General features: G+C 42.7%; 4 protein-coding genes and 1 long non-coding RNA gene across 13 annotated transcripts; 3 read left to right on the top strand and 2 right to left on the bottom strand.

The window, feature by feature from the left end:
• Positions 1 to 11,211: 11,211 nt before the first annotated feature.
• Positions 11,212 to 34,197, top strand: CA12 (carbonic anhydrase 12). Its single transcript, XM_032699673.1, has 10 exons — positions 11,212 to 11,436; positions 14,450 to 14,470; positions 20,568 to 20,747; positions 23,181 to 23,323; positions 24,163 to 24,258; positions 25,861 to 25,924; positions 26,380 to 26,537; positions 27,586 to 27,712; positions 31,643 to 31,727; positions 32,527 to 34,197. The coding sequence occupies exons 1-10, from the start codon at positions 11,247 to 11,249 to the stop codon at positions 32,606 to 32,608; spliced, it is 1,146 nt and encodes a 381-aa protein (XP_032555564.1). The 5' UTR covers positions 11,212 to 11,246; the 3' UTR covers positions 32,609 to 34,197.
• Positions 34,198 to 34,288: 91 nt separating this feature from the next.
• Positions 34,289 to 68,989, bottom strand: RAB8B (RAB8B, member RAS oncogene family). Of its 6 annotated transcripts, none has more exons than XM_032699676.1 (10): positions 68,650 to 68,989; positions 53,761 to 53,821; positions 53,170 to 53,230; positions 52,270 to 52,347; positions 51,141 to 51,230; positions 50,287 to 50,352; positions 48,086 to 48,136; positions 47,577 to 47,601; positions 45,106 to 45,178; positions 41,120 to 41,311 (listed from the first exon to the last, which is right to left on the bottom strand). In XM_032699676.1, the coding sequence occupies exons 1-9, from the start codon at positions 68,771 to 68,773 to the stop codon at positions 45,129 to 45,131; spliced, it is 606 nt and encodes a 201-aa protein (XP_032555567.1). In that variant the 5' UTR covers positions 68,774 to 68,989; the 3' UTR covers positions 41,120 to 41,311; positions 45,106 to 45,128. The 6 variants fall into 6 exon arrangements, with proteins under 6 accessions (XP_032555570.1, XP_032555567.1, XP_032555571.1 ...); XM_032699677.1 differs by lacking the exon at positions 41,120 to 41,311 and adding an exon at positions 42,332 to 42,354; XM_032699679.1 differs by lacking the exons at positions 41,120 to 41,311; positions 45,106 to 45,178 and adding an exon at positions 34,289 to 34,341 and having other exon boundaries at positions 68,650 to 68,988.
• Positions 68,945 to 76,859, top strand: LOC116792603. 2 transcript variants are annotated; one of them, XR_004359199.1, is made up of 3 exons: positions 68,945 to 69,318; positions 72,370 to 72,715; positions 74,519 to 76,859. It is a non-coding gene; the product is annotated as an uncharacterized LOC116792603 (long non-coding RNA). The 2 variants fall into 2 exon arrangements; XR_004359198.1 differs by having other exon boundaries at positions 75,630 to 76,859.
• A 68-nt stretch (positions 76,860 to 76,927) lies between these two features.
• On the top strand, positions 76,928 to 80,062 carry RPS27L (ribosomal protein S27 like). Of its 2 annotated transcripts, none has more exons than XM_032700189.1 (4): positions 76,928 to 76,979; positions 77,196 to 77,304; positions 78,434 to 78,544; positions 79,577 to 80,062. In XM_032700189.1, exons 1-4 carry the CDS (start codon positions 76,974 to 76,976, stop codon positions 79,603 to 79,605), a joined length of 255 nt encoding a protein of 84 aa, XP_032556080.1. In that variant the 5' UTR covers positions 76,928 to 76,973; the 3' UTR covers positions 79,606 to 80,062. The 2 variants fall into 2 exon arrangements, with proteins under 2 accessions (XP_032556080.1, XP_032556081.1); XM_032700190.1 differs by having other exon boundaries at positions 76,973 to 77,022.
• A 569-nt stretch (positions 80,063 to 80,631) lies between these two features.
• On the bottom strand, positions 80,632 to 91,284 carry LACTB (lactamase beta). Of its 2 annotated transcripts, XR_004359272.1 has the most exons (7): positions 91,181 to 91,225; positions 90,172 to 90,238; positions 87,948 to 88,138; positions 87,253 to 87,592; positions 86,784 to 86,949; positions 83,691 to 84,460; positions 82,959 to 83,441 (listed from the first exon to the last, which is right to left on the bottom strand). XR_004359272.1 is itself a non-coding variant. In XM_032700188.1 (6 exons), exons 3-6 carry the CDS (start codon positions 88,083 to 88,085, stop codon positions 83,929 to 83,931), a joined length of 1,176 nt encoding a protein of 391 aa, XP_032556079.1. In that variant the 5' UTR covers positions 88,086 to 88,138; positions 90,172 to 90,238; positions 91,181 to 91,284; the 3' UTR covers positions 80,632 to 83,928. The 2 variants fall into 2 exon arrangements, 1 of the variants encoding a protein (XP_032556079.1); XM_032700188.1 differs by having other exon boundaries at positions 80,632 to 84,460; positions 91,181 to 91,284.
• Positions 91,285 to 104,661: the final 13,377 nt, after the last annotated feature.

Genomic DNA, 104,661 nt, shown 5'->3' on the forward strand with positions numbered 1-104,661 from the left:
AAAATGGTATGATGGGAATGTTCCAGAGTGAACTAGTATGACTTTTTTCACCTCTGTTAGTATATCTATATTTATATTATATGTATGTGTCTATATATATATCTACTATATCTGTAGAATATTACTACAGTAAAAGTATCATATGTGTCTGTGAACTGTGCCTGTACACAAATAATGTCACTTTTCCCACTGCCTTAAACAAGACTGTTGGTAGCCAAAACACTGTACACAAAGCTATTTTTGCTTCTGTTTGCTGTAAGCTACAAAGGCATCCCCCCTGTCTCTGCTGCTTCTGGGTTTGCAGCAGGAATTTTGTACTGTACTGCACATATATCAGATCTTGGTTCTACTTTACTGGCACAGAGAACTGTGAATACTAGCACAAAAGGTGCCAATGTCTCAGAGCATTTTGGTTCTGGAATGTTCTGGTTCCAAAGCAAAGTATCCCTGGGAAAACTTGCCATTGTACACAAGGGTAGTATATACCTTTCACTGAGAAGTAAGTTGAATGAGACTTGTGTTAGCTCACAAATGGCAGCACTGCATCCTGTTTGGAGACCAGCTCGTTCCCAGGGAAATGGGAATTTTCTTGCCATGTCACTAGGATTAGATTATTTGTTATTATGTTCTTCAGGCCCAGTGCTGAGTAGCAATCTGAGCTGGGAAATAGGAGACCATTGGTTCAGATTTCCTTTCCTCCTCCCTTCACTGAACATCTGGGAATTCAAGGACTGAACAAGGCCCTCCCAAATTTTTTTGCTCTGGCTAGAACTTGAAACTTGAGATGGCAAAACACAGTGAGAGGGAGATATTCAGCTTGTTCTGAAATAAGAAGCTGCCAGGACACCATGTGAGCAGAACTAAACCTTTCAAAACTGTCTTGTCAAGCACCAAACACCAAATGATTTAGTCATTATGGCAAAAGGGGAATGTGCCAGTAGCTACTCAGTGCTGTAATTAAAGAGCTTCTATGAACTGCTGACATAGATTGCCCCGAATTTTGAGGAACGGAGATGTAGCTGAGTTTTCTGGGATTTTGTCTTGCTTCACAGTAAAGATCATCACTCAAATGTCTTTTTAATCATTTAAATACGTGGCATTTTACAGATGGGGAGCATCAGGAAGTTAGTACCCAGGGTGATACAATTCACATTCAGGAAAACTATCTGAAAACCTTTTATAGCATTTAAAATCTGCAATGCCTATTATTTCTTTCCCTCAGAGCCTTGTACAACTAGACTCAATGTAACCAAATTTAAAAATATCTACAGATCTATTTACTACTTGTCTACCTGCTAGTCTAGAATTTACACAGGCTGATTCCTGTAATGCCTGTATGGCCAGGAATTTATGGTGCACCATGGAAAGTAACTTATTGTCACCCCCTCAGGAAGTGCTCAGTAACTCATCCACACTCACATAATGCACCCATCCCCATCTCACTGTGTCAGTGCACCATTTAACAGGCACTGCTGTATGCCCTGAGATTTGTGTGCCTAAAAGAACCTAAGCTGACACACAACTGCAGTAAACCCTTCCATTACTCTGATTCAGGGACCAGCAGGGACCGGAATAGCTGTTCCAGCCAGTAAATGAGTGAGCTTGGTAAGACCTGCTGCATTCTGTGGTCCCTCCTTGCCCCCTCAGATAGTGAAGCAGCAGCTGCATAACTACATTCTGTTACAATCTTCACTGATTCACATATCCCTGTCAACATCATTCCATATTGCATTTGAACCCCTGCCGTGGTTCAAACCCACAAGTAATGTAAAATAGGCTAAAACCTGATGACTAATCACCATCTATCCCTATTGCATGCTAGCACAGTTTTATAAATTAGCAAACATCTGGGAAAATGATGCAGGGATCTCATCACAGTGGTCCTTCCATTAAATTCATGTCTTTCCAGTAGAATATCACTCTGAATGTTCCATCATGCCTTAAAAAGCTCAAGCATTGTGAGATTTCCTTGCTTTTTCATGTCTCTCTCTCTAACCATGGTATATAAAATAGGTAGAGACTGCCAGGCCTTCATTTAGAGCATAATGAGATTTTGCTCTTGTAAACATGACTGAGTACCCAAGACCAAGATATTATTAAACTTGTGAGGTGTGTAGTATAGTTTTAAAAAAGGGCTTTTAATTCAGGACACACAGTTCTCCTTTATCTCATTTAATGCCACTTCACACAAAGCCCAACATCTTTCAGATACATAGGGACCAAAGTTTTGAAGTGCAGGTTAACCAAGACCTGCTTGCCAAACCTAGAATAATGTAACAGCTGTATTGGATCAAAAGGCTGATCTAACTAGCCAGAGCACTGAGGTATTTGTAAGCATGGCATGTGATCAGGAATCTTGCTCACAGGTTCAGCGTGAGCTTTACACCACTGCTGTCAGTATTTCAATATTTAGCATGTAAAACCACAAGGTATTTCTGTACAAGGAATGTAAGACTTGGGACTACCTGCAGGCTTCACTTCTTCCTGCAAGTACGTGCACTGTGTACTTATTGTATCTCTTGTTGGCACATGCTACTTATATTGTTTGCAAACTGTTCTGTTCCCAGAGAGACCTAGAAACATTTCAGGCTTTTAGCAGGTTGGGGTTATATTTACTCAGCTGGCTGCAAATTATCAGGGGTTGTGAAGATGCATCACTAAGGGCTGAAATGAAAAGTGAAATTAAAACCCCATCTGACTGGCCATCATCTGGACAGATGTGTGCAGCTAATGTGGAAAAACGCTTCGTGCATTGCCTGTTGGTGAAGAAGTCATTCCCATTCACCTCTGTAAGCAAAGGGTTTGCTGCAGTTCCCAGTTCTGCAATAAGAGGCTATTCAGGACTGCTCCCAGTCCCCTGTGCTGGGTTATTCTGATCCCCTCTGGCCCTACTTGCTGTGATAACGTGGTTGTCACTATGTGTGAAATACCATATTGCAGCTCTGGGCACAGTAAACAAACTGGTAGGAGAACTCCAACAGCTCCACCTTCCAGGGGCTGCCCGGAAAATCCCCCTGTGGGGAAGTTTCAAAGCAGCAGCTGCAGTGCTGGTACGTTGCCTTCCCAAAGGGACTGTGGGCCAGCACATGTGGACTCCCTGCATTCCTGGATGACAGTTAATATTTTGAAATATTTTGGGGACATATTATTAAAATATAAGCAGAGTGTATTTAATTTAAAACTTTTTCACGCCTTCATGCAAAGAACTGGGCCCTGTTTCCCTCCCTCCCTCACCCCTAACTCCCTGGCTTTTGCAGTCACTACTAAGGGATTCACATTTCTGGAAAACTACAACACTGACTTCTTTCACATTGGCTTTTAAAGCCAACATATTACTGGCAAAGTGTTTTCCAGCCAGACAAACCAAGCAAGCTTTTTATGTCTCCAAAGATAATAAAATAGTGCTTGGAGCACAGCTCCCCTGGAGTTTCTGCACAGAGTCAACATAAGGAGATGGCTATTTTAATCATCCTGGAGTTGCCTAAGCATAGGTTCTCCTGTTGGTTTAGAACAGTCTCAACCCAGAACACTAAGCCAGAAATACATTTGGAGCTGAGGCTGAAGCAGAGTTAATATTCATCTCTCTGGTTTTATTTTAAGATATACCTTTAGATCTCTTGATGTGTAGCAGAGTCAGTGAGTCACTCCAGACAGTTTAAAAATATTTTGGAAAAAGCTATAAAGTGAATTTTGGGGTTTGTTTTTCTTTCCTTTTTTTTTAATTTTTTTTATTTTTTTCCCAGTCACAAGCAGACTTGGCTTTGTTATTTGGTTTTCTTTTGTAATAGAAGGAGAACTATGGTTGTGTAGAAGTTAATGAGCACATAACATCCCTCAGCCACCCAGACACTCCAAGAGAAGTGAGAGGACTTCTGGCTGGACTCTAGCCACCCATCCTATGTTGATGAAGCCAGTGGAGTGCTGACAAGGGGCCTTTGCATTCTGTGCAGCAGCATCACCTGCAGTGAACCTCTGTGCTCAGGGCAAAGGGCACAGTTGGAAGGAGGGAACTGAGCAGTGAGGCCATTTTTCCAAACTTCCCCAGTTCATGCTGCTTTATGGGCCTGGCTGGCTGCAATGTGGGAAGTGTGCACCATCTACAGGTATTTGCAGAGGTGTGGAGACAGAAGTAAAGCAGAAGGAAGTCATTCAGTCAGTCAGAAACTGATATCCAGCAAGGGGACTCCTGTCCAGATCCCTCCCTTCCTGCCTGCCAGCCTGGAACCCAGACAAGGAGAACCGGTGGTGGATCTGAATCCCTCTGTCCTCCCTATAGCAACATATGTTTGGCTACTCCCTCAGTGTCTCACATTTAAGCTCTTGAGCCAACACCACTACCACGGGTGGTGAATGAAGCAGACAGCAGAGTCCAGCAACAAAAATGGTCCTGTTATTCTGAGGAGTATTTCTGGCAGGATCCAGGGGGGCACAGCAGTGAGGAGAAAGCTGTGTTCCATCTTTAGCAGAAAGCATCACTTTGCTGTACTCTGTTTCATGACTTGTTTGCTCGAGCCTTTTTTTAACCACACTGTTGGGCCTTCCAGTGTGTGCAAACAGGACAAATATAGTGACTCACAAGTGTATACCTATTATTTAGTTGTTATATAAAGCCCGCTTGAGCACACCATGAATTCACATTTTAGGTTTCTGGAAACTTCTGCTGGAAATTCGTTGTGGTCTGTTGCCACCTTGCAGGGATCCTTTCTCATCCCCCTACACGAACAACTCCTCAGCATGTTTTTAAATGAGTGCATAGAAACCCTGTTAGTCACAGCAGTGACCACAGAAAAGGTTTTCCTGACATAGGGTTCCATTTGTGCCTCTCATGTGGTGGCTGGGGTCACCATCCTGGTAGGTGACAAGGAAATTTGGTGGAGCCTATTTTGGGTATCAGTTCTTCTTGCACACCATTCATACACAGTCATCACTGTGAACAACACAGCCCCCTCCCCTGAGTGGAACCCCCCTGCATATGAGGTGATCCCCACATCCTAAAAGTTAAATGGAATAAGCCTGGCCCTTGCCCAGCCCGCAGCAACCATGACCAGTCCCTACACCTGCAGCTCAGAGCAGCATATCCACCTCTGTTAAGTCAAATTATCTACCAGCATTATCTATTAGCCCCAAAAAGGTTAATGTTATATTTGTACATAATCAGTTGTTATTCATTACACGTATTCCCCACATGCAACTCGGTAGATACTTGGCAGATCTTTTTCCCAGAAACTGAATGTAATGCCTTGAAATGAACTGGCAATATATTTGGACTTTTGACTCACATGCATGCCAAGATTAGAAATATTTCTGACTGGTTATTCTTACAGTCACTGTAAATACAGCATTCTGTCTGCTGCTTTTATGGGTGCTGCTTAACCTATTCTAAGCATCACAGTTTAGTCTAGAGTTTAAACACAAGTTGGGTTTTCCCAACAGCTGGGACCCAAAGTAAAGCTGCTTTACAGTAAAAGGTTACATTCAGTCCAGAAATTCAAGAGAAATTAATCCTTCTGAAGACATACTCTGAACAACCCAAAATATGCAGTCAGAGGGATCTTTAGTTCTGTGCCTGGTGTGATCTTACCTGCTCCTGTAAATCTGTGTGAGAGCTGGCTTAGGGAAGACAGGCTCTACATCTGACACTGGTTTGAACAAAAGAGAAAGGTGGGGGAAATTGTTTTGAGTTTGTGCAAGTGGTCACACACAGCAGTGCCTGGCCTGCTCCCTCAGGAAATCCAGGAGTGCTGCTCTGCTCAGCCTGACAGTCCCCAGCCCATCTACCACGGGCTTCAGAACATGCAAGAACCCCTGAATTTGACTCACTGGGCTTTTCTACCACAGCAGAAACTTCTTCCATAAGGGCATGACATGCTGGGGAGAGAAGATGAAGAATCACTAATATAGAGGGAATTTCAAAGAAGTGGAATATAATTTAGAGGGCTGGGCATTGGATTTTTGAATTCCTGCTCTAACTCCATAGCTTGTAATGACCAGTGATCAGTATCTTGGTTTTGTGCATCATCCTAATATGAAGGATTTTTTTAAAAGCAGTTCTTACCTTGAGAACTTGCAGATACAATGAAAATGAGGCAAGAGCAAAATGAGAACACAGCAGAAAAAAATGATTTTATATCTTGATGTGTCCCTTCAAAAAATTAAATGGACATGTCTATCTCCTCCTTATTTTATTACATATCTGCTATATATTCCTATTCTGAGACACCAAAAATATTTTTAATGAGTTGGTTTTTTAAGGGCTCTGTCTCATACACATGTTTTCTGGGATCTCTTTGTCCTCACCTAGTGATTCCTAAGGTGTAAGTCCTAGTTCTACAGCCAAGAGGACTAAATACTAATTTCCAAGGATGAACTCACAGCTATTCTGCTGTGGTTTAACCCCAGCCAGCAAGTATGGCACAGCCACTTGCTCACACACATCTCCCACCTCCCAGCTGGGATGGGGGAAAAAAATCAGGAAAAGTGAAAAAAATCAAAGGGTTAGATCAAGAGAGTTTAATAAGTTGTGCAAAAGCTGCACTTGCATCAAAGCAAAACAAGGAATTCATTCACTATGAGCCATTCCCAGGAAAGCAGGGCTCCATCACACGTCATTTGTGAAGACAAACACCACCCCCCTGAATGTCCCCTCATCCCTGCTCAGCAGTACCCAAAACATCCCTGTGTTACCAGCACTGCTTTCAGCACAAATCCAAAACACAGCCCTGAGTAGCTACTGTGAAGAAAACTAACTCTATCCCAACCAAAACCAGCACACATCCTCAGTTCCTACTTTCTGATTGCCTTTTGAAGAGTTTCCTGATGTCAGCCAGACCCAAGCTTTGGAACAGTGCAGAACATTGTTATTCCTGCAGGCTTATGGTTTGTCACTGCAAAGCAAGGCTCAAAAGGAGTTGCAAGGCTCAAAATGAATTTCTGAGACTGGACTGCCTCTGGGTTTCATCTTTATGTTAATGTGACTGCACTGCAGACAGACAGACATACACAGATCTGTGGCCACACGAAGCCATGAGATTCAAACCACAAAAGGGCAACAGCAAACACTGTGGCGCTTGATCTTAGAAGGCAGAAAGCTGTGGATATTCAAGAGAAGTCTCCCGTGGCTGCTCCTGTATCTCCAGCTCCTGCCTGGTTGGTCTTCACCTACCAAGACCAGAATTCAGCTCCTAAAGTGAGATGTGTAGATCCAGGGTTTGGGTGAGTGTCCCCTGAATTTAACAGACCACAAACGCCTCCAGTCCTTAGAGAGCCAAAGGTAAGTGAGGTGCAGGTGTCCACTCTAGGAAGGAATGCAGAACTGGGACAGCCAGATGAGACAGTCCAGCATTTCCATCTGTTGTTGCATCTCCCAATTCTGCTGTTTTCCTCTTTCCCTCACCCTTTAGTGACCCTCAGCCTATTATTTTGTACATCTGATCTGCTCATTAAAATGTAACAAGTGGTTTGGCAGTTGTCTGCGTGTTCATAAAAAAGAACTTGGCTGTCACAAATTGCTTCTGCCAGTCTTGGATCACCTGTGGGAAGCACTTGTGACCAGCCCTGCAGCTGGAGCCAGCTGGTGCAGGAGTGTCCTGGGGTTTTCAACTTACCTGTGCACAGGGTTGCAGGAAGGCATTCCTAGTGCTAAGGTTTGGCTGTGAAAGGCAGGCAGGGAATACTTAGAAGGATTATTTATTCTCAGCTTCATCTGCTTGTCAAACAACTAACTATGTGATCTTTCAGTAGGGTAGATATGATATAAGCAAGGATAAGGAACAATTTCCTGCCTTGCACAGGAATTTTGAGAGACTGAAAGGCCTGCAGGGAGATCATGTCAAGGAAACAAGGAACTTGCCTGTGATACAAATGCCACTCATAAACACCCACAATCTGGAAATGGCCACTTTAACAATAGAGTGTCTTTTCTTGGGAAACGGTGTCAAAAAAAGACAACAAATACTGATGCTCTGAACAATATGTTTTATCTGCACAACTAGAGACTCCAAGAGAGTGGACTTAATGGCAGCGTGCACTAACATTTCAAACACAGACATCAAGGTTTATATTCCAGCACTGTTCAAATGTGAAAGCAGGGCTGAATTTAAAGGCTTCTGTCTTGTGTCAGTGCTGCAAAGTGCCTGACACCTAAGGCTCCTCAAGCACTGGGAGGGTTCCTGAGACAGCTACACTCCCTCTGCCTGTCAGTGCTGTGCCCTTCTTCAGACAGCTCTGGGGTTACACTTTGTCTTACAGGCAGCAGGTTCCCTGGGGTTGGGTGATTGGTGCTGCAGCCACCCTTGCATGCAGCCACTCTCACTGGGCCCCAGCACGCCCAGCCCCACTAACTGGGCTGTGGGTGAGGCCCCACTAGAAGGCCTTGTGACCCAGACTGATTCCAGTGACTGCAGGGAGGTGATTGCTGTCTTTGGATCCAATTGGCCTTTGCTTTCTGTTTACAGTGTGCAAGGGGCTCCACAGGCTGTTTGTTACGGCCACTTATCCATATGTTTGCTAAAATGTTCTTGAAGAAATGCAGTATCAGCATCTACTCTGACCCTTGACACTGCCCACATCAGAACCTGATTTTCTGTTTTATTACAGCCTCTTTTTCAAAGCTAAACACACCAGGAAGAGGGAGTGAGGGTGGTTAGGCAAATCATCACAAATCTGCAAGTGAAAACTCCAGTTTTCACTCTTCAGTGCTCTCTGAAGAGAATGCCTCCTCTCCTCCATTTGCCTTAGACTTGTCCTGTACACTTCCCACTGTCACATTAGTCTGTGCACTGCTACTGCCTTGGCAGCAGGAGACAGTGTGAGTTAAAGATTGATAAACCCACACCACAGAATTCACCCTGACCTTTCACAATGGGGACCCAAATCTGCTACTTCCAGTGAGCCCTCCCAGCCTATAAAAACCCTGCTCTGTCCCTGCCTTGGCCTGGTGCTGAGATGAAGACTAGTTGCTAGTAACCTCAAATTTCTTAAACTTAGAATAAAATAGCAAGCCCTAAGAAGTTTGTGCAGAACACAGGCAGACAACTGTGTCAAGGAGTTTTTTTTCTTTTTTAGGGCTTGTATTTTAGAAGCAAAGAGCTTTCTATCCAGCTAGCCTTGAAAGCACAAGCACTGCCTGGAATTCCTCCCACAGATGTGAAGCCAAATTATGGCTTCTGCCATAGCAGAAACTGGGGAGGGAGAGATGCAGATGATGAAAATGCAAAAAAGATCCAAGGGGGATTCTAAGAATCAGAGCATACTTCATCATGGGGAACTTTTCAAGAACACTGGCAGAAGAGATGAAGGAAGGAGATAAGAAGACAGTTTGGAAGACAGGTCAGTCCATACCCTCCTACATGGCACGGCCTCTTTGTAGAGGAGGCAACTCCCAGCTGTTGGTACCAGCCCCAGCAGCTTGGCAGACAGGTTGCCAGTTCTGTGAAGGTTGATGACAAAAATCAGGTATTCTACAGAAACATACAAAATTGTATTTCCAAACTTCCATTAGGGAAGGTCCTGCAGGCAGCAACAACTATGTGCTGAGAGCTCACATGGTTCAGCACACTCAGCAGGCTTCTCTGTACAAACACAGGAGACAGTGACCCTCTTTTTTGGACAATGGCACTTGAAAAGTCTTGTTAAAATAATTTTCTCAATAGCTGACACCCTCTTCCTCTTAATTACACCTGGCTGAACCAAAACAAGCAGAATTACGATCTAGGTTTACAAAATGCCAGAGAGGAAGTGAACTCAACCACAGCTGCTTTCTGAAAGGCTACAAGACATTAACTATTTGCTGCTGCTCCCTGCAGCCTCCCTCCACCTGGATCAGGAGGACAGGGCTAGGGATGAACTGCAGCCATGGACCAGGATTGTGCTTTACCTGGGATCCAGGCAAAAGTGAGCCCAGTCAACCCCCTTTCCCTTTATTAACCTCATAAGTGATGGTAGGATAAAATAAGCAAGTCTAATAACATTGAGCAAGTAGTTGGTAAGTCAAGATGCTGAAAATCAACTTTGACCAATCAATACTAATACATGCTACAAAGCTGTTACTGAGATGTAGTAAGCAGTTAATAACAATTATAAAAAATAATGTACTCAGCTAAAAGCAATAGTTCTTCAATGCCACCTGCTGCTCCTCAGCTATCCATGGTGCTCTCAGTTTAACAGTTTATTCCTCAGTCCTTCAGAGAAGGACATTAACTTTTACCCGTGGTCCTCTTTACCCCTGTCCATGTCCTGAACATAACATTAGATTCTGTGGCTGTTTCTGCATGAATTTTCACTCCTCCCTGCTTCTTGTCTTCTCCTGGTTCCAAGAGCTTTCATCTTAAAAAAAATCCCTCCCTCACTTGGAGCTAGAGAGTTCTGAGTTACAGTTCCTTCCTCCAGGATTATTTATTCACTTATTTTTACACAGCATATGAAATGAGAAAAGTTTAAATAGACTGAGGAGCAAACATGGAAATTAACTGTGTTTATATCATCAGGAAATTTTACTTTAACTGCAAGTTACTGTACTTCATTTTTATTATCCCTTTCTTTTATAAGATAAAGATGATTTAAAGACATTTCAGAACAACCACTTTGGAATAATACTATTTTTAACATAGAGTAATTATTGTCTATTCCATTAGCAAACTGTTGTTTTCCTATGGACTACTAAAGACTTCTACATCCACAGATAATAAAAAGAAAAGAAAAAGAGAAAAGAGAACCCATCTTTTCATAAAGAAAAATATTGAGTTCTAATTTCAGGGATTTTAATATATACACTTTCTTGGACAGTTTTCGTGGGAAGTGTCCATGGTCCCTTTGAGTTATTACCAGTCCCACACAGAGCCTCACTTCTCTTCCTCTCCCTCCAGTCCTCACAGTGGGCCATTATGCTACACCAGACTGATCCAAACCTGGGAGCTGAGGGAGACACTCAAACAGGCTAGAAAGACTCTGCTGTGGTATGGCCCATAAGAGGACAGCTTTTTAAAGCATTTGTGTCTCTGCTAAAGGGTTTCTGAAGTTCCAGGTTTAAATTCCCTCTCTAAGTGCTGGAGTCTGCCCTCTGAGCACCTCACTAAAACTGAGGTAATGAGGGATATGATCAGTTTTCTGAGGGTGTTGTGACCTAGAGGCAGGTCTGATTACATCATTTGTTTTGGGTTGAGTCTCAGGAGCTTTATAAAAAGCAGTCCTAAAAGCAAGAAGAGTGAAAAGGGGAGAGGAGGGCAATAACTCTTTAGCAGAAGCTCTGTATGTGTGCATTCTGCTACTTGCCACATGTCTACAGGGGAATTTCTTCAAAGTGCAGAGAAACCTGTGAACTGCTGGAATATTATAAGTCTTTCCTTGAGATGTCAGCCAAGAGCTTCAGTGCAGTCACAGTGGCTACTGTGCTGATTTTCTTCCTAAAGATACAACTCTCAGTGCAAGCGCCGGTGAACGGTAAAGTCTTTCAGCTTTCTATTTTATTGTAACTTAGGGCAGCTCTGTGTGTGCAGGAAACTGGCCTCTTTGAATTAGTGCTACTTTAATACCATGCTCGAAGTTTATTGTATATTGTTGCAGTCTGTGGTTGTTTGGAGTCAGTACCCTTATTTCAGTTTCTCAGTACAGGTATTCTGGTATATACAGGAAAGAGAAATCTGTCCTCTGGTTTAGTTTGCATTATAGAGTTCTTTGATGCTCAGTAAGCCTTGCTTTGACATCTTTTTGTTTCTCATAGAACGAAGCAGAGACTCAGAGTTAGTGGAGGCATCACAGCTTTCCCTCTGCCCTGTTTATTTTTAAACTGGAGGGGGGGAAAGGCAATTCCTGTGAAGCATCCTCTTTCTCTTATATTTAAATAGGATTAGTTCTTTTTAGGAGTGAATGTTCATATATTCAAGCTGATTACAATCAATTTTCCCCCTTTCAAGCTAATTATCATCCACCAAGTGTTGTTATAGGATACCAGGGAGAATCATTATAAAGGGTTGTGTGAGAGGACTTGCTCAGCACATATATTCATGGGACCAAAATCCTGAAGGTTCAAACATGATCCAGAGCTGTTGGCTCCATGCAGAGCTCTGCCAAGACAAGCATTTTACCATTTTTCATATGAGCAGAATAAGGTGTGGAATTAAAACTTTTAAGGTCATCTTTTGTTGTTCATATATCCTCTGAAAAATGCCAATGTTCTCCAGCAGAATCTCCCACCTGAAGGGCAGAAGTGCTTTCCAGAATAAGAGAATAAATTCGATGCTTTCTGGGTGTTTTCTGTGACCACACAGAAGATTTGGAATTGAAAGGATGTGTTGAAAAGATATCTTACCTTGCATCCTGAAGGGAATGCTGGAGAGCTCCTATCTTAGAATTAGTACCAAGGAATGGCAAGAGCTACAGTATCTGCCTATCTCTGACATCTTCCCAAGTAGATTATCACAACTACAACCATTCCCACTTTCCCAGTTCCCAAGTGACATTGGTAAGGTATTTTTTCCCTGTCTATTGAATGAAGGGCAGATTCTCTGGCTCCAGGAACCCCCTCTGCCATGCATGGGCATTAACTGTGCCACTCACCAACACTCAACAAAGAGGCAGGAGAGTGCTCACAGAGCTGTTCACTGTTCCCCTCTAGATGTTAAGCCTCTGATTTTGGGAGGCAGTGTGACAATCTGCCTCCTCCTCATTTCATTATCAGCCAGAGTAAGGATCATAACCTTGCTCACAGTCTGAGGTTGGCAGCTCTGTATGATCATTCAGACAAGGTCAAGAAGATTCTGCCATCTGGTCACCTCTTCATCTCCTGACCTAAGCTGGATGAAAGGAGTATAAATGTGCCTCAGCCCAACCTACACCAGTTGCTGTGAATGTGCTCACCAGTAAAGTCATGATGGTAGTGAACTGCAGGTCATCAAAATGCTCACAGGCTAAGGAATATTTCACTTGGCAAAAGACTTGAAGCTTTCATATATTTTTGTGTCAAGTGGTGTAACTGGCCGTAATATTGAAAATATTTGAAATATTTGGTTGTTTTAAGGTTATTCTAGATTATGAAAATCATAGTTTTGACATTCCATACACATTTCAGTGGTCAGTAAGAGCATGAACAGAGTAGCTATTGTAGTTAAGCCAATATTTATTCAAACCCTGCTCAGATGAGGATATTTCTAAAATCTGCTGCCAGTCACTTGGTGTCTTTATACAAGTTTTACCTGCAGAATGTTCTGAGCAGAAGACACAAGGAACCCCCAAAAGACCTCACTAAGAGATAATCCCCTCCAGAGTGCAGGTGAGAGGAAAATGAGGTTTCCCATCTTGAAATCGAAGACAGTGCATGAATTCTTCTACAGGAAGAACCTGAGGTCTTCAGCCAGGATGATTACACAGCTTTGAAAATTCCAGTGTAAAAGAACAAGGCACACTGGTCCTAACAAACTGAAAGCAGAGAGTTCAGTGTTCCAGGCTGATACAAAATATCAATACAAAAGAGCCAAGTGCAGCTGTTTCTCACTTCCCTACAAATTAATCCCAAATATTTCACACAACATTCCTTGGAGAAGAGCTGTATCTGTGACCGCATTTCAGAGCACAGGAAATGCAGCCCAGAGCCATGTATTGTGCCTGTGAGGATAAATATCTGCACACTCACAGGCACACTGGGTGCTTGCAAGACTTGTGATTCAGGACTGCTTTCTAAGCAGAAGCAAAATTAAATTTGCAAAGAATGAAGATCTGCATGAGCCTGATAACCAGAACTGTTCAGGTCTGTCAGGACAAGCACCTCTAATTACACAGCAAGCTGTATGATTGCAGGTTTCAGGACTAGGAATAAAATAATTAAAAAGAGCATTTAATAAGTCAAGACATTTCCAAAGACATGTAGAGACACTGTCCCAAGTTCAGTTCCTTAAGCAGTGGGTGAGTATTGATCATTTTAACACTCATTCACCCTCCCAGGATTCTCTGAGCTCCATGGGTTCATGTATCATACTCCCTTTCTTCAAAGTCTATTTATTAATCCCTGTTTCAGTTGGCAAAGCCCAGAGCTGTACAGAAATGACTGTCCATCATTTCCCAGTGTAGCAACTGGCAAATCACTGATGTTTTTCAAACTCCTCAACTAGGCATGAGGGGGTTCGTTGTAGCTACACCCCATTTAAATTCCTTACCTTCGTAGCCAGAAAAAAATCAGGGAGGTACCTACATACAAAGTCTGTGGATATTCCACCAAAGAGAAAAAGGATAGACTGACAACAGCTTATGGGCAGGATCACAGGGATAATTATGATTACAATTTGGGCAAGAAAGGTTTCTAATCTTTGGAAGTGTCTATGGTTTGCTCAACAGCTGGGGCTGGAAAAATAGATGAAAGTATTGCACAGTGCAGTACGTGGGTTTAAGTAGCAATTTGTTTCTTTACAGAGTAAGATCAATTTCAAATATTCACAGTAATGTTTTCTTTGTCTTTGAACAGGGTCGAAGTGGTCTTATATTGGTAAGTACTAATTTGTATAATTCATACATACTAAGTTGTGGTTTTCTTCTGTGTTTTAAGGATAACATGCCAAATGTATTCTGGTGAGTATTTACTGGGTTCACTACCTTTACTCAGGTTTGGATCTGGTCAGTTGTCTTGAAATCTGTTCTTCAATCCATCAGGCTTCACATCTGGGTGACTGAGAGCCAGTTATTGGGTTCTAAATTGCCTTGTGGAATGACAGGAACTTCAGCAGACTGAGGTTGGCCCTACAACTGCAGAGGTTCCCCAAAGCCCTATTTCCTCACCAGTCACAGGCCAGCAGCACATTTGAACCTAGTTCTGCAGAGAGCATTCCTCTCCATACCCACGTGGGTCTTCATTTTTGAGTCAGAGTTCACAAATCACCTGTATCATGTTACTGAAGATTGGGTCCCCAAAAATCAGTGACAAAGTAAAATAAATCATATTCAGGAAAGCAGGGTCAATTTGTAGCTAATTGAACTAATCTGTAACTAGTCCTTTTTGTGAGCTACTGACCCTGAAGGACCTGGTGGCTGCTCAGAAAGAAGATTTATCTAGGTGTTTTCTTTTAATTGGTCAAATCCTCTAGCCAGGTATTTCCTCACTCAGAGTAGCATTTTATATGCCACATGTCCACAGAGAAGTAGCAGTACTGGGAATCTCACCAAAAAAATGCTTGTTCTTAAGCTTTTAGTGCTGCTCCAAGGCAGAACCTCTGAGGCTGAAGCTGCCTCTCAGAACTCCTCCCTTTGGCTGAGCTCCACTTTACCTGACTGGCTTCACGTAAGCAGAGGGAGAACTGTCAGCTGTGTGTGCACAGGTACTGTCTGACTGCCCTGCACACACAGACACCTCCCACTCTCATCAGGGAAAGACTCTGCCACAGTTTCATTGACAAAAGCCTGGGTTTTCTACCTTGACAGCAGCCATCAGACAAACCTAACCCTGCTGGGTAGTAACGAAAACAAGACTACTTTTGCTCCTTTTACCATCAAAGTAGAAGTTTTGCTCTCCATCCCAGGGCAGTGCTTGTTTCAATTAGTTACTTCTCCCTTTCTGGGAATTTGAGGGCCAGTGTTTATTTCCAAGTGTGTTGTTCTCAGTGCCCAACTTCATCAATTCCTGTTAAGCTCTTCCATACTGCAGTCTGATTTCTATATTCTAACGTGTGCTGGAGGATAGAGGGAAGGTTCACAAAACAGATTATCTTTTTCCTTCAACTACTGATTTCAAAATATATCTAGAAAAACATATGAAAGAAAATATATAACAGCAACTTCAAAAAATTAAAGTTGCAACTGAACTTGTACAGGGTAGTACAGAAAAGCAGAAGTGGAACATTGATCTGCACAGAGAAAACCAGGTATTAGAGAGACTTCACTAAGCCAGAGAAGAGCCTCTCCATACTCTTCTACTGATCCTGGTTCCCTATGGCAGCCTAAACCTCCCACCATTTATCTTCATCCCTGAAGCACTTTGCAATGCTTTTCACTACAGGTAAGTCAATAGGAAGGGAAGGGAAATCAAGCAATTATAATGACAGTGCAGACTGATGTCAAGATGAGGGTCAAGGTGTAAGATTAAGAGTGGAGTAGATTTGTTGAGCAGGAGAATATGTAAAGCTGATTGTGGATACAGTGTTAGCAGCTCAGGGCACAGTGGCAAAGCAAGATGACACAGCATGTGATCAGGCCTTATCTGTTCAGCACAAGCTTTCCAAAGAAATGAGCATTTGTCTTGGCTATAATGGAAACTACCACATTAGATACAGTAAATAAAAAGGCTAAACCTCTTCTCTGTTTGCTTCTTCCTTAGCCAAGCTGCAGTAATGTTATTTTTTCTTCCCGTTTTCACTCCTCTTGTATGTATCCCAAAAAAAAGTGGCTGAAGGAAACACCACAGAGCAGTGAGCTGAGGCACGAGCCCTCGGCCCTTGTGGCACAGGTTGGCTCTGTGTTCTCTGATGGACTGCTTCACCTTCTGTAAAGTGGAGAAAAAACATCAAGCACGTTGTAAGAAAAGTGTTTTCAGTTAAAGAACTGAAGGAATTGTTCTGATGCCCCACAGCTCAGGACAGCATGTGCACACAGCTGCTGGCAATGTTGCTGTGTGGCTGGAAGGTGCAGCCCTGAAGTCCTCTGCCCCAGAATAAAATTGCTAAAAGTGGATGTTGGGCTTCAATTCTTTGGATTCTGGCTTTCTGTTTCTGTAATGTGGGTGGGTCAGAAGGAAATCAGAGAACCAGAGTCATCCCTTCAGAGTGGACAAGCAGCTACAATGCAGAAAACCAGCTTTACAGACAAGTTCAATATAATAGTACCAACAGAATTACTAACCTGCTTTAGCAGTAATAGTGCCAACAGAATTATAAATGTGCTTTAGCATGTAAGGAGACAACCTCATGCTGCAATGTAGACACAAGAACTGTTGTTAACAGACAGCAGGCTAATTGTACTTGCACACTCTTTCATTCTTCTCTTGCCAAATACTCCAATTCAGTATTGGATTGGGTGCTGAGAGCCTGTGCTAAGACCCCTCCAGTTCCCCTTAGGAAATGCCAGCTCTGGTGAACACACTAAAACACACCCCAAATTTCTCATACAGCACTTGAATGCAGTAGCAGGGACAGCTACAGCTCTTGGCAATTCCTCTACCTCACAAGCTTCCCTCTGGGTATCCACACCCTGGCTCTGTGTGCCCAGAATGGTGGGACTGAGCTCTGAGTGAATGGAAACAGTGTGATTCCTCCCCCCAACACGAATATTAATTGGTCATCAGAGCAAAAGTCTGCTGGTAACACTGGTGTCTCACAGGCCTATTTTCTCCTTGTTTTAAATGAGCCCATGTGCACATCCTGGGAGCAGACCCCACTGGGGTGCTGTGGGGCTGGCTGCAGAGCCAGAGCTGTCAGAGGAGATGATACAATGGGCACAGGCAGCCCATTGAGGGTGGTTTGCTCAGCTCACTGGGCAGCCTGACTGTCCAGGGAATTATTGCTGCTTTATTTACAGACAGCTTTTATAAAACAGCCACGAGGGCACAGCCAGGCTCAGGGCTGTTTACAGTGTGGTAGGGGAACATGGTCCTGGAAAATCAAATGAAAGGCGGCAACCCCCAAGCTGGATTTGAGCAGCCTGAGTCTGCACTCCCTACACCAGGGAACGTCCCTGGCAGCACTGGGAGCAGTGGTAGCACGAGGGTCCTACTTCCACTCACACCAACAGCTCCCTGCCTTCATCTGCTCCCTCCAGCAGCTGAATAACAATGTTGAGTGGGTAGAACAGGCCCATGGCACAGTTATTGCTCTGCTGACAGTGCTGATGGGATCCTCAGAGCAGCAAACACCTTCTGAAGTGCCTGGGTCTTTCACAAAAGAAAATTAACTATGAAGATAATTTTGCAATACTTCTTATGTTAATACCTTTTGGGACTTGTAGCACAGGCCAATGTTAATACATCCACATGCTGTTTTTTATTCAATAGTGATCAGACAAAGCCTTTGTAAACACGATGTGATTTCCACTGAATTTATCTGAATGTGCTGGCACAGAAAAAGGAAAATCTGGTTCACAATCAATCATTCATTTTCAACAGACCTAGTTGAGAAATGCCTTCCAGCTGTGTGGTTTATCTACCATGGAAATCTCAATTTCACATATGCAAACCCAAGCTGCAGTGAGCTCAGCCCTTTGAGACAAGAGTTTCAAGGCACTGAAATTAGAAAGACTACGTGACAAAAGGCAGAATTTCTATAAAAACTGGTTTTGTACCAAAAAAGGTTTTTTGTTTGGTTTTGTTGGGTTTTTCTTAATTGAGCAGGAGTGAGAAACAAGCAAAAACTGCTGTAGCTTAAAGGCCTGTGAGTGAGTTGCAGAGTTATGCCAAGGAAAGGATAACTGCTAGTAAAGATCAAAGTACATAAAGACTGTGATAACTACAGCATTTTATAGAAAATACAAAAGTTTTCCTTCTGAACTGGTGATGTGGGTGTGGAAGTTCACATCTTCTGCTGCCAACTCTTTAGGGTATTCAGTTTATCCAAACATAGTACTGAAAAAATGATTTGTACTTCATGGCATGGTTTTCACTGGCTGGGACCAGACTTGTGTTTTATACATCAATTACCTATTTAATTATCAAGTCTCCAAACCTGTGATATGTAGAATATTAAAGTCTTCTTGCAAACTCACTGCCTTAAAAAACCTTTTTTAAATGATTGAGTCTTCTTACAATAAGGGCTTCTCACCAGTTTTTCTAACACTGTTTGAGTCTTAGCTCCCTGAAAAATGTTAAATAGCAGTGTCATTGTCTTGCACATCAAGTTTCAACCTAAGAAACTATCATTTCCTGGGATATCCTGATGTATATCTTCCTGGGAAATATTCTTGAGTATATATGGAATTTATGCTCTTGTGGATGTATTTGTTATTTGCCAAAAAATAGGTAGAGGATAGTATGCAGTCTTCTATAACGTCAGCATAACATTTATTAGCTTTTTTAAGGAATTTCAGTAACTTTAGGATCTAAGAGGAGAGAAATTAATGTGATTGTCAGCAAACTGGAGTAAAAGATTTAAGCTGCAGCAACATCAAGGCCTATTCATACTGAAAAGCACTGAGTCTGAATATCCACACTGCAAACAATGTCATGTGTTAACGTATGTCTTGAATAATTTTAAACAGCTTTGACAATGAAGTAAGTCTGTCTTTAAGCACCAGAATTGCACTTGCCTCTGTCACACACACTGTTTAAGTCAGGTTCACCTCCACTATCCATATACTTGGCATGTAAATAAAGTGAGCCTCTAATAATATCTTCCTGGCTGCTAATTTCCTTCAGAAAAGATCTGAACTTGCTTTGCCACTGATGACCTGATCTTCAAAGAAGCCACAAGGAATATTATAGGTTTGGAAAAGAAGCCTTCTAACCAAAGGCTCAAGGGATTTATTTTAAGAGAAGTAAGAAACTATATCCTCTGTGTTATAAGCACTTCAATGAGGAACAAAAGTGTGGTGACAACAGGCTCACAGTGAAAATCAAGCTGCTGAGGAGAGCACTAATGAAGTATCTTTTACCTGAAGAGCTTAAAGGAAGAGTAGATGTTTATTCCCTTCTGAAAGATGTGGCCTCATTGAAGCAGGGAGGCTCAGTGTCCTGTGTTATCCAGACCAGGCTGGTGATCCCAAAAGACCTTCCTGCCTTGGAAAGAATTGTGACTAATGTTCAGAGACAAGGAGAAACACAAGTTGCAAGTATTTCTTTTGGTATTTAAATCCAAATAGTCTCAGCTTACAGCTTGTGAACAGCTGCTAGCTATTAATGTGTAATTAAATCAAAGGCACAATTAAAATTCTCTTGATATTATCTATTCTTTGTAGATCCTACCTCGGGCGAAAGACTGTGATGAAGAAAAGTTTCATCAGAGTTTGAGCAAGTTATTGCAGGTCAAATTATCATAGCACCTTCCATTTTTGCAAGTTAGCTTTTCAGTGTGGGTTATGCAGTCTGGCTGGATAGAGCCAGAGAGTTTGTACAGTGAGGGACAGTCTGTGAGGGGCTGGCTTTCTGTGCACTGAACTCTGTCAACATGAAGTCACTTCTTTCAGCAATCCTCTTCAGAAGGCTGGAATAGCTGCCTTCCTGGGCCTGTGCCTGCTACTTCCATAGGGAAAAGTGATTCCTGTCAGTAAATAATCCAGCTACTGTCACAGATCCAAATGTTCATGGGCCCTGTAGAGACAATGCCATCAGGGAGGCTCAGGGGCACTGTGGCTGCCTGTGGTGCTGCTCCTGCAGGTCTAACCCTGTGAGCTGCCAGCCCTGCAGCTCCCCAGGAGTGTGACATCAGCAGCAGCTGAGACTGTCAAAAAATCGAGGGGCAGTGAAGGCAGTGAAGTGTCTCAATGTGAGATTTTTTTTTGGCATTTGGCCCTTTTCTATCCAATGGCGCAATTTTCCAACATCCAATTTTCTATCCAATGGAAAGATAAAATTGAGATTTAAAAAAAAAACTGCCTAAAAATTCAGAAAAGGCTTCCTTTCCAAATTTGGTGTTAAGGCTTGACAAATGTGTCTCTGTTGATTTGCACAGGTCCTGATGGAGAGAAGGCCTGGCCAAAGAAATACCCATTTTGTGGAGGAGTGTTCCAATCTCCAATTGACTTCCACAAGGATATTCTCCAGTATGATTCCAATCTCCTGCCTTTAGAATTCATAGGCTACAACGTGTCCTCCACTGATCATTTTACACTGACCAATAATGGTCATTCAGGTAAGGGAGCTCAGTGACAGCAGGAGTTGGGAATTGCAGGAACTCGTGGGTTTTTTTGCTTCATGGGTGAACTGCTTTGGTTATCAGATGAAATTAAACTGTGATGATAAAGCCTTCACATCTACAGCACAGGCTAGGGAAACCTGGCAATGTACTAAGGATAAATGCACGCCCAGTAAGCTGAGTTTTGAATAAAGAGTTTTAAAATAAACTCTAGGCATGTCAGAATTAATTCCTGAGCTTTTCTTACTACTTTGGTTGTGGTGCTCTGAAACAGCAACAGACTTTGTGATTCTGTTGAAAAGAGATAAATTGATAAAATATGAGTGTAATGGGTCTCTGACATCCTGGGTTATCAAAGCAGCTCAACTGAATTACATGGGCAAGGAGGGAAGGAAAAAAAAAAGAGCTAGGAGCACCATTCTGTTCCTTTGATTTCAGACAGAAACCTCTTTAGCATAAGATAAGACCAGTAAGAAGACAGAATAATAATTGGAAATAGCATACAAGCATGCCCTCCCCACTGCAGCACTTAAACAAAATGTCACTACAGTAGGTAAAGGCAGAAAAGATGCAGTCTTATAAAGATCTACTATATTGACACAATATATAATACCAGTTAGTTCCACCATTTTTCATTCCTTCCTGAGACATGTGAAGACATAGGAATAAGAACAGTTATAAAGCCCTCCTTCTTTGTATCCTTTTCTATTTTATAAGCATCAAAATAACCTGTGTTATAAAATGGCCTCTGCTCTGCTCTGGCATGTTTGGTTAAAAGATGACCAAAAGCTTCTTTTTCTCTCATTCTTTTAGTGAGGTAAACCTGCTCTATTGAACATCACAAGTCCATTCTCCTCTTAGGACATGATTCCTGGTTTTCCTCTTAATCAATTCCTCCATCAAAAGCAGTTCCTTTAAACTAGGAATGGCTGGAACACCTTTCCCCTGTGAGCCTTTTCCTAAAAGTCCTTCTTGGTCCCTAGTGAAAGACTGCACTGTCACAGTTGAATGCTTTGGGCTGATTTGAGTGACAGGCAATAGGCAGAGAAGGAAACATTGTCACTGTGGGCTTTAATGGTGCCAGGAGGCAAAAGAACATCACAGGGAGTCTGTCCCTCACATAATAGTCACTCAGGTACAGGCAAATTCCTTGTAGAGCCTTTGTCACCTGTCACTGTCACATCTCACCCCTAAAACAGAGTTTGACTACTTCCTAATGAAAGCCAAGACAAAAATGTGTTCCCCCTCAGTAAAAATGGGAATTCACTTCTAAGGTCAGTGCCCTCCTAGAAAGCAGGGGAGATGCAACCTACTCTAGAAACCTCACTTAGGTACAAATCGATTGCTCTGAGTAATAAAAAATTAGACTCTGTTGGAGTGATCATTACACAATCTGCTGCTGCCTTCTCTTTCAGCCAGGGAGGAAACCAGTAGGACACTTAGGATTGTCTGTCAGTCATTCCTACATATAATTATTGTGCTTCACCAGCCAGCTCATCCAGATATAATCACCTACTTCAGCCAGACCAAAAACAGTAGAGCTCAGAACAAGCTTTTTAGGACCATAGGCTTGCAGCTGTTCCTTCACTAAGGTTTTGAGCCCTGTTTCCCCTGAAAAACGTGTCTGGCACACTCCAGAAACAAATTATATTCACACTAGAAAGTAATAAAGAAATCAATCTGTTCTTGACATAAACTGTTGCTTTATGGAGTACCAAAAGTCTCAAGTGAACAACTGAGAACTTTCTCCTGAGTTAAGAATTACTACACCAAAAATCCCCAAACCTGGCTTGTCATCCCCACTGGAGAGTATTAGTGAGCAGAAGGGAGGGTAATGCATGCCAAGATCTCCATCCAGTCAAGAGAGAATGTTAGTTCTTAAGGTCTGGGATTATCTTGCTGCTTGACATCAATGTTCTGGGTTTTGGAAGCAGTGAGGAGAGGGAGAAGTTTATTTGGTTTTACTATGTGCTCCTAAAAGAAGATTAAGAAGCAGAGGAGTTCAATGTAACAGGAGATAAAAAATACCCTGATAAGTCTTAATTTACTAAGACATTTTCAATCATTATAAGGGGATTGAAAGAAGGCACATGAGCCTAAGTTTTGCTCCATCATATCACTAATTGTCTCTTCAATAAGTCTGAGATAAATTTGCGTTCTTCAGGGAGAAGAAAAATTTCCATTAGCAACAATTCTCACACTCAATTCCTTCATTAAGAAAGTAGAAAAAGGATGTTTTAAATTCTCCTGATTTACCTAGAAAGGGCTAAAGAGCACTGAAGTGTTTATCTCCCCCCCAGACTGAGACGGGTCTGAGTTAACAACCTGCTTTCTTCATGCTCTCTACATAATAGACAGAGTATTTTTATTTGCCCTGTTCTTGAGAGCTGTGGTATCATCTGCTCCCATCTGGGTTTGGTCTGCTTGCAGTGAAAATGTACCTGTCACCTACCATGTCCATCAGGAACCTCCCTTTTGAATACACTGCATCTCAACTCCACCTGCACTGGGGGAACCGCAACAAGTCCGAAGGCTCGGAGCACACCGTGGGTGGGAAGCATTTTGCAGCAGAGGTAAGACAAGCTCAGGCCAGGGAAAGGGCAAAGAAGGGTGGGCAGGTCCCACTCACTGCTTCAAAGTGGGATCTGTGTCCTAGGGATAAGGCTGTAAAAGGCTGCTAAGATCTGGGTATATACTAAAAAACGGATTGTGCAAAAAAAGGTGGACTCTGATGTACTGTCACTAAGCCAGGGAGTTAGAACCTGGGCTCCAAACTCAGAGCTGGAACAAGGTCACTTGAGTCATTTCAAGATATTTGGTACCTTGGTTCTTCTCTGTAAACCAGGTATATCTTTTAGCTGCATGGCACTGCTGCTCTATTTACCTTTGCTCACCTTCTTCTATCCAGTGAAGAACTATTTGCTACCTTTTCTAATCTTAAATGATGGATTTGGGAATAGATTTTGATAGGAAGTGCCAATCAGATATTTACCTCAAAATTATTAGAAGTCAGTCAGAATAATTTGTTTGCATAACAGCACTTTAGGAATCCATTTCTTCTCTGTTTAACACTGAGTTTTGTGTTCTAAATATTGAAGTGTTAAGGTGGGATTTTTTCCAGAAAAATTTACTAGTACTACAGTCAAGATGCTTTGAAGCTGAAGTCATTGATCCTCTTCCCCCCTTCATTATGAGGGTTGTGGGGTGTGTGTAACTTGGCTACAGCAGGGCTGGAGGTGGGACTCCCGGGACCTTTTGCTTTTCTCTAAAAGGATCTTACACCCAGAAATCACTAAAGGACCCCCTTGTATTGTCTTATCCTGAGGTGGCTGAGTTGGTCCTTTTTAGCTGTGAAACAGAAATGTGAGCATGACTCACATGTTACTATAACAAAGTATCCCCTTCTTTGTAGCTGCATATTGTGCATTACAACTCCGAGAAATATCCAGATGTAACAGCAGCAATGGACAAAGAGGATGGACTGGCAGTTCTGGCTGTTCTCCTCGAGGTAGGATCCTTTGGGGTTTTGTTGGTGTTTAGAATATGCTTTCAATCATTAAGTCATCAATGTACAAGATTATCTAGATCATTTAACAATACAGTGGCTGAATAAAGGTTTTTCCTTTCCCCTCTCACCAATAAAAGGTCAGATTCCAGCAGCACATACCAAAACAGGAACACATCCTGAGAAAAGAGGAATTCTGACTATTGTCTCATGGTTTTCAGTAAATTAACTTCAGCTATGTTAAATCCATTTTTGCATTCATTTACAAACTGATGATTGGTAGGGTTTATCAAACAGGAGGCAACAGTGAATTCCCAGCTCACTTCCTCAGAATTGCTGGAGCCTGGAGCAGTTTTGACCCAGCAGAGGCACAGGCAGGCACAGCCCTGCCTTTGACCACCATATGTAATTAGGATTTAACCACAGACTTCATGCTGCTCTCTTCTCAGATTCTTTGAATCACAGTTTACAGTAAAGAAGTAAATTCAGTGACCTTTTTAACAGGACAGAAGAACAACTTTCCAATTTTCCTCTCTAAAGCCCCACATACAAAGATAATAATGATCATAAACAGGTTTTATTTTAGTATCTTGTGTGTATATGTCTCTCTTTTCTTGAGGATTAAAACTTTTCATAAGATAACTGTAAAGATAATTTTTAAATGTGAGGATTTTCTGCAGCATAGAAACCCAAACCTCCAGGCTTTCACATTTCCATCAAAAAAGTGAAAATGTTCTAGTTAGCAGACAAAGCTCTCATTAATGCTATCCCAGCTCACTTCCTAGCAGCTCTAAGATTTTGACAGTAATTTTGTGTTACATTTCAGTTAATCTGGAAGTTGCAGCTGTGAAAAGTTTCAGAGTATTGTATATTTTGCTAGGGAATAATACTGATATTCTGGTTATTTCCAAGCAATGGTATTTAAAACTCAAATTAGGGAACAATGGAGATTAGATCTTTGAAAAACTTTCAGCCAGCTGGTGGTTGTTGCAATTGATCTAAGGACACCAGTTTACTGTGTCTGGTTGTCAGAGGAGTTGCTAAGCACCAACTCTGAAGAATTCATGAAAAAAAGGCACTGATTATCAGACAGAAAAGCTGCTGGTAGCAGTTGAAAAAGATGGTCTTTGTTGATAGTTGAGTTATAGCCCTTGCCAGTGGTACCCAATGGTGTCATTCTTTATCTTCCTCGACTGAGAGGAGCAGCAGACTGAAAAATGCTCGTGGGTGGAAAATTGTGGCTTTGATGAGAAAGCAGCAGAGGATCTGAGAAGCCTGTCAGTTGAGAACTTATGCCTGCAAGGTTCTCAGAGGAAATGGTTTCTCTCCTTTTGCTCAGCACTCTGAACAGGCAAGAGCAACAGGGGCTTTCAAGGGCACACTAAAGTCTACACTGCTGTTGTTAAGGCAGCTCTGACAGCTCTCAGTGGGAGCATAACTGTGCTCTGAGGACAGTGTTAGAGTTTTGAGTTATAAAATCCCTTATGCCACTCTGGTACATGAATATCTGGACAGTGGGGACACTTGCCTTGTGACAGGCATCCAGTACAGCCAGAGGAGCACAGACTCACAGTGCACAGTTGTTTAACAGTGTGATCATTTCAGATCGGACCCTTCAACCCCTCCTATGAAAAGATCTTCAGGCACTTCCGGAACGTGAAGTACAAGGGTGAGTGGCTGCACCGCACTGACAATGGCTGAGGGTGTCAGGAGCCACCCTGAGGGGGATTGAACTGGCTGAAGAAACAGCCCAGAGATCTCAGACAAACCTGTCCCAAACTGAGAGACCTCCAAATGCAGTGCAGACCTCCAAATGCAGTGTATGGCTGCCATGCACCACGTGTTCCTGGCTGGGCCTTATTTCTTGCACACTGTGGCTTTTAGTTAATCTGGCCTTCAGTTTATCTTACAGGATTCATATTTGATATCTAAGACAAGATTTGTACATAGAAACCCTAAAAAGCTTTGTTCCTTACTGAACTGGGACTATCTCTGCTAAAAGGTATTTTTCCTATCCCAGTGATATGACACCAAAAACATCTACTTACTGAAAAGCAAATTCACTTCACTGGTGCACTGCATGTATAGGAATGATGCAGGATTTTACATGAATCCCCTTTTTAGATCAGAAGGTCCAAGTGCCTGGTTTCAACGTTGGAGAACTGCTCCCTGCCAGGCTGGATGAGTTCTATCGCTATGAAGGATCCCTGACAACTCCTCCCTGCTACCCCAGCGTTCTCTGGACAGTTTTCAGACACCCTGTTACAATTTCACAGGAACAGGCAAGTTTCAATAGAGCACATGTTTCCCTGGCTGGGGTCAGAACAGTAAATGCATATTCTCATTTCCTGGATTGCTCTTATCTTCCTGTAAAAGTGAAAGAGAGCCATTGCTAAAAGCCTTCAAGTGGGAAGAACAGCACAGAAGTGACATAAATCAATACCTTGTTCAGTTTGGAGTTAGCATGTTTTCAGTTGACCAGAATAAATAAATGACAGACAACAGCATAGCCATTGGTACAGTATCAGCTTGAAAACATCACAGTCAAGTGAGATTAATTTCTGTTTTCACTGTGTCCTTACTCCCTGTGTAAAGACCTTCCATGAGTTACTTGCAGATTACTTTGTTCACACTCCATGTCTGAATACCACTCACTAAGCATTTTAGTGCTACTTGGATCCTGACTTAGGTATGACAGGTTGGGTAGATGTTAAGTTTCTAAAAAGCATGTGATGTGTTATTGGTCAGCCTTGGATCCCTAGTGTTTCTCCCAACTGATATTTTTTGTGCTCATCTAATTAACATCTTTTGTTCTTAGGTGGCCACTTACACAAACTATAATAAACTCACAGTCACTATCTTCTGATTCACCTAATTATAGACATAGGGGAAAATGTTATTATCAAAGTCTCTGATTAAATCACTGCATGCTCCTCATTATGAAAATCCATTCTTACCTTTGTCCACTCTGTCAGATCGTGTCTTTAGCAGAGTAAAGAGTTCTTTCATAAAGTAGCTTTTAATACTGCTTAGGAGTTAGACTGTGCTAAGGGGAACATGCTGGAAAAGGCCACCATGTTTCCTCCCCTCCAGTTTTCCTGGCAGATAATCACTAAGCAGGATTAGTGTTATCAGGATGTAAACAAAACACAGGTATGCATTTGGAGATGCCTCACTCTTTACACAGTATTCTGTATTTGGGCTCACAGGCCACATAAGACCTAAGTACCACTTAATTATCCCCTTCCCTTTGATTTCAAACACACTCCCAGTGATCACACCCTGCTTTCTCTGGATCCTGGGAGCTGAACAGGGTGCTTCCCTTTCTAGCTCCTGGCCCTGGAAACAGCCATGTACTGCACGGAGAGTGACGACCCAGAGCCCCTGGAAATGGTGGATAACTTCAGGAACGTTCAGGAATTTCATGAAAGACTGGTTTTCATCTCCTTCCGTGAAGGTAAGTTGTGTGAATGCTTCTGTGCAAAGAAACAGTGCCCAGTCCTTTGGGGACACTTGAAATACTGAGGTGGCAGTGCTGTTGCATCTGTACCACTGCAGAAATACAGCAATCTCATTTCCCAGCAGATCCCTTTGTTCCCTTTTCTTCTCTTACTGCACTGTTGCATGGGCAGCTGTACAAGAATAAGGTACTCACAGAGTACATAAGAATTATTTTTTCCACAGGGGGTGTCAGGCAAGACCTGCAACCCTCCTGATCAAAGGCAAGGAGGTAAAAGAAGAAAAACACATTTGGCCTTCTGATGCTTAGCAGAAGTATTTGCTGTCACTACAAACACTGGACACCTTAAGCTGGCCTTGCCTCACCAGTGATGTTTGCTGGTTCTCAGCAGTGCCAGGCTTGGTTTTAAGCAGACCACACACTTGAAGGGAATCACAACTCTGCCTTTCAGGGACACTGCTTTGGGGAAATCACACAGAATCAGAGGAGGTCCTTGAGGAATTCAAATTTGACAAATAAAAATAATTCATAACACTGGATTGTGTGATCCAGTGTTACAAATAAAAAAAAAAGTCATCTTATGAGGAAAAACTGATTTAAAAGCTTAATTATGCAGGGTTACACAATGGCAATGCATAGGTTTGGTGGGGGGTTTGCACAAAAGTCTGCATCTGTGGTGAGGAGCTGAGCTGTACCCACAGGAAGGCATTGGAGTATATTGTTTGTGCCAAATGTATTGTTCCAAATTCTTTGTAGTCTTGTGAACAAATACTCTCAGGCGACTGTGAAGGGGGCACATACACTGAGGGCAGAGGAGTCTAGGCAAGCCCCTTTACTGTTTGAAAAGGAGACTAAAAGATTTCTAAAAGAAAAAGGAGACAGCACAAAAAAGATTGGCCAAGCAGTAAACTTTCAAATTAATAAAATGTATTAGGACATCATTTCACCCTCGCCTGCCAGTTTCTTCACCGTTTAGATGAAAGAACAAAGCACAGGAGTTGTGTATATTGAGAAATGTCACACAGCAGCCACTGCAGGGACAGTTCCCTGCAGACACATTGCAGTAACTGTTCTTGCCATTCCCCCCTGCAGACAGACCATTTCATAACAGATCTCTTCTGATGTAAAGCTATAAAGAAGAGTGAAAATCAGAGGTCAGCCAAAAAAACCCCCGGCAAAACATTTCTCTGCAATCAGTGCTGATTTAGCCTTGTCACCCAAAGGTGGCTGATCTCCTGTCAGTTCAGCTGCACCAGACCCCCAGCCAGAGCAGTGTGGGGCATCAGCAGCGTTTGGCCCTTACTTGAAGCAAATCTCCATCTTTGAGATAAAACCCAGAGACAATGTCAAAAGTCCTCCTGTGGCTGGGGGCCATTTCAGTTCTCATGGCAACATTTTAAAGTCTTTCTGAAGCTTCCTGTAAGAGGAACTACCATGAAGTTTCTTTTGAGTGCCTTCTCTGGAATTAATGCACATAATTAGTAATTATTTAAATTTATCAAAATTTATCAATTTATCAAAATTTATCAAAATTCAATACCTGGTGGACTTGGCAGGGATATTGTTGATTCCTAACCACACCCAAGAGGTAGTGATTTTCTGAGGCAGACTGGTCAGTCAGAAATGAAAAATGCACTTATCCATCTGTTCCTTAAGTTCACTTTTCAGCACTGACTTACATTCTTTCTGTAAATCACACTCAGTACTTAAAAGTAGAAGGTGGAGAGTTACAATCCATGATCCCAGTAACTGAAAATCAGACACTAAATTTTCATCCAGGAATCTCCAAACACTTCACAGAAATAGCATAAGCATTATTTCCATCCGTGGGGGGAAATCTGACCCAGATGTGACTTTCTCAAAACTGTTGCTGTGAACCAGTGCCAAACCCAATAATAACATTTGGCTCCCCCTCTGCTAAGCCACATTATTTGGCTCCCATGCAGAGGTGACACCAGCTACAGAAACATTTTCAATGTCTCTTTAAAGCTGGCATGGTTTAGCAGAGTTAAATGGTGTGGCTTATTGCCCATCCTGCTGTTCTTACCCAAGAACTGGTCTTTATGGCTATGAAAGAGGCTGCTCAGTGCTACTTGAATAGAAACTCCATTCAGTCCAACAACATTTAATTACAGAAGCTCATTGACTCTATCAGTGAACCATAGAAAAAATGTTCAACCCATTTCAGAAAAGGTATTCATGGCCCCTGTAATCTCACATTCCTCTCACCACAGTCACAAAGGCTCCCTCACAGGTGCAGCCCCTCACCTAAAGGGCAAAAAAAGAAAGACAAAGAAGAAAAAAAATGTTGCCACCAAAGCACAGTTCAGCCCAGCTGGCTGGGGGCTGGAAGTGCCCAGCCTGATGCAGCTGAACCACAGGTAGGAACAGAGCACACCTGAGAAGGGAAGGAAAAGCCATAAAGGGATCATGGCTTGGGCCAGGCAACCCCAGAAATTTGTGAAAGAAGTCCCGTTGTGCACACCTAGAGCCCAGCTAAGCAGCTGTTCAGAGCAACTTTTCTACCCTTTCAGTGCCAAGGCTGCCACCTCCACCTGAGCACAGAGGCCACAAGATGAGGCCACTGGCCTGTGTTTGGCATCAAAATTGCAAATGACTGAAGTGTTCAGTCATCCACATTTTTGATGCCAATAATTAATATCAAAAATCATGCTCACTCTTAACAAGAGTACATTTCAAAAGGTCTCTAATCTTGAAGGATTATGCAGCAAAACTCACATATGTTCATAATGTATTCTGGCTGTCAGCAATCTATTCCAATGAAATCAGCTTCACGTTCATGCAGCTGGAATTTGTTATGTTCAAACCTTCCACTGCCCACGAGCTCAGTGGGAACTGGTGTCTAGTTTTGGTTATGGTACCATACTGGAATTCTATCTAAGCAAATTTTGTAAGAAGATTGTCTCATCAGACAGAAATGCTCCCTAACCTTCCTCTTCAAACTACAAGCTCTTTTTTCTACAGTTATCTATTTGGTGTTGTATTTTCTTGTCCATTTGATGCACCTTTACTATAACAAAACTCCCTTTTTGTAAAATAGCTCTCCTTCAACTCCATGGATTCTGAGCTTCTTCCGTTCAGTTGGAATTAAAATTAATAATGAGTTAAGTGGGATAAGGCTAAATGCCAGGTTTTACATTTTGGTTTTCTCAACAGCTGATTAAAAATAGAAAATATTTAGATGGAATATATGAAACCTGTCAGTTTGAAAAAGTTCTGATGTTGCTTAGAGAGAAATAGTCATTGGATAAAATGTAAAATCCAATGAATTAAGAAAATGCAGTTAAGAGAGCTCACCTTCAGGATCTTTGGGGAGGCCAAAATAAATAAAAATGCTTTATTGCCAAAATACGTATATGAAGGTCACTAGAAAATATAGAATTATAATTATAATACTTAACATCTCTATGCAAACAAGGGAACACTCAGATCTTCATGCCACTATCCTGAATTCATTCTTACCTTCTTCAGTGCCTTTAAGTAATATTCTCAACAGCAAAGCAGATCACTTTTCAGCTCTCCACACTCAATGGTGTTCTGCCTTGAAAAGACAAAAGGCTTTGAATTTAACAGCCTAACTTGCCTGGGTTTACTTCTTTAGTTCTGCTTATGATCTCTTATACATTATAGCACAAAAATCAAGATTTTCTGACCTCTCTGCCTGTGCATGTTGGTGCTGTGACTCCAGTGTGTGTCTGACTTCCCAGCACGGTGAGCTGTGGATCCAGCTGTGGGAGCAGGACCTTCCAGGGCACATCTGTGCAAAGTTATCCACTCCATAATCACAAAACAGGCTGCAGGAAAGCTGCAGCTGCAGAATGCAAATGTTATGACACCTTAGGCACTAACCTTCTGCTCTCAAGTCAAGGATATTGACAGTTGTGGATGCTTTCCCTCCCTCCCCAGGTTTTGTTGTTTCTGCTGTGATAGCCTGCATCCTGGCAGTCCTCACCATCCTTGCAGTAGCCTTGTGGCTCCTGAGGAAGAGAAGGTAAGATGTCTGCCTGTCACATCACAGAAAAGGAAGCCAATCCAAATTTTAACTCCGACACAAAGAAGTGCTTGTGAGTCTAAGTAACGTTTGATCTTTTATAAGACATGATCTCTTCCTACAAACTTTGATTTGTTTTTGTCACTGTAGACATTATTTCCCCTGTATCATACACTCCAAAGAAATTGTTTTATTGCCAGCAAAATATGTTTATTTGGCTGAAAGCTCTCTCCGTGCTGCAACCTCTGTGCCAGAGTGGCCACCGTTCTGCCGTTGTAGGAGTGGCTGGGTTTTGTGAAAAGCAAACATATACAGTTGTTTTTCCACAAAATAATAATTGCTGGAGCAGAGCTCAAGTAAACCCTTAAAAGATGCAAGGCCAGGAAACAGAGAATTGTGTGTGAGAATCAGGGAGAACACAACCCCCAGAATATTTCCTAGAACAGTGAGGGAAACGAAGAGAATGGAATTTTAGAAAAACCCTCCCAAAGTTTACATTATTTTAGGGGAAGAAATATGTATTGTTAAAAGATCATTTAGCCACTGTTTGCCAACAAAGCCAAATCCTGGGAAAAAAATCTAAGATTACAAACTTTCCTACAAACTGATCCCTTTGCATCCTACATTGACTCTGCACACAGAATGTGTTCTGAAATATTTGCAACAATAAGCTACGGTGACATTTGCACTGGTACAGAGAAAAATAATCTCATGCATGCATAATGGACCATCTTAAGTAACTAATGATGCTTTTCCTTCATTGGCATTGCAGTTATTTAATACATTTGTTTTATTTTAGCTGCAAAAAGGAAGGGCAAGACAACAGAGGAGTCATCTACAAACCAGGCACGTGCAAGGAGGAAGACCCCTCCAAAATGTGATGCCCTGCTCTGTCACAAAAGCCCCTTTTCATTCACAGCACTGATTTACTTTGGATTGGTGGTCTCTTGTTCTTGGCTAATGATAAGCCTCAAGAGAGTACTAAAAACAGGTACCAGCCAAAAGTTTTGTGTAGCCCTCATTCCCTTGTTTTCCAGGGAGATCTGATCAGTGAATACCCCTGAGCTGAATTCCTCACCACATTCCTTTCATGTCTGCTGCTCGCTGAGTCTGGGTGTTTTAATTGATTTTACAGTTAATCCTAAACTCCAGTTTTATGGTTTGTTTAGCACAGGCTTTCCCACAGGTGTTCCAATCTGAACACTCTCATCAAGCTACAAGAACTGTTCCCTGCTAAATCAGGGTATTGGTTTCAGCATCGTGAATAAAAACAAGATAAAGGGCAAACTGTATTTGAGATAAGAGTTTGAACTGGGTTGTTCAGCTGATGCAGTTTTTAGAAGCAGAGCAAATGATGCCAGTACATTCACCAGTGGAGCTGGAAAGGAGGAAAAGGGAAGTGTAAATGCAATGGGAGCCACAAGGATTATTAATGGAGTTCAAACCCAGGAACTCAGTGCTGAAAAAACACTACTGCTAGAGGAACAGCTCAGCTTCCAGACATCACCCAGCCTCACAAATCTGCTGGGGAGGCCAGCCCTGGCTGTCACTGAAATGAGAGAAGCATCATGTCTCATTATCCTGCTCTTATTTATAGTGTGTGTATGAATGATGTGGAGATAATGCAGTTGCTGCTGCTTTTAAGCAGACTTGTCATTTAATCATAAATCCTGATTGATTTTACAGTGTATATTACAGCTGCAATTAAACAGTAGATGGTTTTGCTGATTTAGTTCTCTGACTTCAGTAATTTAATCCCTAGAGAATAATCTAAATTATCTTTTCAGACCTTATAAGATAGATACTTGAGTCTCATTATACATTTCTGAAGGTGAGAAGCATAAACCTGACCCTGTTTCCACTGGAGACAATGTGGAATGTCATTGACTTCAGGAAGAAAAGGGTGGAGCCAGCCCAGCCCCCATGCATGCAGAATTCCTCTTGAACTGGACATTTAAAGTGAGGATCTGAAGTGCTTGTACTCAGTACACACAGAGGAAGTGAGAGAGTACAGGCTTATTCCTAAAATAACTCCAGGTCTGAACGCTGCTGAACACCACAACCTGAACTTCACACTTGGAGCCATCTTACATTCAGTAGCAGCACCACCACAGTTGGGATTTTAAATAAATAAACTCTTATAACGTGTGTTTTCTCCTTTAAAAAAGGCAGATGCAGACAGTTTCAGCATAGAATGTTTTAGATTCTTCCCCTTCCATCCCCAAGAAAACTGTTTACTGTCAAAACCAAGCTTTTGAGTGCCATGAGAAATAACTTGTTACTTACTGTATATGAAATTTAGGAGCGCAATCTTACAACTAGACACATTGCATATTCCAGCATTTTTATCTCACATAAACAAATACATGAAGGTCATCTTGTTGAAGTGTTTGAAATTATTTAAAAAGCAGCAGTTGTGTGCTATGGGGAGTGTTACTTACTGTTTGAATAATGGTGTTTAAAGACAAGATCAGATAATAAATTTTTATGCTTTTTCTTTGGTTTCTCTTGTTTCTTCTTGAAGAGTCACATTTTATTGTGTATTTTAATCTTCAGCTCAACTGATTAAAAACATCCATCAATCACTCTCTTTCACAGGCAACATCCTTGACACCTGTAAAAAGAAGCATCAAAACCTCAGCCAAGGCAAATTCTCACAGTGCCAGCAAAGAAAACACACCCCACACTAGGGGGGAAATGTCTCATTCAGAATTGTTTCTTGAGCAAAAGAACAAACTTAAGCAAAAGAAGAGGGATTCACACAAATCAAATTCCTGCTACTCCCACTTATAACACCCTCCAACTGCGTGGAGTCTTCCTATGAAATCTGTGCTGCCTTGGAAAATGCAAGCACAGGAGAAGTGTTATTTTTCTTTAATATTGTGTTACCAGCTGGCACTGCCAGTGGTCCCTGAGCTGAAAGAATCCAAACCCATGTGTTTTCTGGGCTCTGTAGTTACTGTCATTTAATAATCCTATTGAAATATCACATTTTTTAACAGTTTCCAGGAGATTCCTTGTGTCATTCTTACATGCACAATATTTGAGATGTCTGGAAAAAATCAGGCATGATCAGAAAGACAGATGTAGCTAACATAATAAACCAAGTTACAAAAATCTCAATTCACTTCTTTTTAAATGGAATGACCCATTTCTGAGCCTCCAAGAGCAGAAATGAAGAATAAATAACTTAAGCCAGCGAAGTGAAGGAGTTAGATGGCACAAGGGGTGTTCAGCTCTCCTTCCATCCCTTCCTAAGGCTGCTCTGCTAAAAGGTGTGTGCAGAGGGATCATGATAAATACCTTATTTTGGCACTTTCTCCACTGTGGACAGTGTAGGGGTACAACACACCTTGGACAACTAAATGTGTTTCAAAACTTGCCGAGGGAGCACCGAGTCACAAAAAGTTCCACACATATCATCTCTGATGTACAACAACAAACCCCAAAGATTCTTTTAATATATACACCTAAAAGTTATTGACCATCGAAAGCAAATTTTAACTTCTGACAAAGCATATTAAAAATAGAAGTTTTGGGGGACAAAAAAAAGTCTTCTTGACTTCAGCTAAAATGGTGGAAAGAAAGTGGAGTAGTTTTGTTATGGCAAAGCTTAATGTGTTGAAGTAAAATGTTATTTTCATTAATTCTACAGCAAGATCAATACACTAGTTCTCATCTAAGTTTAAGGCCTAGTCCTCCATTTTAAACCTGTTACCTTAATTCAGCATATAAATTTAATATTGAATCATTTGTCCTCCTGTTGCAGAAAGCTCTAAGTGAACAATTAAGATGCCCAGATGTGTGGTACCCGTGGGGAGGTTTGAACTGTGCATTTCAAACTGCTGCCTGACAAAAGCCAAGTTATAAAGTCAATAAATATTGGGGTTTTTTTTTCCCCTCACCTAAATGCAAGAAGGCATCAGTTGCTCTAAATGTGGAGGGGCTTTATAATCTGCCCCATTTTTCACTTCCCCTACTGTCAAGATCTTAAGGAAATGAAACTGGTGAACTCACAAGACTTGATGCCATCAAGTGGCTCAGAAAATCAGCACCACCACCAACCACTGCTTTTTTATCATCTGCAAGTCATCAGAACTTCTGAAATTCTACAAGAAAACTGTAAATAGTTATTCTTCCACAATGAGCATATTTTGAAAAATCAGCTTATGACTTCACTGTGGTGTGGGCATTTTTAAACACCAATACAGCTTGGACATAAAAATTCAAAAGGACACTGGAAGGGTTTTATTATTACTTTGCAAGGAATATTTAAATCTTATTAACACTTTCACTTCATTTTATTTTCCTTGGTTTTTCATTCTACTTAAAAGAAGACATTTTCCTTCATCAGTAGAAAACATAGACTGGAGCTTAACCTCCCACACACGTCCTTAAAAAAAGGCAATATTTATATGTTCTACACTCCAAAAACGTCACATAATCAGGAATATTACAGAGAAGTAAAATCTGACACCTTATTTCAGTTTTGGCTGCATATTCAACAGGAAATGTTCACAGAGAGACTTCAAATTCCCTGTGTTTTAATTAAAATGTCGTTTCTCACTGAGAAAAATCTGATGGCCAGCAAGTCAAACCCAATACTGGGATCTCTCAAAATAAGTAATTTTATTAATTATAAACATTCCTGTGAATGTTAAGTTCTACTTTGCCATTCTCACAAAAAAAGTGTCAAAGCCATTTTGCAAAAAATGGTTTTGGAAGCCTATTTCTGAGCAGCTAAACAGAAAATGAAGTGGTTAAACTTGGAAATAATGCCCATCACTTGTACCCAGCTCTTAATCAGAACACGAGCTGTGACAATACACCCGACTCTGCAGCTTTTTCAGGTGAAATTAGGAAGCAACAGTTCCAAGAACAACTTTTACCGTGTTACCTGGAATTGCACGAAGTTTCTGTGGTATCCCAGGACACAAAGGAGCCACTGTTGACTCTCTTCTTTTCAGTTCTGAGCACACAGAAATGCAGAGCAACTGCCAGTGCATGGAAACCACTTTGCCTCAGCTGAAGGGATGTGTGCCTCAGCATTCACATCAGCTGCAGGTACTCACCAACAATTCTACATTTAAAATATGTGTTTGTATCAAGTCAGGTCCCATCGTCATGTCAGTAAAACATATAAAGGAATATATAGCTAAAAGTTGGTGACAATTTAAAAGAACAGAACTTTAAATATTTGCACATTATTACTCATACATTAGTTTTATTTGATCAAAACATCTATATTGCACAGTCTCAGAAAAAAAAGTGATAGTTTCAAAAAAAGAACTCCTAAGTCCAATTGTTTTATTTTAAAAACATAGCTAATAATTGTTACCAAAAATAATATGTAAGACAGTTTTCCGATTCCACAGAAGTGAAATGGCACCATCTAGTGACTTATACACGAGAAAGCAAAGTCAGGAAAGTTGTCACTTCTTTTACTTCCTCCCAACACTACGGAGTGAAGTTTGGAAACAATAGCAAAAGGAAATGTAAAAATAAACATGAATGCTGGAACACTTACTATGGAACAAGGACTTGAAAGTCAAGTGTTATGCTCAGGGATTATTTTTGTACCAAACCATTTACCTATTGTCTTTGGTAAATTGAAATATTTCTGGAGGCACATACAATATGAATATAATAGTCCCACTCCACTGGCCCAAATGTCTTCCCAGGAAAGCCAAACGCTTTTTAAGCAATGGCAACGATGGCTTATTAAGGAGTTAATGATAACACACACAGCTGTCAGCATTTATGAATAAAAACTGAGTCCCTTTGGATGCACCTCATTCTTCAGGGATAAAATGAAGTAAGGCAGCATCTCCTTCAATTAATTATCACACATTGTATTTGCACAGGCACCATGATCCTGCACGTTCCCTGGTTCACTTTTCCAGCAGATTGCCTGAAATCTGCCAGCACAGACCATTTCTAAGCTGTTTTTGCAGCACTAAACTTTAGCTGCTTCTGTACAGATTGCATATGTTTTATAAAATCCTCTAGGAATTCACCCACTAGAAAAATACAGACAAAAGCAACATGTTTGCTACGCTTTATATTTTTTCCTTTGTGATTTTCTTAAGGGAATATATATTTAAAAAAACCCTTAGTAATCCTTCTCTCAACACGAAGTCATGTGCCCTCTGCAGGACTGTCGAGGAGGGCTTTTCCTTTCAGAATTGCTACACAAAAATGGAAAGAGTAAAGGAAGTTGTGCAGACGTTTTTCACCAGTTTCCTCTTTCGTTCTTTGCTTTCTGTGTGTATTTAATAAACACAAAGAACAGTTTCTTGCTTTGCTAGAAAAGCTAGGTCTCTAGGAAACCCCACCACTCTACATTTTAAGGGTGTCTCACCCTAAAAAGCCGGACATGTTGACATTACATCATCAGAGAGTTATATTTCTTTACATGCTGAGAGACTGAAAACACTTTGTGAACACCATGACAGTGATCTGTAGCTTTGCTGGCTCCTCACTCATTTATAGCTCCATGGCAGGGTAAAAATAGTACCCATTCCTAATCAAACCAAGATAAATAAGGTTAACTGCTCATTGTAGCAGGGTCACAAGCCACCAGGAAAAGCAGCAGCCAGGAGAGCTGGCACTGCTCCGTGCTGCTGCAACCTTCAGCAAGGGCAAGGGAAAAACCTCAGCAGGAAGATCCCAGAAGAGCAAGATGCTATCAGCTCCTACAGGTATGGACCAGACTCCAAGAACATACGGATAAAATCCTTTCTGGATATTTCTAGGACAGGCACCGGGTCAAACAATTGCATCTACTAACTTGAACAAATGCAGCTGGCCCAGATCAAATTGTTTCTCTCTTTCTGTGAATGACTTCACCACACAGATACCTGGTTTAGCTTCAGCAGAGCACAGAAAGACGTATTTGAGCAGACCTCCCTTCCTCTTTCAAAACTGATTTCAGCCCAAGCTGAAATTTCCTCCTGCAAGAAAGGTTTTCAGCTGACACAGTAGAAGTGGGACTCCTGCAACCAGTCTTTTGAGAACACTTTAACTTTTTACACAAACCTGTACAATTTTCAAAATGTGGGTTTTTTAAAAAACTTCACTTGCAAATACAAGGGATATAATTAATAAAAATTGTCATTTGTTCCAGCAATCACAGATAAAAATGCAGTGGAAGTCCACAAACTCCCATTTGAAATTATGACTTTTCCAATCTCAGCTACAGACACGGTCATGGGAGTGAAACAGCAAATACTTCTGCTAATAAAAATCAGTAAAACAAAGAAAATACAGGTATCTTCCCATTCTAAAATTTTCTATGGATACCCTGAAGAAAAAGGCATGCAAGTAATCCAAAGAGAAAACATGAAAAAATATGCCATTGTAGAAGTAGCTGTAATTTGTCTTAAATTGGTTGCACTAAACTTTTGAAACACAAATATTCAACTCACTGAGTTACACAATTAAAGAGAGATAAACTAAACTGCTCCCTACAATTAAAAGGGTAAAAGATCATTTCTTCTACTTAAAGCCTTATAATAAGGGACTTCACCAATATTTAAGGTTCAGGACACTGTATGTCTCAAAAAAAAAAAATAGCAGGAAATTTCATAGGAAAACTTGATAAATTAATTATAAACTTTGTTTTAAATTCTCTTCCTTTCCAAAAGGTGGCCCTTCCTATGGAAGAAAGTTCAAAGGTTAACTAATAGAGTTAACACTATTAGTTGTCTTTGACCTCCGATTTGCATCATAGAAACAAATTTTAAAATTGTAGTTCATAAGTTTCATTATTTGCTTTAAGACTCCAATTATTCTATTTTCTGTTATTGAAACTAACTCTTGAGAAGTTATGCTGCCACAGGAGAACTGCTGATATCAAATTGTGTTAGCTGTTTGGCCAATATGATTCCATACTTCAGCAATCTTCAGTGAATAAGAATATGACTTACTTCCAGATCTGTTGTAGGTAAACCAGAATAGCTCCTGGAGCAGCACAGAAAACACCACTCCAAAGATGAGCACATTTTTCCACACTGATGCTCAGTGGCTCCCACCAATCTGCACAGCAACAAACCACACAGAGGAGGAAAGCAGGGAGAGCAGCCAGATGAAAGCCCTTGAATCAAAGAGGGGAGGGGAAACCCCAAAAAACTGTTACTCATATTGCATTTTCTACTCGCATTTGAAATTCCTACTGTCTCCACAAGGCAAATAAATTGGTTAGAGATTCACACAGCAAATACCACAAAAGAAGCACATGCTAAAGAAGAGAGCATTTCCCATGGCAAGAAACTGTTTTTTAATTTCAGGAGAAATTTAAACTAGCAATTTCACCTGTGATGTGGACCGGGTGGTTAAAAGCCAGTTAAATAACCCTGCCCATTTATGCAAACTACATTACAAGTGGAAGAGGAAGGACTACCAGAGTGTAAGAAAACACAGAAAAGCAGGGCCAGCTTCTAAAAGGACCTCTGGTTACGTGTGTTTTCTGAGGTTTTTATAAAGGTTCTTGGGAATACCTGTGGGACACCCCGGTGGGACACCCCGGTCACCCCGCAGGGCACAGACCGAGCTCCCCCTCAGCCCCGGCAGCGCTGCCGGCCGTGCCCTTCCCTGTGACCCAGCAGTGGGAGCTCCCTCGGGAACGCCCCGGGAGTGCCCGAACCTCAGTGACCGCCACATGAAAATCCCTGTGTTTTCCCCCAGGCACAGCCCTCACGGGCACAGCCCTCCCGGGCACCGCCAGCACCGCCCCAGGGGTGACCGAGGCCGCGGCACACGGCGCTGGGCACATCCGTGGCCATCGAGGATCGCTGAGGGGAGCCCGGGCCGAGCTCCCGGAGCAGATGTTCCACAGCCCCCTCAGCCCTCGCCGGGGCCGGGGGGGACCCGCGGGGCGGCCCCGCAAGGAGCGTCTGAGGAGAGGCCGGGGCGGGAGCTGCGGGCGCCATCTCAGGAAGGCGCGGCCCGGAGCGCCCTCAGCACGGCCGCCTTTGCGGGGCTTCCCGGCGCCGGGTGTGCGGCTGTCGCCGGGATGCGGGGAGGGCGCGGGAGGGCTGAGGGGTCTCGCTAATCCCCCCGGGATGGCTGAGGCTTCTCGCTGATTCCCCCCAAGGAGGGCTGAGGGGTCTCACTGATTTCCCCCAGGAGGGCTGAGGGATCTCGCAGATCCCCCCAGGAGGGCAGAGGGGTCTCGCAGATCTCCCCAGGAGAGCAGAAGGGTCTCACAGATCCCCCGGTGAGGGCTGAGGGATCTCGCTGATCTCTCAGCATGGACACAGAGCAGGTAAAGGGCTCCAGGGTTTGTTCCTCCCCTCAGACAGATAGAGTAGCCCCAGCGGTCCCTAATTTCAAGTACACTTACCAGTGCTGTTCAGGAAAGCTACACACAAACAGTATTTAAGACACATGCGTTGCCTTTTCCCTCTGTGTTTTATTGGTTCAGCGCATAAATGTGAGGTTTACAAAGTCATTGCGTTTCGGGTGAGGAAGCTCAGAAGCAGCGTTTGGCAGCGTTAGACACGGACAGAACTCATTCAGCCTTCCTGGAGAAGTTCTGTCCTTCATCTAGAACACATACCAGAGCTAGTTAGTTCCTATGGTGCCTGGAGAGAGAAAAAAAAATAAGTATAATAAGGATCAACATGAAAAAAATTAAACATTCAACTTTTCTTTGGAGATGAGCACACTGCATACGAAAGTGTGCACTGAGAAGTGCCAGCACGGCAGCCCTCAATCTCACCAGCTTCTGGCCCAGGCGTGTCACAGCAGCATCACCTCTTTGTGCTGCTCTGCTAAGGTGTTAAACCAAGGCAGAAAGGTCAGGGAGCACGAGGGTAACGTGCCCCTGAGAAATCAAACCCAGTTTTGAAACAAGTCCATCCATCTGAGACACCAGTGCCCACCATGAGGCCCTGGGACACCGGTCAGGGCTGTGCCAGGGACACACCTTTGCAGTGGTGGCACAAGCAGAAAAAGTAACACGGGCAGCAAGTCATCTCAGTCATCCACTCAAGGAAGGTATTTAAGACTAAGTAGGGTGAAATTAGTGAATGTTTACAGAGTTCTTGGTCACTTTGAAGGCAGTACAATGTATTCAGTAGCAGAGTTTAAGCTACGCACATTTTCCACAATTCATTAAACCTGTTTATTCCTCAGATGGGAAAAATGTTCATATCCTGTTCTAAACTTTCAACTTTATTTCACAAATTGGATTAACAATATGTACTGAATGTATGCTCACAGAAGTTTGTGGAGCATTTGTTCAGCAGCTTACTGCTGATGTGCTCTGCCGAAGACAGTAAAACATTTTTGAAGCATCTCCAACACATCCAAAAGTGCTACAACGTTTCAGTACGTTTTGTATTCCATGCCATGCCCTTTCTTTAAACCTCCAGATGGCAAGAATAACCTCGTACAAGATAAAAGCTGTACTTCTGTATCTCTTGAAGATTAGAATCTTTCTAAAGAAAAAGTATTTTGAAATCTTGTATTGATGACTTTGGTATAATTCAAGAACTCTAAAGAGCCAAGCTGGCAAAAGAGTAATTTATGCAACAGGCCATTTAAAGCTGGATACATTTGACATGCGTACCAACAACTTGCCTCTGATCCACAAGTGTGCAGTATTTGTATCATAATTGCTAGTCTGCAACCAAAAATAGACCCAGGAACTGTAATAAATCACCATTTTTATGTAGGGTAAGTATGCCTGCTATTTCCTTTTAACAAATGCAGAATGCAAATGTACTTAAAATGTCACTAACGACTGTGAGAACCTAAGGACTGCTGAGCATCTGAACCCAGTTCAGATCAAGCAAGATAATGTTTAAACAACTGGTCCTAACGCAGCAAACTTGTCTGCCTGAAGCAGTCTGAAAACAACAACCAACCCAACCAAACCCAAGGAATAGTAAGCTGTAACAAGAATGTAACTCCAGCTTTTTGCTGCTTAGGGTAAAGAGAAAACACATCCTTTTAGCTAAATACAGCTTATTAAAGGAATGTGCAGGAAGAACACATTTTAAAAACTCCTTGTCACCCACATGTTTCCCACTCATTCCTCAGGGTGCCCACTTGGATGTCTCAGATACTACTCTGCTTTTGTCTTGGGCAGACAAAACCATTCCTTCCTTAGGTTTGCTGATTTTTGTACCAATTATAGCTACTGCCAAACCACAGTAATTTTACTAACAGCTAGCAAGTATTTGTCAAATCCCTCAATATTCAGTATTGAGGGAAGCTGGACAACAATATTTGCTGTATTGATTCACAATACTTGTGCCTCGGGGTACTTCACAGTCATACCCTTCACACAGTGCTGATTTAAAGCAACATCAAAAAAGAAAATGTTAACAGCTTAGTTCAGTAGATAATTCTTAATCGAACTGGAGATTGTGTCTCATGTTACCTTTGTGGTCACTGCTCAGAAGTGACTTTTAAAGGGTATTTCATGACACTAAACGTCTGGAAAAATGGTTTCTTATGAAACTGAAGGTCATCAAAATAATAGATTTAAGCAATCGCTACAGGAATAAAGGATTTTTCAGGACAACTCTAAAGAACAGTCAAGTTTAGAAAAAAGCAAAGCCATACAAACCCCCCTGAGGTTTATCACTAGTTGAACCAAGCTTTACAGACGCAGCTCAGCTGGACACCTTTCCACAACGAAGGTATCAAAAGTGGGGTGGAGATGCCAACTGGACAAAAACTACGTGGAATATTTCATGCAAAATACTCCAAGTGCTTTTCATTACGTAACTTTTATTTGAGACACACGTTGTAAAAAAGTTCACATGAAATAATAAAACTATTGGACTATGAAGGTTTTTTTAGGGGATGGGTTTGGGTTTTTTTGTCTATATACATCAATACACAATTAATGGTTAGGTTTATAAGTTAACCACATGACAAGTTCACTTTTATCTGCAGGAGCTTTTCACATTACACCTTTATATCAGAGGTAAAATGTGCTTAAAAACACACAGTAGAACACTTCTATTTCAAAATTAAGCATTTTCTCAAGGACTATACTTTTTATTCTCAATTTAGTGGCTATATAGCATTAAAATAACAGTAATTGAAGTTTTATTTGCAAAAATGTCCGTAAGGCCATAGGAATGCACTAAAATAGTTAAATTCACCAGGAACAAGAAAAATCAGTGTAAATCCTGCTTTTTTGGAAGAAAGAAATACGTTTTTTATTTATAAGAATGAGAATGGTATAAGCAGGTCAGTGAATGGAGGAGAAAAAAGACCTATTATCACCTACAGACCAATCCTTAACAAGTTTAACATTGCAAAAATTCCATTACATTAACAGATAACCAAATAACAGATGCATTTTCACAAATAACACATTTAGGCATTTTACATATTATTCATGTACTTTCAAATCGTTATGCATTCACAATAGTTTAATGTGATATGTACATTCAAGACTCCTTTATTCACTTGTGAGAATGATCCACGAAATTCACTTGACTTCAGCAGACGAGTATGGGAAAGGTACTTTTACAACGGGAAATACTTTCTGGAAAAAGAACTACAGGTCTGAAAGGTCACTCAGCACTTTTAAGACTGTCCCCAAACAGAAAAGTGAGCGGCATTAAGTTTCATGAGTGGTTTAAGCTTTAGCAATAATAGAACTCCCAGACAATAAGTACATAAAATATTCTATATACACTCAACAAAAACCTCTTGTGCATGTTTTGCCGAGCACAGACCGAAAGCTAAAATTGCAAAGCACTGAGACCAGTTTGTTTTGCATTTGGCTTTTTTTTAAAACCATTTAGAAAAAATGTTGGCCAAAGATATAGTGCACAGACATGGGGCTGAGGGAAAGATTTCCTAAAACTCCAAAGCACAAGCAGCATTTTTGTTTTACTGAAATCCACCAAACAATGTCTGCTTTCCTGAAAGGTTAATGGCAATTTCTGCAACAAAACAGAAATACATTTGCTGCTTAATGAGTAATAATTATATGACTTTCATTCCAGTGGGCATTAGAGTACTGACTAGTTGACTGAGGTATAGTTAAGAGTCCTTCAAAACTTAAGATTATATAGTCTTGAGCAAAGCAGCAACAGAGACTGCACAGAACAATCATGGTGATATCAGAAAAGCCTGGAATAGCCAGCATCTGATGCACAGGCACAACATCCCATCATCAGCACCCACTTTCCAAAGGCAAACCCAGCTCAAATATCCCAGTCCAGCAGAGCTGCCCCCGTGCCAAGGGACAGCACGTTCCTCCACGCCTGGCAGGGCAGACTGGACACAGGAAGGTCTACACTGACCCAAAGTGAGCACACTGATAAAGTGCAGCCACTCAGCCATTTAATACTGCTGGAGAAGTGGGGTGGGGGCAAAAACACAAAGAAAGCAAGCTGCATTTTACCTTATCCATAAGACCACATGAAATTAGAATTCTTCAGTTTCAGCAGATGACAACAAAATTGCATTAAATTCTTCTACAAATAGAAAAAGATGAACTGTACATGAACAATAAGCAAAGTGAAATATTTACTGCAGTACTTTCTCATGCATAAAGTGAATTTCCTATGGTCTTACCTCACATTTATGTACAGTTTAGCACAGCTAAATGTAAGAAAATAGCAAGTTTTTTTCTCCCTCCCACCCTCCCCCATACAGAGCAGATACCCCAATTCGCTGCTGCTTCAAGAAGCACTTCATAGACTCTACTACTTACAGGCTCTTTCAAAGGGAAGTTCATGGAGACTAATAATTGAATAAACATTTAACCACACAGCGAAGACAGGAAAAAACAATACAAAGCATTCTGTAAACAGTGCCAAACACAGAACATGTCAGTTTTGGTTTGCAGACAACCCCTGAGATAAAAATCAAAGTATTACGACACCAAATAAGTCAGAGGTAAATTACTGAAAATAAACAACATTCATAATTGGTGTCACAACACTTTCTGTATAGAAGCACTTTTTTAACCATACAGAAAACATAACTGCTTTAGCCTGTCCAAGAAAAACATCAAGGGTAGACAACAGAGCAGTTAGGGTTGCTTTGCTTTTCCACTAAACCTCGTTGCCATGAAAGTTTCTCTGTTCTAGTGCAGCAACAGCAGTTTATGAGATCCACCATCTAGTTCCAATAACTACCTCTAGCAAACTACACGTGGGGACAGGTCAATAACCACTCAGAACTTCATGGAACCAGCTACTAACGTTAAACCTTTTCAAATCAAATGCTTTAAATCTAATCCTACTGGCCTGTTCGCTTCCAAAATATTCAGGACAGACCCAGAGATGACAAATCCAGTACCTGACAGAACAAAATGAAGTGGTTATCGGTGGAAACGACCAACTCACTGTTTACAACTCCAGCCAAGAAGTGAAGCAAAAGCAGACGCTGACTTTGACAGTGACAGAACACACCTATCCCCCAACAGCAACCAGGCTGGACACAAACTGGGACTTAAAGCTTACAATGGTCCACGTTTGGCACACCAACAGAACTAAAGCACCTGTTTTAATTGCTCATCGAGGAAATTTTTCCAGAAGACAATAAAAAAAGTAGTAGAACAAAGACTAGGTTATACAATGCTCAGTTGAGTAAAAAAGGCAACTATGTTTCACCTCTGCTTCTAACAGTCTAGGTCACTGTACCAGTGATGAAAAAATAACTGCTCGAGCAGACCAGACACACATTCAGCATTAACTGCAGAACCAGGAGTGTGTTATAGCCCTAATGCCACGGCTTCCCCGGGCCAAAGCTGGGTACACTTCAGCCACCGCCCAGGAAGCTGGGTTTGGACACCTCTGTTGCCAAGGGTCGGTCATTACAGACGTTAACGAACTATTCAGAGTTACAGTAGAAATGGAAGTCACCTTTAGAAGCAGTCATTTCTGAACAAGTGAATCCAAAAGAGGTTACTCAAGACTCATGCATTCAGCTTCCACAAGCCACTTAAGTGATAGCGATGAGGCCAATTTGTGAGGATGATTTCAACTCCAGAGTGTAATTCCTCATCAGAAACACAAAAAGGTGCAGTTCGAGCTAACAAAGGGAAGTTAAGTGAGGAAAGACGCTGTGTTTATTCAAATAACTGAAAGGTGCATCTGTGAATCAAACAGTGACTGGCAATTCAGAACACAACTTTGCTAAGTCTGGTAAAGAGAGAAAAGCAACATACTACATTCAGAACAGAAGCCACAGCTTCTGCATGAACAGATTTGTGCATCTAAGAGAACAAAATCCATAGAAATTGCTAAATGCCAATTGTTACAGTAATTCTCATCACTAGAGCGACAACATCCATACTGCATGGCCACAAGTATACAGCATAGAGATAATGGAAGTGAGACAATTTTTCCCCTGGCTCTTCTGCTCGAAAATAAATTTGTTTAAAAACAGAAAGAAAACCCTGCACAAATCTGTTAAGAATTTACTTACAAGTCAAACTGTGCAAATACAAATGTAAGATTGTGCTGTAACAGGCAGTAAGAGGCCAATATGGATGTGCAAAGTTAAAAGAAACATAGCAGCTTTTGCAACAGGCAATAAAACAGAAAGTAAAAAAGGAAAACAGGTTAACTCTTGCATTTGTGTCTCCACTTCATAGCTTCCATATCTGAGAAAGAAAGCCTGACAGGTCAATAGGCTTAGTGAGCAAAATCCACTTGGTATTTTGTGTATCGCAGTCTACGTTCAATGGAGCTCTCAGCAGCAGCTTGGTGGTATTATTTCTGAGGCTTTGTGACCCTGTGCTTTCAAAGAAGCAGAAAAGGTTCTAAGTGTGCTGCAGTCTATCATTAGAAGTTCATCAAAGTAGCGTGCATCGAAAGAAGCTGCTCTTCTTAGATCGATTTTCTGTTATTTTTACTGGCCCACCTGCCCCCGATGAACTGTTGTCATTCTGAAAGAGAAAAGAACACCAACATCATAAAATGTAGAAAACAATATGTCCAGCTTTCCTATTTTCCCTCCCCACTTCCCCCCCTTGCAAGGCAATAAGCAGAGCAGAGGGTTGTTGCAACTTGAGCTCCTCAGTCACACAGACTCTGTCACTCACTGGATAAAACTGTCTATTGTAAAAATAACATTTCCCTAACAATCCAGAGCTCAAGTATTAGCTACAGAAGAGACTGTGTAACAAAGCAAGGATCCCACTACTCCATTTCAGAACACATCAGTTCCAGGCTGCCCGACGTTAATGCTCATGTAAAACAAGGACCAGTTCTGCACTGATGTGTAATACAGTGTGAGAAATCACTGTTTGCTCAGATTTGATCTAGCAACTACTGTAATCCCCAGGAGATTTTGGCAGGGCTGCTACTCAGCCAGCTATTAGAGCTGTGCTCTCAGTGGATGTAGTTTGTATGCTAATTGGAAATACAAACCATTTTTCTGTTGAGCTTTGTCATAATGTCCCGTGCAAGTGTGAAAAACGCCTGGTGAGGAGTGGAAATAAAGAAAAAACAAACAAGAGTTAGTCCCAAGATACATTAAAGACATGGTAGATTTGGAACAACCAGACATATGAACAGTACAGTGTTCTGCAGGCCACTAATGGCACTTAAAGCTGCAAGACACTCTCTATACAATATCTGCAAACTTAAAACCTCAATAAACATGCTTGAGAAGAAAAAAACTTTCTATTATGAGACTAAATTCTACCAATCTTTGAAGCAATTGAACAGACTTTCCCTTTGCATACCTCTGGAGGGGGAAAGAAAAATCAGCTGAAGAGAAGGCTGCACATACCAACACTCTTTCTATTCCCCCCCAGCTTAACTGTGCATCACAACTAGAAACACAGAGAGGTTTGAGGATGGATGCCTGGGAATTCCCAGTAAGGTCACCTTGTGTCTGTCCTCCAAAACCTTTGCTCCTGGGCTATCTCTAAGGTTATTTAAGCTTCCAATACACTGTTATTTAAAAAACCCTCAAAACACCCCCCCCCCCCATAAATAATGACTCTGGCAAATCTCAGCATCCCAGATTTCAAACTATGAAGGAGCAAAATATCTTCTGTAGCAGAATAATTCTACAGTTCTCCAGAAGCAGGGAAAAGCAAGACATAAGGGTATCTGGAGACTTTCACAATCCAAGGACAGTTCCAGAATGTAAAGAGTGTAATCACTTCCCCTCTCATTGTGTTCAGAACATATCCAAAGAGAGACACTCATTTAATGCAAATAACTCACAATAAATAAATTAATAAATTCATTTCTGACCTCTGAACATCACAATTGCATAATTTCCCACAAATGAAGCATTTGGTGGAAAGTAGACTAAATCATCAGTGATTGCCAAATGCCTACACCAGCTACATTTTTTAATGCTTTTTTCACTATTCATGCGACAATTTAAAAAAATATTCAGGCAGCCAAATCATTTGGAGTAAACACAAACCACTGCTGTGCATTTAATGACCTGCAGGAGCTCAAATGAAACTGCAGGTGTGTCATGAAAGGCCAAGTTGACCCTCCAGAGGAACTCAAGCAGAAGATGGGTACTTTTTATCAGGAGACTAAACTATCCACCACCACTGGTATTGCTCCCACTTCCAGTGCCTGCTGTGGGAACCACAAGGACACTGAAACGGGGTCCAACACTGCTCCAGATGCAGCACCACACAAACCTGTCCCTTCTAACTATCCTGGATAACAACCACCATCCTGCAATCACAAAAAACATGCTTGGCTGGCATGACAGCCCTCCTGTTGCTTTAAAGTGACAATGGCTTCAGTTTGTAGTTAATTTGTCAGCTGCATGATCAGAGTTAAGCACATGTTTGGAGGACTTTCAAAGGGTATCCCACAGAAAGGTTTGAAATTATTAGGTACAGGAACAACACTTAAGAACAAGTCTACCTTACTGGATGAATAAATCTTAATGTAACTGCCTTCAGATATAACTATTTTTTGTCCACACTGCATACAGTTAAGATACTCCCCCTTCTCTCCCCAAGATGACACAAGTGATTTATAGTAAGATAGACTGGACTTGAGCCAACTCTTCCTTCCAATTCCATTTCCTTATGCTCTTACAAATAGGGATCGTCTGTTTTTAGCACAGAATTTATTTGCAGGAAACAAATTACAAATCTCTAGACAGTATTGTAAGTCTTCTTCCTCCTCTAACATCAGCTTATGACCTGGTGTTCCAGGTTAACACACAAATTTTCAGTCTCATCTGCACAGCACATATTTAGTAGTAACCTGAGGGCTCTTTATCCTGAAAGTAAAGAATCCTGAATCCAATTTCCTGCACAAAGCACTGCTCTAAAATTACACCTATTCCTTGTCCAAAAGGACTTGAAATTTAAGTAGCAAGGCACAGACATCTAAAGCAATTGTTTGCTACAGTAATAGCAAACCACTGTGTTGTCACCCATTTAAAAAACAATTCCAGATATTACCAGAAAACAAGAAACAGTTGGATTATAACAGAGGTTCTCTAAACATAAGAAGCTTGGTGACCCAGGAGCACAGCAGGGACTTCAGGTGCCAGATGAGGTCAGAAAGTCCAGCAGATGACCAAACAGACCCCCCAGCAGGAATTCAAAAAACATCTGAGCATAACACCCATCTCTTACCTCTTCCACGTTTATGCTGGATTTTGCACTTGTCTCCAAAAATTTGATTCCATAATCAATTGCTAACTGGAAGAGAGGTTAAAGTGTTTCAGCGGTTTTGAGGTTCCTTTGTAAAAGAAATGTTTCACATAGATTCCTAACAGAACAGATGCTGCAGCAAGCTTTAAAAACAAAACCAAGCACTGCTTTTCTCTTGCAATAAGATTAAAGCTACTGAACAATTAGACAAAATATTAGAAGAGGCCACACACCATCATATAAAGTCAAAACAAACAAACAAAACCCAGATTGATTTCTCACAAAAAGACTTACTTGGGCTCTAAAAGAACATTAAGGCAGAACCTTTATTGATATGGATTTATGGGCCAGATAATCATACATAATCATGCCCTCAGCTCTGTTACTACCAACTACACAACTTCAGCTGCACACGTGAGAGATTTCACAGGATTCTTACTCACCTGTTTGTTCTGCAGAACAACTAATTACTTAAGCTTTAGTAACAGCACTCATGACAAGAGTAAGTAATTCACCCCCATGGTGAATTGAGTAGAACATGATCAAACTACACACAAAATTTATGTTGAGATCTCAAATACTTCACGCTATAGCAAAGGCCAACATTCTTAGCAGGATCTTGCCTTCAAGACAACAGTACCATGAAGTTTATTTAAACCTGAAAACAGTCAAGTGCTATTCCAAGACAAAACCCCCAAACCTGGCATCCTGTAAGCTTCTGAAATGACAGATTTGAGACCTGTTATGTCTCATTTGCTTAAAACACACCAGACATCCAGGAGCTAAAATCCTAAGGGAAGTAGGTTTCTGAATGGGGTAAAGTCATCAAATCTTACCTTCTCCCCTTTTTCTTTTGAGACTTGTCTTTTTTCATTCATATCACACTTGTTACCCAGGATCATTCTTTCTACATCTGAAGAGGCATGCTGAGAGAAGGAAAAGGAACCTCTCAGAAACAAAGTGCATCGTGGTTTAAAAGAAACTTTTGCGTCCAACTCCTCCACCACTATTTTATTTTAAAGAAATTATCGAATGTCAAGGCATTACTGAGAGAGACTGATTTTTGAAACAAGCAATTAAAATATTAAAGTAGGTTGGAATAAATACTCCTAGATTACATTACAGATCAAATCTGTGCCATGAGCTCTGTACCAGGTTGCACATGTGCACAGGCATTTGGCTATTCTGGAAACAGAACTGTACACACTTTACTTCCAAGTGGTGCTTGGACATCTGGGGGATTTGGTTGGAGTATCATTATGGAATGTATTTGTATTTTTTAAATAGATTATTAGTAAAAGGCTCTTTAAAATAATAATCACTTCAGCAAGAGAACTTCTTTAGCCCAGTCACTCTCGCATGAAATGGCTCACTAATACAGGAATTTTAAGAGCCAAAGAAAATACTACAGAAAAGCCCATGGATTTTATGTTTAAGAAAAACAAACAGTAAGATTCTATTACCCAATTACAGCTTCACTAAAATTACGATTTCTCCTCTAAGTTCAGAAGGACCTATCCCTACCTGGCAGCGTGTCCCATCAAAGAATTTACAATGAGTCAGCAGGAAGGAAGCTCACCCCAGAGCAAAGGAAAAACTCAAAACTCCCCAATCAGACACACAGAACACAGTGAGAACTGAAATCAGAGATCTCTCTCATCATCTAAGTGACAGGTGGACACCTTGAGATCCTGCTCCTTCCCATTCCTTAGACACACCCAAAGTATAAAAAGGACAGTAAAAGTCATACAGTAAGAGCAGTTTTGAAACACCTTGTGCTTACTTTTCAAACTTCAGTTTTCAACCTTCTATCCTTAAATGAACAAAACAATATTTGCCCCGTTAGCAACCACTGCTGCATTCATTGCACAGTAAATTGGCCATAAATGTTGGCTACTATAATGAGAGTGAAAAATTACTCATTATTTGTCCCAGGGAAATTCTAAGATGGAACGAAGCACTTACCTCCTCTATATTTCTTATCCAGTTTTTTATGTTGTCAAAAGACTTTTCATTTGTGATGTCATACACCAGCATAATTCCCTAAATAAAATTAGGAAAATCTAGTTAGATGAGCTAGCACTATTGGCTGACTTTTGATCTATGCTGTAGGTTTAATTATATTTGCAAAGAAATTCAACATAAGACTTAATTCACCTATAATCCTTTCTCAAGGCATTATGCCATGGTCGGGAACTTACCCCAAATATTACTACTTAACATCTTTTGCCACTGTTCACACAAAGCAGTAAGACCATGTAACAGCAGCACAGCTTGTAATCAGCAAGTTTTAACAGTGCTCCAACATAAAGTATCTCAAATCACAGCATTAAGAGCATTACGAGCACTTGTAGCACAAGTTATTTGACTTCAAGTCATTCCCAATGGAGAAAAAAGTAACAGTAGCTGTTGCAGGTGATTGTATTTCTAGCCCAGATTTTGCATTCTTTACTGGCTGAAGGAAAAGCAATTCAGTGAGACACACTTTTAATATTAAAATAATTCATTATCCATTTTTCACACACTTCAAATGTTTAAAGGGGTTGACTGCATTAAAAAAAACCCAACACCAAACCTGTCTGATTAAAGCTTGGCAACTTCATTATAATCTGCTGAAATGTTAATTGTATGAAAAAAGACAATAGGGCTTGAAGTTTCATCACAAAAACAGGCCTAGACAAAGTACCAGCAGGCTTAAGAAAGGAAAAACAAACAAAAAAAACCCCAACCAAACCACAAACTTCACTCCCCATATCTCAAGCCACAATTATCCAGTCCTGCAGTTGCAGACTTACAGGATACAACCTTAAGAAGAGCAAACCAGTTCCACCAGTTGTGTTTGGCTACTGTGAGGGGGACACTCACCATGGCTCCTCTGTAGTAGGCCGTGGTGATGGTGCGGAATCTCTCCTGGCCTGCTGTATCCCTGCAGTTCAGGGGGAAAAGGTATTTGGTTTACACTCATCTGGACTCAGAGGTGTCTTTTTAAACAGAGTAACAGTGCTACCCCAGAAATACTCACCTGCTGCTGCCAGGACACTCAGTCTCTACTCACCCCCCAGGCAGGGAGTGGGAGGTTATCACTCCCCTGTGCCTTGGTGAGTACAACCAGGTACCAAAGTATCAGAGATTACATTTTATTAGGCTGCATATTTTAATTTACAGCTGTGCAGTTAATATTTTTCCTCCACAGGGAACAGCTAAAAGCACATTTCAGAGGACAGCTCTGGACAAAATGGGAAGTTGCTGAAATGCTTGCATGTGAACAGGCCATTTCCTGTGCTCCTGAAGCAGAACCACCCCGAGAGCAAGCCAGAGGAAAGCACAAACCTCATGGACAGTCAATGAATTAAAGGTATGAAACTTCTGGGACTCTGAAGCTCAAAAGCTCTGAAGTATTCTTCTCTAAATGAACACAATATTCACTGCAAACTTAAATTCCTTTGGAATACTTACCATATTTGCAGCTTGATTTTCTTTCCATCTAATTCTATTGTTCTGATCTTAAAGTCGATTCCTGCCAGAGAAAGAGATACTCTTCAGTCCTGCAGTTAATGCCAAGGTTTCCTTTTGGCAATTTGGTCAGAGCACACTCAGTCAAAAGAATCATTCTGAAGTCGTCCCCCCTTGCACACCCTGGGGAGTGCTCAGAGCACACAGAGCTTTTCAGCTGCACCCAACACGGCCAGGACAAGTTATTCTGCACAACAAAGCCAGACTAAACTCACCCTCACTACCAGCTGGCCAAGACTATTAGAGAAGATTTGATCTCCAAACCCTTCCACCAATAAGGTCACCAGTTTGAACATGTATTTTTCCCGACCTTTTGAGCAGCCCCTGCAGTCAATTCCCTGTCATTTCCCTGGTACCTCTAAGTTAAAATCCATGGTGACCCCTGAGTTCCTTCTCAAAGCCAGCATCTGCTTCTGAAAACTGATGTTTAATGCAGTCTAATCAGACATCACAGTAAATGGTAAAACAACACAGCAGACAAGTCTTACAGGTAGGTACTGAAGGTGGCTGAAGTACATCATGAATGGGACTTTTTCAAGAACTTAGGATTTTCTAGGAAGCTCTGAAAGGTCTCAATCAAAGGCACCAAATTCTCTCCTTTTCCCCCTTACACTTCCACATGGTACCAAGGTACCCATCAGTTCTCAGATCAATTTTCAAGACAGATTTTAAACCATGGGCAAAAAAAAATTTAAAAAAAATTAATTTAGAGGGGCTTAATAATGTCTTTTAAAAGTTTAGAGGAGTGAAATGGATCTATGAATAAAACATAAGATTTCCAACCAGACTAGCCTTTATTAACTACTTTAACTTTTGCATCTCTAAACCTAATAACATAGGTCAAATTGAGGCTATCCAAGTCTCACTATGTGACTGACAGATTTTTGGGCAGCCAACCCCATGTACCCTCCAAAATAATCTGTTTTGAAACTAATGGCCCATTTTCTCTTCACTGAATCTTAAACAGTTACTTGATATTTAGTTGTAGTTAGATAGGGGTGGGGCTGAGTTATTTTGTTTATTTAATTTCTTCTTTCTTAAGATGCAAATTAACTGACAATTATCAAGAGTACCTTAATGGGAAAAAATGCTGTTTCTAGCTTCAAGTCATCCATCACTTAAACAGGAAGCTATGGGATTTTTTAATATACCACAGTAGAATCTGAATATGAAATATGGACATTCATTACCTATTTGACTTCCCTTCTTCTCACATGCATTATTACTGGTTTAATATACTGAAAATACCAAGTTTCAGCCACTTAATCTTAATGTGCTCTGGATACGTAGTTCAGCTCATTAGTTAGAATACAAATTATGAGAAGAAATATCACATCAGCACTTTAACAGCACATGAAATTAATTGCACTAATTTAAAATGCTATGACTACTGCTCCAATTGCAATTTCCCAAGATTCACTAGTAGATTTACAGCTAAAAAGATCTTCCATTAATTCCCACTTTTCTAAAAATTACGAGAATTATGCATATTTTCTTGAAATCCCTATTATATTGTAACAGAAGTTTGGCAAGTTTGTTTTATTTTACAATGGACAGAATTTTCCTTCTCTTGTAAAGATTTTTCTCCTAACTAGGTGCAATCACAGCTGCTGAAGTCTCAGGTAATTGTATTGAGGTCTGAAAACAAATAACCTTCGCTCTGAATAGATTTTGTTTTGCCCTCAAAGGTTATAAAGCACAATCAGGGATTTCTCTGCAAAGGGAATTGTACCGTGGCAACAGCAAATTAAATCAGTTTTAAAAGCTCGTTTGTGTCTAGGCCTGAAGCTTCTGTGTAACAACAACCAGGAAAACCAGGTTCAGAGACTACTGTGGTTTAGAGATAATTCTGCCTGTGCTGTGAACTCCTGAAGCTCAGACACAGCAGCACAAGCAGTGACAGACTCCTGGAGGGATGGTTTTCCGAGGAGACTCCCAGCTGCAGTGTGAGCTCCCCATGAGCACCAGTCCATGTCTTGCACAGACTGGTTTCTTGCAGTTACTCATTTCCCTTGCACTGCCAAAATGATTTATACAACCATTCCTTTCACCACTTCTAAAACGCAGGATCTCCACAAAATGCATCTTCTCCCATCATAGGATTTCTAGTATGAACTTCACCAGAATTCTTAAAGGTGAATTCCAAAGCTAAAAGAAGAATCTAAAGGGAAAGGCCACAAGTACCTCTGTTATGACACTACCATGTTTAACAAATGCAACTTTTTAGAGGCTAAAATGAACTAGAAACTGATGTTTCTTTTGTGCTTTCAGTTCAGTGTCAGGAAGTGGTGAGCTGCACACATTTGTAGAGCAAGGCTGGCGACGTGCTACCACTTCCTGCCAAGTGCACTTGCACGGCCACGAGCTGGTTACAGCTACATTTACAGCATGTAAAACCCTCCAAAACTACAGCATTTCAGCAGTAATGCTGGACTGAAAATTTCCTTTATTAATTCTTTTGTACACACTGGGATACAAAAGTTTGAAGTTACTCGAGTCTAATAAAGAGGAGTCCTTTGATTACAAAGGATCACACAGCTTGCAGCTTTAAAATGCAACATGGAATGGAGAAGAAGCCCAGAAACATCTGGATGTCCATCTGAAGCTAAGTTTTAGAAGCTTTCAGAAAACACACACTCAGATTAATTCTTACAGTGCAAATGCTAACAGGATAATTATTTTTAACTGCTCAAGTGCAGTTGTCACACAAAGGTGTGACACACTGGTGCCCATCAGTAAACACAGATCAGAGTGACACAGGAGCATTTGCTGCAGGAATCACAAACTTGCAGACTGCAAGGATGAGGTCCAAGTTGCAATCTGTGTATTAGCTAGGACTGTAATTGCTTGTACTTCCCTTGCAGCATGGGGTAAAAGTAGCTGAAGGCTTATCATTCTTCAAAATCCTCTCCAGATCCTGCTGACTATAGGCCAGGGATCCATCCTCACTCCTCACTTTACTGAGGGTATTTTCTTCTACAGCTTCCAATAAAACTCTGTCAAAGAATACACTGGCAGAGAAATCTGCACACCAAAATTCAGTGTCACTAGTGCCACACAAGGACTTCTATGGAAAACCACGGGAGCTGCACGTTGCTGTATTTACCCTGCACTGCTGGGCACAGCCAAGGAAATTCAGGCTGTGCCACTGTTCAGTGCCACACAGCCAAGGGTCAGAGGCCAGGGGGACTGGCCTCACCAAGGCCTCTTTGGGCTTAAGCCAAAAAGTCATGTCCATCTCACACTCCAAAAGCTCTTCTGCCACCATTTCTCCCACCACTCCACTCCCTAGAGACATATTCCTTCCTATTCCAACCCATCTGGGCAGCTTTGACCCATAATTAAGCTGCAGTGCATTAATTTTAGAGAGATATTGTGAAACGTTGCAAAGAGCTCACAACACTACAACACTAAACATCCTGAATGTACAGGACACTTCCAAAGGCTCCTTTTCCAGCTCCAGTCCCGACGGTTTCCTACCATGACCCTCAACAAAACCGGCCTGACGCAATTCCTGCAGGAATGGGAGGACAAGCTGAGCAGGGAGGCTGAAACAGTTGGTTTTGTTACTTTAGTTTTTAGAACAGAGGCTTACTCAGGGCATCACTGTTACTCTTTTGTTCTGCCCTCACCCCGATTTTAACCCTGTAGCCATCAGGGCCAATATCTCAGGCTCTGCAGTGCTACAGTATCTGTTCCAGCCAGGACTCCACTACAACTTTCCCCTACACAGAACCACTGTCTGGACTAAGAGGTTGGCTGGTTTATTCTTTTCAACAAAACTCCTGTTGCAGAAAATGCTGCAGCACAAAGAAACCAAAGAAACCAAACCCAAGTATTCTGGCTGGAGCAAGTCAGCTGTTACAGCAGCACCAGCAAATACTTCCTGAAGGTAAAGGTTTCTCTGGTCTTCAGACTGCTCAGCAAAAAGGGTCACGTTCCTCAGTGTTCCTTACAAGCAGTAAAAGACAGGCAGAAAAGAAACATATACAAATTAATGCAAAGAAATATCAGTAACCACTGGCAGGCAAATATTGGAATGTTTAATTTTTACCTTTAGTACACAATTTACTTGTATTTTAAGTTAATTTTTCATGTGGTTCAACACTAGTTTTGCAGCAGCTGGACTTTACACGTGCAGCTGTAGCAAGATGTCAGCCAGGAAATCAGCACCTTGCAGGATGCAAATAAACATCAATCTCTGATAGCATACACTGTCTATATATACTATACCTGCCACAGTACAGTATTTCTCCAGCTCTGGCAAAGCAATACTTCATTTAAAAAACAAAACACAAGTACTCAATGTACTAGCATTTTAAATTGTTTAGCTGTGCTTTTTTAAAATATATAAGCCAAAGGAATTTTAAAAAGTGATTAACCACAAAAATTGGCAAAGAAGCTGTGAAAAAATTAATACTGATTTGCTCATTAGAAAAGAGTCTCATTTTAGTCCCATCTATCAAAGAACATAAGAGATGCATCACAGTTAATTAAAATTAAAAATAAGGACCTGTTTTGCATGACCTGCACGTAATAACCTCACCCTCTCAGAGAAGCTGTCTTCCCACTTATCAAAAATCTTATCTTACTCCTTTGAAGTAAGAATGGAAGAAGTGAAATTAAATTAAAATATTTTTTCAACAGGATTCCCTGATAAAACACAAACTTTGTGGCACTCACCACCACTGGACATGGACCACAATAAAAAGCAATGGGGGAAGGAGTCAAAGCACAAAGTCTCATTACCCTTTTGAGCAAATCAGCATCAGAACAACGGCAACTGATGCATCAAATTTCAAGCTGGGCCTACTCCAAGCATTGGTCCTTCCTCTGCTACTGTGTTTATATGTGGGGTTGTGGGGGTCTGATGTGTTTCAGTGGGCTGAGCTGGAAAAGGAGAACATGTTGCAACGTCTTTATTGCAAGACATGCAAGTCTTCCAGAGACACAAAAGGAAAGGAAACCATTTCTGCAGCCACTCAGAGTTATCGCTGAATTAAAAGCAACTTTGAACCGAGCAAGCAGATCTGTAACTTACTTTCAAAGAAGGAAGTAAGAAGAGGCACATAACTGAAAATCAATGTGCTTCACCCTCAGTTTGTTGAATCCTGGGAGAGAATTACTCGGAAAACATCCACAGCTGAGGGACCTCAGTTTGTAACCATATATTTTCCCCACAAGCTTACCCAAGGATTACTCCCATTTTGTTGTTCTGTTGCTGCCAGCAGTAGGGTTTGCAGGGTTTGGATCACAGAACTATAGCATCATGGAATGTTAAGGGGTTGGAATGGTCACTAAAGGTCATCTAGTCCCTGCCATGGACAGGGACACCTCCCATCAGACCAGGCTGCTCAAGGCCTTATCCAGCTGGCTTGGAACAGTGCCAGGGATGGGGCATCCATAACCTCCCTGGGCAACCTGTGCCACTGTCTCACCACCCTCACAGTAAAAAAACACACAATTATTTTTTAAGTGTTTTTTAACGGAATATTTTCTAGTGCTACATCAGTAGACTGTCTCATTCTATAAAGGTAGATAAATGAAGCTTCAGAAATTTGCTCTTATATTAGATCTTTCTAGAAGAATTACAGTAAAAATAAAAAAATGATGAAGCAGGACTCAAGATCAGTGTAAAAGGCAGGGTGGGGAACACTTGCAACACACCAGTGCGTCACACAGCCTCACACAAAAGAACAAAGTCCAATCATTTTGAACTTGGACGTTTGGCTTTAGTCCCTAGTAACATCTGCAAGGAATTTTCAGATGATCTCAGCAATGTCTTGTATCACTATGTAAATTAAAGAGGCAGTAGTCTTTTATTGCACCCATTCAAAAATACAGCAGATGAACACGAAGTGACACACGAGGGTGAAGGTCAACATTTTTTTCCAACACTGTAAAACAAATTATTCTAGAATTAAACACAAGTGCAACCAGCTTTAGTTATTCTTTCACAACTTAAAGGGACAAACTGTATTCTGTTCCTTCTGGAATACAGTCCATAGGAACCCACAGCACACTGGTAAACTTGAGTGGGCTGAACTGGGTTAACTGGCCTTTCTTCATGGAACTATTCACCCACAAAGAATCTCATACCACACAACGAGACACAGAGCAGTGTCTTGCACCTTGGAAGTTATTAATACTGTAAGGTCCTTAAAGTTTAAACACTGGCCAAATAAACATATACAAATGGCTGAGGTAGGTAAGGCAATAAAGAACTGGGGTGCCACGTGTATATACAACATAAGGCAGTTTCCTGCTCCTGAGACCTTTGCTTTGAGCAACCTTTGAAATGCACGACTTTAAGCACCAAAAATACTCAATATAACATTCAAGACTATAAAACAGCACAATAGTAGAAACTTAATACTGCTTGACACGAGTGAAATTATCAACAACAGCCCAACTTTAAAAGGGACTGAGTCCCTGCAGGATGTGTTTTAGAGCTTACAATCCAGATACTACAGCTCTGTGAAAGTGCACAGAAACTAACTTATGGTCTACCTCTCATTCCCTTTGGAATGGAAGACAAGCTACACTTGATGGTAACTCAGTCTCATCTAAAATAACTTTTAAAATTGCGCTCCTGATACAGACAGCCAAGTTTGTTTATTTTGAGGATTATTTATAGACTGCCTGTCTCTAGGAGGAGTGCATTAACTGAGCTGCTTAGAGAACATGCTCCTCTCAGGCCAATGTGCAACTGGAGAGCAGCAAGGGTTGTAGCTGGCCAAGAGACTGAGCTGAGGGTACAGTTTCACAGCCACTGGAACTGGGGTAGGTCCTGCCATGAGCAAAGTCACGACCAATAACCTCTCTGGAACACGTATTTGATTCTTCTGCTTAATTTGAGATGACATATGGTTGGTCCATATGAAAAGCATCATCTAATTGGCAAGACAAAAAAAAAAAACAACCCAAGTAAAACCCCAAGAACAGGAAAAACTTATCCCAAATCTCTTGCTTGTAAACCAGATATATCTGTAGATGTAGAAAACATTGTCTTTAACCAAGATAACTCTAATTGAATATTGCTGTCAGGGAAAAAAAAAAATTACTTCATCCAAAGTTAGCATCTTAAGCATCCAAAAAGTTGAAAAAATGGCTTATTAAAAAATTCCTATGCAACCAATACTACCTGGCCACCATGATTTAAAGCTCATTGTTTACTGTGCACACACCGTGCCAGCTGTGACAATAAGAACAGGCCAAAAAGGTTAGGTTTGGGTTTGTTCTGTAATTTTTGGTCCTGATGCACCTATATGTCTGTCCAGTGAGAAATGGAGATGCCACTTCTATTTTAAAAAGCCTCCTAAAAGTCTCAGGGCTCCCACTTGATCTGGATGCCTACACTAAGCTGGTTATTCAGAGTGAAGAAATAAAGACTTTGAGGAGCCACAACATGATCTGTTTAAAACAAAAAAGCTACGACATGAAGAGTGAGCACACAGAGTGTCCCAGGATCACAAAGCAAAGTGAGAGCTGGTAAGTCAGTGCTCACTCAGAGATAAAACACCCTCTCAGAGTACAAACAAGGCACTTTGTACCTTCCATTCCAGCAGTGCCTGTGACAGGCACCACACACAACTCCCACCAGCTGCAGGTTTGACACAGGTATCGAGGACACGATGGGAACAGTTGGTGTGCACAGGCAAACACTGCTACAGCCCAACAAGACTGCCAAGCATCTCCTTGAGAGGTCTGGGGACACCAAATAGTGTCAGAGATAACAACAAGTTAAACTGGATAATGTTAGAGCTGGTATAAATCACACACGACCACTGTAAAGACAGAAGTGATCAATTTACTGCAAAATTTACAGGAATGCAGGAACACTCCACTCATTAAACAGCTGAGATTTCAGAGGGTACAGACCTGCCAACACTGGGAGAAAAAGCACAGAGAATATGGGTATTACCAGGAACATAAACAAGGATAAAAATGCAACAAAAAAGCCCAGCACACATCAACAACGGCAGTAAGACAGTTCTCAGCTGAACTTGGTACTCAGTCCAAAAGGATCTTGGTTATCTGTGGAGATCAAAATGTCTCATCCAGTAAGAATTATCTTTGTTACGAGAAATAATCTAATCTAGGAATTTCAGTTAGAGTCTATGGTTGTGTTTTAGAAGCAAGTGTGGAAGGTACATAGTGAGGCAGCAAAATCAGGCTGAAAAGTCAAAGCAGAAGGTTTAAAGTTCCTGAAGTTATTTTTACAGACAGCACTCTCAACAGCCCAAGAACATAATTTTTCTCATGGTTTTTTTAAACCCATGTTTTAACATGAGGTAAGTAAGCATGTAGGGGTTTTGGTTTGATTTTGTTTGTTTGTTTGGGAAGCAAAGGACATGAAGAAAGAAGGGCTGCTTTGTTTAATTTCTTACATGAATGATGAAATAGGTCTTTTTGAAAGGTTTTTCCTACCTAAATTAAGAGGTAAAACCACATAACTTATTAGCAAAGGCCATACTTGTCTTTCTGGCCCATAACAGTTTTCTTTTCACACAAGGTTCTTTTAATGAATTAACTTTAATTAATTCTTTAATTTCTTCAGCTCATTTTTCTGCATTGCATATTCTAGTACTCTTCTCTAAGTCACTTCTGCTAAGCCAGAGAAGTTCTCCCAGGCAGTTACTCTGACTGTTCCTTCCTTCCACGCTGGGGTTGACACAGACACCTCACCTCATCTTTAATCCCATCTGAAGTCACACCATACTTTGAATCACTAAGGGAAAGCTATTTCTCTCTGGCAGATGAAAGAAAGGAGAAATTTTGAGGGGTGTGTGAGGGCTGTAAGCAGTGTATGAGCTCCCTGGCTGGCAGCCACTTTAGCTTTGCCCAGTATCTTATATTCAGTGTGTTTTTCCCAATTTCCAGATTTAGTGCCAGACTCCTACTAGAGACTAGTCTGCTTGAAGCATTCTCAGATGCTGCCATACACAAAAGAGAATGCCACTGACAGTCAGCATCGGGTTTCTTTCAGCCTGGAGGAGGCTGAGGGGAGACCTCACAGCAAACTAGAGCCTCCTGACGAGGGCAGGCCCTGAGCTCTGCTCTCTGGGACCAGGGACAGGACCCAGGGAATGGCCTGCAGTTGTGCCAGGGGAGGTTCAGGTTGGATATTAGGAAAAGTTTTTGCACCTGAACAGGCACCGAACAGGCTCCCCAGAGCAGTGGGCACAGCACCAAACCTGACACAGTTCAAGAAGTGTTTGGACAATGCTCTCAGGGACAGGGTGGGATTCTTGGAGTATCCTGTGCAGGGTCAGGAGTTGGACTCAAAAGATCTTTGTGGGTCCCTTTCACCTCAGGATATTCTGTGATCCTAACTCTGTGCAAAGCCTCACACAGTGCAACTTTGTTAATGTTACTATTATTCATAGTTTATTCACATTAGAAAAGCATTGGATCCATCTTACACATCTAGTCAGCCTGATGACTTGGCAATTCAGCTACCATAACATCCAATTAAACATAAAAAGCAATATCATATCCTTCAAATTAAAAACACCTACCTTCTATGACAAAATATGAAATAAAGCATCACCATAAATACTGCATGTGTTATTATTATTAATAATGTCAGTTAAATTCTGAAATAAGACAGTTCAAGATGTATTTCTACCAAAAGGATGACCTTTTGCAGAAGGACTAGGAAATCCTTCCTAAAAAGTACACAAAAAATTCCCAAACAGAAGCTGTATGTCTTCAACCAACACATTTCTTCCTACACTTACTCACTGTGCTCTTAACTTTGCATTCAAACTAAGTCACAAAAGCAGCTCCAAGCTGCCCTCCTGTCACTCAAATACCCAGGAACACATAACCAAGACAGACCCCCATCTGCCTGTTAGGAAGGGCATCAACAGTCAGACATCTGTCAGTGTTTCACACACCACCACCACCAAAGCTGCAGCAGCGTTTTTAATAAAAGCCAAACAATTTCACTTCCCTTGCTGCAGGACACAGAGGGTAACACAACCTCTGCAGCAGATGAAAACCAAAGTCTAGGATGTCCTTTGTTACCAACCAGGTGTTAGTATCATATTTAAGGTCACAAGAAACACAAACTTTAATGCTTTTAACCTGTGATGTCTCCAGCTACAAGGTCAGGACAGAACCCTGCTGACCACCCACCACTGAAAACAGAATCATTGCTCCAGGTTGGTATTTACCTCCATAACCTGTGTGCCCCTATTCCCTGGAAACCCCTGACCTCCTCCTCACTCTGTGCTGAAGAGATACTCCAGTCTCAGATCCTACAAGCCTCGAACACACACTCCCATTCCACAGATCCCTACAATGGTGCCACCTGAGACGCTGAAACTCATCTCAGTCACTTCAAAGTCTCCCTGACAACTCGTTTTTGGTAACGACCATTAATAAAGCACTACTGACAATGCTTTCCTGGTGCCTCCCTCCCTTTGCTCATCCATCATTGATGTGTTCTCTTCCACAGCTCCCACCATCTGGAGAAGCCCAAAGAAACTGAGTGAATGAGGACAGGGAATGCTGAACCTTAATGGGAGGGTGGAAAAAAACCCCAAACCAACAACCCAACAACCAATCCTTTGTCTATCACACAAATAAGTAACCATGGGGAAGAAGAGTAGAAATATTTAATGAGGCATAATTTGACTTGAATACACTAAACCAATTTCCATTACGCATCACAGACATGGAAATTTCACTGCAAAAGGGAAGTTGATAATTTTGCTTGACAAAGGATTTTCATCTAAGTGTTCAAAGGTCAGCACACACGTGCTTGCCTGCCAGAGTAGTGTCCTATTTTGGAAGATGTAGGCTAAGGAAAAGTTACTTCTGCAAAAATCAACAAATGGTTTCAGCTCTCAGATCCAGTCCTATCTCATGGGCAACTTCCTGCCAAACGCTGATATCATCTTGGATTAAAAAAATAAATAGGACCAATTTTGTTCCAGTCAGCAAGCCTTTGGATGGAGTCAGAAATGCTGTCAGCTAAGGAGAGTCAACCTCCCTCTCACAGAAACCAGTCGATACAAAAAGTTGAAGGGAATGCAAAGAATAAACCTTATTATTTCTAATGATAAACCAAATCCAGTTTTACCAGACAGCACTACTTGAACAGCAAGTTAAGATACGTGGAGACTGCTACATTAATTCTTCCTATTCGTGTATATCACAATGGAACTACGAGCAAAATGCACGAGATACTCCAAGATAAGTTTTGCTTTAGGAGCTGTTAAGCAGGAAAATGAGCTGACTCAACTGCATTTTACTTTCCATGTAGAAAGAACAGTGCAAAAGCAGAAGTTTCCACTCAGGAAGCAAACGAAACAACATAACCTTACATAACACCCATTGTAAAAAAAGTTTGATCCCATCCCATGTTGGCAGTGAAAAGCTGATCCTCACTAAGGACCACAGTGGTGTTATGACTAGTCAGCCCTTTTAGAAATTCTCCAAACACAGCTACAGAGCCCTGTATAACAAATTTAAAGCTGCTGAAGGCCAAGGACCTGTTGTGTCTAAAGCTGCTTAAGGCCAATCTGTGCTTTCACAGGTTGAAAACATCACTCAGAATAACTGAAAGGATCATCTCAGAGAAAGATCCCTGGTTCACTTCTCGGGTAGCAAAGTTTGCTGAAGGTATCAGTTATGCCAGGTAGTCAAAACAAAGATCAGAAAAACTCTTGTGCCAACAGCCACCCCAACAAAGAATAAAAAAACCTGATGGATTATCAATACATAAGCAGAGCACCTTTATCCTACTTCTCATGCAACTGCTGGTCACAGGAGACGGGCTGGAAGTCCCTGCTGCCTGAGTCAGTGCAATGTTGATTACAGCACGACCAAAGTCTTGAGGAGAAAAGTCAAAGGCCCATTTCCCAACCTCCAAGCAGTCTCCAAGGATGGAGCCTTGCAGGCATGTTCTGCATGACACAGAACAGAAGGGAACCTGCAAAGTACCACACAAAGTGTCTCGTGCACAATGGCAAAGTAACTACAACTCATTACTGACTTACTTCTATAATATCAACTCTGAGGAGAAGTAAAACAAATATTCTACAATAAAACAGTATTTCCATCTCTCCCTCCTACTTTATTTTTCTCCTTTTGGAAAGAATTCCCATTGCTCTGAAGTGTTGTAGTTTAATCCTGGTTAAACTACTAAAGAACAACAGAAGTGGGGTACTATAAGGAAGTTATCTGGTACTACGATGTTGAGCCTTCCATCATGGCAACAAAGTTTGTTTCTATTTCTGGATGTAGAATCCAGGAAAAAAAGTTGAAACAGTGAAAAATTTAACTCCATATAGTTAAAAAAACCTCTAAATGACTCACCTCGCTCAAAACCAGCACGTAAGTACATAAGATTAAACTTTGATAAAACTTGATGTCAACACATCTCAATCACACACCTTCTCAAACTTCTGCAGTTAAACTAAGCCTGATCTTGTCAGCAGAGAGACCAGAGGAGAACTAAGGGACACAATATCACACATACTAATTAAAATCATTGTTAATTGAACACACATCATAAGCACCACCATATTGCAGAACCCAATTCATGGAGAACACCCAAACAAAGCAGCCTGGCAGCTCACAGTCCAGGAAAACTCTGTGTACTCAATGAGGAATACTGGTCTGGCAGGGCAGCCTGTTTGGGGACAGCACTGCACCCCTCCACACAGCTGTGCTTTATCAGCCAAGGGAAAACCCAGAATTGTTAAAAATGGCATCCCCTCAGCTCATCAGAGGGATCAGCTATGACTGTAAGACCGAGAAACCTCCATGCACTCACCGAAAGCTAAAGGGAAGGTGAGCACATCTCCAAAGAGCAAACAGGTTAGATCCACATGACTGACCCAAAAGCAATATATGCAACACATGAGGAAGGCTGAGAAAGCCCCAAGTATTTTTATTCCAGCTACGTCAGCACTTCATGAACAGTTTCACTATTTCCTGCATTGTCGACTCCCCTCTTTGGAGGCCCTTTGCTGCAAAATGAAAAGGGACTGGAGGAAACCAACGACAAGAAGGAAAATGGACCTGTGAAATCACGAGTACTACCTGTGGAATTAGAAGTTTACCTCAGCTCTCAGTAAGTTTCTTCAAGCTGATTCGTTTTGAAAATAAGGCCCTTGTGAAAGCAAACAAAAAGGAAGGAAATGAGAGCAAATCCTATATTTACTGAATAAGGCAAGAAAAAACAGCATCGTGTTCACAATCCTCAAGACTTCAAAGTGAATCAGTGAGACAAAAAAATATCAAGGTGCTACAGCAGTTCAAGAAACATCAAGAAAAACGTTGGAAGACAGACACGCATTCATGTGAGCTCTCTCTTTAGAAGTATAAAGAGATATCTTCTATTAAGCACAGTACCAACGTAGGCTTTTTTTAGATGATACAGCATTTATAAATGTTTATTAAGCCTTTTATTCTACAACAGGTAGAGCAAAATACCTGTTAAGGTAAAATGCTACTTAGGCCTTAATTAGCTGATGTTACTGATACAGCATTTTGAAAACGGTTGCAAAGAGAAAAGAAATATGCCAGAAAAATGCAGAAAAACTGTTCTTAAAGCATTAGAAATGCCAGCCACACCTCATTTAGTCAATCACATCGGCCTAAATAAAAATTATCTCTTCCTTGTGCACCAAGTTCAGCACAATAAAATGTCTGAAGAGGACAGGGCATTGGGGTAACATAAAACAAGTCACATGCTATTCCACTCCATCTTTAAATCCATTTCCTTTCAATAAAAACTCTACTCATTCTCTCAGTGTTATTTTTCAAAGCAACCTCCACTGTAGTTCACCCCTTCATCCCAAAACCAGTAGACTCCACTTGAAAAGTGGCCTCAGCTACAAGTAACTACCCATAAATCTCAAGTCTTGCCAGACCGAGATTTCAATTCAACATCCCGGTGAAGACCTTGAAAATTTTGCTTATGTTTATTTCCGCAGAATAGTATTTTAAAACTGACAGAGATACAAGTCACAGCAGTCTGCTTTGACATGTCACATCTCGCTTTCATTTTAAAAGGTTAGTGAAGCTTCGGAAACGCCTTTTCACGACCAAATTTACCCAACAAAACCCAACTTTTGTGGAGGAGGTTGATCCAGCTAGTTACTAAGGAGCTTCTAAGTTAAGTCGACTCAGGAGCTCGAAGGGAACTCCTCCAAACCTCACAGGCGTGACCTCCGTGTCCAGGAGCGCACACAGACACACACACACAGACACACGCATTTGGAGGAGCTGGGGGAGAAGGGCAGTCAAACTCCCAGCCCCGGGCGGGTCGGGCGCTGTCACTGCGCAGCACAGCCCGCAGCGAGCCCGAGCCGCCCCGGCGCTCCCACTTTCGGAAGGTTTGCACCCGCACACGAGCCGCCCGATAAGCAGAGGGCACGCAACCCTGCCCTCCGTGAGCCCCGGGCAGCGCTCGCACGGCGGGCCCCGCTCGCACGGCGGGCCCGGGCCCAAACAACTGTTGCTGCCGCGGGGGAGCGGCCTCACCGGGCGGGCCGGGCCGGGCCGCGGCCCCCGCACAAACCCCCCGAGTGCGGTCGGGCCGCGGCCCCGGGACAGGGACAAACCCCCCGGGCCCGGCTGGGCCGCGGCCCCGGGACAGGGACAAAACCCCGAGTGCGGCCGGGCCGGGCCGGGCCGGGCCCCCGCTCCCCCTCAGCGCGGGGCCCTCACGGCCGCGGGGCTCCCGCCCGCGGAGCGGCCCCGGCGCGGCCGCGGCGACACGGGCGGTGCCCCCCGCCCTTCCCTCTCCCTCCCCGCTCGGCCCCGGGCACGACCCCTTCTGTCCCCGCGGGGATGGCGGCGGCCCCTCACCGATGGTGGAGATGAAGGTGGTGTTGAAGGCGTCCTCGCTGAAGCGGAACAGGAGGCAGGTCTTGCCCACGCCCGAGTCGCCGATCAGCAGCAGCTTGAACAGATAGTCGTAGGTCTTCGCCATCTTCGCCCGGGGCTCGGCTCGCCGCCGCTGCAGGAGGGGGCGAACGCGGGAGGAGGGAAGGAAGGAGGGACTCTGGGGGGAGGGAGGGGGAAGGAGCGAGGGAGGCGCCGCCCGCGCACGGGAAGCGGCAGCGCCGCGTCAGCGAGCGCCGGAACCGCCGGGGGACGCGGTTCTGGGCCCGCCGGGGGAATGCGGTTCTGGGCCCGCCGGGGGAATGTGGTTCTGGGCCCCGCTCAACCGGGGGGCCGCGCACCGGCCGGATTCCTTTGGGGACCAGCAAGAGCCATGGAGCTCTGTGTCCAAGCGGCACGTTAAACAGTGGCACCACACTGCGGGTCACCAGCGAGCGCAGGAGAAACGCGACTCCAGTGTGTGACCTCACGTGCTCACACCTTGCCTCGGGCACGGCAAGTCAGAGAGAAGCTGTTGTGCACACCACAGAAAAACTGTGCTCACGCAGGGCTGTAGAACAGCGTGTCTGATCTAGAGCAGCACCGACAACGTGGGGGTTGTAGAACAAGGAGCTCTGGAGCAGCACTGACAGTGTGGGTGTTGTAGAACAAGGCAGCTATCAGCAGGACAAGAGGGCTCGGTCTGAAGCTCTGCCAGGGGAGGTTTAGGTTGAATATTATGAAAAAATTTTTTACAGAGGGGGTGCTCAGTCATTGGAATGGGCTGCCCAGGGAGGGGGTGGATTCTCTGTCCCTGGAGGTGTTTAAGGTGAGACTGGATGTGGCATCAGTGCCATGGGCTGGGAACCACGGCGGGGTTGGATCAAGGCTTGGACTCGATGATCTCAGAGGCCTTTTCCAACCCGGTCAATTCTATGATTCTATGATTCTAAGGTGTCTGCTCAAGAGCAGCACCGACAATGTGGGTGTTGTAGAACAAGGTGTCTAGAACAGTTCAATAAACACTTTCCCCCATCTTGGTTTTTTCCCCCCCCCACTAATAATTATCCCTTGGTGTGAGGCAGCCTCGTTACACATTCATTATGCTGTGTTCCCCACAGGATGTCACGAGGTGCTATAAAAATAAATAGTGCTACTGAAACAGTTCAAAATGACAACAAAGAGCTACTACTTTAATTTAATTTAAATATTGTAGCCTTTAGAGAAGCTATAAACAGAACTCTCTTAAGCTATAAATAACTACGACAGTTCTCAGTTCCCTCTTAGGAAAACAAAGGAAAAAGAGATGTTTTCCCCAAATCATTCATTGCAGGATTGTCATCCTGCAATGTTCCCTTTCCACCTCCCTCCAGGTTTGCCCTGAGCTCCATGCAGGAATGGCCCCGTGGCACCACCTGCCCAGGCACCCTCCTGCAAGTCCCTGGGGTGAAATAGGGCTAAACTGGTCCAATGCCTGGCTACTGTTGTATTTGTGCAAAGGATTCTGAGGAATCACTCTGGATAAATACCTTCAGCTATTATAAACCTTGAATAAGCAGAAGCTGTTGTGCTTCTAATTATTCCAAATCTTCCCTGGTAAAGGTCTCATTTTGGTGGAATTCCTGGCCAATATATGTTTGTGGTAGCAAATCATCAAAAATCCAATGGCAGATGTGATGTAAAACTCTGTACAAGATGAATTCAGTAGGAGCTATGAATGCTAATCTATATTCCAATTAATTGGTGCAAAATCTAATTTTATATTTATACATTTATATGCTGTGTTCTAATAGAGGATAATCAAGGCTGCAAAACAAGGATGGGGGGGAATTGCCAGTTCCTTTTTCTTCTTTCTTTTTTTTTTTAACACACTTGAGGATCTCTGCCCAGTCCAGGACAGAATTTGGAAACCTGGCTGCTTGGTCCATATTTGGACTGTATAATTAGCAGTCAGGCTGTTTAGATGTTAAGATGAGTTGTTACAGTACTTATTACAAGATTTGAGTTTATAAATGATAATGGCAACTTGGCACTGAAGCAGTCAAAGCAAATTGGTTAATTATATCAGTCTAACATGAATAATTGGATTATAGGAAACTGCAAGTGAAAAATTAATCTCTGAAACATTTCCCTGTAGCTGCACTTTCAGAGACATGAGTTGCTGTGTACTGTAATTATGGCCACGCTGAACGTTACTACACAAACATATTTCAGCTCTGAAGAGAGAAATTTCGGGGTTAATTTTCACTCTTGAGTTTTATGGAACACACAGGCTCTCCTACGTCTCTGGAGCAATATGTTTGCCATTGCCATCTGTTACTCAGGAGGATTTTTATAGAGAAATAATGCAAATTACTTCCCTCTTCAATTACGCTGGTGCTTTGCAATATTGCATTCTGTTGTGATCTGGAAAAGTGCCAGCTTGCCAGATTCAAGGGACAGATGTTTACTTAACCATGAACTTTAAAAACATGATGTAAAAATTAGGAGTTACATTTTCTGATTTTCCAGAATTGTAATTGTACAATTGTGTACCTTGCAATAGGTCAGTAAAACTCTGAGGAGTACTGTCAGAGCTGTTAAGGTTCAATAACCAGACCACTGTGAGACCTGTCCATACTTTGGAGTCTTTGCTATTGCACCCAAATGGAAAAGTGAACATTTGGTTTATATTGCATTACACTCAACAACAATTCATTTTTTTCTGGCACAGCAGAACCACCGAGGGGAACACTGAATATGCAGAAAATAGAAAGTGTTTGAAACGATGGTTCACCTGCTGCCTCTGTAAAAGCAGGTGGGATTGCAACATTGATCCTGTTTCATACATTTCAAAGAAGCAGAATTTTAAAACCCTTTAGAACCCTTAAATGAGTACCCTAACAGTTTGCCTGAATAGAATCATTAGGTTTGAAAAGCCCTCCCAGCCCATGGATCCCCCCTGTGCCCCATCCCCACCTTGTCCCCAGCCCAGAGCACTGAGTGCCACAGCCAGGCCTTCCTGGGACACCTCCAGGGCTGGGCACTCCAAACCTCCCTGGGCAGCCCCTGCCAAGGCCTCACCACCCTTCCCATGGAGAAATTCCTCCTGATGTCCAACCTGACCCTCCCCTGGCACAGCTTGAGGCCATGTTCTCTCCTCCTGTCCCTTGTTCCCTGGCAGCAGAGCCCGACCCCCCCCCCCGGCTCCCCCCTCCTGTCAGGGAGTTGCAGAGCCAGAAGGTCCCCCCTGAGCCTCCTTTGCTCCAGCTGAGCCCCCCCAGCTCCCTCAGCTGCTCCTCATCAGACCTGTGCTCCAGACCCTTCCCAGCTCTGTTCCCTCCTCTGGACACACTCCAGCCCCTCCATGTCCCTCCTGAGCTGAGGGCCCCAGAACTGCCCCAGCACTGGAGGTGCAGCCCCAGCAGTGCCAGCACAGGAGGGCACTGCCCTTGTCCTGCTGCCACAGCAGTGCTGGCACAGCCCAGGTACCTTTGGCCTCTTCCCCCCTGGGCACACCCAGCTCGTGTCCAGCCACTGTCACCAGCACCCCCAGGGCCTTTTCCAGCTTTCCAGCCCCTCTGCCCCAGCCTGGAGCTGCAGGGGGTTGTGGTGACCCAAGGGCAGGACCTGGCACTTGGCCTTGTTGAACCTCATACAACTGCCCTCAGCCCATGGATCCAGCCTGGCCAGATCCCTCTGCAGAGCCTTCCTGCCTTCCAACAGATCCCCAGTGTCATCTGTGAACTTACTGAGGGTGCCCTCCATTGTCCAGATCATCAATAAAGGTATGAAGCAGGACTGGGCCCAGTCCTGAGCCCTGGGGAACACCACTAGTGGCTGGTCCCGGCTGGATGTGGCACCATTCCACCACTGTCTGGGCCTGGCCATCCAGACAGTTTTTAACCCAGCCAAGAGTGCACCTGTTCAGCTGCAGCTTCTGCAGGAGAATCCCATGGCACACAGTATGGAAGGCTTTACTGAAGTCCAGGAAGACACATCCACAGCCTTTCCCTTGCTCACTGCCATAAAGAGAGATCAGTGCCACAGTTCAAACTCATCCAATACAGAGGTGAGTCCTAACCAAGATATAGCAGAATTTCATTAGTCACTGAGGTGTATGTAAAGTCCATCTGCTAAAGCCCTCAGTTTAAGAAAGGAACTGATATGAATAACAAAATGTAATTACTGCCTCTGTTCATATGCAATAAATTCAAAAATCTCTACATACACATTAAGAAAAACAGAAAATACTTGTTTACCAACACCTAAATTTCTAAGGAAAAACCCAAACTGATTACATTGTTACTTCATTCCTACTCTCATTTTCAGTTTCTCAACTGATAGACATCATCATTTCTACCTTTCAAAAATCCTTTTTCCGCTCTCAGATCAAAGGTGAGACTGGTTAAGCAAAAAGAGGTATGTGTCAAGGTCTTGTCTTTAATCAAGCTCTTATATTCAATGCATACAAAATTGTAGGAAATTCTGCATCTTAATTGTTTAAGTACAAAGCTTAAAAAAAACCAATAAGAGTTTAAAACACGTTGGTAGAACCTGTTATTTTGGCACTAAAGGATAACCTTAAGAGGCAGTCTTGCCCTGAGTGCCACCTAACCACAAATGATTAACATGAACTTTGCTCCTTAGCTTTTGGACTCTGCTAGCTGATATCATAATATTTCTGATGCATATCTATAACAACTCTGACTTTGGCAGGTGCCTCTGCAATTCATTACTGTTTGATGGCCATCATGTGACTCTCCCTTAAAAAAGTGTCCCTTATTCCCCAGTTCCAGTAAATACATCTTTCACTGCAGGTAGATACTTCTATGCTCATTTTATACTTTGTCCCACTGCATTTGATATGTTGATATGTCCTGCTTTTAAGCCCTAGTTTTAAGAAGATCTATGCATTGGTTTAATATACAAAGAACAGTGCTCTCCTTTACTCTACTGATCTAAATGTATGAATTTTCCACATGAATATACTGCAGAAATTTATACAGAAGAGGTTAAATCAAGTCATTATTGGGGAAGGAAATTACATAAAGTATGTACAGTTCAATTCCAGAAAGAAGAAGCACTGTTAGACTCTTATCTGTCAAATACATTGATTTCAAGGTTTGAAATCACTATGGTTACAGTAGTGCTAGAAGTGGACTTTCTTCGAGTTCCAGTGTTAATCTGAACTATCTCAGCATAAGCAAATTATGACAGGCCACAGTTTACACCACTAGTTTATAATCAATTAAAATTATAACTCCTAATCCTGCAGTCCAGGCAAACCCACAGGCTGCATTCTGGATCAAACACACCACTTGAAGTGAACCTGCTAATTTTGAGTGCAGCTTAGAGGTGGTTAGAGCATGGAACTCTAACCTGTCTTAATGACAGTACTGCAGAGACACCCATCCACATTGCAGTACTCTAGACAGCCACTATAAGCATTATTAGAGTGAATTTGTTTGTATTAAATCATTCATTACACACTGACTCAGTGACCACAGCCAGTTCATAGGAGGGTTTGCAGTAACCCCCCCCAAAACCTGAGTTCTCACCACGTCAGACAGCAAATCCTGGGGACCCACCCAAGCCCAGCTGCAGGAAGGCACAAATGGGGCAGAACAGAGTGGCACTGGGGTCAGCAGGTGCTGGGCACAGCGAGGGCTTGTGCTGTACAGCCCAGCAGGAGCCACCATGCACGTCCCCAGAGACACCGGTTCGGCTTCCAAACAGCGAGGGAGCGACACTCCCAACGCAGGAAAACCCCAACTGTCAGCAGGTTGTTTTCAAACATCTCCAGATCAGCTCGGGAACGTTTCTGTTGTCATTCTGGCAGACACATAACATTTCTTGCTCTTTTCTCTAAAAGGAGATCAAAGCCTTTGCTTGCTGGGAGAAGGCTGGAAAGAGGAAGTCATTCTCTTAGACCCAAATCTCTCTGTCTCAATAGGCCACACCACAGCTGTACAGACAGCATTTCTCTTCTTCACTCACAGCTTAAACTCAGTGCTGCATTTCTGATTTCTAAAGAGTAAACTTCAAATAAAATCTTCAGTTGTGAAAGACTGAAGGTAATGCATTAGAATTGACTCATTCAGCAGGTCACTGAACTACAGGCAGTTACGAAAAGGAAATGAATCTCCAAGCAAAACCAAAATAGAGAACCAAACAGAGGAATGTGTCCAAAACACATCCTGTTTTCAGATCATCCTGTGTGCCCCTGCTTCCAGAAACCAATTTTTAATGTGACTCTAAAGTCCTCCTCAGGCACCAGAAACTCCTTGCAGAAAAGACATTTAAGAAGGGAAGGCCAGGAGGAAGAGGTGAAGAAGGGTGGCACGTCAGAAGTTCTGTTTTATTGTTGGTGGTGCTTTATGCATTGTGAAGGTATTTTCTTAAACAAGAAAACCTCATTCTCCTTCAGATACCGACTCAGCAGCCTTAATAGATTGTCCCCTTTCCATTGTGCTTGCAGATAAATAAGATACATTTGAAAAGGACTGAAAGGTAGTAGGGACAGCTAAGACTCAAGAACTGACTGTGCTGGTTTATGTTCTGGCTTCACAGGACAGCATGCAGAGGAAAGTATGAGTCAGAGCCTTTCCTATTAAATTCCCCATGATACAACAAGAAATACTTCCAAAATACCTCTATCTGTGTGTCATCACCACCCCAGCACATAAGGCAAAAATGCTCACGCAGCATTACCGTGTTACAAGGCAGTGGCTGTGACGGGGAGAGAGGAAAAGCAATATAATGGCTTGGGGTACTACAGCACATGGGGCTGTTCTGACAGAACAACGCAGGGCTTTGGGTGCAGAGTGTTGTGAAAGCTGTGTAGTGTCAGCGTCGGGCACAGGCCCTCCCAGCTTGGAGATGTTGCTGTCAGAAAGATATGCCTCTCCAGAACTTCCATCCTCACTTGTGCTCATAGCAACTTCTCAAGTAACTTTTGCTAAATGCATCGGTTCTCTCTTCAGAAAGGCCTTGGCTCGACACGCCCCCGCCGGACGTTTGGGAAGGCTTTTCATACCAAGCGATTTTCATAAGGTCTATCGTGCCACCAGGAGGACTTCTACTGAACTACACTTTTAAATGTTCCAGGCCTGGTTAAATACTACGGTTTGACAGATTATACTTGTGATTATTTTTACTGACTTATGAAAAAAACCCATTTTTTAAAATTTCCGCTATCTGCAGTATTTTTATTTCTCATAGGTTCTCTAAATCGATTTAAATACAGAGGCGACAACTAACAGAAATTCTGCCTTTTTCTTTTTGTCTGAGGTGGGAAACTGCAAAAGAATATGCACATAGGTAAAACTTCGTGGAACGTGTCATTTAGTATGAAACGACGTGTCCAGTTCTGGGCTCCTCAGTACAAGGGAGACATGGAGCTACTGGAGAGGGTCCAGCAGAGGCCACAAAGATGATGAGGGATCTGGAGCATCTCTGATGAGGAGAGACTGCGGGAGCTGGGCCTGGTTAGCGAGAGAACAGTGAGGGGGGATCTCATTAATGCATATAAATATTTCCAAGAGTTGTCAAGAGGATGGTGCCAAACTCTTTTCTGTGGCACCTAGAGACAGGATGAAGAGCAATGACCATAAACTAAAACACAAGAAGTTTCACATCAACATAAGGAAGAACTTCTTTACACTGAGGGTGGCAGAGCCCTGAACAGCTGCCCGGGCAGGGTGGAGTCTCCTCTCTGGGGACATTCAAACCCGCCTGGACATGTCCCTGTGTACCCGCTCCAGGTGCCCCTGCCCGGGCAGGGGGTGGGACTGGGGGATCTCCAGAGGTCCCCTCCGACGCCAACAATCCTGTAATTCTGTGACCCGCAGGCGATAATTTCGTCAGCACCTAACGCAGAAAGGGAGGGAGTCCCCCCGTTCCCGGTGTCCCCCGTTCCCGGTGTCCCTCGTTCCCGGTGTCCCCCGTTCCCGGTGTCCCTCGTTCCCGGTGTCCCCCGTTCCCGGTGTCCCCCCGTTCCCGGTGTCCCCCCGTTCCCGGTGTCCCTCGTTCCCGGTGTCCCCCGTTCCCGGTGTCTCCCGTTCCCGATGTCCCCCGTTCCCGGTGTCCCCCCGTTCCCGGTGTCTCCCGTTCCCGGTGTTCCCCGTTCCCGGTGTCCCCCGTTCCCGGAGTCCCCCCGTTCCCGGTGTTCCCCGTTCCTGGTGTCCCGCGTTCCCGGTGTCCCGCGTTCCCGGAGTCCCCCGTTCCCGTTCCCGAGGGCAGCTCCGAGCGGGCGCTCCGAGCGCGGCCCGGCCCCGCCGGCGGAAGGGGCGGCGCGGGGCGGGCGCTGGGGAGGGAGCGCGGCGGAGATGCCGGTGAGGGGCTGGATTACCGCGGGGTCAGCGGGGATTACCGCGGGGTACCGCGCCTGGGGCACCGCGGGGCAGGAGCCGGGCGGGGGGTGATTAACGGAGCGGGGTGATTAACGGAGCGGGGTGATTGCCCCGCCGGGGCAGCCCCGGGGCGGGCTCGCTGTCCGTGCGGGCCGAGCCCCGGGTAACGCTGGGCCCTTCTCCTCTCGCCCCACCCAGCTGGCCAAGGACCTCGTGCATCCCTCGCTGGAGGACGAGAAGAGAAAGCACAAAAAGAAGCGTCTTGTGCAGAGCCCCAACTCCTACTTCATGGATGTGAAATGTCCGGGTAAGTATTTAAAATGTTTACGCCTTGCAAAGGGAGCGAAACTAATTTTGAGTGCTGTTCATCCTCATAAAACAGCTGCTTATTATATATATGTATTATATATCTTATATACATTTTTAATTTTTTTTTAATTTAAGTTTGGTTTTTCTGTTCTATAGAGATAAAGCTTTGTGTATTGCTTTGGGTTTTTTTAATAATAGAAGTGTTTTCAACCTTTTTCAAAAGTTAATGTAAACAATGAGCTTTTTATTTTTGCTGGAGGTCTGGCGTGAGGTTTTTCTTGTTTGTTTTTTTTTTTCCTTTAGGAAACCCTTACAAGTAAGGAAAAAACCAACCCTCTGGATTTGCATGTATAAAAAGTGAGATTAAATGGGTGCCTTAAAGCATCGGCAGCACAAGTTTCAAGTAGAAGACAGCATTAAAGATTAAATCCTTTACAAGTTTTCTCTCTCCAAAAATTCCTCTTGGCTAATTAGAAGTATTTTTCAGGGGGAAAAATTGAAAAGCAGTGAAAATCCCCTTTTTTAAGCCATGTATAAGTGATTTCATTCTTTCTTAAGTCATGGAATTTGTAAGTTGTAGACAAAAGCGTTGCATGAGGAATTAGTGAAGTTCCTCTGTGCAAGTCTTCTGATTTAAATGTCATGTTGGCTTTATAGAATGCAAGCCAGCAGCTGCCTTATTGGTACCAATGATTAAACAGAAATCAAACACAGGTTGAACAGCAGTGTTTGCATTCACAGCTGCCAGACTGTGTCAACAGCAGTGTTCTCCTGTTACAAGTTAAATATTTCTCCGGGTAGAAGTGGTTTTTTTGTGTTCAGCTGAGAATGCTAATCCAGAACTGCTCCACTTCTTTGCAGGACACATATTACAGGCAAATTAGGCCTTGTCAGCCTTGGGGCTGTGTTGATTTTCAGATGGGGAGCCCTAAGTTTCAGTTTCTGTGCTTCTCTGTGCATGTAAGGGAAAGCGGCTCCGTCAGCCCCCAGCCGTGACCTTCGTGTGCCGTGTGTTGGGCAGTGAAGTACAGATGCATTCTTGGGCAGGTGTACTTGGAGGGTCTGACTGACACAATAAAGCCATGCTAGAAATACCCCGTGGAAAGTTCAATAATGCTGTTTTCCAGGGTGCTACAAGATCACCACCGTGTTCAGCCACGCTCAGACAGTAGTTCTGTGTGTAGGGTGCTCAACTGTGCTGTGTCAGCCTACTGGGGGCAAAGCCAGGCTCACAGAAGGTAAGGGGACACGTTGGACTGCCTAAATATTCCACTTACATAAATGCATTTTATAGCCTGAGAATATTTTAGCTTTGATTCTGGAAATTGATACTGGGACACTTTGCAAATGGCTTGGAGTTGGCCAGTAAATACATTGTTAATGGACCCCAAATTGGGAATTTTTCTTCAGATTCTTGTTTTTAAAAGGCAGCTAAACAGCTGCAGTGGCATCAAACACGCTTCATTTTAGGTGCCTTGACTTGTCATTTCCTTCAACTTATGTAATAAAAGCTGCTGTTTAATTCTGAGCTATGTTTAGAGTGTTCAAAAGCACCACCAAAGGAGGAGGGTGCTTTTGGCAGCCTGAAGTGATTGTGTGCCACTGCTACTCTGGGTGGCTTGCCTGCTTATTTTTAAACAGTAGTACTTAAAGCAGTTCCCTGGCTCACATTCCTTAATAAAAAATTGGTTTGTATAAATTATAAGGGAACAAATAACCACTGATAATTATATACAGATAACTGGTATAACACCAGTATCTTGAAATGTACTGGAATCACTTCAGGGTTTAAAAAAAATTAAAAGCCAAATCCAGATTTCATTCATTTCTTGTTTAAAGGACAAAAGGTAAACATATATACAAATTACATATGGGGTGCTTATACCATGGGCTACTACACAGGGGTAGGGTAAATGAGGACAGAATAGCTGAAGTCAGACTGTGGAGCAGTTGAAAAGGTAGCCACACACCCAGCAGCTTTTTCAGTGTGGGGTTTGTATCACTGAGGAACGGGACAGTAGAGTGACATTTTAAAAGGCCTCTGGAAGAAAAGAAATAGTACACCTTGGTCTTATTTTAAGATGAATTATATGACAGCCACGTTGTTCTGGTTGAGCTAGAGAAGACTTATAGTGCTAAATCTTCACCTCTTGTACATGAAATTTGAATTTACTGGATCAGTTTTCCTATTTACATTGGATGGACAGTTTTTCAAGGCAGTCTAACAGTTTAAGGACTATTCATATCTATACTATGTGTTTCCTTTACAGGCTGTTCATTTAGAAGAAAGCAACACTGAACACTTCAAGCATGTGTGTTTGGATCTGTGTTCCTGAAAGCCTTACCAGTTTAAAAATGCCTGTTCCTACAACAATGTAATTATGATTGATTTTGTAAAAATTACCTGCTATTGCTGACTAATCTGCTGGAATCTCTTTTTCAATAAATGATTTGAAGTGCAGGTTTTTCCTGTAAGTTTGCAGACAACTGAGCTCTATTTTTGTAATTTTACTTCCAAACAGTGGTAAAAGCCTTGGACTTGGCTGCATCCTTCCCCTTGTTAATCATCAACTACAGCAATGTAATGCATATAGTGACAGAATCTGCTTTAAGAGTGCATTTTGTATATTTTATTACTGCAGCTGCCCTAACTGCAAGGGTTGTGGAAGCTGGATAGATTTCAAATGGCTCCTTTGCTTTCAGTGTAATCCCTTCACCGTGTTGGGTAACATGGTGATAAATAAAAATGTGAAGTTGCTCACCTGTGTTCAGCTGTTTCTCTGCAATGCATGGTTTTTCCCTCCCTCTGGTTTGGTCTCTAGACTGCATTTGGAATTCTACACTGAGATTTCTATACACAAAAAAAATAAAGGAGTCTTTTGCAAAACTCTGAAAGCACTCAGGATAGAGAAGGCATAAGGTATATAAGCAGCAGTAAGTCAGAACTACACTAAGAGCTGTGAATGGCATCTAGTCATTATAAAAACCTGCATATTTTCAGTATTAAATACTGACAGTAAATAATTAAATAATAAAGAAACAGGGGTTTAATTAGTTTTTAAGAGCCAGGCCTTTCTAAATGGCTGTCAAAAATGGGTTTTGTTTTTAACCATGAGAAAACATTAAAATAAAATCTTGCATGTATCTTACTTAACTAAATAATATCTCAAGTTTTGCATCAACATCTCTTTCAAAGGATCAGGTGTCTTGGTGAGCTAATTATTGTTGGGAATTTCTATTTAACCAGTATTCTTTTTATGACTTTTAAAATTTGTACAGTTCTAGTCAATGAAAAAACCCCAACAAAACCTGATATAACAAGTAGTTGCATTTGCAAGGTAAGTTTTATTTCTGTTATTTCAAGCAGTGAACACTTGTAATTACCAGATTCAAAAAGTAGGTGTTTGCTACAGAAACAGATATACCAATGGCATATACATGTCTTCTAAGGAAAGTACAGTTTTGTGTCAGTGCCATACCATGTTTTCACAATAAAGGTTAAAACATGAGTAAGTCTATCATGAAAACTGCTCTTAATTGACCAGTTTGCCACATGTAAAGCCAGTCCATCCAATAACTGGTTTCAGAACAAAGATCAAAGCAGCACTATTAGTTCAGTTGTGACCTGAATACAGATGCTAAGGCCAGACTGATTCCTAATGTCCCACATCTCTGCCTTCTCTTCCTCTGCCCCAAAAGGGAAGAACTCATCATTTAGTAAACACCACAGCAGAGAATGTCAGTGACCTGTTTTGTTCTAGGCACTGGAAGATGAAATACAGACATCATGGCATCTCCAGCACTGTCCATGTGACAACAGAGGCTTTTTAAAAGCCTTAAGTTACAGGAGGTACAGTACAAACAACATGGTATGCATATAAAAAACTGGTGGCTGAACATTCTATATGGGGAGTGAGACACTATCAGTGATCTCCTGGTGGTAGAAATGCCTTAGTTCTTACCATTATTCATTTTCATACATCAGATATTTACATTTATTAGTGTTTCATCACATGCAGACAAGGATAAACCTACACCTTCCACATTCTGAATCTTTGTCTAAACCCACACACAACAGCCAGAGAGTGAAACTTGTTTTCTCCCAAGTGTGCAAAATTCTTTTCAAAAATAAGTACCATTTGCAAACAGGTACCTCATACAAGCCAAATATGTTATGAATCCTAAAACAAGTGCTACTTTTCAGATTTTCTATATTCCAAACATTTTGTTTGGTCTATTTCTATTCATGTTCTTGAACAGGAAAACGAGTAACTCAGAGCTTTTTATTCTCATGCCCTGTGTAAAACAAGCAATGGCTTCTGCTGCTGCAGGTTTACCAGGCAGTAGGTGCTCAAGAGTGGGGAGGAAAAAAAAGCTGCTGTTTGTAGAAGATGCTCACCTCCAGTCCTTCTGTACTGGAACTGTCAGACAACACCCAGACTTCAGTGGAAGGGGAGATAATTTATTGCCTGGCCAATGAAAGCTCATTCAGAAGAGTTCTCTCTGTTTCTTTACTGACTGGATATTCTTGAGATAAAGACAATTATTAATGACATAATTAATGAATAAAAAAGTGAAGTTTTGGTGAGTGGGCCAGAAACCCCAAACAAATGGTTTAGGTATAAGCTTTGACTGTTTTAAGGCACAAGAATGATTAAATTATGAAGAGTAAACTAAAACAGTCCTACTAGCTTCAATTAAAAATGTAGGTAAAACACTGACCCCTCAAAATATTAAATTTCTTGGTTTGTCAGTTTTGGGTGATAAATGTTACCACAAGCACCCTGGGAACAGAGGTGGCAGCAGAATGTTCATCACAGGGCAGGTAACAACTATGAAATCAATACTGAAAGCACTAACTTGGGAAAGAGGCAGGTAGAGCTATTTTCTGCTAGCTGTTATCCAAGACATCTTGTTCCCTAAATTCAGAGAAGCAGAGCTGCAAAAGAGTGCAGGAAAGTAAGTACTGGAAGATATTTTGTGACAAGATACTTTATTTTGTCTCAGCCTGGAAATACTGTCTCATGTAACTGCAGGGGAAGTGAGCTGGGGGTTAATTTATGAGACAAAATTTTGGAGATCTTACGTTACTGTATTCTCATAGTAAAATTAAAGATTAGAGAATCTCACATCTCAAGTGCTGTGTCCAGTTCTGGGCCCCTCAGTTCAACAAAGACATTGAGGAGCAGCTGAGGGAGCTGGGGAAGCTGAGCCTGGAGAGGAGGAGGCTCAGGAGAGACCTTCTCACTCTCTACAACTCCCTGACAGGAGGGGGGAGCCAGCTGGGGGTTGGTCTCTGCCCCCAGTGAACCAGCAATAGAACAAGAGGAAATGGCTTCAAGCTACAGCAGGGGAGGGTCAGGTTGGACATCAGGAAGAATTTCTTCACTGAAAAGGTGGTCAGGCCTGGGAAGGGGCTGCCCAGGGAGGTGGTGGAGTCCCCATCCCTGGAGGTGCCCAAAGAATGAACTGGATGAGGCACAGAGGCTCTGATCCAGTTGCCAGGGTGGTGCTCAGCCACAGGTTGGACTCGATGACACTGGAGGTCTTTTCCAACCTTACTGATCCTGTGATTCTATAAAACTGCTTCTTTGGAACACATCACAATTTCTTTTTCAGCCTTGGGCCAAAGTAACTCCTTGAGGCAGAGACCTCCAAATGGAGCAAAGGATGGTTTTCAAAAAAACCTCTCAAAAGTCTGTGAGACTTCTACTACTGGCTTCAAGAATAGGCTTTACATTTTATTGAGTTCCTAATTCCTGTGTGTAAACGAATATTTACATTACAGAATACTGTGCCATTTCTGGCTACCAAGTTAGCATGTGCATCATTCAAAAACAAAGGGACAGTTTGGCAGCTCACCATGTTGTGCCATGTGGGTGTATTTGACTGTAGAAATAATCCCCTTATTGCACAGTAAACTATTTTCACACAGTCTCTGTGTCCAATAAAAATGGATGACAGAACATCTGAAAAACAAAAGGATTTGTACTTACATTGCTCTAGCTTCACTCTTTCCTAATTCTTAACAATCCACAGCTCTGACAAAAGCCTGCTTCTGGTATAAATCTGCATTCTGGAGGTAGCATCAAGGTTTGGGTTTTGTTGGGTTTTTTTAAGCAAATAAGAAACGTGCTATGGGAAAACAAAAATCAACAGTGAAACTCTTTTTCTTTAAAAAGTAATACTGAACAGTTTTGGCAGACTGGAACTGTGAGAATAACAAATAACATCTTTGTGTGCTCAAAGCAAGGTGTGAAGTTTTTCAAAAGGCAGATAAGTTTTTGTACTACTTAGTGCAAAAAACAATGCTAGTTTTTTTTAAATCTTGGTCAAGTGTTTCACTAGTTGATAAAAATAACCTGCTAATATAATGATACTTACACATGTACTAGAGGAAGTCAAACTTGACTGTTACATTCTCCTTTTCTGTAAGTTAGGAACGTCCCTGAGAGATGAATTCCAGTTACATGTAAGCTTAGCACCATTAGCAGAGGTTAATTAAGTGAATTTTTGATGCTTCTTCTTCCCATATTCTCAGTGATCTCGGAGCCCAATTACACCTTCTCCCTTTATTGTTCCTGTTTCAGTACAGTGAGTTTGTTACACACTCCCCAGGTTTTCAGTCTGTGCACTGTGCCCCTTTTTCCTTGTCGAATTCCCTGGCAATCTTTAAGGCAGTGCTGTTGAGTGACACCGACTGCATGTTACAGACAATGGTGACAATCACTCCTCTGGGTGGGGCACCCCCGGCCCCAGGGCCCAGCTCCTCAGGCAGGATGAGGAGGACACTGCTTGCCCCCACTGCCCCCCCTGTGTGGGATGCATAGTGTCTCTGCTGCCTGCAGCAGCCACACTGCTGCTGCTTCTCCACCACAGCCCAAGCCATGGCGTATTTGCCATCCCTGTCCCACGACACCTCCGTTTTTGGCACCGGGGTCCACATCATGGACACTGTGCCCGGCTTGAGGTACCCGGGCAGAAGTTTGCCAGCGCTGCTTTTAAACTGTCCAGCTTGGTAACTGTACAACAAGGCATTTCCAAACTTCAGGAGGTCCCCCACTGAGGACAGAAAGCCACCACCAGCCCACTTGTAGGAGTTGTCCACGTAGGGTGCGTTGACCAGCCGCCCCTTTTTGTTGTAAACATAACACCTACAAATCAAGAACATTCAACTTGTCACTCTCAGGTACTGTGCACATCGATTTTAAGCTGCCCTACCTTGAAAGAGCAAACTGAGCATGTATTAGCTTGTTGAGATTTTTTTAAAATATATTTTTCTTGCATATATTCATTGCAGAAAAATCAACAAGAAATTCAGACAGGAAAACAAAAATTAAGGTGACTTCTTTGGTTAGAAGCTTGGTTTCAATACAACTACTAATCCTACTTACTCTTAGGATATACTAAGAATAAAGGCAATATACAAATAAGATATAACAGAAATCAGTAGATCAGCCAACAGAGATTTTTTGTTAAATCCCTGTACTGGATTTGAAGTGGTTTAAAGAAAGAGGAATTCTACAACAACAGATAATCAGACACTGAGCTGAAATGTCACTGCAGCCTTGGGTGACTGCTCTGACTGACTCCCCCCACTGCCCCATTCTGGTTGCCATATTCTACAACAAAGCAAGAAGCATGAAGGAGTCTTGCAAAACACAAATTAGAAACTGCCAACCAGAACTGCAGAATGAAACTATGAGGAACAACACAACAGCAGTGCAGAATGAATTATGTTTTTGAAAGAAGCAGTCCAATCATGCCTTGATTCATTCCATACAACACATGAGAAGGAATGTTGAATAAATAGATAACCCACTGAACTTCAACCTTTGGTCTTCAGACCACATAAGGTCTATGTACTACTTGGAAAGTTCTGAAAAGGAACAAACCTATCTAGCATGCACTTATATTGGAAAGATTTGGGGAAACTTCTGAAAGTTATAATATTGAAAATCAGAGGTTGAAGCAAAGAGAGGTGAATGGTCCAAGATCCAAGACAATCAACTCTGCCAGTGATTCAGTATCTCGTTGCCCCCACAGTGAGTGTTTTGATCACAAAAAACCCCTGCTACAAAGGCACTGAAATGCCTGCCTTACACCTCTAAAAGATCCAGAACATGGATTTTTAAACATTTTCTGACCAGTTAAATATAGTATAACCAAACCATTAAACAAACCTCAGCATGTCAATACATTCTGTTTTGAGGCATCAAGCTACTTTGTGGAAGCAAACCCATCACATCAGCATCTCAGTTCTGCCTAACAATTAGTAGCCCAAAAAAGACCCTCAGAACAGCATCTGTCCTAATTCTTTCATCCCTAGCATATTTCGGTTTATAAAAGGATTAATGTATGCACATGTTTAATAAACTTCACTGTACAAGCTTGATAATTTATGAGAACATCACAAGCATCCAGATGAGCTTCTGAGCCTCCAGCCAGAGAGCCTCTGAAATTTAGCAAGCAAACTAAATATCACCACAAAGCACTCAGAATGCAGCAGTAAAGCTGTCCCTGAGCAATCAAAAATGCTTTGTGTCTATGTGTGCACACACACTCTGAATACACACTTGTGTGTGAGTACCATAAACCTCAGATTCAACATGGTCATCATTCTTTGAGAGCATTTGAGAAGCCAAACTTTTTAAAAGTTTTGAGTCTCATTTCCATGAGACTTTTACCACAAACTGCTTGGCCATTCAATGGAATTCTTGTTCCACACCAAAATTTAACAGGTGAGTCAAAATTGATTTCAGAGCCCAGATGGGAAGGTCAATAAAATATCAGAGAGAGACAGACAAGAAACTCCAGCCTTACCCACTATATTGGAATGGATTATCCAGTTACATAGATTTCTCTGGGTTCTTGTTGTGTGGGTGGGGTTTTTTTCTTTGCTTGGGTTTTTCAGGTTTTGTTTGTTTAGAGATTTGTGTGTGTGTGTGCTTTTCCCATGTTAAATTAATAAAAAAAATCAACTGGTAGAGCACATTCTGTGTTAAACAGAATTTTAATTCTGGTCAAAATTGATAATGTAATTTGATTCATGAAAACCCTGTGTTATTGTGAGACTATTACAATTCCATGGAACTCTTAAAATGCCAGTATATTAAGCAAACCAAGACAACTCTAATTTCCAATATAAACTCCTAGTTACTCCTTATTTTACTGTATTTACATTTATGTGATTATTTGTACCCAAAGTAAATGTAAACTTCCAAGACACTCCTCCCACTTTCCCCATATTTACTCTTATAACAGGAAATACTTATTTCCTACTCTAATTTTACACACTAATTACAGAACCAATGCCATGGTATTGGAAGCAGCTCCATGACTAACTTTGAGATAACATACAACAGTTCATTTAAAAATCTGGAAAAAAATGTTCACACATTCTTAATTCAGTTGGCTTAATAAAGGCAGAAAGAGCAGCAGTTGTTGGGGGAAAAAGCAAGTTTCATCCTTGCTTACCTTGCTCTGTTATATATCATTGCTTCATTGTCATCCAGTACAGTGGACAGCATATCCAGATCACGAAACATTTTCAGCATATAGTCTGTAAATTTTTGTCCTGAAGCTCTCTCCACAACAGCACTTAAGAGAGTAAAGCCATATGTGGAGTACAAGAACTGACTGCCTTGAAGAAACACAACGAGAAAGGGAAAAAAACCCCATTAATGGCACAATGTTTAAATGGAATCACAGCTATATGTAGGAGTGAATAATCAATTAAAAGATTACCTCTCCACCCTCATTTTAATATCACATGAATCACAAGTTTATGATACCAAACCCCAGGAAATTCTGTACTGCAGAACAGAGCAAAACCCCCCCACAAACACTCATTACTGGACTCCACCACCCTCATAACACGTAAAACTATTTGAAACAAATATCTCACCAGAGGAGCACACTTTGGTCTAAATTAATAGAAACTCACCTGGTTTAAAGAATAAAGGATCATTTTTAAATATCTTCAGTGATTCAATCACACTTTCAAATTTTTCCTTCAAATAATACTCTTCCTGCTCAAACTCCTTATCCCTCCTGCCAGGTTTTGAGTTCCGGCCTTTCGTCTCACCGTCGTGTTCTTTCCTTGGTTTGGCAGAATCAGTTTTTTCAATCCCTTTGCCTTCTCTTTGTTCTTTATCCTGATGTGGTTTTGTTGGCTTCAGTGCTCTGTTTGCCTTTTCCTTTTCTTCTTTTACTTTTGCAATATCTTTTTCATAGTGACGAATCCCACTCAAGTGTGAAACCAACAGTCTTGTGGTAATAGTGACCTGGGACACAGGATAATGTGAGCTCCCTTAATTAAAACATAGGGACCAAAACCACCAAACAAGTTAAATTCACCATGACAAGGAACAGACAAAGCTGTAAGATCTTCAAATATCATGTATTAAACCCAGTAAAAATATATACATATATATGCACACACTACACACTTGATGCAAAACTGAATTTTCAGCATTGATTTTCTGAGCAGTAACATCAGTACTTGTCTAAATGATTTTAGTGTTTTACAGGAATAGGTCCAGATCCAGGCACCTGTACACAGACAGCTATGCAGTGACAGGAACAGAAATTAAAAAAACCCCCAACTTAATTAATTGTTACCAATAAACAATTACATACCTTTTCACCCTCGTAGACTTTTTCTGGAAATTCAGGGACATATTTCTGCACTGGAGCATCTAAATCCAATTTCCCCTCTTCCCACAGTTTAGCCACAGCCATCATTGTGAGACACTTGCTAATGCTGGCTATTCTCATGATGGTCTCTGGCTTACACAGGACACGGTTCTCCACGTCAGCATAGCCCAGACCTTTGGGAAAATGAAACACTCTGGTAGGTGCTTTGCACAGACACAGGCTGAATTAATTATTTGCAATGATTTACTGGCCTCTTAAATGTTTTTCCTCCAGCTAAACTGGGATATGAAGCATTGGACTATGCCAGCTCCTGCTCTAATTAAGTTAATAACTTTTTGTTGTAGTAGGAGTAGTTAATCAGAACCCATTGGATTAACCAATGGCACCCCAAGTTACTGATTAAGACTACAACAAACCTAATGATAAATTCAATGGAAGATTAAGCCAAAAGTTACACTCCCGAGGTCAAATATTCAATGTATAAAACCCAAAGAGACCAAATCTAGACTGTAAAGTAACTGAACAACAGTCATAAACACTCCTTTCATGGATTAATGATTGAAGTAGTAAAGGGTCTTATTTTATCAATACACAAATTGAGAAAGGAAATCACTCACAAACTCACAGCAGCGACCTAAGCTGTAAAGCTTCAGGAAACAGTGCTGTTACACACACTGTTTCAACATCACTCAGCACGACTTCAATTAAAATACAGCTTAACAGTTTCTGTAACAGTGTTTTCCCATGTAACCCCACAAGTCTGGTAGCATGAACTGGAATTAATAAGGCAGTATCAGAGTGCCATACTAGGCTTTAGTTTGAGCCAGGTTTGAAGGAACTGTGCAAGTGATGCTGCAGCATAAAAAGCAACAAAATGCAGCAATGACATATTTGCAGTTTGCAGGACAAGCAAGTCCTGGGCACAATCAGTGCACGTCTGTCTATATAAAACTGTAGTCTAATGATTAACTATTCAGGAAAAATCCCAAATATTGATAAAATATAAGAAATAAAGAGCCATGCCAGTTGCCCAAGACCCTTTCTCTTACACAGTTGCTACCCAAGTGCTTGCACAGTGCTTGTGAGCACAGATGCTGTTCCCCTCAGGGAAAACACTCCCAGACCTCACACCATTCCCACCAGCTTGGCCAGGAAGCAGGTTTAGTACCCTGCTCACAGAGCACAAGCACCTCACACCTGCTGATGTTTTTCCCCCTTGAAGAAGGGGGGAGGAGACCCAAACAACCCTGAATTCTGCTGGAGCCGTGATCCCACCCCCAGCTGTCCCACAGCACTGTTGTTCCCCGTGTCCATGTGCAGCTGGGAACAGAAGGCTCTGCCCTGCCTTATGCTCCCACACCTAGTGGCATTTGCCTTGCTACTGGATGTGGCATCCTGGTGACAAACCACGATCCTGGCACTCCTTCCCTCAGGCACTTCCCTACCTGCCAAGGAAGGGATTCTGCAGAGGTCTTATAAAAACTTCTGCTTTCATTGCCAGGAAATGTGAGACCAGAAAAACCTCTGATCTGAGAAAGTTTGTAATTAAGTTTTAGCACAAAATTCTCATTAGGGCACATTACAAAAGGTACCAGAGGCTCTCCCAACCCACTTCTGCCATGATGAAAGAGAAATTAAGCCCCATAATCAGCTTTATACACATGTAAAAGTTCATGCAACAACCGAATGTCTGAAGAAAGTTAGTGACAACTCACTTACAAACATTTTTTTTCTTCAAATTCTATAAAAGATAAAATGAAATATGTTGCCATTTACTACTATCATTTAAGTTGTAATCAACATATTGGGTTTTTGAAACTCATGAAAATGTTTCTGAAAACAGACACATGTTTTTAGGTTATTTTTTAACATCAAATGTCTACACGATATGAGCAGTACTAACACACTCTACTTAAATCTAAACTGTGTAACCAGAAAAATCACTTGCAATTTCTGAAAGGATCACACCTGTTAAATCCCAGCACCTTCCCAGCAAAAATCTGCACCTCAGCCCACAGATGGGAGACAGGTCACCAAATGTGAGCCATTATTATTTTGACTATCCCTGTGGAGAGAACATTTCTTTACCTCCTAGATACAGTTCTACCAGACAAATTATCTATTGATTGGAGTGTCTGAATTGTTCATTTCTAAAGTGTTCATCAGCTCTCCACAACATGCACAACTACTTCCTCCATCCACTGACCTTCTGACCAGACTTCCTTTCCATCCACAGAAACTCCAACTATTATACCTGGGATTCCTGCTTCATCCTGTCAAAAAAAACCAGACAGAACACATTTAAAAGGATCTTTACAGTTAAAAAACACCTCCTCCCAAACCTTTAAACTGCAAGAGCAATCCTACAAATACACCTGTACATTGTTGTTTCATTACAGTTAAAATTTTGTTATGTACCAGTTGGGCTGAACTGATACAAACTGCTTTTGCAATGCTGTCATTTTTATCCAGCCCCTGGGAAAAACATAGCTAACAACAGTAACCACATAAATAATTTCTTTAATAATTCAATCCAATTAGGGAACAGGACATGTAAGAAGAACTGAACAGAAACAAAACGTGACAGAGTTAATATGTAACAGGCAAACTGCATCACCTATTGGCAAGCAGGACTTCAAAGGAGCTTCGGCTGGATTTTCAAAGTAACTACAAAGTACTTTTTAAACAGAATCCCAGATTATGCTGAGCTGGAAGGGCCCCACAAGGATTATCGAGTCCAACCCTCAGCCCTGCACAGGCCCATCCCCAAGAGTCCCACCCTGTGCCCCAGAGGATCAGCCAAACCCTCCTGGAGCTCTGGCAGCCTTGGGGCTGTGCCCACTGCCCTGGGGAGCCTGGGTAGTGCCCAACCACCCTCTGGGGGAAGAACCTTTTGCTGAGATCCAACCTGAGCCTGCCCTGACACAGCTCCAGCCGTTCCCTGGCTGCTGTCCCTAGTTCCACAGAGCAGAGCTCAGTCCCTGCCCCTCCTCTGCCCCTGCCCAGGAAGGTGGAACTGTAGAGAGGTCTCCCCTCACTCCCTTCTCCAGCTGAACAGCCCCAGTGCCCCCCGTGTCCTCACACGGCTCTTGTCTGTCCTTCCCTCAGCCTGTAGGGCCACCCCTGTTGGCAGTGCCCCACACTGTGCCGCTCCCCACAGCCCCCGTGCCGACCCGGCCCGAGCAGCACCGACAAGGGCAGCGCTCCCCTCACACCTTGACCCTCCGCAGCAGGTCCCTGCTCCGCTCCACGGCCGCGCCGAAGCCCCGCGGGGGCGGCGGCTCCTCCTCCCGCCCTCCGTCCGCCTCGCCCCCCGCCCGGACCCCCACGGCCAGACCCAGTGCCAGCCCCCAGCCCCAGGGCCGGGACCCGGGGACCCGCCCGGGCCGCGCCGCCGCCCGGCACAGGGACCGGCACAGAACGGCCCGGCCCGGCAGAGCCCGGCCCGGCAGAGCCCGGCCCAGGAACCGGCCCAGAAGGGCCCGGCCCGGCAGAGCCCGGCCCAGGAACCGGCCCAGAAGGGCCCGGCCCGGCAGAGCCCGGCCCAGGCACCGGCACAGCCCCGCCATGGCCGGGCCGGACATGGCACCGCCCGGGCACAGGCACCGCCAGCCGCGCCCGAGCGCATCGAGCGCCGCGCCTGAGGGAGACACGGGACAGGCGGGGCGGGAGGAGAGCGGGCACAGGCGGCACGGCTGGGCACGGGAGGTACGGGGGTGTACACGGGCTAAACACGGGGTGTACACGGGCTAAACACGGGGTGTACACGGGCTAAACACGGGTTAAACACGGGGTGTACACGGGTTAAACACGGGGTGTACACGGGTTAAACACGGGGTGTACACGGGTTAAACACGGGGTGTACACGGGTTATACACCGGCTGTACACAGGATATACACACGGGTTATACACGGGATACACACGGGTTATACGCTGGCTGTACGCAGGATATACACACGGGTTATACACGGGATATACACAGGCTGTACATGGGATATACATGGGTTATACACAGGATACACACGGGATATACACGGGCTGTACACGGGCTGTACACGGGCTGTACACGGGCTGTACAGGGGTTATACACCAGCTGTACATGGGATGTACATGGGTTGTACATGGGTTGTACACAGAATCAAAGAATCCCTTGGGTTTGAAAAGCCCTCCCAGTCCATGGATCCCCCCTGTGCCCCATCCCCACCTTGTTCCCCAGCCCAGAGCACTGAGTGCCACAGCCAGGCCTTCCTGGGACACCTCCAGGGCTGGGCACTCCAAACCTCCCTGGGCAGCCCCTGCCAAGGCCTCACCACCCTTTCCAGCAGGAAATTCTTCTTGATGTCCAACCTGAGCCTCCCTTGGCACAGCCTGAGGCCGTTCCCTCTCCTGTCCCTGTTCCCTGGGAGCAGAGCCCGACCCCCCCCGGCTCCCCCCTCCTGTCAGGGGGTTGCAGAGCCAGAAGGTCCCCCCTGAGCCTCCTTTTCTCCAGGCTGAGCCCCCCCAGCTCCCTCAGCTGCTCCTGCTGCTCCAGCCCCAGCCCCTTCCCAGCTCCATTCCCTTCCTTGGACATGTTCCACCTCAATGTCCTTCTGGTCATGAGGGGCCCAGAACTGGACACAGCACTGGAGATGTGACCTCTCCAGTGCCCAGCACAGGGGATTTAGAGCTGGTTCCTTTATTTAACCACCAAAAGCCACCTACTTTGTGTCCACATGCAGTCACAGGCAGTATTTAGCAATGTGAGTCGAATCCCTGTGAATCCTCACCAAAGCCTTACTCCCAGAAAAGAAAGGTTTTTAGGGCACAATTCCTCTCTGCCAGGTAACTGGAATGCCCAGAGCCCCCAGCAGGCTCAGCACCACCCACCCTTCCTCCTGATGGAGGTGGGTTTGTAACTCCTGCCAGCACCAACATGGCCCTGACAGAATAACCTGCTTTTACCCAATAGTTCTATTGCACTGACATATAAGAAAAAGATAGAGAGAAGGTGAAGGACACTTCAAGCCACAACATATTTTCTTAACTCTGCTCTCAACAGCAAACGACTGCAGGATGAAATGAAAAGAGCCTGTTTTATCAAATGTGTGCCAGGCAGAAGGGAAGTAGAGCAAGCTGGTCTAACACCCAGATAAAACCTTTTACCTGCAAGATGAGCATATTTGATCTTGGTTAGTCAGGAATTACTTACAAACGTTGACTCTTCCAATGCTTTAGTGTCAGCTTTCAGCCTAGGGCAGTGCCATGGCACAGCAGGCACATGCAGAGCTCTGAAAGGACAGACTCCCCTCTTCTGTTCACAAGTGTAGCTCAGTGTTTTGAGATGCTAACCCAGAGATTTCCACCTTCTTCATGTCCCAGGATCTCAAAAGTTGTGGGATTTGGCAGGCAGTCAGGCCAAACAGCTTTCATGTGTGAAGTCAAATGCAGACCAGATGTTACCCTTTTCACTGCAGGCATTTATTGTTCATTAGTATTTTGTCAATAAAGTTCCATTGCTTATCACAGTACAACTTCATAACCAACTGGTACAAGATGCTGTATTTGCTGTCTTGTAACTCATTTTCCCTGTGTTAAACTGTCTCTGGAAGCATTTTGCAGCAGGATTCTCTGCATTCTTGTATTAATCTACTCAGCAGGAACACTCCTTGGCACCACACTTTTGAATGGGCCTGAAACAGAGCTTGTCATTTTTCTCTGATTTCCTTAATGAAGAGCTTTGTGTTAAATCCAGTAGCACAACATGACCTGCAGTTATCTGTTGTCTCTTCCTCTAAACTGCTGGTTTTGCTAACTTTGAGTTGAGATATCAGGCTTATGAGATTTTGAGGGTCTTCTACTTCCACTGATGGCAATAGAAAATGAGGATGGTGAGCATTAGGCTCATCCAATTCTAATTTAACAAAAAAGACAATATTTTTCTTCTGTCACAGTCCATAAGTCACTCAGAAGTATAGGCACAGATTCTCAGCTTCTTTATGTAACATGGCCAGAAAAGTTGGAGACCCCTCTGGCTGGGTGGAAAAAGCTCCACATGGTTGGTTTAGCACTAAACCAGCTGATTTTCCTCTGTCCTGCCTCCTTGCCAAGCCATACTTGGCAGATTTGAAGAGCCTGTGTGTTGAGATGGGCCTTATCCAGCTGATAAGGAATGGTGACACAATGAATCTCCCAGCAGAGCAGGGCTGTGCTCCCTCACCTCAACGTGGGCCAGATTTGGAGTCTCACCATCAAGAACCCCTAAAGGTTTTACAGCCTTTAAGACAAACAACAAGTGCTCAGTTTGCTGAGTGCTGCTGCATTCACTGGCTTTGTCATGGCACTGTGACTGTGTGAGCTGGGGAACCCCAAGAAGGTTGGCAGCAGCTTTTGTTCTGTTCTGCAGTGATGCAGCCCTCCAGCACAAGGTGCAATATGCTCATTGCTCCTGGTGGTACCAGTTTGTGGAAACATCAGGTATTTGCAAATTGTGAGGCTTCATCAGCACTTCCTAAAACATGACTCTCAAAAAAAACCCAACAACCCAAAAACATTCAGGCCTTTTGAAAACAACTTCATCACTTCCATCAGTCTTCCTCCATTTCTGCAAGTGCTTTTGTGGATCCTGATGTCTCAGCAACATTGAACAGATGTTATTGTGGCTGTTCCTGCTGTAGGTCTGGACTTTGATCATGTTATTTTTTGCTATGATGATCTCATTTGCTTTTCTAGTTCACTGACAAACTCTACAGTGACATGCCCCTAAATTTAACATTTCCATTGAAACAATGGGTTATGTTTTTAACAAACTACATCTAAGGTTTGAAAGACAGAAAACAAGTGATGAGTATTAGTATTCCCCTGATAAAGGGCTGGTCAGTTCTGAAGTCATGAGCCCAGCTCTGCTCTTTCATCCTATTAAATACCATTTGTAACTGCCACAGACCCAGACTGAAGCTTGAAGGTTCAGTGTGTAGGAAGGGGCTCTTAAAAATGTAGAAAGTAACAGTGTAAAGAAGCTCCTTCTCTTTGTTTGGATTTATTGCAAAACAATGAAATGTTCCATTAATCCAATAGATTACCATTGTTCCAACTGGATTCCAATAATTAAAAACTAACTTTTATATCGAAAAATGTTGAATCTAATGAAATACAATTAACAGACAAAAGCTAAAATTGTCAAAAAGGACTGTAATTTATATTCGTGCTAGGTAAAATGAAGAAAAATAGGAAAGGAACAACTAAAAATATTATCTATAACATAGATATGTGGGAAATTTATATTGATGGAAAATGCAAAGAGTAAAGGGATAATGATTCTCTTGATCAAATCTGATGTTTCTACTCAGAACAAGAAAGATTTAAAAGACTTTCTGAATTTGAAAAGAATATAAATAAAGGGAATGTTAGATGTAGAGAGAAATTGAGCTGTGCTTTCTCTCTCTCTCTTTTCAGAAGCAATTTCATTTGTTTGAGAAGCAAGAGACAATTTTTATCCCCTCTGGCTTGAAGCATTTGTACAGTAGATGGCAGTAGAACCCCTCACCAGTTTAACCAGTTGTCCGTGGAAGGAGTGGTTCCACTGCAGTGGGATCTCTCTTGGCTGTCCCAGAACTGCTGAGCTCAGTTGTCATTACAGGTTCCTCACCCACATCATTTTTTGTTTGCTCTTGGTCAGTGTAGCCGTTCTCAGAGCATTAGTTTTTGTTTTTCAAGTAAGGGAACAGCTGCCTGACTACAGTGCCTGTATCCCTGCAGTGAACAGTGCACTGTGCACCAATAACACTCTGGGCTAGGACAGTTAGACTCAGCCATGACAGCAGGCAGACTATCCTCTAAAGGCACATAAATAAACACATACTCACAGCTTGACTTTAGGATTAAAATCTTCCCTGGGTTGTTGTTTTGTTTTGTCTTTTTTTTTCCCAAACTAAGGTTGCAGGTAGGTGAATTCCCCAACAGTTTAGCTGAGAAACATTAGTCAGGAACAACCCTTTAAACATGTAAGATATCTGGCCAAGAGAAAGAGGAGCAATAAAACCAGTGGGTCTTCAGACACCAAGATCAACGTGTCCATCATCAGCTCTGCTTGAACTATGATTAAGATATTTGTTAATCAGAACTGTCTGGGGAGTTTAGTTAAACATGACATACTTTTTCTGCCCCACACCAGAACACTGATCCTGTTGTGGCCACAGCAGCAGCACACGGTGCCATGGCCCTGTCCCCTCACAGGTCTCTTCCAGGGCAGCAGTTGTGGTCCCCAGACCCAACCAGGGGCCCAGGCAGCAGCACAGACCTGCAGGCTGGTGCAGAACCACAGCTGGGCAGCTTTATTCCCTCCCCACTCCCAACACAAGCACCATAAAACCAGCATAACTCTCCTTAATTTACTCCATTTCCCTGTGTACTCAGGATGTGTCACCTGGGCATTGTGTGCTTTCAATAAAACAGAATATGAAAGAGTTCTATAGAGCCACACTACTACTGCCTTAGTGACAGAAGTTGCATGTAGTCTGACAGAGGTTCCTAGAAAAAACAGGATGGGAGCTTGGGAAATATTTCCCATGTTAGGGACAGGAATGCTGAGAATACCATGCTGTGGTTACAGATCACCCAAAGGGCACACACATTTATTTTTCTTCTTTGCAAAAACATTAGTTTTGAAACTTCAATTTTGCAGTGGTGATTTCCTCAGATTTTTAATTCAGGGTCTACTTGAAACCTTTTGGGGCTCAGAGGAAAAATAATTGTCATCAGCTGAAAGTGTGTAGTGAAGGAACATTTGTGAAATACATCAGTGTAAAAAAAGAAAACCACCACCCACACACAAAGAAAAACATGCAGAGTTTTTTTCTGTTTTCCTGATGTTGTTCTCCAGGTACTTCTGATAGAAAACTAAGACAGAGAGGACTGAAGAATTTTGTCCATGAGAATGGCTTCACATTTATCATCTGAATTCAGTGGGTGAGTATAACTTTTTTGCCCTCTCCAGCTTTTTCTCCCCACTCAGTGGGCAGAGGTACAACAGACCCTGGGGAACGATGCTGTTCATCATCACTCCTCACAGTGCCAGAGGCACCAGGCAGCACCAGGGCCTTGGCCTTGTCCAGCTGTATCCCTTCAGGCTCCAGTATGTTGCTTCAAAACTAAGTAACCAATGATGGAAGGTGTAAAACACCCGAAAGATTAAACATATTACGATAAGGTATCACTGTGAAGCTCAGATGCCCAGAGATACAATCAGGATGTGCAGGCACTTAGGAAAGCTTTCCAGCTTGCTGTGCAGAGCTCCTCACAGCTGGGGGATAACCACCTGTCTTTCCAGCCTTTCTCCCCACAATATCATCATGGCCAGTCTTCCCCAGCGAAGATTTGGGAAAGGTCTCTCCCCACATTTGTTACAAGCACGCTGGTGACACAGGGCTTTGCAAATGGGGGTAAGGCCTTCGAGCCTGCGCAGTGGATTTTTTAGGTGAGACACAGTGTGTGCTGAACTGAGCCCACCCTCTAACCCTGAGGTTCATCTGCCAGGGCCGAGCGAGCTTGGATGGTGGCAGTGAGGTGCTCAGGATGTAGGTTTGTTTCGAGTGACCTTCCCTTAGATGGGAAGGTCTTACAGGGCTGACGAGCTCCATCTGCCCTGGTTCAGAGTTGTCCTCCTCTTCTGTGTGATCCGGGGCTCCCCCCTCATCCCCCACGATGGCACTGTCTGCACACGTGAGGCTCCCATTCTCTCGCTCCTTTCCGTGCCCGGGGCCAGGCCCCAGCGCTGCTGCACCCCCCAAAATACAAAGCTCAGTGAAATGGGCAAGTCCCAGACAACTGTGAGTCAGGAAATGTGGCTGTGAGAACTCTGAGGGCCTGACACAGACTTGCTTGTGAGAGAACTGGACCAGGCAACTGCACCCAGTCATCCTCAAGTGCCAGTGCCCAGTGCCACCTCCCAGCAGTGCCTACAAGTCAGGAAACAACCCTAACAGGCACATTTGCTTAGTCAGATACAGCAGCAGCAGGAAAAATGTGTTTCCAGGTTTTCTCTGTGACTCTTCAGGGCACAGCCCTGTGTGAAGGACACAGTCCTGATTTGCTGTTTATCTGTCCTGCTCAGGACCCAGTCTAGCAACGTTTTCCAAGCCATTCAACATTATTTGAAGCTCCAGCATACATTTTTACTGATCACTATTGTCATAAGCAAATGCTTCCCTGCAGTTCATGCCAAACACTCACCCAGCTGTGTGTGCAGGCTGGTTGCCAGCTCGTTTTCCACACATTCCCTGCCCTGACTCTCCATTCTAGTGTGATTTCACCTACCTGTGCTGCAACTGCACCTTCATCTGGCTTTGCAGACACGTCCTGTGCCACTAAAACTGCTCCTTGTGAGAGCAGAGTGCAGACAGCTTGAGAAACTGCACAGAACAAAACAGGAAAAGGCCTCTTATCAAATTAGTAACGTCTCGGGTATTTGGGTGGAGGCCTTTGGCACTGGGCTGGAGTATTTTTATGGGAGCGAGGCCATGCACTGCAAACTCCATTCCTGTGCTCCATATTATTCTTCCCAAGCTGAGGCATGTTCCAAGAGAGCCTCTCTGAAGATGTCCAAGTGCACAATTACCATCTGCTACACAAATTGGTCAGAAGGGGTTTTACTCTGTCCTCTTTCCACACGTGTAAAAAAAGGGTGATTCAGGTTTAGTGGTGCTTACACAGCTTTGTACTGCAACAGGATCATTGCAAAAACTAAAGTAGGTGTTTTATTTGTACCTTTGCAAGCAGAGCTATGGGGAACAACTAAGGACATTTTAAAAACTTCATTATTAAGGGAAGACAACTGCCTGGGATGACTGACTTCTGCAATAAGCACTAACTGTAGGACAGTTCATCTCTCCTGTGACTTGGAATAACCCATCAACTGCTTGAGTGGAAAATACTATAATCTATTTCTTTGAACCAAACCATTTCCTTGGTTTAGATGCTACATGTCCTTTCTGTTTCATAGCAGTATGTGTCAGGAACACATATAGTTATGCTTTAGTGTGATTAACATTGCTCAGTAGAACAGTTTTATTACCCGTATGCTCCTCTTAATGTCTGCCACTCAGCATGGGGTCTTTTCAGCCTTTCACCTCCAACAAAAACCATCTTTCAATGTGAAGGTGAGCAAGACAAGGATGCATCAGAGGAGACTCAAGCTCAAGGTGTGCTGATGCTGCAGGGGAAGCTCTGCTTAATGGACGATGACATTTGTTCCAAGTGGTGCAATGGAAGTTAACAAGTTCCTACTCGACTTGGTGCCTGTCAAATTTAAACAGCTGTGAGTAAAAAACATTTCTTACATGGACTGTTGTGTCCTTGTAAGTTCTCCAACAGGAAAATAAAATAGAAGCAAAGAGAAATCCCCATGTTGTCTGAGAGATGTGTCTATAACTCAAAGTGACATATGGTTTGCTGTTAGAGAGCAATGTCTTCATTATTGATTCAAAGGCAAAACAGACATAGGCAAGAGGAACTGGGCAAACAGATTTCCAAGCTCTCTGGGTTTACAGTAGTTTAAATATGGATTTTTGCAATCTCACACCTTTAATGCAGTATGCAGGTGTCCCACTCAGATCACAACAATCTGCTCAGTGCCTTTGAACACCAGTCTTTTCTTTAGAAGCTGAAATACAGCCTTGCAACCCTCACCGTGGGCAGCCCTTTGGTTGGTAAACCTGCACACCCAATGTCACAGCAGCTTTGGCACAAGAGAGAACTTTTTACTGTGCAATGACTATTAAAGCTCAGTTCTACAACACAGACTTTGCTCTAATGGAACTGTTTGTTTGACCAAGGCTTAGTCAAACAGGGAGGCCTGAGCTGCACATCCTCCCTGTGTGTATGGCCAGAGCCGTGTGTGCACCTGGGTGGGTTGGGAAAATGATCTTTAAAACAGCTTAGCTAAAAATGGCACAAATCCCTACACAATCCGTACTCCATTTAAACTTGGATTTTATTGATTCCATTTAATTAAATCCCAACTGTTAATAGCATGTGATTTACAAATATAGTGGATCCAGAGCAAACCCTTCCTGTCAGCCCTTTTGCTCACTGCAGCGTTCCCAATGCAGCAGCACCTACACTGATGGGGGAGCAGAGGGAGGAGTCAACAATTAATTGCTCAGAAAGGCAATAATCTCTGTCTCCTCCACACACAGACTTTTCATCTCAATCTGTGACAGTAACTCTCAGCACAGAGCACCTCCCATGGGCTAACAACCAGTTTGGGTTGTTAGCTGGGCTGCCTCTTGCATCCATAGTCCTTCCCACCAGTTGTTAATCCCCTGGGAATGCCTTGCCCTCAGACATGGCAGCGTGTGAAGGAAATAAAAGAACACACACGTTTGCTACATGTTTGCCAACTGCAGAAAAGCAGCAAAAAATGGTGGGTTTGCATTTGTATTTTTTAAAGTGTTGCGATTTCCTGAGTAAGCTAATTCATAATGAAGTCCCAGCACAGAGAAATTTAACCCAGATTCTGCCAGTGTGGCAAGAACCACTGACAGAAAGGATTTTTATGGAAAAATTTCCTGCATACTTTAAACTCAGGTGAGGGGTGACAAAGAATTTCCTGCTGCCTGGGCTTTGCCAAACATCTTCCTTGTGGCAAAGGAATGAGGTGGCTGCACAAACACAAGAGGAGGCCCTGGGAGCAGGACAAGGCATAACTACAGGGCAGGATTTAGAGGGAGAGGATTCATTCATCTGTACATCACATTCATGTTGTCTTTACCCTCCCCACTGGCCTTTAGACCCCATGTGCAATTCTATCTTATTGTTTCCTTTATTTGGCTACTTTCTCACCTAGTAAATCTTCCAGATACCTTTTTTTTTTTCTGGACAGCCTGCACAAATTACATCATCCTTTTATCCTATTTCATAGTCTCCATGTGTGCAATAAAACCCAAGGAAGTAGCACAGCAATCCAGATGAAGTGGAAAGAAGTCTGGCAGACTCACCCTTGCCGGCTGCAAAAAAAACCATAATCCAGGAAAGATTTTGAGCATTTTCCCAGGCTATTTCTCCAACTAATAGTCTTGTCAAGAAAAACATGACAGCTATTGGTGGACCTGCAAAGAAATGCTCTATTTTTAAACTGGAAACTCCCACAGATCTCTGTTCCTATCAATACCAATGTGTTCCAAACTAAAACAACTTACCAGAGCTTTGCAGCTGCACCATCCTGAATGTTCTATCACAAATTCTACTGCAGGGACACCAGACCTGCATGACTTCCCCAGTGGCACAGTCAGCCATCAGTAAGTGGAGGACTTTGCTTGTTTTATCCAAAGAAACACTGTTAGCCACGAGCTTTGGCTGAGACAGATCCCATGGATTCTGCCCTGACATTTCTGTTTGAATCTCGGGGCAAAAATGAAAACAACACCCATAAAAGGAACAATCCCAAGGAGCAGAGCATGGTCAGGCCCTGGAATGGAAGACACTCAAAATCCTTTGCAGGATCATGGCCCCAAGCATATTTCAACCCTTTCTACCCATGATCCACATATTCCTGTTGTACAGAAATGAGAGGAACGTTCCCACAACCCTTCCTGTCCGTGTCTTATGACATGTGGTACTGGCAGGTGCTGCTGGATCTGCAGGACTTGGAGTTTTGTGTGTGTTTTTTCTACTTTTTTTTTAATGAAAAAGATGCTGTTTAATCTTTATCCAGCTATTCCTCCCACTAGCAAAGAGACAGGAAGAAGCCAGTGCTGAGTTGTCCTTAAAAGCCACAACACTCAACCCCAAAATACAACATCATGTCCTTTCATTTTGCTGCATTATGAGTCAGGAAAGAACAAATGGAAAGGAGTAAGGGGGGTTTTATGTGTCTGTAAGACCTCTGTGTGCTCCTGTTCCCCATTGTTTCCATGTGGACTATCTAGATTGCTCACTAAGCTGCTGGCATTGTGAGGGGTATCCTGCATTTATGCAGTTCTCAGCAGCAGCTTAGGAACTGGCAAGGCTCTGGCCTGCAGGAAACTAGATGGGTTTGCAACTGAAGCCAAGAAGATTATGCAAACTTTCTGTCCCTTGGAAAGAGCACAACACACACTGAAGACAGTAAAGCTACACAGCTTCCCTCTACTCAAAATGCTATTCCTGTGTGCATTTTCAAAAAGCCCTCCATAGAGATAAAAGCATTATCCTTATTTCCTCTGCTTTGGCTGCAATTCCCACTTAATCCTTCACTGATGCTCCTGATATATTATTTAAAAAATCCACAAATAACTAAAAAAATCCCCAAAGGAACACTTGAGAGAAAAATACTCTATTTTCCCAAGTGTTGAGTCACGTAAAAAGTATTTCCCCCCCCCCCCCCAGTTTTTAAATTTTTTAGTTGGCTGATCACTTTCTCCTTTTGCTGCCACTACAAACATTACAGCAGTCACAGCCCAGTGTAGCAGATATTCCTACAATATTAACAGCATAGTGAAGTTTGACAACTTAATCCAGATTTTAAGTAGCATCAACGACAGCAGAAATTGGTCAATGTGCATAATACCTTCCAGATTCAGATTTCTCACCCAGGTGCTCACTCAGAGGCAGGGCAGACTACTGCTTCAGCCTTGTTCTTAATCTGAGTTCCTTTGCTTTCTTATCTGTCTCATCCCATCCAACAACTCCTGATTGACTGGCTGACAGGCTTTGACCACACAGAACTGTAGAAGATAAATCAGATTTCTGCAAATTTTGTGAACGTGAGGAACCATCAGATGGACAGAACAAGCCTCTGAGGGTCCTGAGGGAAGGAAAGGCACAGCCTGCAGCATGTCTTACATATTATTTGACCTCAGAGAAATCCCAAGAGGGAGAAAGACAAATATCTCAGTATCTGGAAAATAATTCATTGCAAGTTTACAACCAACCATGAGACAAGAATCTGCAAGAAAGCAGGTTTTGCCAGTTCTGGTGCTCCCAGAACTACTCATTTCATTGAGAGAGGTCAACTCACAAAACAACCCAGACAATTACAGAGCATGGCTGCAGAATTATGGGGTATTTCAAACTGCCAAATGTGCTTTGGCATTGAAAAAAAGGGTATCTCTTCAAACCCGGACACACATCCTGAGGAACAGTGAATGATGCAGGGCTCTGTGATTTAACAAGTTTTCAGAGTTAACATTTCAGGCAAAGCAGCTGCAAGAGAGAGAGATTCCCATTTGCTTGGAACGGGGCTAAATCAGGGCTCACTTGGTTTATTTTTACAAGCCAATTGCTTTCTGGCTTCACTGAGTTTGTCTGATTAGACACTGCCTGCAAAGAATCTGTAAGGGGCACTGGCTTATGATGTATGGTAGAAACAGCTTTTCCTACTCCAGCAACTACACCCTTTTGTCTATTTGTGTGTCTGTTCCCCATCAGCAAACAAAGCCCCTTGGTGTGAGGCACCGTTATGGTCACTGCTCCCTTCAGCTCTCCTTGGAACTGGAAAGCTTTTATTGACCTCTTCTGAAGCTGTCTGGATTCATCTGCAGCACTGCACTTCAGGGAAGTCTGCAAACAGATTCTCTTCAGATTAATTCTTATCTGCCTGCTTGCACACGCTCACCCTGTTCACGGTGACATGATATCACCGAGACATGGAAACCACAGCCTCCTCCTCCTTACCCTGACACACAGTCAGAGCCCAGCTCAGATTCCCCTGACCACAAAGCACTTTGTGGTCTCCTGGAAAAGGAGCAATTTTGAGAAGCAAACAAAGGGTCTGACCTCGCCCAGACACATTGTTTAGGACCCAAGCACACACCACGGGACCAGACCAGCACTGCAGTGCAGCTGGCAGCACACTCAGCTGTGTGAGACTCGTGGCCCAGTGCCAACAGCTCCTCTGTTCTGCTCCACTCTCTGGGTGGCCTTGGGCCCTACCCTGCAAACTATTACCAGCACAGCCCTTCCCTGCTGGAAGCAGCCCACTGATCCAGCAGCACCAGCCCAAGCCACGCTCTCAGAGCTCAGTGATCTGACATTTCATCTTGTGCTAAGGAAGGAAGGACAAAGACTGGAGTGATTTACCTCTGCACCACTGCTGCTTGGAGCTGTGCACTCTCAGCCTCCATCACAAGGCACTGTAGGAGCCTTGTAACATATATTCTGCTTCCCAAAACCACAAGGGAAACACGAAGCCAGGGATTTCACCCTTTCCATTCAGGATGACTTGGCAGCACCCAATCAATCCTGTAAAAGCTTGCAATGCTACACAATGAAACGTTGCAATTGCAACACAATGAAAAAAAGCCAGACCTGCCCCAGTACATCTTCCCTCTCTGACTCCCACCTAACCTGAAGTTATTATGTGTTACTTTACCCTTTCAGCAGAAGCTGATAAGTCACCTCTCTTCAGCTGCTTGCTAAGAGTCCACTAATGGAAATTCTTTGGTGATCTGGAAGGTTATCTGCACCTGCCTACTGCCAAGCTCCTTGCTGCTGGAAGGATGGGCAGCACCAACTTTCAGCAACATACTACAGGAAAAGAAGTAGTAAAAATTATTTTTCAAGTTCTGAAGTTGCCCACTGACAGACCTCACCATTCAAAGACACCCACATGTAGAAATCAGCAACCAGCAGTGAAAAAGTTGGGTGAAAGGATCTCTTATGAACGTGACACGTGACTTTGGAAGGTTTATCACAGTATTCAAATAAATTAACCCAAATTACCTGGTAAGACATACAAATACA

This window comes from Chiroxiphia lanceolata, chromosome 12 (genome assembly GCF_009829145.1).
Source record: "Chiroxiphia lanceolata isolate bChiLan1 chromosome 12, bChiLan1.pri, whole genome shotgun sequence".
Taxonomy (NCBI): Eukaryota; Metazoa; Chordata; class Aves; order Passeriformes; family Pipridae; genus Chiroxiphia; species Chiroxiphia lanceolata.

Excerpts from the sequence above, each read along its gene's own strand:
- RPS27L (XM_032700189.1), top strand. Across the intron at positions 77,305-78,433 it reads CATGGATGTGAAATGTCCGG|GGTGCTACAAGATCACCACC; the intron begins GTAAGTATTTAA and ends GCTGTTTTCCAG. Across the intron at positions 78,545-79,576 it reads CAAAGCCAGGCTCACAGAAG|GCTGTTCATTTAGAAGAAAG; the intron begins GTAAGGGGACAC and ends TTTCCTTTACAG.
- RAB8B (XM_032699674.1), bottom strand. The coding sequence starts at position 68,773 with ATGGCGAAGACCTACGACTATCTGTTCAAGCTGCTGCTGATCGGCGAC. Across the intron at positions 53,822-68,649 it reads CACCTTCATCTCCACCATCG|GAATCGACTTTAAGATCAGA; the intron begins GTGAGGGGCCGC and ends TTTCTCTGGCAG. Across the intron at positions 52,348-53,169 it reads CCTACTACAGAGGAGCCATG|GGAATTATGCTGGTGTATGA; the intron begins GTGAGTGTCCCC and ends AATTTTATTTAG.
- LACTB (XM_032700188.1), bottom strand. The coding sequence starts at position 88,085 with ATGAGAATAGCCAGCATTAGCAAGTGTCTCACAATGATGGCTGTGGCT. Across the intron at positions 87,593-87,947 it reads AAGTCTACGAGGGTGAAAAG|GTCACTATTACCACAAGACT; the intron begins GTATGTAATTGT and ends CCTGTGTCCCAG. Across the intron at positions 84,461-86,783 it reads ATGATATATAACAGAGCAAG|GTGTTATGTTTACAACAAAA; the intron begins GTAAGCAAGGAT and ends CTTGATTTGTAG.
- CA12 (XM_032699673.1), top strand. The coding sequence starts at position 11,247 with ATGTGTGCATTCTGCTACTTGCCACATGTCTACAGGGGAATTTCTTCA. Across the intron at positions 20,748-23,180 it reads GACCAATAATGGTCATTCAG|TGAAAATGTACCTGTCACCT; the intron begins GTAAGGGAGCTC and ends GTCTGCTTGCAG. Across the intron at positions 26,538-27,585 it reads TTACAATTTCACAGGAACAG|CTCCTGGCCCTGGAAACAGC; the intron begins GCAAGTTTCAAT and ends TTCCCTTTCTAG.